The sequence below is a fragment of the Momordica charantia genome (assembly GCF_013281855.1).
Source record: "Momordica charantia cultivar OHB3-1 chromosome 9 unlocalized genomic scaffold, Mcharantia_2.0 BLBB01000009.1, whole genome shotgun sequence".
In the NCBI taxonomy this organism is placed as follows: Eukaryota; Viridiplantae; Streptophyta; class Magnoliopsida; order Cucurbitales; family Cucurbitaceae; genus Momordica; species Momordica charantia.
The window spans coordinates 2,310,139-2,423,889 of NW_028275167.1; the positions used below are offsets into that span (position 1 = coordinate 2,310,139).

General features: G+C 34.5%; 20 protein-coding genes and 4 non-coding genes across 31 annotated transcripts; 14 read left to right on the plus strand and 10 right to left on the minus strand.

Annotated features, from left to right (window-relative positions):
* Nucleotides 1-1,786: 1,786 nt before the first annotated feature.
* On the minus strand, nt 1,787-2,801 carry LOC148208830 (uncharacterized). The gene has a single exon (XM_088118097.1). It carries the CDS (start codon nt 2,664-2,666, stop codon nt 2,037-2,039), a length of 630 nt encoding a protein of 209 aa, XP_087974223.1. The 5' UTR covers nt 2,667-2,801; the 3' UTR covers nt 1,787-2,036.
* Nucleotides 2,802-7,549: 4,748 nt separating this feature from the next.
* On the plus strand, nt 7,550-8,588 carry LOC111016511 (uncharacterized). Its single transcript, XM_022291948.2, has one exon. It carries the CDS (start codon nt 7,639-7,641, stop codon nt 8,221-8,223), a length of 585 nt encoding a protein of 194 aa, XP_022147640.1. The 5' UTR covers nt 7,550-7,638; the 3' UTR covers nt 8,224-8,588.
* Nucleotides 8,589-8,703: 115 nt separating this feature from the next.
* Nucleotides 8,704-15,674, minus strand: ATHB-15 (Homeobox-leucine zipper family protein / lipid-binding START domain-containing protein). Of its 2 annotated transcripts, none has more exons than XM_022291927.2 (18): nt 14,518-15,674; nt 14,009-14,168; nt 13,685-13,785; nt 13,489-13,579; nt 13,038-13,133; nt 12,844-12,957; nt 12,669-12,752; nt 12,416-12,571; nt 12,232-12,306; nt 11,970-12,076; nt 11,695-11,887; nt 11,172-11,357; nt 10,983-11,063; nt 10,393-10,527; nt 9,894-10,216; nt 9,572-9,677; nt 9,071-9,229; nt 8,704-8,981 (listed from the first exon to the last, which is right to left on the minus strand). In XM_022291927.2, exons 1-18 carry the CDS (start codon nt 14,724-14,726, stop codon nt 8,835-8,837), a joined length of 2,523 nt encoding a protein of 840 aa, XP_022147619.1. In that variant the 5' UTR covers nt 14,727-15,674; the 3' UTR covers nt 8,704-8,834. The 2 variants fall into 2 exon arrangements, with proteins under 2 accessions (XP_022147619.1, XP_022147627.1); XM_022291935.2 differs by having other exon boundaries at nt 9,071-9,220; nt 14,518-15,673.
* A 5,611-nt stretch (nt 15,675-21,285) lies between these two features.
* Nucleotides 21,286-22,975, plus strand: LOC111020468 (protein transport protein SEC13 homolog B). Its single transcript, XM_022297155.2, has 2 exons — nt 21,286-21,444; nt 21,781-22,975. The coding sequence occupies exon 2, from the start codon at nt 21,924-21,926 to the stop codon at nt 22,827-22,829; it is 906 nt and encodes a 301-aa protein (XP_022152847.1). The 5' UTR covers nt 21,286-21,444; nt 21,781-21,923; the 3' UTR covers nt 22,830-22,975.
* A 2,818-nt stretch (nt 22,976-25,793) lies between these two features.
* On the plus strand, nt 25,794-27,653 carry LOC111014311 (GATA transcription factor 9). The gene is made up of 2 exons (XM_022288995.2): nt 25,794-26,416; nt 26,648-27,653. The coding sequence occupies exons 1-2, from the start codon at nt 26,111-26,113 to the stop codon at nt 27,341-27,343; spliced, it is 1,002 nt and encodes a 333-aa protein (XP_022144687.1). The 5' UTR covers nt 25,794-26,110; the 3' UTR covers nt 27,344-27,653.
* A 6,921-nt stretch (nt 27,654-34,574) lies between these two features.
* LOC111019960 (uncharacterized) lies at nt 34,575-35,982 on the plus strand. The gene is made up of 3 exons (XM_022296488.2): nt 34,575-34,734; nt 34,856-34,918; nt 35,631-35,982. The coding sequence occupies exons 1-3, from the start codon at nt 34,657-34,659 to the stop codon at nt 35,796-35,798; spliced, it is 309 nt and encodes a 102-aa protein (XP_022152180.2). The 5' UTR covers nt 34,575-34,656; the 3' UTR covers nt 35,799-35,982.
* A 1,077-nt stretch (nt 35,983-37,059) lies between these two features.
* Nucleotides 37,060-40,118, plus strand: LOC111019186 (mitotic phosphoprotein N' end (MPPN) family protein). Its single transcript, XM_022295520.2, has 4 exons — nt 37,060-37,291; nt 37,868-38,459; nt 39,022-39,133; nt 39,597-40,118. The coding sequence occupies exons 2-4, from the start codon at nt 37,891-37,893 to the stop codon at nt 39,900-39,902; spliced, it is 987 nt and encodes a 328-aa protein (XP_022151212.2). The 5' UTR covers nt 37,060-37,291; nt 37,868-37,890; the 3' UTR covers nt 39,903-40,118.
* A 1,702-nt stretch (nt 40,119-41,820) lies between these two features.
* LOC111019195 (CASP-like protein 3A1) lies at nt 41,821-44,627 on the plus strand. Its single transcript, XM_022295531.2, has 3 exons — nt 41,821-42,298; nt 43,244-43,379; nt 44,083-44,627. The coding sequence occupies exons 1-3, from the start codon at nt 42,000-42,002 to the stop codon at nt 44,296-44,298; spliced, it is 651 nt and encodes a 216-aa protein (XP_022151223.1). The 5' UTR covers nt 41,821-41,999; the 3' UTR covers nt 44,299-44,627.
* Nucleotides 44,628-45,316: 689 nt separating this feature from the next.
* EMB2083 (AAA-type ATPase family protein) lies at nt 45,317-53,488 on the plus strand. Of its 2 annotated transcripts, XM_022290959.2 has the most exons (11): nt 45,320-46,862; nt 47,045-47,217; nt 47,518-47,619; nt 47,717-47,881; nt 48,016-48,156; nt 50,102-50,260; nt 50,806-50,891; nt 51,184-51,262; nt 51,762-51,884; nt 52,339-52,395; nt 52,915-53,488. In XM_022290959.2, exons 1-11 carry the CDS (start codon nt 45,491-45,493, stop codon nt 53,134-53,136), a joined length of 2,679 nt encoding a protein of 892 aa, XP_022146651.2. In that variant the 5' UTR covers nt 45,320-45,490; the 3' UTR covers nt 53,137-53,488. The 2 variants fall into 2 exon arrangements, 1 of the variants encoding a protein (XP_022146651.2); XR_015786994.1 differs by lacking the exons at nt 52,339-52,395; nt 52,915-53,488 and having other exon boundaries at nt 45,317-46,862; nt 50,102-50,295; nt 51,762-51,825.
* An 842-nt stretch (nt 53,489-54,330) lies between these two features.
* Nucleotides 54,331-55,346, plus strand: ENODL7 (early nodulin-like protein 7). The gene is made up of 2 exons (XM_088117905.1): nt 54,331-54,705; nt 54,779-55,346. The coding sequence occupies exons 1-2, from the start codon at nt 54,519-54,521 to the stop codon at nt 55,126-55,128; spliced, it is 537 nt and encodes a 178-aa protein (XP_087974031.1). The 5' UTR covers nt 54,331-54,518; the 3' UTR covers nt 55,129-55,346.
* Nucleotides 55,347-55,863: 517 nt separating this feature from the next.
* LOC111022238 (uncharacterized) lies at nt 55,864-58,671 on the minus strand. The gene is made up of 3 exons (XM_022299415.2): nt 57,895-58,671; nt 57,397-57,812; nt 55,864-56,951 (listed from the first exon to the last, which is right to left on the minus strand). Exons 1-3 carry the CDS (start codon nt 58,265-58,267, stop codon nt 56,025-56,027), a joined length of 1,716 nt encoding a protein of 571 aa, XP_022155107.2. The 5' UTR covers nt 58,268-58,671; the 3' UTR covers nt 55,864-56,024.
* Nucleotides 58,672-58,935: 264 nt separating this feature from the next.
* Nucleotides 58,936-59,008, minus strand: TRNAR-UCU (transfer RNA arginine (anticodon UCU)). Its single transcript has one exon. It is a non-coding gene; the product is annotated as a tRNA-Arg (tRNA).
* A 985-nt stretch (nt 59,009-59,993) lies between these two features.
* On the minus strand, nt 59,994-60,066 carry TRNAR-UCU (transfer RNA arginine (anticodon UCU)). The gene has a single exon. It is a non-coding gene; the product is annotated as a tRNA-Arg (tRNA).
* Nucleotides 60,067-63,570: 3,504 nt separating this feature from the next.
* LOC111015808 (Integrase-type DNA-binding superfamily protein) lies at nt 63,571-64,643 on the minus strand. Its single transcript, XM_022290970.2, has one exon. The coding sequence runs from the start codon at nt 64,470-64,472 to the stop codon at nt 63,840-63,842; it is 633 nt and encodes a 210-aa protein (XP_022146662.1). The 5' UTR covers nt 64,473-64,643; the 3' UTR covers nt 63,571-63,839.
* Nucleotides 64,644-71,472: 6,829 nt separating this feature from the next.
* On the plus strand, nt 71,473-74,384 carry LOC111014537 (uncharacterized). Of its 2 annotated transcripts, XM_022289321.2 has the most exons (9): nt 71,474-71,698; nt 72,354-72,430; nt 72,609-72,837; nt 72,961-73,115; nt 73,201-73,246; nt 73,334-73,425; nt 73,527-73,623; nt 73,895-73,951; nt 74,033-74,384. In XM_022289321.2, the coding sequence occupies exons 1-9, from the start codon at nt 71,549-71,551 to the stop codon at nt 74,180-74,182; spliced, it is 1,053 nt and encodes a 350-aa protein (XP_022145013.2). In that variant the 5' UTR covers nt 71,474-71,548; the 3' UTR covers nt 74,183-74,384. The 2 variants fall into 2 exon arrangements, with proteins under 2 accessions (XP_022145020.1, XP_022145013.2); XM_022289328.2 differs by lacking the exon at nt 74,033-74,384 and having other exon boundaries at nt 71,473-71,698; nt 73,775-73,915.
* Nucleotides 74,385-75,529: 1,145 nt separating this feature from the next.
* LOC111016712 (uncharacterized) lies at nt 75,530-78,949 on the plus strand. Its single transcript, XM_022292196.2, has 4 exons — nt 75,530-75,688; nt 77,117-77,205; nt 77,333-77,430; nt 78,638-78,949. Exons 1-4 carry the CDS (start codon nt 75,679-75,681, stop codon nt 78,717-78,719), a joined length of 279 nt encoding a protein of 92 aa, XP_022147888.1. The 5' UTR covers nt 75,530-75,678; the 3' UTR covers nt 78,720-78,949.
* A 109-nt stretch (nt 78,950-79,058) lies between these two features.
* Nucleotides 79,059-83,475, minus strand: LOC111016700 (tRNase Z TRZ3, mitochondrial). The gene is made up of 11 exons (XM_022292175.2): nt 83,063-83,475; nt 82,874-82,963; nt 82,755-82,799; nt 82,607-82,661; nt 82,163-82,206; nt 81,559-82,050; nt 81,202-81,470; nt 80,922-81,120; nt 80,283-80,683; nt 79,521-80,199; nt 79,059-79,432 (listed from the first exon to the last, which is right to left on the minus strand). The coding sequence occupies exons 1-11, from the start codon at nt 83,432-83,434 to the stop codon at nt 79,124-79,126; spliced, it is 2,955 nt and encodes a 984-aa protein (XP_022147867.1). The 5' UTR covers nt 83,435-83,475; the 3' UTR covers nt 79,059-79,123.
* A 755-nt stretch (nt 83,476-84,230) lies between these two features.
* On the plus strand, nt 84,231-84,304 carry TRNAN-GUU (transfer RNA asparagine (anticodon GUU)). The gene has a single exon. It is a non-coding gene; the product is annotated as a tRNA-Asn (tRNA).
* A 63-nt stretch (nt 84,305-84,367) lies between these two features.
* Nucleotides 84,368-84,441, plus strand: TRNAN-GUU (transfer RNA asparagine (anticodon GUU)). The gene has a single exon. It is a non-coding gene; the product is annotated as a tRNA-Asn (tRNA).
* Nucleotides 84,442-84,506: 65 nt separating this feature from the next.
* Nucleotides 84,507-86,481, plus strand: PNSB3 (NDH-dependent cyclic electron flow 1). The gene is made up of 6 exons (XM_022289530.2): nt 84,507-84,820; nt 84,887-84,997; nt 85,094-85,150; nt 85,864-85,926; nt 86,069-86,131; nt 86,231-86,481. Exons 1-6 carry the CDS (start codon nt 84,608-84,610, stop codon nt 86,324-86,326), a joined length of 603 nt encoding a protein of 200 aa, XP_022145222.1. The 5' UTR covers nt 84,507-84,607; the 3' UTR covers nt 86,327-86,481.
* A 616-nt stretch (nt 86,482-87,097) lies between these two features.
* Nucleotides 87,098-88,573, minus strand: DELTA-TIP (delta tonoplast integral protein). Its single transcript, XM_022299407.2, has 3 exons — nt 88,447-88,573; nt 87,578-87,828; nt 87,098-87,466 (listed from the first exon to the last, which is right to left on the minus strand). The coding sequence occupies exons 1-3, from the start codon at nt 88,571-88,573 to the stop codon at nt 87,098-87,100; spliced, it is 747 nt and encodes a 248-aa protein (XP_022155099.2).
* Nucleotides 88,447-94,244, minus strand: LOC111017681 (Putative eukaryotic LigT). Of its 5 annotated transcripts, XM_022293529.2 has the most exons (15): nt 94,094-94,134; nt 93,689-93,737; nt 93,356-93,500; nt 92,813-93,036; nt 92,697-92,734; nt 92,542-92,621; nt 92,264-92,331; nt 91,675-91,990; nt 91,238-91,350; nt 91,103-91,168; nt 90,709-90,799; nt 90,507-90,574; nt 90,302-90,339; nt 89,951-90,152; nt 88,447-88,577 (listed from the first exon to the last, which is right to left on the minus strand). In XM_022293529.2, the coding sequence occupies exons 1-14, from the start codon at nt 94,117-94,119 to the stop codon at nt 89,966-89,968; spliced, it is 1,509 nt and encodes a 502-aa protein (XP_022149221.1). In that variant the 5' UTR covers nt 94,120-94,134; the 3' UTR covers nt 88,447-88,577; nt 89,951-89,965. The 5 variants fall into 5 exon arrangements, with proteins under 5 accessions (XP_022149221.1, XP_022149206.1, XP_022149236.1 ...); XM_022293514.2 differs by lacking the exon at nt 88,447-88,577 and having other exon boundaries at nt 89,806-90,152; nt 94,094-94,244; XM_022293544.2 differs by lacking the exons at nt 88,447-88,577; nt 93,689-93,737 and having other exon boundaries at nt 89,806-90,152; nt 94,094-94,240.
* A 2,870-nt stretch (nt 94,245-97,114) lies between these two features.
* Nucleotides 97,115-99,993, minus strand: LOC111019475 (auxin-responsive protein IAA27). The gene is made up of 5 exons (XM_022295873.1): nt 98,989-99,993; nt 98,106-98,341; nt 97,824-97,965; nt 97,470-97,531; nt 97,115-97,378 (listed from the first exon to the last, which is right to left on the minus strand). The coding sequence occupies exons 1-5, from the start codon at nt 99,552-99,554 to the stop codon at nt 97,341-97,343; spliced, it is 1,044 nt and encodes a 347-aa protein (XP_022151565.1). The 5' UTR covers nt 99,555-99,993; the 3' UTR covers nt 97,115-97,340.
* A 10,104-nt stretch (nt 99,994-110,097) lies between these two features.
* On the plus strand, nt 110,098-111,039 carry EMB3123 (PPR containing protein). Its single transcript, XM_022295023.2, has one exon. It carries the CDS (start codon nt 110,193-110,195, stop codon nt 110,880-110,882), a length of 690 nt encoding a protein of 229 aa, XP_022150715.1. The 5' UTR covers nt 110,098-110,192; the 3' UTR covers nt 110,883-111,039.
* The last annotated feature ends 2,712 nt before the right edge of the window (nt 111,040-113,751 follow it).

Here is a 113,751-nt window from a genome sequence, read left to right on the forward strand (position 1 = left end):
GGTATGATTTGATAACACAACGACAGATATGTCTTAAATCTTTTGTTCATCTGGTGTACATGAATAATAATATGTAGACTCTAAGCCTCTGAATAACGAGCCTTTACAATATATTAGTAACAAACTAAGCTACACAACAACTCCATAATTACTCGGTGGTTTATCTTAACACATCCTTCATATCTTAACACATCCTTCAAATATTAGTCACATTTTAAAATTTAAAAATAGAACTTTTGAAGTTTTATTTCTTTGATTTAAACTTTGGTTTTTGTTATCACAAACCAAAACCAACCTAAAGTTGCATGTGTTAATTATAAAAACCTCGAAACAAAGGCAATGTCAAATCCCATTAGGATACAAATCAAATCTCTCGCATGCCATGCTTTCCATAAACAAGAGAGAGAAAACAAAGGCAAAAAGAAAAAAGAAAAAAAAAAAAAGTTAGAATTTATATTTTTATATGTTTTTTTTTTTAAATAGAGGGGGCCAGCTAAGACATGAGATTATATGGGATCAAGGCTTTTGAAGATGGTGGGATCCTTCACTGTTTGCATTCTTAGTGGGAGCTGTGGTGTTAAGGCTGTAAAAGACTCACCTTTTTTTTATGTCCCAAACGGCATAAATTTTTTTACATTTTCGATGTCGGATTCCCATCCATATACAAATTTAATTTCTTCCTTTTAATTCCTTTTTTAGGTTTTAAAATTATTTATTTTGTGCAACTTGGACTTACCCTTCCTTTTCCTTTTGAGGTGAATTGCATTGACAAATTTAAATTTAAATTTGTGCATGAGAGTTCGATTAACTCTGTACATTTTGATATTGATGTAATGTACTAATTGTATTATCGTGTCGATCGAAATTTGTCAATTAAACTAATTTAGGGAACTAACTATTAGTGAAATAGATTACAATCAAAAATATTTTCACAACCACAATTTGATTTTGACGCCCTGTTGAATTGTTAACCTGTTTTCATATTTAAAATTAGTAGTAGTTTAGTTTGTTTTATTTACTAAACTATTTATATGAAGTAGGATTCATTAACCAGTAAGATTTGACTATATTTATTAAGATAATCGCACAAAATAATATTTATTCAATACAAGTTAGGATGCTGCATAAATGTTAACTTCACAAAAACTAGCATTAGGGATAAAATAATCAAAACATTTTAAGATTTTAGGAACTCAATAAATACCATCAAAACATTTATCAAATTTATAGTTTTAACATCTTTTTAATATATTACATCATAAAACAAATAAGGGATGAATTTAAACATATATACAACTAGCAAAGGAATACAGCGGAATCTGAACAAATCATGTCTTAATTATATATTACGTACATGGATGGATTATCCATTTTGCTAACTATTTTGTACTTCAAACTTCATTTTTATTAATTTTTTGGAACAGAAAAGGAAAAAAAAAAGTGTACTAGCTAGATTATTCAAGATGGTGAAGATATAATCCTATTTATATATATATATATATATATATATATATATATATATATATATTTTAAAAAACGACACCTTAAAACAAAGACAAACTGAAAGCTTCATTTGTTTTGTTTCAAGACTAAAAATAAGGAGAAAAAAAATTAGTACTAAAAATCGTACTTAAGCTGTACTTGGGGATTATCCCAAAATTTTCCCAAGAATTTTCTCTCAAAATCACCGGAAACAAACAGAAGGATATCCGTTCGAATTGGATATGGATATGGATATGGAATCGAATAATCGAGCCGTTGATTCATTAGTTTAAAGCATTAGAAGAAAAGAAACTAATAAAATATATATTTCAATTTCTTTTCCATAAACAAAATTCACTCAGAAATTAAAATATAACAATTTGGACAAACTCCTCACTTTATTTCCCATTTTCTTTCCCAAAAAAAACTAATGCACATGTGTAGTAAAAACAACAACAATGCCACATCTAGAGGACTAAATAATATATTAATTAATTATTAGCTTCAGATCGCCGGCGGCGGCGGCCGGAGATTTATAGTTACGAAACCGGAATTCAGCCGTCGTCGGCCTTGGTCTGGAGCCTGAGCTCCTTGTAAAACCTGGAGATGAATTCGTCGGCGGCTTTGTCGACTTGCGGATCGGCGTTAGCGTCTTGGAGAGGGAACGGCGAGTCCGTTATCCTGAGCTGCCGGACCCTCCTCGGAGTCCGGCCGAAGCCGGGGAGGGCCGGGGAGGCCTGCGCCGGAGACGACGCGCCGCCGTTGTGGTTGTTCAGGATCTCAATTACGGCCTTGACGGCGTTCGCGGTGGCGGCGGCGTCGTCGTCGAGGGTTTCGGGTGCGTGAGCACACGCGAAGAAGGAGTTGTGGTGTTGGTTGCGTCGGCGGTGCTTGCCGACGTGGAAGCCGGGGAAGGCGGGGCTGTTGCTACAGCTGAATTCGTACTCGTCGGCGCCGACGGTGAAGGGGAGGTCGCCGGTGGCGGCGGCGGAGGGAGAGGCGCCGCCGTGGTGGTGGTGGAACATGAGATTGCTGATGGCTTTTCCGGCGATTTTGCCGCGCTTCATCATGAGATTGAGGTCGAGGATGAGCTTGCTCTTGGAGATGCCTTTTCTGAGCAAGAAAAAAACCACGCGAACTAAATTCCAGGCTTTTTTGGCCATCACAGGAAGATTATTTTCCATTTTCGGATCTGTAATTTTGATTGGATTGGAGGATTCTTGAATCTGTTGTTCTTCAATTTTGGAGAGAGAGAGCGAGAAAGCTAGAGAGAGGAATGGAATTGATTTTGATTTTCAATTTCAACACGAAGAATGAGTGGGATTGAGGGTTTTTATTTATAGGGGGGGGGGGGGGGGGGGGGGGGGGGGGGGGGGGGGGGGGGCGTATGGGTTAAGAAAACTCTAGGTGGGTGTACGGTGTACTGAGCAATTGTTGTTATTGATTAATTTTCGGGCTTTGATCCAATCATTATTCTACAATTTGCAATTGATAATTTAATTCGCACTTTATCTTTCTTTTCTTTTTTTTTAAGTTTAAAAAATGGGGGTTACAAATGTTTTAATAAATATGTATTTATAAAAACGTTCAGGGGGAATTCCAAGCGAGTGGCTTGTAAGGTTCTGAGGTGATAGCTGGAAGGGAGACTACAGAAGGTGTGGAGCGAACGAGCAACAGAGGGTGAGGGTTGCGCATCTGCTATGTATTATGGGGTGGTCTACAGACGACAGTTTATAGAAAAGACAGACGTATAGATAGCAATGTGATCACTGTACATCTCGCTTGTCTGTCTCGATCCCATACGACGAGGAGCACTCCTACGTCACGTACGAAATGACCTCTCTGGTTGGCCTTGAACACCTATAAAAGGGAATGACCATCACTAACAGTAAATGAAAAATTTGTCACTAATTTTTTAAGGTGTTCTCTGCTATTTTTTATTTGATTGCTAACTTAATTGTCAGATTCCATTAGATGGGGTACCGGTTGTTCCAAGCTCGTTTGTCTAACGACACTCCGTCTCAAATGACACATGGATCTCTCCAAAATTCACCATCAACCAAAAAAAATTCTATCCTTTTATTTTGGATTTTAATTATGTAAAAAAATTGAGCTTTGTAAAATCCGAATGCAATTTATGTCATTTTTATAAAATTTTAAACGAATACTATACATGTATAAATACATATCTCCTTTCTTGTTATTTTTATAATTCCCTCGTATTTTTACAGCTATGTTGGAGTTGTAATTTTGAATTCAACCTTGTAACAAATAAATGAATTTTAAAAATAGCATAACTGTAACTCTCTGGTAAAAAATATCTATACTTTCCTGGAAAAAGAAGTTATAGGTCGTTGGATTCCCACCTCTATATTTGAGGTGTGATATTTTTTTTATATTATAAATAAAAAATGAAATTAATATTTTAGTTTAATAATGAAGTGACAAAGTATACAATTACTATTTACATTAAGATTTGCATTAATTTTGGCATGTGTTGAATGTTTCATGCGTATTATTACTATAACTTAAATATATGGAATAAAAAAGGTTCTTAAAAGAGAGAAAAGGAAAAGAGAAATTGTCTTTTAGTCTGGTTGGACGGTTGGATTTTAATATGAAGCATGTGATGAAAAATGTTAATTACTAGAGCGGCTACTTATTGTAGCTTCTCGGAACAGAGGAAAAAAGAGAGAGAGAAAGAAAGAGGTTTAATTAGGCGATGGGCCATAATGGAATTAGAAAGCCCGATTCAAAATCGAGCCCAATAATAATGTTTGATGGGCTTTCTTTAAATATGGGCCTTTAACCACAACGTCACTAACAAGAAGCCCAGGACAAAGAACAATCACTGTCGTCATTCACGTTTCGTCTGCACTATTTATTGTATTTTTCTCAAGTTAATATTTTTAATCTATATTTAAAAGTATTAAATTAAATATTCTAACCCTACCGTTATGGATATGCATTCCCATGTTTTTTTTTAAATAAAAAAAAACTACCTAGTTTGGTCATTTTACAGCCAGATTCCTTTACCAATTGAACTATATTCTTTATATTAACTTTTATTCTACATTTAAATATATTTAGAGTATAAATCTTAATTCTGCAGTTAAATATATTTAAAGTCTAAATCTTACCACTCCTTTTAAGATGCAAAATGTTCTTGTTAGTAACAATCAAACTTTTTCACTAAAAAATGTTCTTCAAGATTTAGGGCGATTTTTTTTTTAAGCTATGTATGCATGGATATTGAAAAAAAAAAAGCAATGCATTCTCATTTATATACATTTTGGATTGAGAATGTGATAAAAGTTGATAAGGACAATGGTACCCTCGTGTACCTCAAATATCTCCATAATAGTATGATATTGTCCATTTTGGATATAGTATTCACGATTTTACTTTTGATTTCACCCAAAAAATCAAGAGATAATTGTTCTCATCTATATACTATAGATCATTTTCTTCTCTACCTAACGTGAAACTTTGTTTGACCACTTTACAAACATAAGGAGACGAGAGCATCAAGTATCAAGTATCAGAGTTATACCCTTAACTTAGTCACGTTTGATAAATAACAAGTGATAAACAAAGAAGAGGCAACCCTCCAAAACAAAAACAAAAAAAAAATCAATCTGCAGCCATTCTGAATCACACAATGAATTGAAACTCCAGTTGGTTCAAAAAACTAAACCCATTTTGAAGATCATGTCTGTGAATGAAACCCACTTCTAAAAAAGTCACCTTTTTTTTCTTTCTTTCTTTCTTCTCTCTGTCATTTAATGTTTTGGTGACAGTTTCTTTTACGTTAATCATTTAATATAATCTTGAATTAAAACACAGATCTGTTTGGCTTTTCGTGATACCTGACTGCAACTGCAACTGCAACTCCATTGAGTGTAGATATTTGATAGTTTTTTTGTGGGCATTCATTAATTATTATTTTGATGGTGTTGGAAAATGGCAAAGACGAAGCTCACTCACTTCCACTCAACTCTGAAAGCTGCCTTTTTAAAAGCCTTTTCTTTTCAGATATCTATGGACTATGGAGGCTGCCTGCTGTGTGGCTCAACAAGCCAATCTCGTGAACTCTAAACTCCCCTCTCCTCTCTCTTTGCTTTTTTAAAAGGGACAACATTTCTGATTCTCACAATCTAACTTCTTTTTTTTCTTTTCCTTTCTTTTACTTTTTATTTGTGGATGTGTAAATGGGTAATTTATAAAATCAAAGAAGGGTTGAATTATAAGTTTTAATTTGGGGGGAGTATTTGGAACTTCTTACCTATAGAGAGTGATAATTATGCTCACGTCCGCATAGTTAACTAGGATTTCATCGTGGGTTTTTGGGTTGAATAGCATTTTTTGAAACTTAAATTTTACCCCTTTTGATTTTTACCCACTTTCTTCTAAACTTTACGGACATCACCTTAGATATCAAAAATGAGTTTGTTAATTTTATGCTTACATCTCACCAAATCCTTGAAATAACTTTTTTCAAAATCAACTAATTTTTAAATGAGGTGGCAAGTTCGAGCATAATGGAGTAGATAAGGGTACCCATTAGATTCTCTAATTGATTGAGTTGACAACAATAACGTACACAAAATTAAAAGTTTAAAAGTTTAATGATCTATTAAAACTTTTCAAATTACAAGCAACAAATAGTGAAAGATTTATTAAAAAATTTTAAAGTAAATGAACTAAATAAACAAATACTAAAAATTTAACGACTAAATTTATAACTTAATTGAAAAGAACACTCAAGTAATTAATTATTAGATTTATTTGTAAGTTACGCTGACATAAGTGAACCAATATATAAGAAAAAATGGGATAATTCTTTATATGTTGTTCAAGCAATAATAAAGAATTGCAAATTGCAGACAAACTAAAATGAAAAAGTGACCTTTTTTTAATAAATAAAGGAACAAAAATCAGCTATTTGCAGCAGCACACAGCCAAAGGATGGAGCAGAATCAATTTTATAGACATGGTTTTAATTAATTAACAAATTTTTATATGTTTTTAAAATAAGTGGTAAGACTGCATTAATTGACCAACTAATTCCAAAAAGCAACTTCATTGTGGAAACATGACTTAAAGGGTGACCCATGTGATACTCCAACTGAAAATTTACTGAAAACCAAATTCAGATGAATGTTAACCAAGAATAATATAATATATACTTTATTACTTCCCTTTTATTTTCCTTTGTATTTATCTTTCATGTATTATATGCATTGCATGTTAATGATGTGACAAAGTCACATTAATTACAACTAAAAAGGTATTGCTAGTTTTTTTTTTTTTTTTGGCAAGGTATTGCTAGGTTTATAACAACATATTTTTTAAGATTAAATGTAAATTTATGCACTTAAATGGAATAATATGTAAATTACAAAAACGAAGTAGAAAAACAAAGAAGAAAATAGTATCGTTGTGTCGGGAAAGAAACCACTACCTTGAAATCAATTTCGACACGATTTTAGTGCTAAATCGACCCGTTGTTCGAGTTACCCAAACCCCAACCCGCCCGTTGCTAAATTGAACTTGGTACTACCCTGTTTTTAGAAAAACATAAGTACCTTAAAACGCATGCTAAACAATAGCGAGTCTTATTAGAAAAGAACAGTGAATAATATTCTCTCGTAATTGTTAAGATAACACATTAGTTAAGATTCGTTAGATTCAGAGTTCAATAAACTCAAACAAACATCCAATTGTTTCAGTCAATCAATAAGATCTGATTAGAATTAGTGAGCCTAAAAGAATTGTCATATCAAGTACATTGAAACTTTAATCTCAAAGTAAACAATACCGTAACGAAATTTTTAAAAAAATAGCGGAGTTTCCATAGTGCTGAAATTGCATGCATACAATATTTATTTAAAGCCAACAGAAAGGCAAGCAACTTGGCATCAATCTCTCTCGAAGATTTGTGCATGTTCATGACTCTTCACGTTAACTTTGATAACTGACATGTGAGTTCTTTTCATCCATAGAAGCTTCTCTCTTCACTTTCTACACACTCACTCCAAACTATTATAAATAACCCCAAAACCCCTTTTAACTTCTACCACCATTACATAGAATTCCTCATTTCAAAATCCCATTTCAAAGATTTCAAGTTCAAAACCATTTTCTTTGTTCAAAATGGCACCACATGGAGAGGCCATTTCAAGGAGCAACAACTTCTCCAAGCCACCAAGGCTGTCATCCAATGCCCTCCAAAGAACAATCTCAGACATCTCCATGGAGTTGGGCAAGGAGTTGGCGATAGCCTCGGACGCCAAACAAGGAGCACTTCCACCGATATCCGAGGTCGAGGACGCGCGGTGCGAGTGCTGCGGCATGTGCGAGGAGTACACGCAGGAGTACATCGATCGGATGCGGGACAAGTTCCTCGGGAAGTGGATATGCGGGCTCTGCGCCGAGGCCGTGGAAGGGGAGGTGGAGAAGCTTGGAGGGAGTAGAGAGGAAGCGTTGAATGCACACATGAGCGCGTGCGCGAGGTTTAACAAGCTGGGAAGGGCTTATCCAGTGTTGTTTCAGGCTGAGGCAATGAGGGAGATGCTGAAGAAGAATAGGATGGATGGCAGAGGAGGCTTTAGAGCCAAGTCTTTGAGTCCTAGAGACAAAGCTGCAGCTCAAAAGAAAGGTGGAATTGCAAGGACTTCAAGTTGCATTCCAGCCATCACAAGATCAGAGGATATTACCAATCTAAAACTCAAAAACTAATTAATTTTGCCACAAATCTCCTAATTTTAGCCACTCCATTAGGGTCTTTGAGGCTTCTCCACCTAGTTTCATCAATTCATATTTGAAAGGTAACTTTTTTTTCTAGGTGGTTATTCTAATCTTTTTCCTCCCTTCCATGGGTAGTTTTTTTCTGCAGTAAAAAAGGGTACCTTAACTTTAGTATGCATTAACAAGTCAGTACATTCCTAGAGGTTCAGTGTCAATTATGACATGGTTGGATGGGAAGATTTGGCTACCAAAAACCACTTATATCCAACCTTAGGTCTTCTTTATTTCTAATCAATTAACAGTATGTATCTTACTATGAAGCTTGTTTAAATAAAATATGTCAATTTTTTATAATATGGTCCTTTTCAAGGCCTAATTGGCAAGCTCTCTGACCAATGATTTGTTTGTTTGCTGTTGTCAAATGGGCCACTGAAATTAACTAAGAAAACTAAGCACATGAAACACAAAAGATGAACAAAGATTCAGAGTACTGGAGCAGTTTGTCTCTCTTACTTGGGATCCATAGTTTACATGAATAAGATAAATAAAATAAGAGATCTAGCAGTAAATAAGTCTTCAACTTCATTGGGCAAATCTTAGCATCAGACAAAAGACCAGTTCACAAACATAAAGCAGATGCAGTGTGCGTTTTCCTCTTCGTTCAGTACCTTCCAAGCCACAGCTCTTTCGTACGACACAGGTCGACCCATGCTCGATAGGCATATACCTCCTTGAAGACAAGCAAATCCCTAGAGCACGTATAAATAGCAACTTAGAGATGGTTGTTTTGGACAATATACGATGGATTTCTATTGTAAAAAAGATCGAGAAAGAAGACCTGTTGCATTATCTGGGGGAATTCGGAGCAGAGCGTCTTTTTTCCATGGTCATCGAATATCTTTTCCAAAGTTATGTCTTGTAGCGCGACTAAGGTGGTTTCAAGCATGTCGAGGCCTGCCTGGTTTGCAAAGGTAAACACTGGCAATGCCTGCATAGACTACAAAAGTTTTTTAAGCAAGAACTGCACAAAAATGCGAGGATAACGTCGTTGGAAAAGAACCTTATATGTAAACCGAAATGAGTTAGTAACAAGCTGTGCAAAGTTCGTTAACTTTCATATCCAAATCCTAGAGTTCGTTTTACTATCTTCTATACCAGCGAGAAATGCATTGAATATACCAATTACACTTTCCAAAAGGTAAGAGTTTTAACATCAGTGGAAGTGTAGAGCTAAACAAGTTCGAAACTAACGGATTATCACCTTCCCCAGATTCTACAGTTATTCTTATTAAATGTAATGCAAATGTTAGCTCAATGTAAATTCGGCAAATATACACACCTTTAGAGAGCAGCACATGATTGCGTCGGAGTGATGCCATAAAGTTTTCAGGACAAACTCCCCCCCTTCATTTCCAGATTTTAATAGCTCCACACCCAAGTAGCACCTGTAAACAAAGTTCAAGCACCCAACCCCAACAAATCACATATTTGAAGTTTTCCTCAAGTAAATTCGAAGCTTCAGAATTCACGAGTCGAGCAAGAAAGACATTTCCTTAAACTTGATCAAATAAAAACGAATATTGTTCCTATAGCAGCATGAAGAAGGGATATTCTAACCAGACAGTAGAACTGTAGAAACATATTTTGGAGAGAAATTATACCTGTAACTGTTGCAGATCCAACGAGCAAGTGTTTGTGCTTCAGGAGTACCAAGTGGAGATCGTAGTCCAGCGTGTGAACTTAAATGAGAAGGTGAGAGAGCTAATGCAACCCTTTGAACCGATGATATAATACTACGTACATATTGCCTAGCCATAGATGCCACATGTTCTTGCATATGACTCTCATATGCAAACTCAAATGCAATTGTCATTACAGACCGTGTACAGCCAGAATTTGCACAGTCATTTGATGCTCTATTTCCAGCAGGCCCAATCTCAAGAGCAGATGCAAGGTCGAGCGTACGATTTGGGCTGGATGCTTCCTGAAACATTTGCTTGATAATATTAAAACAATAATAATAATAATAAATCTCAAATCCTGCCATGCCCCATCCTTTGATTCACTAAATTACCCTTTACTAGTGGAAAAGGTTAACACCAAAAACCTAATCCCAAAGATAAACACAGGAGGAAATTTCATATTGATTAAATTGCCAACCTTTCCAGAATCAAGTGGTATGATTCGAAACCCTGAGGGTAAAAGAGGAGCATCATCAGCAAAAGAGGCATCGATTGGAGCAAATATTAGTTCAGCACATGTGCCAATGGCATTTTCATCCATTCCACTGCAGAGCTATCATAACAGAAAACAAAAATTTAGGGGCCTAGACCAACTATACTGTAAAACAGCTGCAGGATGAATCTATCAAAACGGAGATAGTGAGAAGCGGTAACATTTTAATGCATAATCCTCACTCTACAACTGTAGTAATATTTAAATAAAAAGTTTTTTTAAAAACCCCCCATCAACTACATTGAACACCGTAACAGGCCTATTTCGGTGCCTGATGATTTAAAGAATGGTATTTAAACAAACTCGTAAAAAACTCATTTTTGTAGAACAAAGGACTTGGTATCGTATTGTGCAATTCTATTTACATATTATGTTGACATGAAGACTTCTGCAACAAGTAAACTCGGAATCTAGACAAGCACAAAGTTACCAACCTAGCCAGAGATTTTCAATTAAAAGCACAATCTTCAAAAATCAAGTAAATGAGATGAGCGACCTACTTAAGTAGTACTTACTTGCAGAAGAAACATCTCCCTAGGCATCATTGCATCTTCAGGAGTGTGGCCAACGCCTTCCAATTTTATCACTTCAAGAAACTGAAGTCAGAAAAATGTAATCCGGAATTATTAACTGCGAGAAAGAGGCCAAGAAGGGAGGACCTTAAGAGAAATATTTCATTGCAATATTTTCATGTTGCAACTTGCCTCTTCGTGCTCAATGGTGTGAGCCAGTGGAAGAATTACTTGATTCCCAAAACTTCCAACTCTAGACCCTGGTAAGCTCCATGGGCCAACCTTAACAGCAGCAGCTGAATAAGCATCAATGTTGTTGTCTGCCCATTCTGATCTGTGCTCCCGCAGGAACCTCAGTAGAATTGCAGGAGGCACATTCTGCAATGCCAAAATTGAAGGTAAAATAGAAAATTAGAAATTACATAAAAGAATTAATTATCATGCTCAAGTGGATTTACCATTATGAAGAATGAAAAGGAAATGCTCTGACACAATAGTTTTATTGCATGAGAATTAAAAACTGTGGGATTAATTTCAAAATGTTGTGCTAAATATTTTCTAGTCACTGCTGTGGGAAAGCGTTATAAGTAAGAATGAAAGTAACAGCATATGAACTTCTGCCTGCAAGTGAAGATGAAGGTTACGTCCATTTATGATGCTTCAATGAAACATTTCCTGTCAATTCATCAACCAAAGAAAAAACACGCTATTATACCTGCAACAGCATCGATGCTCTAGCACATAAAACTGCATTACTGATGGCAGAAAATCCATTGGCAAATGAAATGTTCAATCCCATTAACTTGTCAGGAGATGAATTTACAAGAATAGTTACATCATCCATGCCATCATTTCCCATCACAGACCACCCTTCGTCATTAAACCCATTAAGTGCCTCATTGAAACCCCTACAAGATATTCCCAGCTTTAAACAATCAGCAAAGCTACATCATTAAAGCAGATATAGATACTTAATTACTGTATGCTAACCGGGTTAGCCTTTGACCAAGTGCACGTAAGGCTGCAGGACGTCTACCCCAGCCTGTTACATTTGACTGTGAAACTTCATGAGCTATCTGCCTCAATTGGCGTAGAGCCTGAATAAAAATAAGAAAAACAACATATTAATATATTTTTTTATATATATTTAGTAAAATGCATAAACTCGTCACTGAATTCTTCACTACTGAAGATAGTAATGGGCACATCCTGCACTCTAAATCCTTTAGAGAATGTCAATAAGTGATCTTACCGCCATAGTCATTTTTTGGGCAAGAACAGTCGATGATTCATACAATGGACGCAATACTTCTGGAACACTCCATGGCTGTTTAATGAATCGAGCATGCTCAAATTAGTCTTTGCATGAAAATTTAACGATAGGTTTATTTGAAAGAAGATGATCTATTGAGAAAAAATACAAGTGTATATACTACCTCCAGATCCATATGATCAACAATATGAATGATGGAACCACCTCCTTCACATGGTCTTATCAGATATCCACTCGGCAGCATCTCTGCTCTAACAAAATGCTGCACTGGAGGCATGGTTGGACCATTCTGAGTGTTCTTAAGTGATCTCACACAGATCTGCATACATCAAATCGCCAGAGATTTCAGACAACCAGCCCAAACGAATAAATGTAGTTGAAGGAAGGTGTATCCTATCAATCCAAAAATTGCGTACCACAAGGCTACCATCTTCCAAAACAGAAGTGTAGCGCAACAACCAGAAGTCCCGTGCAGGCGCCAATGTTGTAGGCGCATAGAGCTACAAGACAAGGGTGAGAGATATATCAATGTGACTGAGATGCTTGAGAGCCAAGAAGAGACATGAAAGTCATTTAGACATAAGTAGTAACCTGCATATAAAGCAGCTCAATGGTTCCACCATTTGCTGTTGGCAGCACATTTAGAACATCCACAGCTCGGCAATCGCGAAACCACGATGGCTGATCCTTGAGGATTTCAGCAACCTGAAAGTTGTATTAGTCATTATTTAAGTCATAAGCCTAAACTCGAATGTTGATTCAAATTTAATAGTCATGGCACTTACTCTAGTAGGTTCTAGACCCACCAGGCCGCAGGCACGTGCAGCCACACCAGGGCAACCATGAGAAATAGCAACGATTCCAATGGAATCCGGACCAGGCTATACAAGGAATACAAAGCAAGAATCATGGTTGTTAAAAAGGTTGTCTTTATCCTACCCAATTTAGCCCATTCTAATTTAGACAGAAACTTATTAAAAAAGGAAATCACGCTAAATCTCAAAAATAAGTTAAAGAAATAAGGAAAATTAAAAAATTAAAAACAAACAAACAAACCAACAAAAGTAATGATAAAAGGCCCAAGGGTCTGACATTTGGGAATGTGATATTGGAATAAAATGAAATAAAGAATTTGGAGTAAATTTAAAATATTTACTGACCGTAGATTAGCATAACGAAGTCAATTGTCAGACAAGCACAATTTAACATTTAATGAAAAGGAGGGCAAAGCGACACCTTCATTCCAGGCATTTGGACCCACTCCACGGCAGTTCCAGTGGCCTTTGAAAGAAACTCTGTTAAAGTCTCTTCTGCGATGGACAAAAGTCTGAAAAGATACGGAAAATTAATTAAATCATCTGCAAACCCGGACAGCAATGTGGTCACAGATTACGATATTAGAAAAGGACCCAACAACCAAATGCCCACTAACCCTGCAGGACTAGCATCCCTCGGAGGATGCTGAGATGTCAAATTGTGTTGACCGCTAGTTACCACCGGTTCACAACTTGTGTCTTTAGCTCCAAGCGTCGTCTGCAGAAATTCCATAGCATATGAACTGTTGTTACTCAACAGTAAACAACTCTAAAAAGCAGAGAGAAATTGAAGGTGTGGTAGAGCTGTTCATTTGATTGGGTGGGGTTATTTAACATCGAAAATGGTGTTTCTTTCTTCAACAATTAACATTTTCCAGGAAACCCCATGAATTTGAAATGGGAAATAAATTATTATAATAATAGTCCACTGCAAAACTCACACTTTGAGTATGCTGGCGGAAATAGCCATTCTCATACACCAGCTGCGAAACCTGCTTCTGCAGCCTATCATTCTCCTCCATTAAAAGCTTATTCATGGCCGTAAGCTTCCTGTTCACAGCTTGTAGCCGCGATGCCTCTTTCCTCTGTTTTTCACGACATCTGAAGAAACAACATTGACACATGTACTATTGTAAGGATGGCAATACATCTTGCAGTTGAAGAAATAAAGGTAATTAATACTCGAGCTAACGGGTTTGCGACTTTCTAAAAATTTACTTCTGCCATTGTCAAATGGGATGCCCAAAAATTTCTTTTAGGAAAAAGAAAGTCAAAATGTCTTCTAAGACATAGCTATCTGAAATAAATTAAAAAAAAATAGTTTATCCGGTGCCATTATACGCAGAGGAAGGGAAATCCTTAAAAATAAGAATCATAAAATTAAAACAGCAGAAACTGAATCGAACACTAAAAGGAAGTAAAAAAAAAGGTCTTATCAAGCTAAAAATACCTTCTATTCTGAAACCAGACTTTGATTTGCTTCGGCTCGATATTGGAGAGAATGGGGCACTCTCTGATCAGCTGCTGGCGACGAATGGAACTGGGTTTCGGACATTCGTGATAGAGCCGCTCAAGGGCTTCAACCTGCTCCGGTGTGTATCGAACGTATTTACCGTTGTCGATACCATGTTTGTTACCATCCTTGCAGGACATAGCCATTTTAAATTTCTACCTCGAAATTCTAAGGAAGCCGATGAAGCAGAAGCCCCTTGCTAAATTGGGCAAAAGTTTGAGCAATCCTTGCACAGCCCAAAACAGAAACAGACGCAACTTAATCAATCTATAATCCTCCTGCTAAATTGCAGTAATGGGTATTTCAGTAGCTGCAGCTATAGAGATAAAACGAAGAACGATAGCAAAATCCGGAACCGTAACGCACTTGTCCTTGCTATGCTATGTCAAAGTGAGACAAGCGCCAAACACAAGAATAAGTTTATCTTTCGAGATCAGAGCTTGGAACGAAGCTTGAGCTCCAGAAAATTGACAAGGATCTGAATTCCCAGAGGCATAGAAACCACTAGAAAAACCCTAATAAACACGCAAAAACAAACTGATTCAGGACCAGATATTCCATTAGCTAATCCTCCGATTCCCACCAAAGATTCAGCATCATCCTCGCTCAGAAATCCACCAACGTAACTCAGAAGCTTCGAAACTCAAAACTTACCAACCCAATACTCAAAACGATCTCCCATTCACGCCTCGGAAATCGCCGTATCGCCGATCGTCATGGAGCTGGTCGACGAGAACCACAGCCAATCTCCAAAACATCTTGTGGGGATTCAGAACCAAGCAACGAAGCTCAAAACGAACGCCATAGAACTCTGTACTAACAAAAAGGGGCCCAAAAAAAAAAAAGCAAGCCGCTAGCTACAGAAGTCGATTTGAGGTGTGAGTGGAACCTGATTTCTACAGCATACGGTTCACCTTTCTATGGTTAAACGAAAGAAGAACAGCAGCAGAAACCATTGAGAGAGAAAGTTAGAGAGAGAGAGAGTAGTTTATTGAGCTCCACTATGGAGTATGAAAAATTATTTTGTTGGTTTTTTCATGGGGGATTTTGTTTCACCCTCTGAGCTCCATTGGGTCGTCACTTTCGGCTCTGCTCGAAACGAGTTTTAGTCTTTCCCTCCACTGTGCAGGGGAAAAATGAAGCAGGTTTTTTTCCCCTTTTTTTAGTATTTTTTTAAAAAATATTAAAAGACCAAAATGCCCATCATGCTATTAACTGACCCTTCTTATCAAGTTCTTTCTTACTAACTCAATTTGTCTATATTGCCCCTACTATTACATACCTGGAATATCGTTTGAAAAAAACAAAATTTTCATTTTTACCTCTACTTATCTTAGTTCTCGGATTTTAATGTTCTGATTTTATCCATAAATTTTATGGCAGAATATTATTTTTGTCACTTCACTTTCAACTCTATTTCGTTTTGGTCACTGTAGTTTCAATTTTTGTTTATTTTAATTTATGTTGTTTCAAAATGTTTTTATTTGTCCTAGAGAGTAACCATTTTTGTCCTTTAAGTTTATTTTGAATCTCATTTTTCCTATTATAATTTCAACATGATATTTACATTCAATATATCTTGAATAGGCTTTGTGTTATAATTTTATAAATAGAGATCAAAATTGTCACTTTTTAAAAGTACAATGACCATAAAAACATTTTCAAAGTACATATATTAAAATGAACCAAAGTTTAAAATACATTAACAAAAATGAACATTTTGAAATTACATGACCAAAAATTGAAAATACACCTACCAAAATGAACCAAAGCTAAAATTACATAAACCAAAATAATATTTTGACCTAAATTTTACAATCAATATCTCCTTCATGCTAACTTAGAAAAAAAAAATCCACGACCACTCAATTAGAGAATTAATATCTTCCCCAAACTAAATGGAAAAAATACTAAAAAACCAACTAATAAATAGTATGGAATCCAACCAACAAAATACTCAAATCTGTGACTTTAAATTAAGTACAGTAATTTTTTAACAATACTATTCTACATTTTGTTGCAATTCAATACCATCTTATTTTATGCAAAGTTAAATTTTATGTCTAAGAGATCTGTAAATTTGATTTATCAAAAACAAACTTAAAATTTCAATAATTGACTATACACTTTCAAAAATCAAAAAACTTAACTTGAAACTTGAACATTCTATAATTGGAGTGGCAAAAACGTAAAAAAGGGAAAGATTTGGGGCATTGAGAAAAGGGGAGGCGCGAAGAGGGATGCTTGAAAAATACAAAAGGCGAGGCGAGGAGAGGGGGGAGGCTTGCGTGGGGCTCAGAGGACACCATGATGAGGTCTCTTGCATGCGTCTCGGTTTTCAAATCCTTTTTTTATTATTTTATTTTAAATTACTGAGTTTTTTTTATTTATTTATTTTTTTAATTTGGATAATTTTAGTAACATTACAATTTCTACTTTATTTTTTTTACAATGTGATGTCGTCGCCATCATACTGCTGATGCCGTATGTACATAACATAACCGCATACATGACATGACTTGATATGACATGCGACATAATAATGGATGATGCGAAAATACCATTTCTCTCCTTTGTCTTTAATCGAGTTTTCTCTTTTTTCATTTCCCTTTTTTTTACCTGTTGGTAAAAACAAATTAGGCGCCTTGGTTTGGTTTTTATCTATGCGTTTAAACTTTAAACACTACTTTCTCTCTCGTCCGGGTAATTTTAATTTTTGCTCGATCCTTAAATTTTCAATTTTGATTTATTTTAATCTATATATATTTTTTAAAAGAGATTTGTCTATTGAAACGTAACAATTAATTTATATTAAAGAGTTTTTCTTATGTGTAGAAGTTGTGTTGAAATTTTGAAATTATGGGTTAAAATGATCTTTTTTTTAAGTATATTATCAAAACGAACATTGTGAAAGTATAAATACTAAGATGAATAAAAGTTGAAAGTACAATAACCAAAATTAATATTTTACAATTACGGTAACTAAAATGAGCTGAAAAATGCAAGAACCAAAATCATTTGTTTAGTTCAATGGCTAAAATAGATAGAATTGAATAATCAACTTTAGAAATGACAATAAATATTTTACATATTAAATTATGTTCAAATTAGCTAAATTCTATATTTTTATGTGAATTTTTTGCACTTTTAGATGTTTCCTCATAATCTAGGACTTTTACATTACAAACATTATTGGTTAAATTATCGATTCAATTCTCACAATTTAGTTTTAGTTTTAGTCTTTATGGTTTTAAATTTGTTTCATTTGGTTTATATTATTTGGGCTATTTCAATATTGTCACACTCATTTATTTTAATTCAATCAATCACCCCTCTATATTTACAAAACTTATTTCAATTAAATTTAATCATTTTTTTCTAATTAATGCATAGAACGAATCAAAACTAAGAAAAATCAGAATCTACAAGACTCAATAATCAAAGCGGGAGATCTGAATACCACTCCATCTCTACCCCTCTTCCATTCTAAACCGAGCAATCTTATGAGCTATCGAATTTGAGGTCTCTTAACATGTTGGATTGATCCAGTTCTCCTTCCACCCTCACAATTTATGATATTCTCCATAAACCAAGAAATTAAATTTAATCATTATAACATCATTAGTGATAGATTGCAAATTGCACACATCACCCTACTCAACTATAAGAATTGGTCATATAAAAAAAATGATACTATAAAATCTTTAAAACTATAATAATCATTAAAATATTATCTAAAGTGTAATAACTACAGTCTTAATTAGGATAAATTTATTTGTTAGGTATAGTGTAAATGGGTCGAATCATATTATTTTATGGCCACAACTATCGTTAAATCTACCTATCAAATTAATAAAATAAAATATTAACGTTGAAATTGATTTTTTTTTAAAACTGAATCAACTGTCCTGGCAAAAGTAATGGGTTGGTTTCATGTCGAATTTTCTAATTTTGTTCTATTTTGGTGGAGAAATATTTTTGTATTTTCTTAAATTTGGTTGAATGTTAAAATTACATATCTAATTCGAGTTATGTTATAACTTATAATTAATATATTTAAGGTAATATTTTTAAGGTTAATACAATAGTTTTCAAGTTTTATAGAATAAAAAATTTAGTTTAAGCTATAATAATTACATGGTTGGGCAGTTTAATTATATCAAATTCTTAGTTTAGGTGTAATTTGTGAAATTTGCAATCCAATTAAGTTGGACTATTGGATACAGTTAGTAATTTACAAAAATTGATTTTTAAAGAAATTTAATAAAAAATATTTTTGCATTGCTGTTACCTTTATATTGATAAATTTCTATATGAAGTCTAATGTCTGACACGTCTTTTTGATTTGTTTGTTTAATACGATAAATTTTATCTTTATATGGAAAATTATTGCGTTACAGTTATACCAATTAAATTATAATTTTACACTAAAATTAAACTCGTATGAAATGGGTTCCAAGCAAAATAATTAAATTAGTGATAAAATAAGAGTAATAAATTAATTGAGAGCCATGATTATTAAAATTATAGTTGGCAGAATAGTACTTGTGATTTGGGATTGGATGGTGGGTTTGATGTAACGCGTGTGGATGTAGGGGGCGTTCAAGGGGTTGGCTGGTAGGCATTGTCCTGTGATGTATCCATTTTTAATAGTTTAACTAAACAAGTTGTAAATTTTGTATGTAATCACCAATGTATAGTTAATATGCTTAATTATCGACCAAGCTCGTAAAGTATTGTGATGTAGTAATTTGAACGTGTGCAACTTGAATCATTCATCCACGAGTTGGTTTGAGAGAATGAGCTGAGAGGTGCGGTATGAGGCAGCTTGTCTACATTTATGACTTGAAGCGAATAGCATGTACAAAAAATGTTGCACACGGGTGCAATGTTGTCTATCACACTTTAATGCTTAAGTCAAACTCGAGTTTGTATGGTATTAAGCTAGAGATTGAATTGTTTGTCTTACAAGGAAGTATTAGGCATGTCTTATTTTAAAAAATATGACAATAACGACTTTTCTAACATTGGGATACACCAGCGGAGGTTGTCTTAATGATTGGGGCAAGTTAATCCTTTACGATTCTATTAGATTTTATTGTTGAAGTGAGTTACTACACCTCGTCAAAACCTGATAAGTTATCAGGTATGAGACTTATTGCACGCGATCTAACCTACAACTATCTCAAAGGAAGATTTTGCAACGACATTGTTGATATCAATAGAGTGATAGGCATGTTAGCGTATAATCTTGTTTCTACAAAAAAGACTTGTCTAACACTATCACGTAAAAATTTGGGTTGTTTTTGTTGTTTCGTACTTGCACCAGTTTAGTTTTATTTGATTGTTTTTATTTCTTGGTTGAACGTTAGCGATAAAATTGTAATTCCTACAGAATGGCATATTTAAGTTAAATGTATCAATTAATTGAAATAGAATAATCAAGTGCGTGAATATATTTTAAACTTAGATTAACAAAATTTCACGTATTTTAATATAATTAGGAGGCAGCCGTTGATGATAAATGAGATGATGATCAGATACAGGCATGTGTATCTATAAATATGGAGGCGCAATAATTGGAGCTGTCCATCACGCTGACAACTGAGGTAAGAAATGCGAAGAGTTTTTGACGGCCCATATTTAATGTTCGATGGCAAATGGCCATGGCCATGTCATGCCAATAATCCATGCATGTGCACGCCACGTGACATGCGAATTTGAGTGGGACCCAGCCAGGGTGTGAGGTGATAGTGGGGGCGTGGACAGGCATGACCTGACAAGATATCCGTGGGGTCCACCTCCGGGGAGATGACTTCGAGAATGTGTTGTGGCCTTTGCTGAGCTGGATGCTGACGTGCCACCAATCATGTTCGTCGGGGTGGCCATTTTCCAGGCGGCGGTGGACTAACGTTGACGCTGTTATCGTCGGAGGTCAATTATTTACTTTGGTATTTTCTCAAATGTTTCAAAACTTACGGTTTAATCTTTAATGTTTTACTTTTTTTTTTATTTTACTAGTTTTTTTAGATAAATGTTAAAATTGAATAATAATAAATTTGTCTGTGCGAGATAAAAGGTTCTAATTATTCCTCTTATTTTTTTAGAATTGGATATAAATTTTTGACTCTTATTCAATTAGACGACCATCTTATCCTATAAACTTATAATCAACAAAATTTAATATTTATCGACAAAATAATATAATCGAACATTTTTTAAATATTAGAGATTAAATGGATACCTTTTAATGTTGGGGACTTAATTAAAAAAATACAAATACTAGGGAAACATAAAAGTAGCTTTATTTTATAGTACAGTTTTATCCTCCGCATTGCCACATTTAAAAATTAATAATCACTCCTCCAAATTTCTTGAAAGTCGAAAGAAAATCTAACTTGTATTATTTGATGTGGTTTGATTTTTTCTTAATTTTTTTTTGTCAAATTACTGAGCGGCATAGTTAATTTTAACATCTACCACCAATAGTAAGTGTATAATTAAAAAATGTTAAAGTACGGGATACTAAATTGGAATTATTAGATTAAAGTGAAAAACACTTAGGATATATTTATGAAAATAATCCAAGTTCATGGGCCCTAAACACAATATGCCCCTTTTGATCGAATGGGTCCATTAGTCGATCCACTATTTAGGCCCAATAATGGCCCAATTACAAGAACTCTTGGCGGGGCGGGCTTCGGGAAGATGAGAATCGCCCATCCTCCTCATTTCATTTCCTTTTGTTTATTGTTCTTCCGGACATGTTTGAATCCTTCCGATTCATTTTCTCGTTTCCTCGTTAATTGCAGATGAAGAGAGCGATCTCTGCTCCCTAAAAGTTGCGTCGACTCCGCCTCCGAGGTTCGCTCTTTTCTCTTCTGCCCACTGGGAAGCTTTCAATTTGTGTTCTAGGGTTTTGGGTCTTGTCTTCCGATCCATAAATTTATCTTCGATATTTCCGTAATCGCTGAGATTTGTTTCTTTGTGGGGATTTCTCTTGATGTATTGTGTTTTTTTTCTTGGCAATTGATTGACATGATCGATCTATTTCTTATGACGTCACTCTGAAACTCAGAATTAAGATCTATAAATTTCGCGAGACTCGAATATTACCTGCAAAATATGTACCGATTGACAATGGTTGATTCGAAATTCTCTCATTCCGCTTTGAATTTCTTTTATGTTTTTGATTTCCAGATTTTTTTTCACCGTAGCAATCTGATAGACTGAAGACGGTGTAGTAAGAATTGTATTTTGCTCCGAGGGTTAGTTAGAGGGAGGATCCAATCGATTCTGGTTGTTTGCTTGTCTGAAGAGTTGGACATATCAGTATTAGAGAAATGCCTGCACAGAAGATTGAAAGTGGTCATCAGGATACCGTTCATGATGTGGCGATGGATTATTATGGCAAGCGCCTTGCAACAGCTTCATCCGATCAGACCATTAAGATAATTGGAGTCAGCAACTCAGCTTCTCAGCATCTAGCCACGCTTACTGGTCACCAAGGACCAGTTTGGCAGGCTGCTTGGGCGCACCCAAAATTCGGGTCGTTATTGGCTTCGTGTTCTTATGATGGACGTGTGATTATATGGAAGGAAGGCAATCAGAATGAATGGACTCAAGCTCATGTTTTTGATGATCACAAATCATCGGTTAATTCTATCGCTTGGGCTCCTCACGAATTGGGTCTATGTTTGGCGTGTGGTTCGTCTGATGGGAATATCTCAGTATTCACCGCAAGGCAGGATGGTGGTTGGGATACATCGAGGATCGACCAAGCTCACCCACTAGGTGTTACTTCAGTTTCATGGGCCCCTTCGACTGCACCCGGTGCTCTTGTTGGTTCTGGCTTGGTTGATCCTGTACTAAAGCTTTGCTCTGGTGGTTGTGATAATACTGTGAAGGTTTGGAAACCATATAATGGAGTTTGGAAGATGGACTGTTTCCCTGCACTTCAAATGCACACTGATTGGGTTAGGGATGTTGCATGGGCGCCTAATCTTGGACTACCGAAATCTACTATTGCAAGTGCTTCTCAGGATGGAAAAGTTATTATATGGACGGTTGCCAGAGAAGGGGATCAATGGGAAGGTAAGATATTGAATGACTTCAAAACTCCTGTCTGGAGGGTCTCATGGTCTTTGACTGGAAACATCTTGGCCGTGGCTGATGGGAACAACAATGTGAGTTTGTGGAAGGAAGCTGTTGATGGGGACTGGCAACAGGTGACAACCGTAGAGCCATGATCCAGTTTTAAAATTTTTGCAGTGCATTTGATTTCAGGCTTTATAATCTGCTTAGTACATGAGAGATATCTTGTTTCTTTTGGAATATATATCCTTTGACTTGTTTTTCTATTTTAAATCATTTAACTACTGATTCACTTTGAACATTTTACTATGGCCTTTAGTTCGCTTGAAAGGAACGCTGGTAAGCATGTCTGTCTCCTTACTATCAGTTTGCCGTTGTGGTAGGTAGGTTCAATAGAAGATAGGGCAGAGCCAGATAGGTCTGTAACGGTGGCATTTGGATCACCATTTTAGGTTTTTGTTTATAACATTTATGGTTGGGAACCACGGTGGGTTGACCTAGTCGTCATTGGTAAATGACTTAAAGGGAATGAGTTCAAATCACTTGAGATTTAATATCCTAAGAGTTTCTTTGGTAATTAAATGTATCAGATGATTGTTTCGTGAGATTAGTCAAGGTGCGCATAAGATGGTCTGACAGATATAAAAAGAAAAATTTAGTTTTCGAAAGATTGTGCATCATATGATGGTATCTAAGTTAATTAGATGGAGCTTGCAGGAGGGAGCCTCTGATTTATGGGGACGTTGTTACTTAGCTGCATGAAAAGTTTACAAGTTGGAAGGAACTCTGTATATTATATTTTGATGACCTAAAACTCTTCTGTCTTTCATACCCCCACCTGAACCATGCAATTCTTACCCTACCGACCCATTGCTTGCCCAGCTTTGCACATGGGTCGACTCAACTCGAGCCAATGGGTTAGTAGCTGCCTTTAGAACCTCGTAAATCATGGGGACTTTATTGAGAGGCTTTAGTCAAATAATTTGCACCACAGGTGTGAATAATCTTCTGTCCTAACTTCTCATTGTTGGGTTCAAAATCATTTTGTATCTTCTACAGTTCTACTAGAGTGATTAGTTGATGAAAATGTAATTGGTATACATGAAACAGAACTACTGTGCAATGTTAGACATTGTTATTAGGAGGAGGGCTTTTACATGCAGGTCTTCACCAATTTATGCTCTCAATGTGCCATTTATGTCGCCCAGCTCACCGAATTATTGAGGGACATGTCAGTAATCTGGAACGCTCGAGATAGTCGAATGGAGGGTAAATAATTTCTTTTAGAATTTCCTCGATATTTAGGCAGTATATCCAAATATATTGCGGAAATTCGACATATTAGCATGGCCCATGGTTGTTGAATTATGGTTCATCCTTTGTCGAATTATGTCACTGTAAAATTACTTCATTATTTGATTCCGCCACCAACCTCCATAAACCCCACTTCTATTTACCATATAGAGTCGAAGAGTTGACTCGGATAAAAGTACAGGTTATCAATATCATTGGTTTGGCAAGGTTAAACAATGAAGGAGAAATTAATTAATGGATATGAGAATCATATGCTTGAAAATTATTTTTGGTACAATTTTAATCCAATCAGTTTAATTAGTATAACGATGAAAGAACTGCTAAATAGTAACGGGGAAGTAACATTTAAATATGTATATAAAGTCAAAGTGTATAATTTAAGATAAATTTTAACGTTCACACAACAATTACTAGATGTTGCTATAGGATTTGAAATCAATCTTCAAAAGTCTCTCTATTTCTTTACTATTGGACGAACTTGTTGAACCTTTCGAAATTTAGAAAGAAAAGAGAAAAAAAAAAAAAAAAAGAAAGACAAGAGAGAGAGATTTTAGGCGATGATGAAGTTATGCAGAAGCAGAAGATAGCATCCCAAGAACGGCGAGCTGTGCAGGCGTTAAGGCGAAGTCCTCGAATACGTCCGTGCAATGCACGTGAGCGAACGCACGTGCGAGGGTGTTATTGTATGGACACGTTAACGACAAAGCACGTGCGAGGAAGCACCAAGGAAACGACGGTCATCGCGGCAATAGATTCCCGCCACGTGGAAATTGACCAGCATCAAGGACCAATGGGCTGGCTTTTAAGTCTTAACGAACAAAAACCTTGAGAACCCTCTCACATGCTCGCTGACACCACCCCCACCTTTGTCACGTGCTCCCTGGGCCCCACGCCCACCCATTCTTTTAAATTAATTCCCAACCCAAAAATTAAAAATAAAAAAAAGCTCATATTCAGTTCATGTTCAAGTATCTTTTTATTATTATTTTTTACTGCGTATAGTGTAATGATTAACCAAAACAATTAAATATACATATTTTAACCCGGCGGAAATAACTAAACAACCTTATCCATTTTTGGGATCAGTGTCCATTCCCTCAAATTTCTCCACTCCACGAGCATTGGAAAAGAAAAGATCTACACATAAATGATAAACCCAATTCTTGTAATTGACAATAATTTGAATGGAATATTAAGGAAAAATGAGATTGAAATTATTAGGATACATTTTATGTATTTTTATATAATAAATTGGATAGAATGGGAGAGAAATTATAATTGAAGTTTGTGGGAGTAAAGGGATTAAAAGAGAATGGCGTTTTAATGTGTTGATGAAGTTGAGCTGTAAGCGTCGTGCTTAAACGTGGGGAGGAGAATATAATAACGGGTTATGAAATGATGGGGAGGAGTAGAAAAATAAACAATAATAATAATAATTTTTTTAAATTAGTTTAATTATACAATAATTTAGAAGAAAAAAAATTGAAAAAGCACACCTCCCAATGGGAAAATATTATTAGCTAAGGCAGAAGAATCCGGCTGTAAATTTGGACATTACTGGACGAATCACAGCGACAAAAACCTGCAAGATCGATTCTTAGGGGTTGATTTTTTTTTTCTTCTTTTTAACCAAGTAGATTAATGTCTGTGAGTAGTTGGAGCTTGATGTTAAAATGACGTTTTTGGCCCTGGAAGCCATTGACGACGGGTCGGTGGTAGAGAGGTTAAATTTGGAGGGAATTGAGGGGCGTTATTGTCAGAGGGGAAAAATGGTATATTTTGGAAGGGAAAAAAAAGGGGAGAGTTTAATTGGAAACAACTTTACAGAACTTGCAAGTCACTTCCTCATTATTATATTCATCGCCCTCTGCATGCAGCGAGATGCTCATTCTTTTTTCTTTAGAAAAAAAAAAGAAAAAGAAAAAGAAAATGTTGTATTCCGATTTTGCCCTTGCTTTTGCTCCTCAAAATCCCCCCCTCCATCTTCTCCACTCTCCATCGGACACATTTTTGTTTCTCTCTCTCTCTCTCTGCTGTGATTCTGCAATTTCGATTGCTTCGACCGACGAGCTTTTTGTTTCTGTGTGAGTCTTTGGTTTTGGTGCTGTGTTTTGCTGTGGCTATGGAGGTGAACAAGTTTCTGATCGGTGGATATTTCGACGCCGGAGCGGGACAATTCTCGCCGGAGAAGGCGAAGGCTGCGGAACACTTTACCATTGATGACCTACTTGACTTCTCTAATGAAGATGCGATGGTGACCGACGGTTTCTTCGATAATGTGGCGGGAGCTTCGACGGATTCCTCCACCGTTACTGCAGTCGATAGCTGTAATTCCTCCGTCTCCGGTGGCGATCATCATTTCCATGGAAATATTGGCTCCCAGAGCTTCGGCGAGTCTCAACTCTCCAGCGACCTCTGCATTGATCCGGTAGGGTTTTGTAACGAATCGCATTTGATTTTCGGTGTTCTTCGGATTTCGGAACTTCAATTCTGTTGATATTTATCGAAATTTTCAGCAAATTTGATTGAGCTTGGAAATTTTGAATTGATTTTGAAATTTGAAGCAATTCGAATTTTCTAGGAGTAGTTTATAATCAATTCATTCAGTTAGATATATTCTAATTCAATTTCGTCGTTCTTTCTTAATTTATTCTTACAGTACGACGATTTAGCGGAACTCGAATGGCTTTCGAACTTCGTGGAAGATTCGTTCTCAACGGAAGGAAAAGATCTTCAAGCACTTCACTATCTCTCCAGTAGCCATTCAATTTCGAAGCCTCAAACTCCAGAAACTTCTTCTTCCTCGGAATTGCCGCCCTCCGTATCCATTCCCTCCGATACCTCGAAGAACGCGCCGCGTTTCCCCGCCGAAACGCCTCTCCCCTGCAAAGCACGAAGCAAGCGGTCACGCACCGCTCCCTGCGACTGGACCACACGCCTCCTCCACCTCCTCTCGCCGGCGGATCCTAAACCGCCGAAATCATCGACGTCGAAGAAGAAGGAGGCTTCGAACTCCGAGTCCTCGGGCCGGAAATGCCTGCATTGCCAGGCGGAGAAGACTCCTCAATGGCGGACTGGACCGATGGGCCCTAAAACACTCTGCAACGCTTGCGGCGTCCGGTACAAGTCCGGGCGGTTAGTGCCGGAGTACCGGCCGGCGGCGAGTCCGACGTTCATATCCGCGAAACACTCGAATTCTCACCGGAAAGTTCTGGAGCTGAGAAGGCAGAAGGATCTCCAAATGGCGCAGCAGCAACAGTTCATAAGTCACAGTTCAATTTTCGGAGTAACGAACGGCTGTGATGAATACTTGATTTCTCATCACATGGGGCCCACTATTAGGCATATGATCTAGTGGATGGTAGAGTAGGAATCTTAGCATGGACTTCATATTTTCGCAATCACTTTTTTTTTCTTTTCTTTTTTTTTTCCACTTTCCTTTTTGGGTCCATTTTGGTCATATCATAAAAAAACAGAGGAGTTTGGCAATTTTTATTATCACCATTTCAAAATTGAAGATAAATGTAGAATTTGAGAGAGAAAAAAAAATGGAAACAGAAAATAAGGATAATATAAATGAAATGAGAGAGAGGGGTTGGTACAAAAAGCCTAGTGGATCATTATTTGAAGGCAATGTAAACAACCAAGCCCTTTATTTCCTTTTATTTTTTATGTTTCTAATTTTGCAAAAATTTATGTCTATTTCATAATTTGTTTAAAGAAAAAAAAATCAATTATGGCTTTTGTTAACACTAGTTGGGCAGTTGAGGTAATCTGTCAGCTAGTTGGATGGATTAAAGATTTTGATGGAACACAAACTAACAATTGTACTTTTAACTCTAATTTAATCCTACCCGGCCTAATTAACCCGAATTTTATTTGTTCATTTTGCTGCCATATGAAAGAATGTCATCCAGAGGAGCTAAAGATGATCATAATTTGTCAATTTGAACATAAATTAGTAGAAAATACACTATTTATTTTCTTTGAGATTGAAGGTATGATACTCTACCTGTAATTGTTAAAAAAATATTAAAAATTATGTAAGCATAATTCAAAAATACCCCTTCTTGGAAAGAAAAAAAAATCAAAATACATGCTTTCAAACAATTTATAAAATAAAAACGATGGGGAACAATTTTCTAAAGTTAATTTATGATTTTTTGAAATACATCCAAACTACCCATGAGTTTCTATTTTCAAATTTTGACTAAGAATATTTAAAATTACTTGGAACTTTAATTGTTGACAAACACGCTTCTATTCAAATCATATTGTAGTAGATAAATTTTAATTGTCGAATCAAATCCTTAATCAAAACTAGAAAATATATACCAAAACAACTCCTTGATTTTAAATCAATCTTGATGGTTTAGGAGAACAAAATAAACAGTTAGCAAAAGAAAAATATCAAATCAAAATCATGGAGAAGAAGAAACCAAACAAAAACAACTTTGCAGTTTAAGCCAAACCAAAAATAATAGGCCACCAAAATTATTTATTAAGAAAAAAAACAATATTTGCATCTAGCTAGATATATGGCCTAATTGCACATGAAGAACTCATCAGCTTTTCCTCAAATTCACAACTTTTTTTTTTCCCTTTTGGTTTGTTGGGTTAAGCGGTTAAGGATCCCACGTTGAAGACAAAAGGGACCTAATTGTTATGGGAAGATAAAAAGAGAAGAGACCAAGCGATGTGAGGCCGAAGGGAACCTGAGAAGAAAGCACGAGCCAGGAAAGGGGGTTGGCACCTGACGACCTGAGCCGGCCCCCGGCCGAGAACTATAATGGTCCATCCAACCGTTTCGCAGTTACACCCCTATTAACTCGCCTAGATTCTCAATTCGACCTAAAACCGACAACGAAGCAACGGACCTGGAGATTGAAGATTCGACTACGACAAATATGGAGGGGATTGAGATTAGACGACTATAAGTAAGAGATAACCAAACCCCAAAAGGTACGCTGGAACATCTTATTCTCCGCACTCGACTTCTGATACCAACTTAAATATCGGAGCCCCTGTGACAAAAGCTACATCGGTCCTAGTTTCAATCTATTTTGCAGATCATGTCCGTCAATATAAACAATAAAAGATTTTATGATTCCCCATCAAAATTTCCCCTTTTTTTCAACCAATTCTAAAATGAATAATATTTGGTGGCACTTCAAATCCCACATGCACATGGGTTTTGGGACAATTCCAAGGCACCAACATGGGTTTCAGAGTCCCATATAATTAATATATCATCATATCCGATTCGGATTTCGTACCACTTTTATTACATCGTATCCTCTACGTACCGTCCACATGGACGCCCAACGTGTTTCCAAAGTTTCCACAATTCAATTTACTTATTTGGTAATATTCATTGCAACCTTTTTTTCTTCTTCTCCTTATTCCAATGCTTCCTCCTCTTCCTCACCATTTCAATAAGTCTAAGTTTACAATTAACTCACTCTTTTTAAATTTTATAGATACTCAAAGTTGTGAAAGACAACTAATCATCCACATATAGAATTATAAATTTGACATTAACAAAACTTTAAAGCTTGACGATTTATTGTGTCAAATTTAATATAGACATACGTTGGTGTTGAAATTTTATAACCGTCAATATAGGTATTTTTTAATAATTTACTTTAAGGTTAAAATTGTACTCTTTTTAACATTTTTTTTCCTACGAGCACCAATGACAAATACGTCATGCATCAACAAATACCAAATTTGTAGTAGTGTTAATGAATTGGGACACTTTGAGTAATAATGCAAAACCCATTTACTTTTGATCATAATTAATCGATTGATAAAATATTTATTTTCTAAAGGTCATTCTAACTTGTAACAATCCGTTCTAAGGCGATGCATTACTCATGCCACATTGTCTCTTCCCTCCAAGGAGTTATATGGACATACCTTTGGTAAATTTTGTTTATTGATACCCACCACTAATTTCGACATTTTGATTTGCTTATTTGTCTGAGTCTGACCTAAGAAATTGATGCTTTCAATCACGATGGTTTTTAAATTATCTAAAGTTTATCCTCTTAGTTAATAGCTTTTAAATTTTTAATAATTATAAAACAAAATTCAATAACTAGTATTATGAAATACATGGGGAGCTTTTTCCTTTTTATTTTTGATTTGAGAATCACAACAATTTAAATAATTAAACGGAAGAGAATTAGGTAAGAAAATAAATTGAAGGAATGAATTATGCAACTGTCCATCCAATTGCCACCTGACCGACCATACTTCTAAGGTCCATTATGATATATATTATAAATGAAGTGGGGTCAAATTTATAATATTCCTTTTCCTAGGTTATGACTATAAATATTAGAAAGTGTGGGGTGCATTCAAAAATGTCAAATTCTTCATCAATGCACGGAGGGCATAGAAGAGCTGGCTTCTACTGTTGGATTCAAGTTCCTTCTTATTCAACCAATTATTTTTCAATTATTTGTTCTCCCATTTTTTTTAATGAATCATATATTTTATATATTTTGTATCCTAAAATGACGTTCAAATAGTTTTAGATCTCAACATAAAAATAATTCAAAAATTTTAGTTAATATACATATTTATATTTATATTTGATGGTTTAGACCATGAATTTTATTTAGTGCACGTAGTTTAAAATTTGTTACAATTTAGTCATTACAACTAAAAATTTGTAACAGTTTAGTTTTTAATGTGGAAAGTTCTATCAAGTTGCAACAGGTTTCTTGCGTAGGTAGATCAATTTTATTTTTAGATTGGGAGGATTAAGTCGCTATAAACTAAATTATATTTTAACTAGAAGACTAAATTTTATGGGTTAAATTGTTTTAATTTTTAAATTACAAGCACTAAATTATCACCGCGATATTAAAATTTGAAAGTTTGAAGACTAGTTAAATTCAACTCAAAGAATAATGATAAGAGTAGTTGGAAAAATACTTGCAAGTTGAGGAAATTGTATTGAAATTGTGGCCATGGAATTGGGTGCTTAATTGGATCTTTGCATGTTATTTTGTTTGATGAAGATGGGCTAGTTGTTGTCCCCATCTCTCTCTCTCATCATTACAAGTTTACTATACTCTTAAAATAATAATAATAATTATTATTAGAGGAGATGGAAATAATGTGACATATAGTTTTATAAAAGTATGAAAGAAAAAATTTACCAAAAAAAGAAAATTACCAACTATTTGAGCATAGCTAAATGAGTTAAGACAACTATTTCACCAAAAAGTCGTGAATTCAAACAGTGACATCCAGTGGAAACAACTATACGTCTCTCGTTATTCTTGACTTTTATGTTAGGAAAAGAAAACTGCAGACACCTTCTCTAATGAGGGATGACCACAGTATTTGTTGGGTTTTGTAAGGTGAATACAAACAAAGTCCCACACTAGTAAGCGAAGAAGATGATTATGAGTGTATAATATAAGGTATGAGGTTTTTTGGATGAAACCAAAAATAAAGTCGTGAGGACTATGCGCAAAGCGGACAATATCATACCATTGTGGAGATACTCAGAATATTATCACTATATTCAATCATTTTTCCTTTGATAAGGTTAGAGAAATAAAGAAGGTTGAGGAATTAAAGAACATATTCATCATTTCACATATGCTATTGGCTATTCAAAGTGGATAGAATAGAGGGAGTACAAAATATAGTGGTTACCAATAAATTTCCTCATTCATATCAACTTCCATTATGGAAATTCTAAATTCTAATTTTCTTTTCATCTTGGGTCAATATCAAATCATTTTGGTAGGTTGTTTAATGCTCATCAACTTTCTTTCGAATAATAAAAAAAAATATCTTTTAATGAAGAGTATTATTAAAGATACAAGTTAGTCACGTTGGGTCAAAAATATCTCTAATATATAAGATATAAGATAAAAAACAATATTTTTATCAGTAGGAGACCTTTCGGAGCATAAAAAAATAAAATTATAGAGAAGCAATTTTTTTTCTTTCTAAAATTGTGTAGGAATCAACTATATAAAATTTCATGTTTCTCGTTCTGTTTCTAGTTTTTTTCAAAACATAAATAAAAAGTATTATTTCATCATTTTTTACTTACAAAATCTATAATAAATATCAACAAATAAATCTAACATAAAAAATTTCGAAAATTTATTTAAAATTTTAATTTTCTTATAAAACCTTTACTTTTTTTATTTAAATTTTAGAGAATAAGAAACCAGAAACATTTATCAAACAAGTTTCTAATTATCATTATTATTATTTTTTTAAGTGAGAGAACCAGAAACAAGAAACAATTGTCATACACAATTATTTTTTTTCTTAATTAAAAACGAAGAAGAAACGAGAAATAAAAAATAAAAGATGAAAATATCATTATCAAACGAGGCTGTAACGTTGGTAAAATTAATTAATTAAACCCCATTTTAGAATAATTATTGCAACCTTCAACTAACTGATGTTCCACTTTATTTTTTCATGCCCTTTTCACATGTGCTACACCTACCCCCTCCCCCTCCCATTTTTTATTAAACAACAACATCAGTATGTCCTTTTCACAATATGTGTTCCATAACAACTAAGACCTCACAATTCCCATCCATTTTTTAACTTTTCCAATTGTGATACCTCCTTCTCCTACTTTGATATCAATTGTAAGGTTTTAAAAATTAATTTTCATGACTGCGATATTTTGATACCGTGAGTTCTTCGTTTAACTGATTTTCATAATTATCAGTCTTCGTGTTTACATCTATGTCTTTTTCGTCTCTTTTGAATTAGTTAAACTCATGTTAAGCTGACTTAAGTAAAGGCAGTGCGAACTTGTTGAGGACAACGGTACTCCAAGTACTCCGAGTATCTCCATAATGATACGATAGTATCCGCTTTACACATAACTCTCACGACTTTTCTTTTGATTTCACCCAAAAAAATCTAATACCAATAGAACCACGGATCATTCCCTTACTTAGCCAGATACTTTGTTTGCATTCCCCTCACAGGCCCAACAGATTTGAGAACAAAGTGAACGGTTATTACACATTTTAATTCCTTATATTTTGTTTCAATAGAATGATTAGATGGATAAATAGATAAATTTTATGGTACAATGGTTAGATAAATAATTGATGCATAATGAAAAGAAAATGTAATCTAATAGGTTGTAATTCTTACGAAACAAGAAAAGGAGCCTATACACTAATCTTTTTTTTTTTTTTTTTTTTTAAAGTCAATATTAACATTTAACAATTGAAGCAAGGTAGGGATTTATATTTAGATTGATACCTCAATGCACACGAGGAAGCAAGAAAAGAAAAATAAAATGATTTGAAGGTATCATTCAACTAGAACTAATAAATTTGAGAGATGTGTTCAAGGACCTTTATTTTAATGTCCATGATATTTTTATTATAAAAAAGAGACGAAGATTCGAATGTATTAATTTCTACTCACTTAAACATAGAGATATATTAATGTTGACAACGTCGTCTTTTGAAAAGTTACGATAAGAAAAATGTTACTGGAACTAAAATTTATAGATCACAAATATTTTTGAACTTGTTTGAAATGAACATAGTTCAACTGGTCAAGATGTCATCTGCCATGTTCGAATCTTGAACTAAAAAAATCTTCGAATTATTTATTTATTATTATTTTTTGCCTAAGCTACTAAAATAAGATATATTTTAGCTGGGGCATGTGATTTTGGAGGAGTCCATAATCCACTTAAAAATACTTAAGGAGGGCACATGGTTTAGCTAATGCCTATTTGTAGGCTCTATTTAAGCTATATTTATTTCTTTAATCATATTGAATCTTTTCATGGTTACCTTTGCCACATTGATTAATTAATTATTAATCCTCCAATTTCTTACCCTCCACTCAATTCTTTATCCACACTCATCACACTGAAAAAGAAGTTGGATTTGAATTGGACACACCATTCATATTGGGCTCTCTTTTGTGGGCTTGGGCCTATCCACTCCACTTCCATCACCCTGAAAAACTTGGTCCAAACTATGTGTTTAATAAGAATTTAATAAATATAACACTAATAAAAAAGTAATTAAAAATAATCCTTTTTTTTTCTTAAATAATGGTATGAAATAAAGTTACCAAGACCAATGTAATGTCGTATTAAGTATTATTGTGCTGCTGATAAATACTCCATCCATCCATTCCTAAGAGTTGAGTTTAATTTTTATTTGGTCACTAAATTTAGTCTTGATAATTTAAAAACAAAGTATTAGTATATCAAATACTCCGATGTAAGCATAGGCAAATTAGTTAAAGTATTTTTGTTGAACGAGTTTGAATCTCTAAATTTCAAATGTTACACCTAATCTCAAAATTTTGAAAAATGGTATGTTTTAATCTGAAAGGAAGCATTTTCAAAACCACATAAATGAGAGTTTTGCATTTGCATGCCACGAGAAAGGACTGAAAAGGGGGACAAGAACAAACTTTTGTTCACAGCCTCAAATATTTTTGAAGGTCTGAGAGTCAAAAAGCTCGTGATTCTGCCAAAAAGACCATCTTTCTGGTCCCATTTGGCTATAAATTTGGTTCAGAATTGGCACTGAATCACACATTGGCTTATAAAGTCGTTGATTTGGGTAGCAATAATATTAATGGGCTGCTGCTGCTGCTGCTGCAGAGTTTCTGGCTTCTCATCTTTTGGTTATGGCTAAGGCTAAAATCTGCTGCTCCATTGAATTGGAGCCCAAAACCCTGAACCATGGCCAACTTTACCGGGCCAGGGTGAGCCAAATACCCAATCAAAACCCACCCATTTCTTGGCTTCTTCTATTTTGAAGCTTTTTTTTTTTTAATGGAGATTACTCTGGTTTGGTTTTGATTGCTCTTGTTTTTGCTTGTGCAGGAAGTGGCTGCTGATGTTGTTCAGAAGCTGGAACCAGAGGAAGCTTCTGCTGTATTAATTGATGTATGTCTTTATAAACATCTTTTGCGACTGATTTTGGTAACGAGGAAACTACTCTTTTTTTTTTTCCATTTTAAAATAATGATGTTCCCGAATGGTGTAGAAGTGATTTTGGGTCGAGTAATAGACCGGTAATAATTATTTTGGGATTCTTATGGGATGTTCGTGAGTAATTTTAACCACGTCAAAATCATTTCTAATGTTTGACAGTAAGACAGCAATATTATAAAATGACAAAAGTGATTTTCGTAATGTCAAAATCACTTCCCTTGTTCATTTTGACAATGACAAAGGTAATTTTAAAATCACTTCTCTCTAAAAAAAATTGATTTTAGTAAATTTTAAAATCATTTCAAATTGACTTTTAAGGCATTACTTGGATGATAATTTTAAAAAATCAATTATAGTTAAATCTCTTTTCTCAAAATCACTCATTCTACCGTCGCTCCAAACGCACACTTAATCATTCAAACATAATTTTGATCCTATATGAAAATCACAAAGTGTGGAACCAAACATCTTTACTATTAAACACTTTCGAGTCACTCGCTATTGGAGAACTCTCGTTAAAATCTTTTGTTCAAAAGTTACTCCAAGTATGTCCTAAATCGACTTTTAAACTCTACTTAAAAGACGTATGAATACGGGTATTGTTTTTCTTACGCACATATAATTATTATCGTGATGTTTTTCGTGTTTATTGACGTGAGACTAGGTGGTAGAACGATTCAAAACGGTGAATCAGACGATTGAAAGCGGAGAGCCGTCTCGACCGCTGCAAGATTACGTGGAGGGAAGAGAAAGATGCCAATGCTCTTGCCTCCCTACTGAATCCCCAAATCAAATGCAGCTACTCAAAGAACCACTCTCAGCTCCATTCTGAAGCTGCATCTTTCTCTTGATCACAAGTGCTTCTATCATGGTTAAGAAGACTGTTAAATTAAATTCAAGTAGCATGATTTTATTTTGGAAGGATTTGGGCTGTCATTTATAAATTGTAATGAATAATTATTGGCTGATTAAACTGCCACTGATTATATATACAACAATATGACCTTGCTCCAAAATTTAGAAGATGCTGATGAAATCATTTAGTGAATTATAAAACAGTAGAGAAAGTACAAGTTAGAGGTGGAGTAGCAAAAATGTGTCTTTTGTATGTTTGATCGAGATAATTGTGACCTCTTAGTAGAGTCGACTAATGCATTAAAGATGCACCGATAGTACTAATATATTTAAGAATTCTTAATTGACTAGTTGTAAATACATTAATATAGAATGGAGTAGAAATAAAGTTGCTCGAAACCAATTTTTTTTTTTTTCTAGAATACACTAGAACCAGTTTAAGTCTAACCTACTAATTGAAGATATATGTCAATTACCGCTGTATGCTCATTTTGGCTAGTTTAAGTACATTTCGAATTTGATAAAATTGAAGTTTTAAATTTTGACGTTAAAATCATCGCATTGAATTAAATTAAGTATAATGGTAGAATTTTTTATTTTTTATTTTTTATTTTTTTGGTACAAGCTCCCAATACTATTGGAGAAAAAATTGAAGTCCACATTTTTGTTATCTTCTTTTAACATGAATAACGGGAAGATATTAAATCAATTTGACACTGCTTTTTTAAATTAGTGGTTAAATAAATAGAGACACTAAATAAATAATAAATTGTGATATAAAAAAGTAAATCTAAATTCAATATTTGACCCATGTATTGAACTTTTAATCAATAGTCAAACTTGTTTATCGATAACCTCCTTATCTCCTTATCCGGTAATTTACATTTTTAACGAAAATTTTGAAAATTTCGTTACAACAAACAAATTTATATTTAAAAATAAAATTTGTACAAATATATTTGTTGAGTTAAAAAAAAAAGCAAGATTTTAGATATTTTGACTTTCATTATTTATACTTTAGTTAATTAGCTAACTCGAACATAATAAAATAAAATATTAATTATTTTTTTAATAGATGATTCAATCTCTATCCTATAATTTATTTCTAACTAAATAAACTAGTTGAATTGAATTATATTTAAAATAAAAATTTAAAAGCGCCATTTAAAAAGCTCGTGAAAATATGGTTTTAAATTTTAATATTTATTAAAGTAATTTCCTTAGGTGTCCAAATAAGATCACCAATCGCACCGCCAAACCGTATTCCCTCGCTACTGGCGAAGTTGGAGTTTTAGGGTTTCAAATTCCATAATTTTTAGGTCTTTTCGTCCCGTTTGGGCGTCTCTATTCCAAAATACTTTCGGGAGGGAAAACTCCGAACGGAAAATCAAATTCCCGAGGCCCTCTTGCATCTCGATTCATCCAATCCAATCGATCCAGTTCGAAGCAGAGCTCCGGCAGTTTCTGAAGGTGAATATCCTAATCCCTCCTCCATTATATCATTCCATTTCCTAGTTTGCTGAACTTCGGAAACTGGAAATATACTCTTGTATTTGTTTGGTTTTTTATGGAATCTATGCGGTGAAAGTGGAGGCTGTTTTGTATATTTGAAGTTCCACTTGTTTGAGCTTCGTTGAATTTGATATTTCCCACGTTTTCTCAGTGGGTAATTTGAGTTTTTCTTGTTCTTGCGTGCTAGTTGAACTGTATAGTTTATTCTTACGAGCTTTCACGAGGCTAGATTTGTTACATATTCGCTTATGTATCATTTTTTGTTCAGTTTTTAGTATCTAGATTGTTTCCTCGGAATTCGAATTTGTGGGTTTTGTTCTTGTGGAACCTAGATTCCCCCAGCCTCTTGTAGGTTCTTTAATTAAGGTGACTCATCTGTGATTGTTGAGATTTTACTTCCATTTGATGGTCTGGTCTGGTCTGGTCTGGTCTGGTCTGGTCTGTACTGATATTGGTTGGCTTGCTTTGAACTTAAACGTTCATTTTTTTCAACTCTAATAAACTAAAGACATAACTAATTGTATGTTTATGCAGTCGACATATTTATCTTCTAAGTCATGAACACCACTTTGCATAGAACTCCCAACTCGGGGAGGCAGTCAATGTTCTACCAAGATTTAGCATCTCCTGTTACCTCGCGAAAAGGGAAATTTTCAACTCCAGGCCAGGCGGCTGCTGTATCTGCTTTATGGCGGGAGAATTTTGGAAACTCAGATCTTCCTCCTCCACCAGTTTTTACCTTGGAAGACCGCTCAGATTTCTCTCCTGAGTCTGGCATTCCTGATTATCCTCTTTCCCCAGAAATTAAATCAGACCCAAGGACCCCAATCCAAAGTCACGACTTCTCTTCACCGATGAAAAACAAGTCAAATGCCAGCACTTCGTATACACCAACTAGTGGACAACAAAGCCGGCAGGGATCAGCTGGATTTAGTTGGTGGTCAACATCAAAAGGTGGTGGCAGTGAGCAAGAAGATAAAGGAAAAAGTTCCCCAGTCGAAGGTGTGGTTCAGCCTGGTGCTTTAATCATTCTTCCAACCCCAAGGGAAGTTGCCAGACCAGAAGTGCAGAGAAATTGCTTCCCTGCTGGAAAACTCAACGAGGAAGAATGGGTTACTGTCTATGGGTAAGTCCTCTTTCGAATGATGCATTTATCGTCTTTGAGTTGTTATGCATTTTTGATGATTACGGATTATTTTAGTCTAGACATGAAACAGCTAACCATTTTGAGCTCATCTTTCTACCTTGGCTACTTTATGGTATATTCAGTATTGCCTAGCCTTTTCTCTCGGGTGCATCTCTTTCTCTCTCACACATGCATGCGTGCACATGCACACACTACTTCCATCACATATGATAGCATACCCGTGGATTGAACACTGCTGCAAGTAATCGCTATAACATTGAACATCTTCAATTTGGAACTGTTGTAAGCTCATCTTTCTATCTTGGCTACTTTGTTGTTCAAATGGGTGAGTCTTCTTATATATTTCAATTGTTTTGACATGGTAGGTTTGTTCCCTCTGCTTTAGATCTACCTCTATGTTAGTGCTGCAGTAAGCTATTGAAGTTATCGATTCTGATATGCGCAATTTCAGTTGTTAGTATTTAGTATTTGATACAATACAAATCAATGTGATTATTGATTCCAGGTGTTATTTGCATAATGTTGTGCCTTCTTTCTTCAGATTCTCCCCTGCTGATACAAATCTAGTTTTGAGGGAATTCGAAAAATGCGGTGAGATCTTGAAACACGTTCCTGGTCCAAGAGATGCTAATTGGATGCACATTCTTTATCAGGTACCGAACCACCACTGTTTACCTGCTTTATTTGACTTTGTTTGATGTTCTTTTTCTCACTCTTCCCGTCAATGTTGTCGTGTTTAAGATTGGAATGACTTGGTTGCTAGTTAGTAAAATTTTGGTAACATGATAATCATGTATTTTGAAATAATTGCAAAATATATTCACCTTCGCAAGTAAAGATTAAAGAGTTTTAAAATTATGATTGATTTATATGTTGTTAGGTTTTGTGATTTAATTGACACTTGCTGAGTGTTTTATTTGATTAGTAACCTTATCAAATCAATACATAACGTTGGATCAATGGGAAAATATATATTATATTATGTATATGTAATTGATACAGTATCCATATATAAACAGAAAGATGCTAGGTTCGAATTGATCTATATTCAACCTATTAGAAAAACTCCTTGAGTTTTTAATATGTTGTTTCATTTGTTGCTGGTGGCTGGTGCAGAACCGATCTGATGCCCACAAAGCTCTCAACAAAAATGGCGTTCAAATTAACGGGGTGCTAATTGTTGGTGTGAAACCAGTGGACCCGATGCACCGGCAGGCACTCGACGAAAAGATAAATAATCCAGGATTCATGGTTATCCCTCCGGTGCCTTCTAGAACCACAGAACTCCTTGCAACGAGAGGGCCTGTGCGTACCTACAATCTCCAAAATGGTAACAGTAATGCACGGCAGTCGGGAGGTACCATTGCTTCGCCATCGAAATCGTTGGTGTCTAAGGTCATGGATTTGATGTTTGGAGTCTAGGTTAGCTCCTCTCGGCTTATCAATTTTTGTGTGGTAAGAAATTCGTAAACATATGAGAGCTTACACATTGATTCGGCACAACGTGTTAGATTGTTGAAAACTGAGTACACTGTTCACAGTCCTCCATCTTGATCAACTTGTGATTGTTTATCCTGATTCTTACTGTTAAAAAAATGAGACAGAAGGAAATGAAGATTGATGCTTATGATGCTGGAACTTCTTTAGGCCCTTGTTTCTTAGGAACAAAAAAAAAAAAAAAAAGAGATGGGAATCGGAATCAGACGCAGAAGCAGAAGCAGAAGCAGGTAGTATAATGCCCTCCCCAATTTTGAGAAGCTGCTTCTTGTGGATCACACTCAACCCAACTAGTCTACATGAGAATTACAAATAGGTTGGAATTCCCATCTTTTTTTTTCATTATTTGTTTTCGGGAACTTTTTATTTTTTACTTTTTAAAATCATGTTGAGGGAATCTATAAGCATGCATTTATAGTTAGAAATATGCAAATTACCCATCAACAGATATGTTGGGGTTTTATTATTATTAGTATTTTCCACTATGATGTGATTTTTGGAAGTAGAAAAAACTTAGGTTTAAATATTATTGGATCATTTTAGTTTTTTTACTTTTTTACTTTAGTCTTTTATATTTTAAACGTTGGTTCATTTTAATTGTTATATTTTCGAAATCTTTGTTTTTGTTCTTGTCCTTTTAAAAGTGACAATTTGGTTTTTTATTTACAAAATTTTAATAGATATTTTATACATAATGAAAATTATTTAATATAAATTAATGACTACATTTAAAAAAATTTAGCTGAATTGGGAATAAAAGTATATGTTCGGAAGGAAGTCACCAAAATAGTATTTAAATAAAAAACTTAATATGGGTTCGGTTGAAACTTATCCTAAATTTAATGTAAATTGTCTATCTTTTAGTTAAATTAAGAGAGGATTTATGCAGAAAACAGACCATTTATCTAAAATAACAAAAATCTCCAGGTGTTAAGAGTTAGCTTTTTATCCTTGGAAAAGGAAAACAACGGTTTATAAAGTAAAAAGAATTGAATTTGTCAGTTTCGGTTGTACTGTCCTCGTCACGGGCACTGCTCCTTGGACCTTTCAATTCTTGCCACGTGCTAAATCTCAGTAATTCTTTACCATGTCTATTTATTTTACTTGTATTACAGTGCATTCTATCATTTCATTTAACAGTTTCATAATATATATACACAGCAGATTTTACGTTTCGTTAACAACAATACTAATTTAAATTGGTGATTATTTTTTAAGAATTCTAGTCAAAATACCTTCCAACACAGTCTTAAGTATACATGATTAGTGTGTGTTACTATCTAGTTGGAAGTTTTTTCCTGACTTAAATGTGAATTTAAATTAAAAGAATCCACGTAAGTCAAGTATTTTCTTCAAGAGTAATAAACAGTCATCTCTCAATTCCTTGTGTCGATGTCGGTCTGCAACATAACTCTTTTTATCATAAATATGAATTTCTAGCCGTTATTCATAATATATATATATATATTACTATAAATATCAATGTTCTCTCTACCATCTCTATTCTCTTTCTGATGAGGGCTGTTATTTATTTTATATATTATAACCACTAATAAAATATTAACAAAATTTAATAGTCGATAAACAAAGAATTTGATTTTTTTTTTAGTACTGATATCATAATTATTCCTTAAAGAAAACAGAAACATGCAAAGAAATTATTACTCAACTAAGCTTACATTTAAAATGAAAAACTACAGCAAAATGAAGAAGCGCTCTCTTTGTCATAAATGGTTTTCTCAAATTAATTATTTAAAAGCACATTTATTTTATTTTTATTTATTGATATGAGACCATGCCAATAAAAAGAACGTGTTTTGAAAATTTATTTAACGGCCGCAAGAGAGGACGGTAAAAATTGGAGGGAACACCGAGCAGCAGAATAATATAAATAAATAAACTCTTATTTTTATGAACTTTCCCCACAACGCGACGCGCTCGCTGGTCGTTTAACAGAATCCTCATTCCTCCCTCGCGCACCTACAGAGAATCCTGCCCGAAGATACGCCTGAAACTTCCGATATGGCCAGTGCCCGGAAAATGCCGTCGGTGCCGGAGGTGGCGCTGCAACTTCCGGAGACCACGAAGGTGGCGGCGACGGCGTCCGAGAGTGGCAAGATTAGTGGACCTATGGAGCCGCCGGAGCGAAACTTCGGACGTCTGAGAGCTGATTTGTATCAGTTGGTGCTGAGGCTGCTTTGTATCGCTACGTCGGCGACGGCGGTGGCGTTGATGGTTACGGCGAAGGAGGCTAGCACTGTTTCCATTTACGGATTTGAACTTCCCGTTCACTCCAAGTGGTCGTTCTCGGACGCATTCGAGTAAGCTCACTGTTTAATGCCCTATAGTTTTTGGTGATTTGAGTCTGTGTTTGGCTTGTGAGGATGAAAATGGTAGAGAGGAAGAACTGTGAGATCCATCAGTTGAAATGTGTCTGCTCTGTAGAGGAATTAATGGTGGTCCCCTGTAACGATTATCACTGCTAAACTTTCAATTTCTCGTTTGTCTTTTATCCTCTTTATCGTTTGCGCTCCTTCAATGTTTTATTGAAAAGACTTCTGAAATTCGCTTGAGGAGAGGATATGAGAAAATCTCGACGGAGCCTAAAAGGCAGGAAGGGGAGATTAAGTGATGAGATGTGTAGTTTCTGTCTGCTATTTTGGGGGAAACATTTTACTGCTCTTTCTTTTCGTTTCTTAGCGAATTTTCTTGGCATCCAAACAGAGTAGCATCTAGTATATAGTTTCTGATCACTTTTGATTCCATTATTACTGGTTTGCCTACTTTGGGAAAGACCACTTTCAATCTTACCATTGATCGAGTCGCTTTTCTTCTGTTTGGACGCCGACAAACCTGTGCTCCTGAAAAAATAGAATTCGGGAAATCCTCTACGTCCAAGTTCCATGACATCTTGCAAATGAACAGAAATGAACCCGTGAACCGGATTCCTTCTTTCCTCAAAATATTCCCCTTTTCATGTTTGTCTTCTTCTGGACCTGTTTTAGACCCTCCATAAAAAAATGTTGACCAACGGCCTTCCGCTGAATTGCTTTGTCTTTCTGTATTAATATTATTGCATTCGATGGCACCACGGATCACTTAGTTAGTTTCTATTTTAAATGGCAAGAAAACAAAAGGGTTTGTTGCATTTATTTAGACTTTGTTATTATTAAATTGAATTACGTGTTAAAACAGAGTTGAGATTGTGGGTTGTTTTTGAATGAGTAGAAAGAAGTTGAACCCCCGTGAGTTTTTGGTGAGTGCAGGTATCTTGTTGGGGTCTCGGGGACTGCCGCGGCCTACTCTTTGCTGCAGCTGCTCGTTACTGCTTCCAAGCTTTTCAGGAAGTCCCCAGTGCATTGCTCCAGAAGCCAGGCCTGGCTTATTTTTGCTGTTGATCAGGTAACTAATTTATAGCTTAGGGAAAGATGACTATATTGCTTCTGATTTCTTGCGGCCCCTAGTTACATGTTAGCAATAATGGTGATGCTTTTCTCACTCTTTGCTATAAATATGCCACTAAAAAAGCTGGCACTGCTGACTTTAGAGGAAGAATAATATTTACCTTTCGCACCAAGTAACACCTTCTATTGATACTAGAGGGATTAAATCAGAGAAAATACTTGGCTCCTTCATGGTAAGAAGCAATCTTATCCTCACCAACTATTAAATGTTTGATAACTAAAAAAGAGAAATGCAAAATCAAAGACTTTTTATAAAAATTAATGAGTTGTAATTTTTGAATGGTGGTTAAGACAGGTTGTACCTTTTAGGATTTTGACAAACCATAAATTATATTTCTCTGAAAATGGAAAAAAGCAATGGGACTTTTAGAGGAAGATCAATAATACTTACCTCGGAAAAGAATCTTCCTACTAACCACCACTGTTCTAATTGGTACTGATAGTAGCATTGGGAATGGATTTAAGTTTCGTGATAGTAGCATTGGGACAAGTGAAAATAAATTAAAAGAACTTCAGAGAAATAGATTCAAGTTTTATGGTTGTTACCTACTTAAAATAGTATTGTGTTTCAGGATGATGCGGAATTTGAAATTTGGAGATTACGAGTGTGTGTTTTGAATAATTCGTTTTGTGGGTTGCAGGCGTTGGCATATGCGCTGATGAGTGCTGGGTCAGCTGCAGCTGGGATCTCAAATCTGAATCGCACTGGCATTCGGCACATAACTCTGCCTAATTTCTGCAAGCCATTGCAAAGCTTCTGTAACCACGTTGCCATTTCTATTGCCTTCACATTCTTTACCTGCTTCCTGCTCACCACTTCCGCCATTCAATGCGCTATTTGGCTCTCCAGAAACTGAATCCTCCCCACCACCACCACCACCACCAAAGGAAACACAACTTTCTGTAAAAAAATGCTGCTCCTCTCTCTGGTTCCATGGAGTGTCCTTGAATCCAAAGAAACTTGTACCTTGTAGGGCTATATATACATGGCATGGGAGGATGAGAATCCACTGTTGTCTTTTTAGCTGAGATTGTTCATTTAGGTGACTATTAACTTTAATAGTCATATGGTGTACTATTAACTTTGATCCCAATAGAGTTTTAGAAGAATGAGATTGGTTTGGAACTCGTTGTCTAAAGTATTTTTAGAGGAATAATATATAGGTGCTTACGGGTGGAGTAGATATATCTTCGTATTTACCATTCTTACAAAATTGACAACTACTTATTTTCTGGAAGAAAAGAAAAAAAAAATCTATTTTATCTATTGTAGTTGTCGATTTTTTAATGGTTGCAAGTAGGACTCTTGTGAACACCTAAATATTATTCTGTTTAAATTTTATAATGCAGGTAGCAATTTGTCCTAGTTCATGATACCTTTTGTTATGCGAAGTAGGATCTTTTTATGGATTATTGAGAAGACACTTGATTGAAATCTATATTTTATATTACAATTTCGACTTTTACAGGTTTGTCTCGGACCCTCACGAGTATAATTTGAAATTAAAATAAATTTATATTTGGTTAAGATATTAGTGACTTGTAATGATAAGTTTATACAAATTCGAGCTTTTATAGCATGTACTTTTATACTATTCAAATACACTGAACAAATTCATACTTCCTAAATCTAAATTTACTTAATTAAGTTCTGTTTTTTTTTATACTTTCAAGTTCTGTTTTTTTTTTTTTTAATACAATACTTGAAAGTGGAAATTTGAATTCACTGGTTAGAGATAATGAAGAATACAACTTGTTGATTCCAAGTAATTAGGTTTGGATCGACAAATTTACAAGCTAATTTGATATTAGGTTAACAATAATCAATGACCAATTAAAAGAAGGAAAAAAGGGGCAATAATGAATAATTTAATTTTTCCCTTGAATTGCCCTTTCTTCGACAACATTTCCGTCGTTCAGTATTATCCAGAGCAATCGTGAAGGTATCAACGGAAGCTGAATTGGACTTCGTTCCCGCGCTTGTCTTCCAACAATGTAGCATTCTCTTAGGGCTTCACTTCCATTGATTCTCCCGTCTGCATCCACTCCATGGCCTGCGAACGCTTTCACAATCTTTCTTCCTCAATTTATTCGTCTTCTCCATTCCCCAATTCCAGACTCGGAATCCTCAAGCAACGAAGATGGCGTCGCCCTTATCCCTCCATATCATCTCAAATTTCAACACCGTCCAATTTTCGAGGTGACGAAGACGAGGATTCGAAGAAAAACAGGCTGAAGAATTTCCTTAAACTCTCTGTAACCCTCACTATAGTTTCAGCCTCTTTTCCTATATCCAGCGCCCATGCTGCTACAGCCGCCAAAGAAGTGAAGGAACGGAGGCGTGGAACTAAGAAATCTTCCGCCAAAAAAATTGAAGCTCTTTCGCCTCAGGAGCTGATTTCATGGTCGCAGGGACTTCCACCTGTCTCGAACCGGATTCCCTACACTGAAATCCTGGATTTGAAAAGGGAGGGAAAAGTTAAGCATGTGATCAGAGTTCCTTATGGATTTTTTAGGCAAAGGTCGGAGCCGGTAATGGTGGTTCTGGAGGATTCCAGAGTGTTGAGGACGGTCTTGCCGTCTGGGGAGAATAATCGAAGGTTTTGGGAGCTGTGGGATGAGTTGGGGATCGATACGGTTTGTGTTAATGCATATACACCTCCAATAAAGCCTCCAGATTTGCCTGCTCCGTATTTGGGATTCTTGTTGAGAGTACCGGCGTTTATGTATTCCTTTGTTAAACCGAAGAAGGAATCAAAGAGGGCTGCAGAGATTAGGCGTGTAAGGGAGGAGTTAAAGATGGAAAAGACTGTTGAATTGGCGAAAATGAGGCAGGAAAGAGAGATGATAGAGAAGGCATTGAAGATGCAGAAGAAACAGGAGGAGAGGAGGATTAAGAGACAGACAAGAAGAAAGAAGGAGGAGGAATCATTGCGTGAGGCTAGAAAAAACTACCAACATATGGCGATTGTGTGGACAAATTTATCCCGGGATTCGAATGTGGCAACAACCCTTGGTTTGGTTTTTTTCGTTATTTTCTATCGAACAGTGGTGTTCAGCTATAGGAGACAAAAGAAGGATTATGAGGATCGATTGAAGATTGAGAAGGCTGAAGCAGAGGAGAGGAAGAAAATGCGGGAGTTAGAAAGGGAGCTGGAAGGTATTGAGGGTGAGGATGATGATATTGAGCAAGGAAAAGGTGAACAAAATCCTTACTTGAAGATGGCTATGCAATTTATGAAGTCGGGTGCTCGAGTTCGTCGGGCTCATGGCAAGAGGCTGCCTCAGTACCTGGAGAGAGGTGTGAATGTGAAGTTTGAGGATGTCGCTGGACTTGGGAAAATAAGGCTCGAGCTTGAGGAAATTGTGAAGTTTTTCACACATGGAGAGATGTACCGGAGAAGGGGTGTAAAGATTCCAGGTCAGAATTTACTTTTTAGCGCATGAACCTTATTTTTAAAGGTTTTTTTGAACTAAAAATGCGATTTTCAGGGTCCTAATGAAGATTAAGCTATGTATGGGTAGCTTCCTGCTTCAAAAGGAAACACAAAGTAATTGGAGATGTTTCATTAAATTACTCTAGGCTTAATGTTTATTTATCAGGTGGTATTCTGCTTTGCGGTCCTCCTGGAGTGGGGAAAACTTTACTAGCAAAAGCAGTTGCTGGTGAGGCAGGGGTTAACTTTTTCTCCATATCTGCTTCTCAATTTGTGGAAATATATGTCGGGGTTGGTGCTTCTCGTGTTAGAGCCCTATATCAAGAAGCAAAAGAAAATGTATGCCTGTCCTTGTATGCTCAGCTTCATTCTATTCTTTAAATTTCTCTTAATAAAAGATTCCATTGTCTCCGTTGTTCATCTCCATTATTTGAACACTCAAGTCCGCACTGAACTGTGGTTGATACTACTCTTGGTGGTGCTCGTCTAATGTAATATATGATCTCTCTGATCTAACTCTTATAAGGTTTCATTTTCCACGTCCACTTTCTTGATCTTCTTAGTTTCTCTATTCATTTGTTATAATTTAAAAATTCTCTTGATATTAACATTGTCTTCAATATTATGTTGGTCATGTAGGCTCCATCAGTTGTTTTTATTGATGAGCTAGATGCTGTTGGGAGGGAACGTGGTCTGATAAAAGGTTCTGGAGGGCAAGAGCGTGATGCTACTCTTAATCAGGTTTCTGGGCAAGAATTATTAGTTCTGCAATTGTGAACTGGAAAGTCCTGCGTGGTGCTTAATGGTCTCTGTGTTGCTGCTGCTTTGTGTGTTGCAGCTTCTTGTCTGCTTGGATGGATTTGAAGGGAGGGGAGAAGTGATCACTATCGCTTCTACTAATAGACCTGATATTCTTGATCCAGCACTCGTGAGACCTGGACGGTTTGATCGAAAGATTTATATTCCTAAGCCTGGACTTATTGGTCGCATTGAAATTCTCAAGGTAACACAGTTTTCATCTCTTTTTATGGTTTTGCCGTTTCACAGATTGCATAGACTTAGATGATAGTAGATTTACAATCAGAATTCTATGAGTTCCCGAGACTCATATGTTACTATTTTCTTACGTGATTATAGGTTCATGCACGAAAGAAACCTATGGCTGAAGATGTTGATTATATGGCTGTTGCTAGCATGACAGATGGAATGGTTGGTGCAGAACTAGCGAACATAGTTGAGGTTGCTGCTATAAATATGATCCGTGATAGCAGAACTGAGGTACTATGCTACTTGGACTCATAGCATACTTTTGTCATTTATTTACGAAAAAGAAATACAAAGATTTCATCATATTGAGTTCACTGAGAATCTACTAGTGTTTCACTTTCCAAAGAATACTGAGTTCAATGTGTGTATATCCTTCTACCAAGTTTCCATATTGTCTCCGGAACAGGCAGTCTTGAGTTTGCGTAGTTTTGCTTTATTTTGGTTGTTATCACTTACCGTAAGATGGAAAAATATGGTACCATATCCCACCCAAGAGGATTACAAAAATGACCTCCAATTAGCAAAGATTTGAAACAATACACAATTACAAAAATCTTTCAAAAGAGTGCCCCAAGTAGAAGCAAAAAGTCTAATTAGATCCAAGAAACATGGCAACAACAGTCCCTTGAACCTCCACTGCATTGGACCAACTAATCCTAGCTTCGTCAATTAGTAGGTGCCTGAAATAAGTTGGACAAGAGATCATACTAGCTTGATGCAGCAAGAGGGCTGAAAAAGAAAAGATGTGCTTGATCCTTCACTCCCTTATTACACGTGAAGGACCAGCCAAGGCAGAGCAAGAAATTTGGTGTTTTTTTTTACTCTACAGTCAGCACCTATTCAGCTTTTCAAGAGCAAAGATCCCCACAAAGAATTTTACCTTTTTGGAAATTTGAGCTTTCCTGATGATATTTTCAAAAGAAGGGCAAGCCTTCCTCTCAACGAGATTGGGCACCAAAGATCTAATAGTAAAGGCTCCACTTCAAGATCAGAAATATTTCTTCTAAAGTTGAGATCCCACCCTTCAAAGCCTCTGACCAGCATTGGAAGATAAGAAAGATTTTGGATTTAGCCACCCTATAGAGCCTCAGGAGGGCTCCTTGAAGAGGGGGGTATTACTGAGCCATGGATCTTTCCAAAAAGGAACTTTGTCTCCCTTGCCAACATCAAATCCTTACCATTCATCAGCCAACTTACAGCAATTCACGATGGAAACCAAAGGGCCTTTGAATCTACAGGGACCTTTTGGAATAGGGATCCATTACTCATAGGAAAGCTGGTATTTGCTAGTGATGATGTTCCTCCACGACACATTTTTCTCATTCATAGACTGCCAGCCCCATTTTGCCAAAGTGTTATATTTTAACCTTTAAGATTCCTTCATCAAGGCCACCTTTGAAAATGGGAAGACAGGTAATTTCCCGGTTAACTAGGTTGGTTCCACCCCCATTCTTAACACCTTTCCTGAAGCCTTCTCTAAAAATCTTTTCTGAATTCTTCACTTCCTTCTGGGACATCTAAAAGAGGATAGATAATATAGATGGATACTCAAGCATGCATTCACTAGTCATCAATCTTCCTTCTTTTGAGAAAGAATATTCTTCTGTTATACCTACTTGTCAGATATCCTGTCGTTAACACCCAAAGGCATCCCCAAATAGTTGAATAGCCAAGTTCCTAGTGCACAACGCCAAGGGCAAGAATGGACTATACTATTAACCTCTTCTTCACTGACATTGATCCCGGTAATAGATGTCTTGACAAGGTTTATTTTCAGACCGGAGAAAACCTAAAACAGCTTGACTACTGCATATAAAAATTGCTAAGCTGACCAGAATCATTTGTGGAGAAAAGAAGTGTGTCACCTACAAAATGAAGATGGCTTATATGGATAAGATCTCTACCTATCGCCAAGCGTCGGAGACACCTTCTCCAATCCCTTTGTCAAGAAAGCTACTAAACACATTCGCAATAACCACAAGGAAAGGAGCACCTATTCCTTTTATAGATATTGATTGGTATTCTCATAAATTAAAAAAAAAGATATAGATGGGTATTATTAATTTTTCTCTTCCATTATTTTCTGATTTTATGATTTCCTATATAAGTATTTTGAATTGTCCACACAATAGATTTTCTATCATTTTATTAGGAAGAAATTCTCTGATTTGCGCAGATTACTACCGATGATTTATTACAAGCTGCTCAAATTGAAGAAAGGGGGATGCTGGACAGGAAGGAAAGAAGTCCCGAGACATGGAAGCAAGTGGCCATTAATGAAGCAGCAATGGCTGTTGTAGCAGTGAACTTCCCCGATCTTAAAAATATTGAATTTGTACGTTCTTGTTCATCATTTAAAATATTGAATTTGTACGTTCTTGTTCATCATTCTTTTTTTAAATTTCACGTATGAATATTTTATTTCATGCACTAGCATAACCTACAATCTTGACATTCTTTATTCTGGGAGTAGATTGAGCTGTATATAACCTGAATAACATTAGGAAGGAACAAAAGTAATCTTTGTAACAGCAATGAATTACCTTTTCAAATATGGTTCTTGATCAATTTCTGCAGCAGCACTTTTACTTGTATAATCAGGGAACTTGTGGTACCTTTTATCGATTAAGTCATACTCGAGTCCTGACTGTCACCTATAGTGAATATGTTGAACGATACTTTCATGACTTCTCAGTATGTTTGTACCACATTAGCAACACAAACCACACATCTGGAGTAGAACGTTTCGTAGATGTAACCATTCTCATTGAGAATTCTTCATTTTTATGCCCACTATATTCTGAAATCTAGATGCTGTGTTAGTGTACTTGATACTTGCTATATTCTTATAATTTGAACCTGACTCCATATCTGGTGCAGGTCACCATTGCACCTAGAGCTGGTAGGGAACTGGGTTATGTTCGGATGAAAATGAATGCCATAAAGTATAATGAAGGAATGCTTACGTATGACATATTTCTATTTCTATCTCTTTCAGCAATTCTCTCACCTGTTTCAAACACTGTTACGATTTGTGTTTTTATGAAAGCTATTCTGGTATGTAAAAAGTCCTCGAGGGTGGTGCATTCTCATGAGATTTTTTTGCTTAAGCATTCTCATGAGTTGCAGTCCGTATTATTGTTATTATTTTTTACTGCACTAGTTTTTCCGTTCAAAAGATTTCTATTTAAAATGCATAACAAAACCTTTATCAATTCATTTTTCGTATTTCTTACTCACGTAAATGATTTCATGCAGCCGCCAGTCCCTCTTGGACCATATAACTGTTCAACTAGCACCACGTGCAGCAGATGAGCTTTGGTATGGGGCTCACCAGGTACGATACTTGTATAATTGTCAAAATATTGTTGTATTGGAAGCTATGTAACAATTTTCTCACCATCACGTCGTGGACATTCTCTTTACACAATGCTGAATTGGATATTGAAGCAAATTGAAGGAGAAAACAGAAGCTAAGTAAATGTAAAATTTGCTCGCTTTGGTGTCAATGTTGAATTAATACATGCATTGAGAAGCGTCTCCAGGCACCCCTTTTTTTTTTTTAAATATTTGCGGTTCACATTTTTTTCCCTGCTGATTTTTCAGCAGAGATAATTATGGTTAAAGCATGATGTGTTTAGAATTTCAGTATCAGGTTGGTGAATTCTACAGGATAATAATGGATAATAAGCTGATTAGTCAACTTTCTTGCTGCACCTACCGTTTGGAGAATCTCTCTTTTTTTTTTTTTTTCCAAACCTCCATGTCCCCTTGCTTGCAGTTTGCTTTTTTTAAATTGTCTGATTTAAGCTGGTGCAATCTATTATGGATTACAGTTGAGTACAATCTGGGCTGAAACGGCAGACAATGCTAGATCAGCTGCAAGAACCTTTGTTCTTGGAGGCCTTTCTGAGAAACACTATGGAGTATCCAACTTCTGGGTTGCAGATCGAATCAATGTACGCCCTCTTTGAACCATGAACCTCTTATAATATCATATGTGTATGTTCATAGTTGATGTAGACACCGAGGTGTTAAATCTCTAGGTTTCAATTTTATGAAAACGGAGGTGGAAATATCGATGTCAATGGATATTCGTAGAAAAATTAAGCATTTCCCTTTTTTAAAATTATATTAAAATTTATTAATATAAATATTATGTTGTGATATTTCGTTGATATTTGTACAATTTGTCAATTCTATTGCAATACTGTAGAAATGTTGACTCAAAACTCATGTCGATCCAAATTCATGGACATATAGAAATGTCGACACGTCGATGAAAATTTAATATCTTAGTAGACACAAGGTTATATATTTCAGAAAGATAAAAAAGAGAGCGTACCTGTAACATATTTATGATTTGTATGGTTGCCATTTCCAGCTTGATGTGACCCAATCTTGTATTGGCAGGATATTGATTTGGAAGCTTTGCGGATTTTGAACGTCTGTTATGAGCGTGCGAAAGAGGTACCATAGCTTTTCTAGAAATCTAATATAGAAACAAAGCTAAATATATGTTTTACTCCCTAATTTTTAGGGGTTTTTTTTTTCAAATTCGTCCTTCTTGTTTAAAAAACTTTAATTTTAACCCTTTACATGCTAACAATTTTCAATTATATGTTTTCTGGAGGTGAATATTATAATTAGCCAAGCTTACATAATATGATACTTAGAGTTGATATAAATTTGGAGGAGTAGTTGGGCCACTAAGAGAAGGAAGATTCTGCAAAAATCTGGACTCTTTTTATCTTAAGCGGCTTAATTTCTAAGTTTATGGAATCCTTCGTTATTATGTCATATAAGTTTGTCACTAGTAAATTTTAACATTCACCGATAAAAAATATATAATTGAAAAATATTAAAACATAACTTTTAAAATGATAGAGACTAAATTAAATTTAAAAAAAGGCAAATTATTTAGCCTATGAACAATGCCACATATTTCTTATTAATTATTAATTCTAATATCCTTGTTTCTTGTATTAGATCTTGCAACAAAACAGGACGCTCATGGACGCAGTGGTTGATGATCTTATTCAAAAGAAAAGCTTAACAAAACGTGAATTCTTCCATTTGGTCGAGTTGCACGGCTCCATTAAACCAATGCCTCCGAGCATTATCGACCTTCGAATCGCCAAGCGGACCAAGTTCCAGGAGGAGATGATGAAGATAAACCAGAAGAAAATAGCCATAGGCAGCAGCTCGTGAACAAGGATCCCGAAAACCATTGCCATCACTCTTCTAAAACTTGAGATCATGGGTTCACAAATATATATCAGTGACCGTGTAAGTCATTGCCTGAGCGGGAAGCCACAGAGAGCTGGCTGCCGGAGGCCGTTTCTTCCGATCAACTTCCGGCGAAGAATGTGTATGAAGATTGGATAATCGATCAGTTGGAGGGCAAAAAGGTGCATGTTTGTTAGTTTCTGTTCGATTTTACCACATCTGAAATGTAGTTTCTGCGTAGTTCACAATTTTTATTGCACAATTTCTTCTCCATTTATAGGCTGTATCTTTTCATGTAATCCATTCTGAAGCTGCAGGTGATTTTTTTTTACTACTTTAAGATTAATGTTACTCCGCAATAAGTTGAGGCTTTCAAAATATTTTTTTAAATATAAAATCATTTATTTTTCTTTTTTATGGATGTTAGTTGAAAGCATAAAATTTTTTTTAAAAGGGTATTTTCGTAATTTTGAAAAGGGTGTAATTTATTTTCGTAATTTCGTAATTTTCCAGTTTTTTTTTGGGTTATAAAATCAACTACTTTTTTTTATGCATGTTGGTCGAACGATAAACAGACGGTTTGAAAATAAAAAAAATGTAAAATTCGTATATAATTCTTAAAAGTTTTTAGGTGTCCTTTTATTTAGTTCATCCAACCATGTTATTTTATTCATCTATTTCATTTACTGTCTTATATCCCTAAAACTACTAAAGTAGAGTGCGATCTATGGAAATTTATTGTGTTTTGTTTTTACCATACTACTGTACTCTTGTAAATATTTACCGCGTGTTTTTTCTTTTATTTATTAAATTTGTATTACCACTCCAGCATAGATTTTATTAATTAATACATAAATTCGGCTCTGTTTTTTTCTTTTTTTTTTTTTTTGACTTCGTATTCGGCTCTGTTTGATTACTTAGTAAATGTGATTATCTATTATACATATGTGTAACAATATAAATATAATGCATTAATTTTATTTTTTCCGAACATAATATCGAAATTTCAAATTTCAAATCAAACTAGTTTCCTTTCCTACCAACTTTGCTACCTTCTTTAGACATGTTTTACTTCCAGGTTGAAAGAAAGAGTTTTTTTTTTTTTTTTTCCTCTTCTTAATATCATATTTTAGATTTGGTTAGTTCAGATCATAGTTTTAAAATAAGCAACTATTCCTTTTCGAATTTGGCCATTTGTTTAATAGTATCCTATAAATAGGAACGAATCGACGTGATTTTCCACGCGAATCCCTCCAACTGGCGTAACTGCCCACTTCCCATCCCCCTCCACGCGCCTCTTTAAAGCCCAAAACCGCCCACCATTTCTCCAAACTCCGCCATTTCCATTTCTCCCTAACAAAACAATGAAGAGATCTACAAACTCCATGGCCGCCGTCTTTTTGCTTCTCTCTTCTACTGCATTCGTCGGCGCCGCCGCTTTCCAGTTCCGAGTCGGCGACAAGATGGGCTGGCAGGTCCCTCCCCCCAACAACTCCGATTTCTACGATCAATGGGCTTCCATCAACCGATTCCGTATCGGAGATTCTCTCTGTAAGATTAATAATTAATGTGTTCGTCAATTTTTGAAGCATCATTTTCCCTAATTGGGTGTGTGTTTGTGCAGCGTTTGAGTACCAAAATGATTCGGTAGTAATGGTGGAGAAATGGGATTATTACCACTGCAATTCAAGCGACCCAATTTTGGCGTTTAACAATGGGAAGGGCGTTATTAAGCTTGACAGGCCCGGCCCATTCTACTTCATCAGTGGCTTTCCCGAGCACTGCAAAAACGGCCAGCGCCTCCTCGTCGAAGTCATGTCGTCGCATCTCGACGCGCCGCCGCGCTCCGCTGGTCCGCCCGAATCTTATGCCGACGGCGCCCCTTCGCCCTCCGCGAGTGCTGCCGGAGCTGCTGCTCCGGTGACCATCCTCCTCGTGGCTTCTCTTGGAATAATCTTCCTCTTTTCTCAATAAGCTTAATTAGCTAGTTTTAGACTATATTTTAGGTTTTTATTGCCGATTTGGTTGGTTTTTTTTTTTTTTTTTTAGTTTATTGTTGATTATTTGGATTTTATTGTTTTCGTTCCTATGGGTTTTAATGTTTCAATTAATGGAATCTAGCATTTTAGTTCTAGAGTTCGATGTGTTTTATTTTTTAGTGCCTAAAATTTGGGTTTGGTTCCTTTAATAAACTATCACTTTTGATCTCTAACATTTGAATTTAATTTTTGATTGGTCGTTACCTAATTCATTTCAGAGATTTAAAATGTATTTTACCTAATTCTTTATTATTGTTCATTTATATTGGTTTGTATATCCTCTATTTAATAGATGGGGGTAGATTTTGTTTAATAATTTAATGGGACGAAAAATAAGTTATGTGGAAAATAATGTAGGAATTTCGTTCCAAATGGTTGTGGTTGGAATTAAAGTCATTTTTCTATACCTCCTGTTTTGCTCCTTCCGAGAATGCACGACAGCAACTTCTAAACATGGGAGCCGATAAAGAGAAGTGCATCAATTCTCGGAAAAGAGGGACAACTTTCCCTACAGGATTAATTCGAGAGCTCCCAATTTGGATTTCAACACATTTCCTCAAATTGAATAAATCATAAATCATAACAACACTAATTAATGAGATTTAAGCCAAATCTATTGAAACTAATCAAGTCTGAATTTTTCTTAATTAAAAGATTGCAACCAAATCAATTTAAACAAAAAAAAAGCGTGAACTTTATTTAACTTTTCCTCATTGTTTTGTACATTAAGATTAAACACTAATTAGATTCGTTAAAACTGAGTATAGTTTGATATCCGTATGATATGTATATGTATACACATTATAATATAAATTAGAAACAAAAGTGAACTCAGAAGGAGCGGTATCCTCTTTTGTAACAATTCTCAATATCAGAATTCTGACTTTCCGTTACCACTGAATCTTCTTTACCTTCCCTTCTTCTTCTTCTTCTTCTCATGCTACTGAATTTAGCTTTCCGTACGTAGTGCTCAATCAACATCCCAGTTAATCCAATGAACACAATCCCCAAAATGCCCCCGCTCGCTGCAACAATTACCACCGGGACCCACTCCGTCTTGTTACCCTTGTGGGGGATGATGACCCAGACGCCGGCCACGTACCCCGTCCCCATAAACGACGCCGCCACCCATATCACCTTCTGCGCCACCGCCATTATCTTCATCTGCGGCTTCCGCCGGAACGGAATCACGCTGATCAGAACGATCACCACGCCCAGCGACGTGAACAGTGCCACGTCGTTGCACACCGTGAAAATTTTGAACGCTGACGTGTCGCCCACCGTGGACTGCCCGGCCAATTTCTTTTTGTCGTCTTGCTGGTACACTCCCCCGGGCGGGTTCATCCCGGCGGCGAACGTCACCGTCGCGATTAAAATCGCCACCAAAACGATGGTGTTTCTCGCGTTTTGGAGCGCCTCTGTGTACACTTTCACGACGCGACGTCGTTTTGCGCGGTCGATTGTAATTGGGGGTGGATGGCTCTTCTCGTCCACGTGGCTCCACCAGGAAGGGCTGGAGGGGGGACCATTATTCGTGGTTATTTCGGCGTCGTGTGAAGGGGAAATTTCGCCGCTCCTCCGGCCGCCGGAGAAAAATTCAATGTTCCGGCGGGCGCCGGCTTTGATTAGTAGGCTCTCGATCCGGCGATTTTCGGGAGTTTCGCGGGCCTGTTGATCGAGGACGTCGAGAGGGGTGTGGCCTCTGTAGTTTCGGGAATTTAGCTCCACCCCTGTTTTTCTGATCAAATACTCCGCTATCTGTCGCCGTTTTGAGTTGGATTCCGTTAGAAATTGAGAAATTTCTAAATAATATTTTAAGTAAAATATGTTCATTTCAAAAATATGTTTTTTTTTTTATAAAGTTTTTAATAGGGGTCAAAATTCTTAAGGTTGTGTATACGAAATGTCCCTTCTTCACTCAATTTTTTTTGTTTTGTGCTTAATATGGTCTTGGACATTAAATGAAATAGCTAGAATAATATAGCTTTAAGTGAAAGTATGAGAGAATTAAAAAACTAATTTCTCAATAACATGGACATATATATACGTTGCATCTAGTTTAACGTTCACACGTGTCATCTCTCTCATCTTTAGAAAGATAAATTATGTATGGATCTTATGAGCGATTTCTATCCCTTTAATTTTTTTAACTTAGCGTTAGTTTAAAATATGTGAAGAATAAGTGATTTATTTGTGAGTTTACCTCATGACGTTGTCCGGCGATGGCAAGGTGAAGAACAGTGTTGTTGTAGCGATCACGAGATTGCAAGAGATTGGTGCCATTCCAGGCATGGACCAAGTAAATAAAGGCATCGTAGCGGCCGTACCGAACGACGAGATGGAAGATGGTTTCCCCCTCTTTGGTGGAGTGGTAGAACGACGAAGTCACGGTTGACACGAAGTCTTCGAGGACTGCAACTTTGCCATTCATGGCGGCCAAGTGCAGGGGCGTGTAGCCATTGTTGTTGTATTGCATGGCCATGTTCACATCTGGCTGGAGGAGAGTCCAACCCATCTCTCTCTGCCCTTTGCTACACGCTATATGCAACGCCAAGTTTCCATTTGAGTCCGCCACGTGAGCCAGTTTCGGACTAGCGTTGATCAACTCTCTCACAACATCTGTCAGTAAATACTCGACAACTCATTGATTATTAAGAAAAAAAAAAAGAGAAAAACTAACTTTTTGTTTTTGCATTTCTACCTGTGTATCCATTCGATGCGGCGGCGTGAATACAAGATTGGTCGAGAGCGAGAGCGTCGTCGTCTTCCAAACAGCTGGAGATTCCAAGCTTAGCCAGTAAATAGGCAACCACATCAAGGCGGCCATTAGAGCAAGCAAGAAAAAATGGAGTCTGGTTCTCAGAGTTGCGTTTGCAAGCAACGTCAGGATTGGCCTCAAGAAGCATCTTCACGACATTGATATGTCCATGGCGGCAAGCTTCATGAAATGGCGTCTCCAATTTCTTGTTCTCAGCCACCACCATATCAGGACATGCCATGTCCACATGCCCCAATCTAGATGTCAAATGCAACCCCGTGTTCGAAACATCGTCGGTTTGGGTCGTCGAGTTCATCTCAATCGTCTGTAAGAGGCTTTTAAAACGGCCGTATTGTTTCGATGGAGAGAAGAACCTAGAGATATGAGGAGTTTAAAGCAAAAATGGGCATTTTATATCTCTTTTGAGGGCGTAGTGCATAAATTAAAGGTGAAATTCTTGGAAGTTTCGTGTTTTCAAGTCAGTGTGTGGAGATTTTTTGACGCTTGGATTCAATTATTTTGATTTTGGTGAAGGAAATGGGTATTTTCGTTGAAGTTTAGGAGTGGCCTTCAATATATGTTGCCTATGAAGTTGGGAAAGCTGTGGAAAATTTTGAGTTTGACTTTTGGCTCACACGGGAATTTGTTTGGTCGTGGTTGTAATTTACAGGAGGGGGACTGGGGTTGCACAATAATGTCGGAAAATAGATTGGAAAAAGAGGAGAGAAAAATAAATAAATAACACTCAATAATTGCAACTTCGTCTTCAATATTTTGAGATACATAGGAGCGAAGCCAAACATTCAACGAGTAAATTAAGATGAAAATGGTCACCATCTTTTCTTACCATGAAAAAATTATTAATATGTGTATCTCTTATTTTTTTTTTTATTCAAAATTTTTTATTTTTAATTTAATGTTGATAAATGTTGAAATTTAAATGTTATGGAAAGAAAAAGTAAATTTTAAAATTAAAAATTTTTGCACGCCCAATGGGACTCGAACCCACAATCGCTTGATTAGAAGTCAAACACCTTATCCATTAGGCCATGGGCGCTTTTGTTTTATAATATCATATACAACATTAACACATTGACTAAATAGTAGAAAAATTAGAACAATCAAATTCAATACTATTTTATAAATATTGTTATGTTGTTATAACCGATACCATTCTTTTAGTTGATGTAATTTTATTTAGTTTTTATTATTTATTATTGGTTAATACTAAATAAATGGTTATAATTAAAAATATTAACTATCAATAATAATAAAATTTATAAATATTTTTAATTAAAAAAATAAATATAATATTGTATTTGTAATTAATTAAAGTCTTACACGTTTGTAATGGACTCTAATCTATATTTAGTATCAATAAAAAGTAATAAAATCAATTAAAATTTATTCTTTTATATTTATTAAAAAGTATTATTATAATAATATATTTATATTTATCTCTTATTTATTTAAACTTTTTTATATATATAAATAAACAGAACTAATTCATATGAAATGAAGAAGGTGAGATAGAAAGTATTGGCAAATAAATTCGTTATTGTTTTAATTAAATTGTTATTACTAATTAGTTAAAAATAATAAATGAGTATACTTTAATTCATAAAAGAAAAAAAAAAAGGAAAAAAATATACTTGATTCTAATTTTCTTTTTTAAGTGAACAGAGATAATTGGGATAAAAAATGACGACCATAAGATAGAAGTAATATTGGCCAAAAAACAAAAATTATTAAAAAAAATCTAGAAGTATTGGCAAAAAGAATTATTAAAAAAAAAAACTTGAACTATTGGCAACAAAACAAAAAAAAAATGTAGAAGTATTGACTAAAAAATTATTAAAAAAAAATCTAGAAGTATTGGCAAAAAGAAATATTAAAAAAAAACTTGAACTAATTGGCAACAAAACAAAAAAAAATGTAGAAGTATTGGCAAAAAGAATTATTAAAAAAAATCTAGAAGTATTGGCAAAAGAAAATTATTAAAAAAAAAAAAGCCTACAAGTATTGGCTGAAGAATGTAAATGCACGCCCAGTGGGACTCGAACCCACAATCGCCTGATTAGAAGTCAGACGCCTTATCCATTAGGCCATGGGCGCTTCTGCTTGAAAATTTTAAATGTAAATTATTTAATAAATGCATATTTCCAATATTATAAATAATCTAAAAGCATTTGTCCAGTTTTAATGCTGACTGATTACGTGTCAAATAATTGTGTTGAGTGGAATTATAGATTGGTCCAATATTTGATTTAAACCTCCAACTTTTTAATGGATGATATATATATTAACGCTATGCTTAATTAGTGGTTAATTGTTGTTTATGTTTTTTTTTAAATATTATTACCTACTCCACTTGACAGACTACTATATTTTCAAAAAGGAAAAAAAAAAAAGAGTGAAAATTCAAACTTGCAATATTTATAAACTTAAAATGAATAGTAATGACTAAACATTCATTTTTTGCACTTAACTAAATTATACATCAAATATGTTTTTGCTATACTAAAGGTTTAATTTCTCATATAATGAAATAAGTTAGTATTTGTTGTGTGCGTTAGGTTTACGGGAAATTGGGATATATGACCGGCCCATTCAATGATCCATTTTGGATTTATGATTCCCTTTTAGAAAAAAAAAAACTAGTTTATGACCACATCCCCTTATTTTTTTTACCCCTTTCATAATTTTTAAACGTTAAATTATTGTGGTATCCTCATGTTTCAAAATCAACGATCTTTCCCCCTCATAAAAAATAATTTTTTTTTTCAATCCTTATTCACTCCCGAAATCTGTCGCAATAATCAATTACAAATTTAAAAAATCCAACTTTTAAACTTGAAAATCAATTCCTTTCACAAATCTGTCAAATAATTAATTAAAAATTTAATATGATAAAAAAAGTTGAAATTGCAAAATTGAATATTAGATATTAATTGTTTAATATGGAAAATTAAATTTAGATAATTACATAAGATTTGTCCGGATTTAATTAAAAAGATTTCATTAAATGTCCGAGATTTAATTGACAACAAACAACGATATTTTGATAATTTTAGAAAGACAAAAAGTGGAAAAGATCCCCCATTAGAATCAAATGGGTCACAAATAAAATTTTTTTTTAAAAAAAAGAGGGTTAAAAATCCAAAATGCTTTATAGGAGGATAATATATCCCAATTTCCTTTAGGTTTAGGGGTCTAGGCCTATTTGATATACAATTTGAATTCCAATTGTTTTGAAATAGATTAAGTGAATATTTATTTTTTAAAACTGTTTTCCAATTTGTAAGTAATGGAAACAACCTTTCAGTGCTTTTAGATTTTTTTTTTTTTTTTTTAAGTTAGCAATTGAGGTTCTACAATTTCCACAACGTGCGAGGCACGAATAAAAGTCCATAGCCAAAGCAAATTTCAATATAATGCATGAATCAAGAGATATAGAGAGACTTTAGGAAATAACTGCCACTTGATCCGCCTCTACCTTAGGAAACATAATATGTAATATTATCTACTAATTAGTCGTTTAAATTTCACTTAAAAGATAGAGATTATGTTTTTAAAAGAGAGTTAGATTTGCGACATAACTCAGTGGTCAACTACGGTCTTCAAATCTCATGATAGCCACTTACTTTAGAATTAGTAATTCTTATATGTTTCCCGACACCAAATGTTGTAGGGTCAGGCGGTTGCTCGGTGAGATTAGTCGAAATGCACGTAAGCTGACCCGATTCTCACGGATATTAAAATAATAATAATAATAATAACTCAGTAGTCTGAACATATACTCCTCTCTACTTGAAGTTGAATATTCAAATCCTCCCACTATGATTGTGTCATAAATATAATTATTATTTTAATATCTATATTTTAAGTTTTGATTCGTTTTGGTATCTGTACTCCTAAAATTTACATTTTAATTCATATATTTTCAACTTTTGTTTGCTTGAGTAAATGTACTTTCAATATTATATTTTGATCATGTACTTTTTTAAAAGCCATCATTTTCATCATTGTTTGCAAATATATAATATAAATTATATAAACAATGAAAATCTTTTAATACAAAGTTATAATTCTATTTCAAAAAATTTATTTACGGCAGGCAGTGTTTGTACTGAAATTTGGATAGAAAAATTATATAAATAAAAAATAACCAAAATAATTATACTTAAAAAATACAATACACTTCAAATATATAATAACCAACTAAAATGAGCTAAAATTGAAATAAGAAAACAAAACTCATTTTTTTCGATTAGAAAGCGGCAAACCAAACGCGTCTTTAACTTAATCGTGCCACCTCATCCCATGTCCAATAGCGAAAACGTTTAATTTAAAATTTAAAAATTTTAAAATCCAATTTTTTTTTTTTTGGTGTATTAATTTATTAATAATTTCCTCCAAATTCTCCTTTTTTGTCTTTATCGGTAAAGTCTGGGTCCCACTAACGGTACATTTTGACAAATGCAAATTCCCATCCCCTCTTCACCAATAATCCTTCATCCCTTCATCCCAAACCCAACGGTACTCTCTCTCTCTCCTCTCTCTACTATTCTCAATCTTATCTTATAGTTCTAGTCCCACAATTTTTATTTTTCTAAAAAAATTGGATTCTTTTTTCATAAAATGGACTTATCCTTCAACGAATAAAATATACTTTTCACTTTCCACTAGTAGGTAAAATATAAATAAATGGTTTAAATTTTAAATTTTCTTTATTTTAGTCTTTTTATAATAATTTTTTTTTTTAGTTTTTTATTTATAAATGGTTCATTTTAGTCTTTAAAATTTCAAATTTATTTTAGTCTGAACTTTACCAGAAAATTCGAGTGACTTAACATGGTTTCTAAAATTAGTTCATAAATTAAAATGGATATTCTGAAAATTTTGAGATAAAAATGAAAAATTTTTAAAATTTTACGAAAAATATGAGATTTAAACTTAAATGAATTATTTGAAAATTTAATCAAACTTCCAATTTCCAGAAAGAAGAAAATGCTACTGGCTACCAAAGCCATGAGTGTTATAGCAAAACAATAATATAATTTTAAAACTTTATTCCCAATGACTTTCTCAAAATAATAATAATAATAATAATAATAAATCATTCCCATGGGTCTTGTATTTTTAGACTGGTCAACGTTATTTTAATTTCAACAAATAAAATAGTAAAACAAACATTAATGACTTAACGTGAAAAATGAAAATGAATTCCCAGTGAATTTCCTTTATTATCATTCTAGTTCAATAGAGAAAATGATATTTTTTTTTAAATACAATATGTGAGAGTGATAGATTAAACTCACGACGTTTTAGTTTGAGATATATACCAATTACCGTTGAAGTATACTCACTATGACAATAAAGAAAATTAAATTGACAAGGAGTAGGAAACATGTTTCCATTTAGATTAAATTCTAATAAGAGTCTTAAAAATATCATCAAATAATACAAAATTTCAAAAACTTGTAAATATAATATTTTTATGTCGCATTGAATCAATTATTAGTATTATTGACAGAGAAATAACAAATATCTTGATCTAAATTATTGGTTGTCTTTGTTTTTGGAAATAATTGAAGAATAACATCACAAGGGCACCAATTAGACAACCTAAATAATAAATAATAAATATATCATCGTGTTTAATTTCAATACATTTTCTATATCTTACAAATATTAATTAAATTATTTCTAAGCAGAAAAAAGAAAACAAAATAGTATAATATTTATACAGAAGTGGAAGTAAAATAAAATAACCTCGCTTGCTAGTGGCTATTAACTAAAGTACCTCAAATCTTTTAATAAAAAAGAAGAATTTATATTTTTTACCGCTTGAAAATGTCACCGATTTACCCGGCAAGCGGCGGTTATTAATCCCACAGAGCGCCGTAAAAGCAACCCGGGAATAAATTTTCCTCCGCCGTCGTCTGGTTGGAATAAAAATCCCCGCCGAATTCCGCCGCCAGCTCCAACGGCATTGCGACGCACTCCCACCACTCCCATGACTCAGTGACCAGTGCAAACTCGCTCTGTGACTCAGTGGCAAAATCGTCTTCTATATTGGGTAACTCGACGATTTCACTCAGCTCCTCCTCCTCCGACGGCGACGGCGATGAGGTGGATTTGAAATTGACCATGGCGGCAGCTTTGGCGGCGGCGGCTTGAATGTCGTGAGGCGTGAGCGAGGCCGGGCGGGGCAAGAACTGGGCGAGTTCGGGGTAATTGAGGATGGCCGAGTCGCCTTTGATGCTAAGCGCGGCCGCATCGTGCGCACGCGCCGCCATTTCGGGTGTCGGGAACGTGCCGAGCCAAATGCGGGACTTCTTCCGCGGCTGCCGGATTTCCGACACCCATTTTCCCCAGCTTCTCTTGCGAACGCCTCTGAAGAGCGGATGTCTGTTGCAATCCCTGGCTCTCTTCGCAGCCGGCCGGTCCGGTTGAACCGCCCCGGCGCCGGAAACCGCCGGAATGGTTTGGGGGTCTGAATTCTTTGGCTTTGCCATTTCTGAAGTGGTTTGTAATTTCAATAGTTTGAAGCTCTTGCAAATATAGCAATGGCGGATATGAGAGAGAGAGAGGATTTTGAAGAGAGTGTGTTTGGGCGGCTGTTGCAAAGTGACGCTCAAACAACGGAAAATTTTGAAAAAATACTTCAATTCCAGCACCACTTGCTGACTCGGCGGCACAAATTTTTACTATAAAAATACTTTGCTCCGTAACTTTTATATTTCTATTTTTTTTTATTTAATAAGCGAAAAATAGAATTATGTTTGCTGACTGTTTCGTTTTTTCCCTATTATTTTGAAAAAATAGAAATGAATTTGATAAGATTTCTTGTTATATAATATAATACGTATTCCGCTGCTTTGAAAGTAATTTAATCTAATATAAAAAAGTTCTTTTAGTATAACATGTAGAGGTGGGGAATCGAACTCATAACTTTTTTATTGGAGGTTGAACTATGCTCGTTTTGACGTGTAGAGAGATATTTGGAACCCACTTTAAATATCTTTTACAAATCTACTAAATAAGTTTGATATATAAAAACCTTTAGGCAATTGTGAATCTTAAAAAGTGTGAGACAAAAAGTAAAGCATTTTGGTCCAAAGAGTTTGTCCTTCCTGACCGAAAATTTTAACCATTAAAGAGAGTTTTAACCACTAACATTTTAATAAGTTATAAAACAACTTTAACCACTCAAAACACAAATACAACACCAAATCAACAAAAGTTATTAATGAACCTTCGACCTCAAGAGACGGAGAAAATGTGGTAGAGAGGTTTGAACCTCCGACCTCAAAAGAATGATCAAATATGTGTTAATTTTTTTTTCGAAATAGAATGTATTAATTCTTGTTAAGTATATTTATATTGGCTTAATCATCAATGTGTTGACTGAGTATTATTGAATAAAATTTTAATATTTATACTTCTTTTTGTGTGGACGTAAACAATGAAGACCAACTAAGACAAAGTATTCATGCTTTCCTAATGATTCTCGTCTAGTGTGCAATTAATTTGTCTAGTATTTTATTTCACGTGTTCTATCTCAAGTACTCTTAAATAATGTTGACATGATTTATTTTTAGTACACATGGTGGCATGTGGTTATCGATTTAAGGAGTAGTTATAAAATCTATGGCTTAATATATATTCTAATGCAATATTTGACTTTTTTCTTCTAATTTAATCTTTTTATATTTTAACTAACTACAGTTAAACTATGTTTCTTTGGTCAATGTTAAAGTTGGTAAATGACAAATTTATATAAGATAATAATTAGTAGGTTTACATAAATTATACGAGAATTTAAGTTACTTTAAAAAAGTCGAAATTTCTACCCATTTCTTATAAATTTGGAGAAATTTCTCTTATAAACTACTTAAACTATTCATCTATTTTTTTTTTAATTCTCACTAAACATCATATAATATAAGTTATTTTCGCAATTTTTACATTATCCTACAAAAGTGATACAATTTGTTTATGCAAGGAATTGCACATGCGGATTTCACGAACTTAGCTCGAACCCAGTCCCCGGCTCGACCTGAACCCACGAGTGAACCTGCACAAGAGGACAAACTCTCCGACGCTCAAGTCAGTGTAGGTCGGGCTCAATATTAAGTTCGAGATGAGATTCGATACTTGAGCATGAAATAAGGCCCTCCATTTATAGGTGATGGATCTGATAGTACTCACGATCGGCGGTTACCTTTGTCTTTTTTATGTCGAACCTGTCGGGTTTTTTAGCGGATCGAACCCGTCCAGGTCGAACCGGGGCTTTTTATACTTAGCCTTGTCAATGGGCGAACCCAACCTCCTCGACAGGTTCAAGGTGGACCTGAGATATTTTATTCCTTGAACACCAACGAGCATCCTCCACGTGTCCAAGATATTTTTACCCCCAAACACAATTTGTAAAGCATCAGAACCTAAAATAATTAAAAAAAATAAATAAATAAGAGAATAAATTGCAAACATATTTAGACAAAAAAAGTTCATACAAAAATTTCCCATGACTAAGAATTTTATTTTTTTTTCGAATTTCGAAAAATAATTAAAGTAGATAAATAAAGATCTCGGGAATTGAGAATTACCTATATTACCTAACTTTATCTAAGATATATGATCATTTTCATAGGGAATTAAAAAATAATGGAAGAAGGTAGGACCCAAACCCACCATTTTTAGGGTCTCTGTCCTTTAGTTTTAGTCCCGCTCCTATTGGCTGTTGGATTTTTCTTATTATTAATTCTTAACCTCGGCCCTCGAGAACTTTTCTTTACCCAAAAAAAAAAAGAAAGAAAGAAAAAAAAAGAGTACCATGATACAACAATAATTGCTTATAAGATCCTATAAGGAAGTTTTTAAATACTATTTTTTTAGTTAGGTGTGATTTTGATTTTAGTTTATTTTAATTCTTGTATTTAAAAAAGTGACCACTTTAATCTTTTTATTCTTATTTTTATATCATTTATTGCGATTACAATTTTTAAGTCATTAAATTTTCTAGAAGGTAGTCATAAGTTTTCACTCCATACAAAATTTTACAAATATGGACCAAATTAGTACAAAATGGATGTAATTGTAAACTTAAATCAATAGACAAAAATAGTATTTAAATTTGTAGTCAATTTATTTATGCTATAGTCCACGTTTTTCTATATAAAAAAAAAACACTCCTAATGTATTTAGTTTCATGTTTATTTATGATATGTGAGTTGTTGAACATTATACCTAATTAAGTGGTTTTTTAATAAATGTGGGAGTGAGAATTCGAATTCACGATCTTTTAATTCGACTTAATCAGTTAAGCTAAGTTCAAGTTACCAAAGTAATTTTAATCTATACCATTTTGATATTTTATTAATCGTGAATTTAAGTTTTAGTGTTACTTTAAAATTTTGAGGCCTAGAATAAGGTAAAAAATAATATATATATGGTTCCTGAACGCCCTCTCATTTTATAAATAAATCTTTAATTACAATCCGGCAGTGTCCTTTTTTTATTTTTTTTAATTTAATTTTATTTGTTAAATGATGATGAAATTCCGTTTTTATTTGCTTTTTAAGGAGAGAACATTTATTTATTACTCCATTTTTTTAAGACAATAACATTCATTAGGTTGACCAGAAAATGTAGAATCTTTTAAGTGTAATATTCAATATTCATTTTCCTTTATAAAAAAAGTGTAGTATTCATTTTTATATCAATATTATTTAGATTAAAAAATGACAGCTTACATTATTTTTGAAATATATAATAATTGACAAAGATCTAAAACAAGGAATGCAATGACCTTAGCCAAAAAATATGGTGATGCTACTTAAAGACAGCAAAGATTAGAGAATCTTGGCCAAAGCGAGCATAACTTGGTATTTACCTCCAAGTTATGCTCGCTTAACTTGGGGGTTAAATTAGAAGTTACAGGCTTAAAATTTATGGCAGGTCTTTATTTAGTCGAGGAAATTTAAGAAGTTCTAATTACATTCGGGATTTTTTTTTGTTTTAACTTTATTTATCATGGTCAATAATACTATTATTTAAATGTTGACGTGACATGCTAATTTAAATAACCAATGATCTAGATATGGTGGAAAAAAAAAAGTAAATTGGTCGGATAGATTTGGGTTGGATGGGAAAAATTCAACCACGTGGTCTGACATGATAAATTGAAAACCAATATTTTTTTGACATATTCACCTTTATTTTATCTAATTAATCATACTTATTTGAACTATACATTCAAATCCTCACATTCTTGATAATATGATTGACACAGTCAATATTCATATTCATATCAACAGTAAAACAATGATACAGAAGACAGTGATTTATTAGAGGAAGAATCACATACTCATATATTAAATAGATACAGCTACCAAGATTTAAAGGTCGGATTTATAATTTAACTTTTTTTTAAAAAAAATATTAACATGATTCAACACAAACTTTCTCCCGTTTTTCCTTCTCAAGTCTCTTTATGGTAACAAATTTGAAATCTTTTAATAATGATCCGCATAAAATATGGTTGCAGATGAATAATGTTATTTAAAGTGTAGTAAATCTAGTAAAAAACTACCATCTAATTATTGCCCACCTCAAAAGTCAAACAAAAAAACATGAGAAGTTGCATGTTCTTTCTTATTGTCAAAAGAACTTTTGACTCTTTGAATACAATTTTGAAATGGGTATATCCTAATTCCTACTCTACCAATAACACCATGACTGCTGAACAAGCATTTGAAAATTGATGAGACTTTTTTCTGTTTATTTAATGCTTCTAATGGGTTTGAATTTATGGTTGAATGGATTAGAAGTTAGATCAAAAGGAAACTCAAACTGAGTTTGTTACTAAGTTTGTTCACCTAATACTATATATTCATATCATCCCTTAAACTAATTTTTTATTACATATCCATAGTTTTTCCTCTTATAATAATAATAATAATAATACCAAGAAAGGGGGTTTAATTTTTTCTTTTAACAATTTAAATAATACATGTGGCCGAGATTAATATCAAAGTCTATTTTTGTTTAGAAAAAAAATACGTCTTCGAAGAACCAATTCAAATAAGACAATTATTAACTAGGTTTGATCTCCTACTTCGTAATTGTTGAACTAAATGGTTCTATAATTATTAAACTAAAAAAGAATTTAAAAATTAGAATATGCATGTTATGTAATTAATATCAGTATATTATTTGTGGTTAGCGACCAAAAATAAAAAGTGTAAGATGTGCTGCACGTCCTATGAAGGTGATGTGCCGTCGGAATAATTCTCAGCCAACACACAGAACCTTACTGTTAAGATTAAAACACTTTAGAAATTGGGTTAAATAATAATATTATAACTTTCAATTTTGTAAGAATTGTTATGACTCTGCCCTCTAAATTTTAATGTCAGTTATTTTTTAACTTTATAAAATCATTGCAATTATTTTCTTTATTCGTAATCCCAAATCATTTAATAAAAAATATATCTCTTAATAAATTGAACCAGGTTGAGATTTAATTGTTATTACGTGCGGACTAGTTATAATTACATAGTTAATTCATTTGATAAATTGCCTATTAATGTAACCTTCCATCTTACATTTCAACTTCAATTTCTTTTCTTTTAAGAACAATTTCGAATTTAATATCACAATCGTATTTCAACATTAGCTTTTAATTTAATTTACTATATAAAAATTTAAATTAATCTAGATTAAATATGATGCATTAGTAATATTATCACAACGAATTAAAGTCTGAATTAATATCTCACATTTGTAGTGTTGTGTTCCGAGTAAAATTACTAAATTTTATATATCTAAACTTTCAAAGAGTGTATAGAAACTTGTAATAAGATTGTGTGTCAATCTAATTCTTACATCTTTTAATTCTGTCAATTTAATGTTTGTACCATCAAATATTTGAATGGGATTGTTGGCGGATGTGACTTTCAACATGCACGTGGCACTTTATCATTGGAAGTTCAAAGTTATACTGGCTTATGATGACAAGCCTCAAGTTTCATCAACTCGGTTTCGTCCCACAGTCTGAACCGATCTATAGAGGCCAAACCAACCAGGATTACTTGAAATCTCGTTTCCATTTGATGGTTGAACCAATTAACTTTACTTCGTCTAAGTCTCGATCTTCGACAGATTTCACGATATCACGCCGCGATTCACGCCAATTTTAAAGACCTGTTGAGGCCTTGTCGAGAACATGATCGAGGATCTTGCCTATAAATAATAGAATCCATTCACCTCATTCCAAGGTACGCACATACTAAATTCTCTCTCGTTTAGTTTGACTATCTACTGACTTTAGCATCGGAATGTGTTCTGTTTTGCAAGTTACTTGTACCATCTATTTCGAGCTCATCTATCGAGTCATTCTTAATTCGAATTGTTCGCAGTGTTGGTCAATTTTCTGATCGAACACGGCCAAAATCAATCGCTTAAGATATAATTTAATTTTTTTTAAAGAGAAAAACAAAATTAGGGTACAGCAATCTTTAGGTGATGGAGTTGATGTTCCGAAAGATCTATGAATTTGGGGAGAGTGGTTAATACATCACACCACCAACCTCATTTCCCGACAGACCTGCCCACATTTTCTGTGTGTAATCTCAACAATAACTCAATAAGTTGATTACCAAATTTTATTTCATTTTTTTAAATATGTTTTTTAGATTATCAATTTTTTTTAATACCTAGCAACATTTCTTACATTATTTTTTATAACATTTCAGACCCTACAACTTTTAAATAAAGTTAGATCTAAATGAATTTATATTATTGAATCCTTTAGTTGTTTATTTTTAAAAATGTCAATGTTAATAGATATTTAAAAAAAAAATTTACCATACAGTAAATTAATTAATAGATATTAATAGAATTAATTAACGAATTTTAATGTTTGTTTTATTAAACTAAAAAACATACTTTTTTTAGGACCTATATTAATAAATGAAACTCTAATGTCTTTAATCACTCATATTAATGAACATTTCACAATAAATGTTAATATTTTCTTCTTCAAATATTATAGGAATGAAAATATTGAAATAGTGTTAATAAAGAGGAGGGTGGATGCATAGTTGGTTCATATAACAATAATTTAGTTGGTTCATAACAATACTTTCTAGTCGCAATACATCGAATCATTTCCATAAAGTATAAACTTCTTCTACTCATGAGTCATACCCTATTTTCCACTTAATCAGGACATATTTATTTTTCTCGAAAATTTCGTGTTTAAAATTTGAGAGAAATTTTAGAATGCACGTTTTTTTTTCATAAATATTAAAATTTGTTTTCAAACTTCCACGCTATCAAATAAATATGCAAAAATGAGTCTTCTTCAGTTTTTTTGGATTATCGAGTATTTATTTGAGTTTTTTTTCCTTCTTGTTTTGGAATATTAAATATTTATTTGAGTTTTTTTTGGAATATTGAGTATTTATTTGAATTGCTGCATATAAAGCGCACAAAAGTGCCCACTTCTTACCACGACCGAAAAGGTTGCTCCATCTTAATTGAAGTTTTTTTTTTTTTTTTCCTTTTTTCTTTTTGATTCGAAACGATGAACGTGTCCGACAGTGTCGACTCGTATCACGTCGGAGTCGACGAGTCGTATCGCCCTCTTCCTTCTCTCTACTTGGCCTTCTCCTTCGTCTGGCTCCTCTCCGCCTGCTCCTGGACCGTTAACACCTACAAGAATCGTCACTTGCAGGTTCAAATTTTTTTTTGCTCAACTTTCATAGACTGGAATCGCGTGCTTGAACCAACGTTTAGAGTTTCAAAATTCGTTTAGTTTAAGAGTTGATTTGTTGGATTTTGATGCACTTTTTTGTTGCTGTTTTCCATTGTGAATTCTTCAAGTAAACGCCGTGAATGTTCAATTTCTGCATCAACTGAGTCTAATTTTGACCATTTCGATTCGCTCCTCGCTGTGATTTTCTTGGCAAACTAGACAAAGTTTTGCCTGTTCTTCATGTGACGGTCTCGATGCAGTCATTACTTGCCGATAAAATTATATTTGTTTTTGGGCGTAGATTTTTTTATTTTATCACTTGTTACGGTTTTGACTCTACTTGATTTCCGAGTAAGTCGTTCGTCTTGTTTCGTAAGCAATTCATTGCTCCGCAATCCAACAATAATTAATTCGTTTTCCCCCTTTTTGTTACGGAATCAGAAATTTTCGCCTTAAAAAAGTGATGATCGAGTTCTTTTGACTTAACTACATGTGTATTCCTTCTTTGACAATTATATCTTTAGCGTTTACTTCTCGTTTTTCAATCATCATATTTGTAGCTTGAGGTGTGGATTTTGAATCAATTATGACATTTTTCTCCTCTCTTTTTCCGGTTGCTGTTTCTCGAGGGCAGACCAATAACTTGCAGTGGTCACTTGCCTCCGTTCCTCTTCTTAAAGCCTTGCAACTAACTTTATCTTTCCTTTTCTGGTACGTTTAAATGTATTTTTCAATACCCTTCTTTCCTTTCATTTTCTTTGCGAATTGGAGCAATGAAACTATTCGAATTCAACGTGCAATCTTCACTTAATCGGACAATTTGGAATGAGATTAGTCTTTCTTATGTTCTCTAGGCCTATCTGAACTTCTAATTACTACACAATTGCAGGTATTCATGCTTTTATATTCAGACATGCTCCTTATGGATGTCATTTGGGGTATATGTAACTGGGGTGCTCTTTCAAACAGCTTCTGTTGTGTCTTTTTTACTTATTTCTCATGGCTATTGCATCATGTCTGAGCACCTATCAGTTGCTGAGCAGCGAACAACTGCTTCTATTGGCTGTATCTTTTATTTGACACTTATCGGTTACCGAGCTTCCATACCTTACTTCACTGTGAGTTTACTGAGCTGTAGCCTTTCCAACTCTCAGCAGTTAATATTATCCTTAAAAAATGATTGCTGCTGTACAAGTTTACTTCCCTTGATTCTTAATCTCAGCTTCCTACATATGATCCAGGTCATACTTCTGATTAATTACTGCATTTCCTTCTATGTGATCTTCCGACATATATATCAAAATATACTATTATTGCAAGAACAACTCAGTTTTATTATGGAGGAAGATGTTCAAGCAATGCATGATGCTATTCAAACGAAATACGAGATGTTCAAGTATGCATTTACCTTTTAGACTCTTATTTTATTTAGATAGTAAAATTTGATCCTCTGATTCGCGGCTTCTGTATTTATCGTGCAGAAAGTTCCAGGGAGTAATGCAAATCGTTGCCATGGCAGAAATTGCGGTATTAATTTGATACAGCATCCCATCATTGAATTCATTTCACATATTATACATGGATAAAATCCTCAATCTTCTGTTTGGTTTCCAGATATTCTTAAACATGGACGATTCGTTGGAAACTTACTGGCTCCGTCTGTTAGTACGAGAATGGGCCCAATTCTGCATCTTCAGCTACATTGGGTATGTATATGATCACACTCTTATGAGATGTATGTTACACAATAGTTTTTGGGGAGGATTTCACTCATGAAGGTTATTGTCTTTTCCTCTCTATCTTGCAGCTGGATCTTTAGGTCACAAGACATGGCCCCCCGTTTCTCTGTTATGCCAACTGTTAAGTCTGAAGATAGTAGGATTGTCCCTCCTATTTACAGCGTTGTAAGTTATTTTTCCTCACTGGGCAAGTACAATAAGTTAGAACCAATGTTTTGTCGTTGGGCTCGACACTTACAAAACCAACATAAAGGCAATGAATACAGAGACCCTTTTTCTCACCTAATTTTCTGTTGACATGTAAAATGTAATATAGCAAGGTTATTAGAGGGAGCATGCGAAATAAGGCTGGCGAAAAATCGATGATGACTGTTACTTGAGCCTCTAAATTCATCACAAGGATTCTCTGGATTTACTAATGCTGCAAAAATTGCAGGAGGTGGATGCAGCAACTTTCAGAGAGTTTAGCAGTCATAATTGGCACATCGGTGTGGTAAGTTCTCTGAGCTAGTTAAGTCATGTAATGTCATATTACTTCTGTGATCGGTTTCGACAATTTGTTTACGTGATGCAGCCGACCTCGCTGTCCAGTGGCGACAGTTTAAAGGATTCAATTATAGTGATAATTCAACACCCTCATGCATATAATAATGGCAGCAATCAAACCAAGCCAAAACCGGCAGATTTTGCTTACTCGCCTGCAGATGAGGCTGGTTACTCATGACACAGGATTTTGATGTAGTTTCTTTCTTTTTTTCTCCTTCAAGAGGTTACTCCAGCTCTCATTTTTCAGAGAATGCTGATAGAAATTATGATGAATGTCAAAAAGTCCCTTTTGTTTGGCCTGAGTATCCCACTTGTTATTGACAAACAGATATACATTTTACTGAATCAAATTGTACATTCTTCTTCTCTTCTGTGCTCTATACTTCTTCCATGGTTGTTTACAACTTCCCAATGTAAACTGATTATGACTGAATGATGATCCTCTGATCTCTCTCTCATAATTCTGATCCTATTAATACTTTGAATTTAGTACGAATTTGCATCAGAAGGTAAATATGAACTCTTCATTCTTAGAATGGAGGCATTTCTTTTTGCGTTCATTTGTATGTTGGTGACTGACATCTTTTTTCTTTTTTGGGTCCAGGAAGTGGAAACCATTATTACATAATTAGAAACCATTAAAAATTTGTAACCAAACTTTTAAATTTGTGATAATTTAGTTTCTGAACTTTCTGATGTACTAGTGTTTATAGTTTAAACTTTGTAACGATTTAGTTCTTATCGTAAAAAATGTTGTTAAGATTTTTACGTACGCATAAAATGATGAGGAACCAAATGTGTTTATAAACCACAAAGCCTAAATTGTTATATATCGACACATAATTTTGATGAGATTTTTCATAGTAGGGATCAAATTATTATAAATTTTAAAAAATAAAACCTAAATTATTACATATTAAAGTTGATGAGCTAAATAATTATCAATTTTAAAAGTAGGACTATATTGTTACAAAATGAAAGTATAAGGACAACATATTTCTTAACCTTAATTTTATCTTCTAGCTTCTCTTATTGATTAAAAAAATTATCTTTATAAAATATTTATATCTAAAAGAGGAAGATAATTGCCCATTAGGCCAAGAAAATTATATAAAAACTTCTAAAAATAAAATTTATGGCTCTACCATCGTAAATGACTTTCCACATACATGATTATGTTAAAAGTATCTAAAATTATTTTTAAAATTATAGATATTAGTTGGTGGAATACTATAGACAATTACTGTCATGAGTATAGTTCAACGATCATTGATATTTAGAATTTGAACCACAGCTGTTGAGTTGTGGATTCAAAGCCCATACCTCCAATTGTATTGAAAAAAGAAACAACTACTACAATTTTTAATTTATCTTTTTTTAACAATATAGTATAAAATTAGAAAAATGGCGTATTGGGCTGTTGGGCTGGATTTCCTCAATTGGGCTTTTCCAAATCCCGGCGTCTGGCCCAGTTCTAAACCTCTAATGCCAAATTTGCCCATCGCCTTTAAAGTAGCATTTCGTGCCGCTGCAGAGCTTCCTCTCTGATTTTTCCGGCCGGCTCCATTCCAATAGTAGTCACCGGTGCCGTTCATTGGTCAAGCTAGTCTGCGACCTCGTGGTCCGTATGAGACGAATGAAATTCTCTATTTTGAGCTACCAGGAGTTTCCACAATGAGTGCAGGTACTCTATATATGCATCATTATTCGTTTGATTGTTTACAATCCCGAGGGAAAGTGAGAGATGATGATTTCTTCTTTTGCGGTGAATTTATGTTAATTTCGGGGAGACGTAGAATTCGAAAATTCTTATTCGAGTCAGTGGTTGAGTGAGTTAAGATTCTGCCGGTAAGTTTTTCAGGATCGGTTTGTTTATGAGCTGATATTTCAGCCATTTTCAGTCGTCAAGCTGATCCGGAAATGAAAATTTTTGAAGTGAGCTGCATATGCTTCCAGAATCTTACTTCTAAATAAGGAGTCTCTATCAATTCATTAAAACGTGTACGGGTTCGAGCAATTTGTGTGTAGGAGTAATTCTACAATGTGCAATTACGTCTTGTAATTTCTGCGTGTTCTCCCTGTATCAAATGGGTTGATCATGGAGTTTGAATCTAGTTTGTTTTACTTGTCTCCTAGTTGAGCATATTCTTCTATGTCGGAAGATTTGAGTGAATTACTTGATGACTGTAGGTAATGAATTGAAAGGGAAAAATGCATGCTCGTCTTTTCCAATCTATTTTTCTTACCAATAATCCCACAGAAACTTGTCAGTTGCTTGAACATATTTACCAGATTATTGGGAATCCGCATAAATGATCGGTAGCTACCATTCTGTTAATTTATTTCATTTTTAATGGGGTTTTGAATAATTGGCATCTAGTTCTGTGAGATTTAGTATAGCATTGTATCTCAGGCAATGATTGCTATCATTTGCATCTAACATCTTATTGTAAGTTTTGTGATCCGTGAAAGGACTATTTAAAATTGAATCTTTCATGCACATTACGTTACATTCATGGTTCTCCCCTCCTTTAATTCTAATGATGTTTATCTTTGTTAGTGATATGCATATTACTTGGAACTAGTGAACCTGGAAAAACTAGTTTGTTCATCTTCAGCATATTCTTTCTTCTTCGAGTTTTAGTGGATATAAATGGAGGTTGGTAAACTCAGATGATTTGAATTGTGAGGCAATCAATTAGAATGTGGTTTGGATTGTAAATTTGGTGAATTGTGTTTTCCTATATATTAATCCTGAGTACCATTTATTATCCCATGGATACGTAGAAGTGAGATTGAAAATCTTGGAAAGAGAAGAACTAACATTTTAAATAAATGTTCTATTACCTGGCGTGATATAAACATGGTGAAACACCCTACCACCAGAGCATGTGATGGCTACCCTGTTTACTAAGAGAAGTTATAGTTAAAATCCTTTAAAGCCTCCTTCCTAGTCACTGTTGGTGCTGGAAAAGAAGATGACCATTTTAGATAACATTTACCATACTTCATTAAAGGAAAATAAAACATTTTTATTCAAAATTTTCTTTTTCATTTACTTTTTAATTTCAGGTAAACTGATTTGGATAGAGCTATTGTGATCTTCCTGCAGGTGGTTCGTTTGGAGGCAATAGAGGATTGAGACCAGTACCCCCAGAAAAAGGAGTCTTCCCTTTGGATCACATGCACCTCTGCGACCTGGTATTTCTTTTTTATTTTTTTGTAGCACTCTTGTTGTTTCATAGAATTAGCATGTATGGTTTTTGGATTTTTCCCAAGGTATCCTTGTGTTCATTGCTTGGTTTTTTATGCTTGGGCTTTATTGCAGGAGAAGAAAGAATACCTCAATTGTCTTAAGTCCTCTGGTCATCAATCTGAAAAATGCAGGCACTTATCTAAAAAATACCTTGAATGTCGTATGGAAAAGTAAGACTCTCGACATATTATATTATGTTTTGTATTACAAGAGTGGCTTTGCTTTTCATTTCTCGATTAGTGAACTTTTGTTTGTGAGAACCTGGGTTATTAAATAATATTAGCCGAATATATGCTTAATGGGTGGTATAGTAAATATATAATAATAAAACTAGTAGAACAGAGTGGTATCATTAGGGGAAAAAAACAAAAAAAAAACAGAGGTGCACGGTTAAGTCTTTTAAAAGCTTGTACCATGCCAAAGTAATGTGATGTTTAAAGTCTCTAATTTAGGAACTAGAGTGGCCAACATGAACACACAATTGAAGATCTTCAGTTTCCTCTTGTTAAAAGAGTTTAAGTAGCTACAAGTTCACTAAGTTCTTGCAGTTTCTGGAGCCTCGGCTCACTCAGTTCCTGATTGAAAATGCCAACATCCCTTCTCTATCTCAGCTACTGGCCAACTAACTCATATGCCCTGAAAACTAGGAATGAACCTTTCCCTCCTATTCTAAATAACTAATTCTGATGCCCTCTGGCTCCCTCAATTTATAATTCAGTTCTTACATTCCCCTAGCCAGGGTTTTACCTCTCCTAGGGTACGTAAAACGGATTGGAGGGCTAACATATGGGTTTAGTGGCAGTTGAAGCAATATTATAGAGCCTATGTATCCTATTCCTTTGGAGATGCAATTTTTATGATTGTTTTGGTAGGAACTTAGTAACATTCGGTCCTATTCCTTTCGGATACAATTTCTTTGATGTTTTTCATAGGAACTTGGGGTACATTTGGTCGAGTACAAAGGAGAAGGTAATTAGAATTAGTGTATATGTCATTTCTTTTCCGCTTATATTACGGCAAATAAGGGGAATAAATCTATGTGAGACATTGGTATGAATCCTGCTTCCAAAATTATTCTGAATTACAATAATCGATTCCCAGTTTCCCTCATGTTTGTATACGTCCTTTTATTTTGTTTCATTATTCTCAATGAAAGTTCGGTTTTCTCTAAAAAAAAACATAATAAATTGATTCCCAGTTTATAATCATAATCACGTTGTACCAATGCCAGTTATAACTCCTATCATGCAGAATGGTGGAAGTTTTTATCTGCTACTTTGTCCAGTTTCTGATTCGTTTTAACTTTGTTATTTCTTATTTTATATACCTCAGTTGTAAGAATATGGGTGTTAATGACATTTCGTTGGAACCTTGCAGGAATTTAATGGCAAAGCAGGACATTACAGAACTAGGATTTGGGAATTCCAATTTGTCTGGTGATAAATTGGAACAAGTCTAGATTGTTCAGCCATAGATAACCATGACCATTAACCAGCCCTTTCGAAGCCTTGAAGGATTTCTTAATGTATTGATCTTAATCAAATTACTAAATTTTTTGCAGATACAATTCCATCTTTCATGAACAGTGTTTCAGCTGGCCGTCATATTGGAACGTTGATCATCTTATCTCATGTTAGTTTGAAAGCATTATTTGTATGCCTACAAATTTTTTAACAGTTATTTTGTGTACATCATATGTATATCATCTACTTTACAAGATTTTAACGTTAACTAGCTCAGTCGTATGATATGCCAGTGGTTGTATTTGGCTAACAGTCACTTAAATTACAAGTAAATATTGATCATCAAAAGAATGAATTAGGCCTCTGCTACATTAGAAACAAAACATTTCCTCTCGACTGTCTAAGACTCAACAGTAACAACATCATCTGACTCGTCTGCTATCATCTCATTTCTGAAAAGGAGTTTCAAGTATGGAAGAACCTTAGGAAGTACTAACAAATCTGCCACATTAACACTCATCAAGTCAAATGCAATGCAAGTCTTGTGCATGTGCCTCTCCTCGACCACAGGAATTTTCGGGTATCTTTGGCTGAAGTGCGTAAGGATGATTCGATACGCTCCAGCCGAGTTCCCTATGTCTATAGCTTCTGTGGTTGTGCTGTGGTTTTTTGCTATCGCCTCATCCACCAAGCTATCCTCAAAAGTTGCCTGTAACAACCACAAAAACTTGTTATAAAGTGTCATTCTATCCTCATCACATATCATAAAATTTCGATACAGGGGTTCTAGAACTTGCCTCATGTATAAGAAGCGTTGCACCACGAGATGCTTCCATCAGTTCAGGACAGGGCCGAGTGTCGCCTGAGTAAACAATCTTCCATCCAGGTATCACTTTTCCATCTAAATTAACCCTTTCTGCAGCCTTTAAGACTACCCCATAAGCCTGTGGACAATGCACAACTGGGAAGCTTATTAAAGCTTCCAAACCAGCTTCACTCAAAACTTCATTCAAGCATTTTAGAAGTGGCATGGCTGCACTTAAATCAACTGGACTACTAGGACCCTTCCAATAGCTCTGCATACGAGACCCTTTCACGAATAAACTAGAGGCGATTTTCTGTCCTATTCCTCCATCCGTCTGCGAGTTGTTTCCATCCGTGGAACCGACTGGACTTTGCAAAGGAAAGTTATCCTTATTTGCAGTAACATCCTGAAAAGCGTTCAATGAAGCTTGTGTTGTGTGCTTACAATCAAGGAACTGCATATCTAAATCTTCTAATCTTTGGTATGCATCCAAATATCTCTTAAGCTGCCTCGGCCCGATTACTAGTACAGGTTCATGTGGAACTTCCCGTAACAGGTCACGCCGTAAAGCTAGTATTCTGGCTAGACCTGTGTGATGATCTGCATGGATGTGAGAAATCCAAATACATCTTAGGCTCCTCACAGCTGCATCAGCACCCTCGACTCCATATCTATTACTCGATTAGCAACAATTTTGTCAGAAGTAGAAATTAATTTGCACAAAATAAGCTGAACAAAATGCAACAATGATTACCTTCTTTTAAGCTGACCCAAGGTTCCTTCGCCACAATCTAAGAGCATACTTCCTTTTGAGAAAAGATTAATGTAAATAGAACTGACATTTCTGTACTTGGATGGCTGGGACGACCCCGTACCGAGAAGAACAATTTCCAAGTCATCTCTCCTGATATTTTCCAGACAACTTGGAACATTATTCTCATCGAACCATGGCTCTTCAACAATGGCATTAGTATCTTCAACAGGAGTTTTCTCATCATTTCCACCAGAACCATGCCAAAGCTGACCAACGTGCTGAACAGCATCCAAAATTTCCGGTATCTCAGAGTGCAGCTCATTGATAATTTCTGACAAAGATACCTGACTTGGAATGCTAGTTCGATCCAGTCCAAGATGTGCATAAGGACGCAAAGTAAACTGTTTCACAGTCAACATTATTGTTAGTGAACTCATATCATCAAAATAGGAAGTCTTGTTGTGAATCATTCAAATATTCAACACACATAGATTCAATTTGCTTTAGATTCAAAAGTTCAAATTATTTCATAGAGTAAAAAATGGCCATATAACAACAGCAGTTTCCTTAATGTACCGTGCTAACCTACGGTCAAGAATATGTAATCACGCACTTAGCTAATCAATGACTGTCTCATACCTTTAGAAGATTTTCAGCTAATGTGCTTTTGCAATGATTTGAAACTTGGAGCTCAGTTGAAGCATAAGAATCTGATCCTGGGAAAGTGAGCTGCTGATGGGACCAAAAGCCAGGGGCTGGAAATAATTGAGGACACAAGTGATTAAGCCTTGCAGCAATTCTGGCACTGGATTTAAGAATTGGAATTGCAACATTCTTCCTGCAGAAAAATAAAGTTAGAATGACAATCAACATATGAAATCAAGAGCTGCAGACACGTGGAACGAAGAAAGAGACTCACCTCTCATGGCCCGCCATGATATGTTGGGCTGACCCAAATCTCTTCATCCATTTCTGGTAATTAGGATCTCCAAGGATGGAAGCAGGACTTAGATGAATAACACATGTCACCACCATACTGGTTTCGGTCTCGTCGCTTGTGAAGTCTTCATAATAAGCTCTCAGAGATTGTAAAGACATTAATTCTGACAAATGAGATTCTGTCGGGCAATCAACAAGTAACACAACTGGACCAGGAACTGAGGGGCCAAGGACATCACTTGGATGAACCTAAGCCAATTGAAAAACCAATAGATTAGGAAATAGCAAATAATAGCTTGTAGTAGTAGTAAAGGGGCATAGCTATTAGCTGGGCTACCATGATATTTTGGCGATCTGACATCACTGAATTTCCAAGTTGTAACTCACGATATTTTGGCCCGGGTTTGAGACCAAAAGCAGCTGCTTTGGATGGATCAAACTTCCCCTTTATCTCAGGAAGTTCGCATACATATACTACAGACATGTCACCTGGCTTTACTGTAGATAAAGTTTTGGTTGTTGGACTTATAGCTTCAGAACCATGGTTTGTTCTCTCTTCAAGACTCCTTATCGATTGGCCCATGTTATTTTCGGCGAAAGGCTGGAACCCTCTATTTAAACTTGGTCGTACTAAAATGGCTGATATCTTGACTACCTCATCATCAACAAGGACAATGGGATCATAAAACTTACTAAACTCATTGACAGCATCCACGTCAGAACCAAGTGCCGGTCCAAAGCTCCGTGTGTGAACCATGGCAGCATTTGGTATGAAAGACTTCATAGCATCAACTAAGTACTTCAAATCAGAAGGACCCCAAACATTGACCTTCAAAATAATAGAAACTACAGTATTAGAACAAGCAATACTGCTCGTTCAGTTAGAATTCATTCAACGAAAAAATAAATTGTAAAACGTATGAAGTAAATGTTATACTCACAGATATCCCTACTTCTCCAATGCCAGCCAAAGTCAGCAGCAACCCTGCAAGAAGTAAATGACAAGCTTAGGCTGTCTAATCCATATATGCAAGAAAATATCTCAAACTCAAACTTAGTAATGTTGTCTTATTAGTAAATAATCCAACTAAATCGCGAGTGCTATATTCAAAGCAAATAAGTGACATTAAAATAGAGGCCGGCATCACCCCAAGGGGTAGTCCAATTGGCAAAGGTTTGGGGTCACTCGGTCATACTGACTTAGATGTCTCAAATTTGAATATTGTGGAGAGCTTAATGCCTAAGACCCTGGATGTCTTCTAGGTCTGGGCCTTGGGGAAGGAGCGGTGCCTCCGGTGACTCCCAGTTTTCAAAAAAACAAAACGAAAAAAAACAACAAACAAAGTACGGCATCCCAATCAAAGCTAATCACCCAAGATGCATACCAGGAAGTCCACCAGCAGTCTCTGAACAGACGCGGGAAAGAAATATGTGATCTATCTAGAGGAAGAAACAATAAAATACTAAGGTTCAGAACACAAGAACAACCAGTTTGGAATCCAGGAAACAGATGGACTTTTCAAAGTATAATACCTTTGATAACTTAATCTTATGTTCCGTGCAGAATCTCTGCAATCCCTGTAATGTGGATGACATATAATGTCTTAACAATTCAATAGGAGAAGTGAGAAGTAAGAACAGTTTTCTGTTACCTCTCCAGCATTAAAAATAAATCTCTGCTTGTCAAAGAAAAGCAAGACCGAAGGCGACGTATCTTGAGTGTCCATTCCAGTGCCCAATATCTGCAGTAATCAACAAGAAGTTGTTGAAACGAAACCCAATTCAATAATCAAAGCCAGGAACTCAAAACAAAACCTAAAACAGAGCGAACCCAATTTGACCTGCAAATATGAAATCGTATTGGCAGGATTCAGCCTCCTGACTTTGAGCTGGAGGTTCTTCTTGGGCAAATCAGTTTTATCTTTGCCCTCAGCCCTTCGCTTGTTAAACCCAGCAGCCACGGCCTCGATCTCCTCCATAGCCACCGGTTTCTGGGTCTCTCTTAAAGTAGAATTGTTTCTCCGCTTGAAACTGAGAGGAGGGGGGGCGCTGCCGCTGCTACGGCGGCGTTTTGGCGGGGAGGAGGCGAGAACGGTGAAAAGAGAAGGCGACTTGGGAAAGGAGAGAGGAGGGTGCGGGAAAAATGGGAATTTTGAAGGGAGGAAGAGGAGGCGGAGACTTGAGACGCGCGGCAATGTCAATGGCAATGGCATCGTGTTCTTCAGCGCCACTCGAACGCCTTATTTACCATTCTGTGTGAAGGGGTTTAAGCAGGTTTCTAGCCGAAGGAACGGATGTACGGATACGCCCACCCATTATCCATGGTAAGGCCCACTAGTTCTTAAGCCCACTAATCACTTTTTTTTTAATGTTTAATTTTGACTAATTATTTACCTCCATTTGCAACTTTATATTTATATTTTTTTTAGTTGGAGAGTACGTGGGTGGGGTGGGGATTTGAACTTTCGTATATTAATCAATTGAGTTATACTCAGGTTGACTAATATCCACTAATTAACAGAATCTGTTTGTGTGTTAATTTGTTTAAGTCTAAAGATCAAGATATTATGTCATAAATTAGAGTCTCATTATTCTGAAATCTAGTTCTCTCTCTACTATTAGTCAGATCGTGGAGGAGAGTATGTATTGAAGATATTCGACGACTCTCATCTTTCGACGATGTGTCCTTTGTACATGTTTCACGAGATGCAACAAGTAGCAAACAATGATTTTTGCACTATTGTAGTCTAAGATGTTGTTACTTATTTTGAATGAAACTTTTCTTTATCTAAAAGGAAAAAAGATATTATGTCATAAAGGTTGTAGTATGGAAGGAGGAATTTGTTTGAATAAAAACAAATTTTAAGATAAAATGTAAAACTCCATAAAAAGAAAAAAAAATTTTATATATATATATAAATTTAAAATTTTGATAAAACACTTAGAATGTACAAATGGAAATCTTAACTTGTAGTTTTACAGTTTGTATGTAAATTAAATAACAGGTAAGCTGGAATAGCTCAGTTGGCTAGAGCGTGTGGCTGTTAACCACAAGGTCGGAGGTTCAAGCCCTCCTTCTAGCGTTTTTGTCAATTTATTTAAATTGTATTTGTTTATATAATAAATGTCTACCACAAGTTTTCACAGCTGGAATAGCTCAGTTGGTTAGAGCGTGTGGCTGTTAACCACAAGGTCGGAGGTTCAAACCCTCCTTCTAGCGCTTTAGTTTTCTTTTTATGGATTTTTTTTCCTTCCCATTTTACTCTTCGCGGTGGGCTCAAAACCTTACCCAAACCAGGCGATGCGACACCAGATAAGGCCATAAAGAACCACACCGCACACCGATTCTCTCCCATTTGTTTTCTTGAAGCTCCACTATCCAAAAAATGGAGGCCTACCATCTGGGTTCATATCGTTTATCATCTTCATCCTCCCTTCGCTCTTTCAACTACATTACAAACTCCACCCACACCCTCAAACGCCTCCGCCCCCTAAATTTCCGCAGAGCCAAAATCAGAGCCGTTGGCACTGTTCCTCAGAGTCAATCCGAAACCACTGACCCCGAGGAGCCTCCGATTGTGGATTTTGCTTTCGTTAATGTAAGTCGTTGTGCCGAATTTGGGGTTTTAATGTGAATTGCCTTGCCTAATCGTGTGTTTTTCTAGTCTGTGTTGCTTCCTGATGGAACCCCCGATGTGCACTTTCGTCGAGCATGTGGTGGGCAAAAGCTCAGAAACATAATGCTGGATTCTAACATTGAATTGTATGGGCCTTATGTGAGTTTTTCCACTTCCTCAACTTTATGTAATGATAATAATAATGGGTTTTCAAACGATTTACTGTGTCATTCCTCCTTTGATGTTCTCTTGCAGTCGAGATTTCTGTTGAACTGTGCGGGTGGAGGAACTTGTGGGACTTGTATGGTGGAGGTGATTTTACTTGCTTTAGAATTTGGATCATGTTATGTTATGAAGAGGATTTATTCAGTGCCCTTTTCATTTCGTCTTTCTGAAACAAATTGTTTGTTTAATCATTATGATAAAGTTTAAAATGATGGTTTAAATCTCATTTTTTCCGTCAAACTTTCAAGCTGGTTCAATTTTAGTCCATGATATTTCAAAATGTCTATTTTGGTCTGTGAATCTTCAAGTTTGCTCCATTTTGATCCCGAGCATTCAAATCTCTGTTTTAGTCTATGAACCTCCAAAAAAATTATCATTTTAGTCCTTGTCATATTATTTTGCCACCTTAACTATGAACTCACATTAACATGTTAGTACACATACTTAAAAGTTACGTGTTAATTTGTTAATAACAAAATATACTTTAGGACCCAAATTTTTGTTTTCTGGGACCAAAGTAGTTTTTCTCTTTTTAAGTTTAGGAACTTTTGAAAGTTTAGATACCAAAATAAAACAAACTTAAAAGTTCAAGGACTAAATTGTACATTTTAAAAGTTCGGGAACCAAAGTAGAATAATCTCGTAAATTTAGGAAATAAAAAAGGATTTTTAGTGAAGGATTTCCACAGGCTGGCATTGAAGTTTAAAACTCAATTTCCTGTGCATTTGCCCATTGAAAAACGACTGAAATGAAGAAGAAATTCAATCTTAATCTCTGACTGAACCATTTTACTGTCCCAGATCGTTGAAGGGAAAGAGCTATTGAACCCTCGCACGGACATAGAGAAAGACAAACTTAAAAGGGTAAGTAAAACAGTAGCCGTTGACATTCTGCACTCTCAAACAGAGAATTCATGACATTTCTTTTAGTTTAAATCATTTTTAACGTCTCTTTCTAGCTGAATCAACCCAAGAAATCTAATGATTTTGTTTCATATATGTACAGAAACCAAAAAATTGGAGACTGGCTTGCCAAACCACTGTTGGGAAACCAGATTCCAGAGGAATGGTAATCTGTACAAGTTTGATTGATGATGATGTTGAATACAACAGTCTCCTCTCTTTCACAAAAGTTCATGAGTATTTTTTGTGTTTTCTTTGGCTGCAGCTTGTTGTTCAACAGTTACCTGAGTGGAAAGCTCATGAATGGGGTTATGAGAAAGTAGAGCTTTCAGAGTCATCTGAATCTTCAGAATCTGCATAATTTTTATCCTTTTTTTGTTTGTTACCCAACAAGAAGATTGAGCTATGGAGATTAACTCATCCACTTTGGAGCCTACAAAGACAAGCTCCATGTATCACCTATCAACATTGTAATTATTCCGTTTATATTATATAATCTGTTACTTTTTCCAAGTACCTTAAGTATCTTCACACTAGTATGATATTGTCCGTTCTATGCATAACCATCACGGTTTTGCTTTTGCTTTCACTCAAAATGTCTCTACCAATACACATAGTTGTCCTCATCTATATACCCTAAATCATATTCTTTCCTAGTCAATGTGTTCTCTTGGTTAACAACTATTAGCATTAGCATGATGCGAGAAGTGGAGCCTCGAATCTCCTAGAAGAGAAATAGAATTTTGGTTTACTTTTGCAAATCCACCGACAAACTCTCCTTCAGCCCATAATCTATTGGTGCAATTTGTGAGACTTGTGGCACTCAATTTCTTATGTAGTGATTAGATTACTGAATTATGAGCTATTCAAATGGGACAGAGCAATACAATGAAGGAGAGAATCCAATAAAATCAAGACATACATTCAAATAAATAGAAGGCATTAAGATACAAATATTTTCCCATAAAAACAAGGGCCCAAAAAGCAAACCTCTGCAGATGAAAAAGACAATCCAGAAGCCAAGAAGAAAATAGAACAAAGGAAGAACGGCCAAAAAAAAATAAAAACGTTACTTTTCCTCCTGTTATTGCAGAGGGAACAGAGGAAAAAGAAGGCTTAATTTGTTTGGGCTTTAGAAATCGCTTGGGATTGGGCTGGGCCCATAGGCCATGAAGGCGTAGAAATAGATAAGCCCAGCTAAGCCACCGCCAATGAGCGGCCCAACCCAGTAAATCCAGTTGTCGTGAAAGTCCCCACTGACCACCGCAGGCCCAAAGGACCGGGCCGGGTTCATGGATCCGCCGGAAAACGGTCCGGCCGCCAAGATGTTTGCTCCGACGATCAGTCCGATGGCAATCGGCGCAATCGTGCCCAACGACCCCTTCTTCGGGTCAGCCGCCGTCGCGTAGACAGTGTAAACCAGGCCGAAGGTGATGACAATCTCCATCACTACTCCTTCCGCCGCTCCGACGCCGGCTGCCACGCTGTGGATCGGAACCGCCTGCAAGTGAAAAATGCTCTAAATATTTGGACATTTTTGAAAAAGTTTCAAATAACAAAATGTAAGAAATGAGATTTAAACTTAAAAATTATGGTAAATTAGATAGATTACTAGGCCGCCGGTGACAAATTTGAGAAGGTAGCAGGCGACAATGGAGCCAAGAAGCTGAGCGATCCAGTAAAAAATAGTGGTAATGAGACTGATTTGGTCTCCAAGAAGAAGGCCGAACGTGACGGCGGGGTTGACGTGGCCGCCGGAGATATTGGCTCCGACGGACACTGCAACAAACAGAGCAAATCCGTGGCAAACCGCCACCGCAACTAGCCCCGCTGGGTCTAGAGCTGCAGAGGAAGTTATTTTATCTGCAAAAAAACGTAAAATTAAACACACCAAACGCTGAGGTTCTTCACAAAACCCACGTTGAAAAACACATTTTGTTTATTGCGTTATAATTTAACAAAAATTTAGTCGTAATGATTTTACTATTTGTTATTTAAATTTTGTATTAATTTAGTCTCAGTCGATATTCCTTCTCGTTGTCATTCGAGCTAGGACAAGCAATTTCATCATTCGAAAAATGGCACTGTACAAGTAAGATCTAAAAGATTTTTCTGTCTTAGTTTCACTCATAGGCTTGAAATAGGGTCAAAATTCTTTTTTTCCTGGACTCGCAAAATTGATTTTAAGTACTGTAGAAAGTAAAATACAAGTATTTTTAACATACTTTTGGTCAAAATTCTCACTAACATATACATCACTTAAACTTAACATTATAAAGATCTACGTATCCATGAAATTCACACAATAGCTTGACAAGATTTTTCACTCCAAGAACTAAATATGTTTTTCTTAATCCAAAAACAAGTAATGAAGTTTTTGAAACTCAAGAGAGACACATCTCTATTTTCTCGAAAGGTCGTAAGGTTTGACTCTCCAATCATACTTGTAATGAAAATCGAGAAAGAGAGAGGGAAACTAACTGTAGGCAATGGCAGAGCCAACGCCGGCGAAAACGAAGAGCAAGGTGGAGATGAACTCTGCAAGATAAGCCTTGCAAGAGCGCAAGCTGAAAGAATCTTGAAAGCTTCCAATGGTGAACCAGGCCATGTCTCTGAAATTTAACGAGAGTTGCTTCCAATGAATAATTATTCAGGTGGATTCAGGTGGCTGTGACTCCTCCTAATGATCAACCTTCTCCACTCCCCACACATATTCTTTCTTATATAGACTCTTTACAGACAGTACAAACACTATGATCACATTTGTTGTTCGTTGTTAGGGTAGTTTTTGTTATTTATCCATGTGAAAATGTCTAATGCTATTGTATCAGCAAAAAATTATATATATTTGATATCCGAGAGTTGGAATTTTGCTCCTCTATACCCAGGAGCACCTGCCCCGTTTCAAGGTTCGAATCTAAGAGATATCAAGGATTTTTGGTATTAAGCTTATCGGAATGTTCGAATTTGAAACCTCTAATAAGCTAATATGACCTGGAGACCTCAAGTCATTGCCAACTAGACTGTGCTCGAGGGGCTTGTGTTAGGAATATTTTCAAACGCCAATCATAATCTAATCTTTTTTGTTACAAATCTGAGCTGTCTTGAAGATGGCCTTAATGGAAATGTCCAGAGGCTCATCAATAATTGCTCCATCCTCCTCGTAATCACAGTCCACAGAGACAGACAAGAAGAAGAAGGTGATCATATGGAGGCATGGCGCCCAGCTAGACAGCGACCAAAATATGAGTGGATAAGGCACAGAGGGGTCACATTTTTTTAAAATATATGAGTGGATAAGGCTTAAGGGATTTTGTTTATTGCTTCATATTTCAGAATTTTGAAGTATGGTTTAATAAAAATTATTTGAAATTATAGTATATCTATTGCAATATATCAAAGTCTCTGCCTCATTTCCAGAATGTTATATATTTTAACTAAAGATGGTATGCCATTAAAAAAAAAACCTAATCACTAATAATTTTCATAATATACACATTCATGAGACATTGTAAATAATGATGATTCAACTCTACAACGAAATGATTTTTTTTTTTTTTGTTTAATCATCTTCATCAGACGAGGTTAAGTGCTTTCATATGAAGAAAAAGTAAGGCGCCGTATGATAACAATTTCATTTTTAATTTTCTATTTTTGAAAATTTAAGTTTACTTGCTCACCATTTCTTGGATAGGTTTTCACGTTTATTAAAGACACATCAGAATTCTTAGCCAAATTTCAACCTCCTTTTTTCATAGTTTTCAAATTTTGGCTTAAAACTCTAAAAATGTTTTTTAAAAAGTTGTATTTACAAGCTTAATCTTCAAAAACAGAAAACCAAAAACAAAATGGTTATCAAATACAGCTTTAAGTTCCGAAATAAATACAATATTTTATATGTTTATGATCATTAAAAACTCGCTAAATTCTACAAACAGATCAAACCACAGAATAAATTGAAAGATTCTGGTTGCATAGTTTCTACCTGAAGCTTAGGGAATCAGTCAAGTTGCATATGTTCAGGGAAAGGTATGGAAGCACAGCAGTGGTAGTATCCAGTTTCATCGAATGCAAATCTTTGTGAGAGATGAGCTTCACGGATATGATACACTCCCCACTCCTTCGACCCATACTGCTTCAAAATTTCACGAGCATCAAATGAATCAGACTTCTTTTTCCTTTTATTCCTGCAGCATTGCGGTGGCATAGAAATCAGCAATGACACAGAAGGAAATCGAGCAAATCGAAATTTTTTAGAGAGATTCACATCTGGAAGAAGCCAGAAAGTACAGGAAATGATGAATGTATCGAAGAAAAGTTGAATTTAAACGTGTACCTTTTCCTATGTCTCGCATTCATAACTGTGGCGTGCAACTGAGTATTTAAGAAAGAGGATAACTCTTAGAATAGGTAGTTTTGAAGATCACATTGACGGATTCAATCGCAAAAGTAATGAACAAACATTCTGATAGAGCTTCAATCCTATCGTTGAAGCTTGGTCATTGAGTCGGATTGAAGGGTATTAGAAATTGTTATCGTACCTTTAACTTCTGTTTTGCATCTTTCTCCAGAACAAGTCCAGCTTCAGTAAATGCATCCGTAATGACTTCTAAAAAGGCTCAAGAAACTCAAAGGTAAAAAATGTTTAATTAATCTTAATTAAGAACTTGGAACCAAGAAGAAACAACTATAATCATTTTCAGATTGTAGGATGATTTTGAGATAAAACTATGAAATGGATACGACAGGCACGTAATAATCTTCCATCATCTCCAATTTCTTCAACGGGAGCATACAGAACACGGGCTTTGGCCAAAGAACCTCTCATACAATCCTGATATGACACATAGTTAAAGGAATCAGAATATTGTCAACTTTCATAATATTTCATAGTCTTCTATAAAGATGACTACTTAGATGGTGGTGTTTTGATGGACTATCAGCCAACTTGATATTAATGGAAAATGCTAGATTTTACCAAAGCAGAAAAACAATTCTAATCAATTTGAAATATGAATTAATCATGAGTGAACGGCAGTTAAGAAAGATTGAAAGGATACTAATATAGGAAGCATCGTGTTTCAACAATCAATAAATAATCAAACAAAATTTGATGCTTGAAGTTAAGAGAACTCACCAACCCCTTGAGCCTAATTAGTACTGGCTTATTATCCAATGCATCCATTACTTTAGAGGAGATACCCTGGAAGAAAAGAAATTTGTCTGTATGTCACAAGTTCTACCAATATCCAGCCAGTTGAGTATAAGTCACCTTCAAAACTTCAGAAGCAGCATCAACTCGCTCCTTGTTCCACAATTTCAACATAAGCACCGTTAGATGAAATGTTTTAGGCTTTATAAATATTGATTTATCAATTCCCAAGTCTGTCAAGAGAAATGGAAGTCAGAAAAGTATTTAGAAGAAAAGAAAATGGAAAGAATTAAAAGCAACTCTAGTATGGAAGGCGAAAATCAAAGTTACTCAATCTTCTTAAAGAACTAAAAACGGGAAGGGAAAAAGAAACGTACAGATCACCAGTTGATATCTGCAAGCCAGGAACTCATTACAGAGCAATAGATTCAATGGAGAAAAATGAACAAATAATAGAAATATGTTTTCACCGTCATGTTTTAAGAATTGGACAATTCCTATAACTTTATGTGAATTGCAAGTTCCTGAGCCTTTACAATGTTCAGTAGTTATCATACCAGATGGTGCAGCAGTTTTTGAAGCTTTGGGAGCGTAACTGACGAGAGGTATATTTATGTTCACTTTGATTTGCTCACTTTGATCTTCCACTTTTAGTTCAACTGCCACATCTGGTGCTTTAACAGTTTGTTGATCCTCAACTTCATTGTCTGTATTATCTTCATTTGTATCGCTGTCCTCAACCTCATCTAAGCAAGATTCAGAACTTCCTAGTATGGAGTTCTGGAAATTGATAAGCTTCTCGACTAATTCAGGGTGTATAGCCAGAGGGAGGGACACAAAATGTGAGTAATCAAGACTTGGGCTTTTAATTGCCTGCATTTCAACGTAGAAGAAATAAACGATCCATTATGCATTCTAACGTACTTGTTACTTTAAAAGAAAAAAAGTGTCAAGAAGAATATTTCAAGATCTGTAGAAGCATCAAAACCACAAAGGAAGCAAAGATAACAAGAAAAAAGAAAAGGGCTCTCCTCAAACCAAAACCATTACATCGACTCATACAAAAATTTACGAAAATGAAGTACAAAAATTGGAAGAACTGAGCATAATATATTTTTAAAACAAACATAAAGATAGACAACTTACCTCATCAATTATGGATTGTATTTTTTCTGAAGCTTTGGTTACACTATCAACTGAATTACCTTCAATAACTGTAATGATTAATCAAACAGAGAGTTCATTAAAAAAATCAGTATTAGATCCCTATTCTAGATGGGAAAAAAAATATATATGCTCTACCATATAACAAGATAATTACAGCCCAAAAAATGGCATCTATTTTGTAATTTAGCTAAAAAACTAAACTAAACATCGTATTTTGCAATTAAGTCAAACGAAATGTTTAAATTCTGACATCTTACCAACAAATTCTTCCTTCTTTGATGATGGAATCATAATCTTGATCCCCATCTCTTCTTCAATCTTTTCTTGTGTAGATCCACTGTGGAATAAGAGATGGCAAAACAAATGAGAAACCTGACATAAATTTACTACCAATATGTAGATATAAAATTACCTTTTCCCTCTGACAAATCGAATTAGAGAGCTCCCTACCTGCATGTTAAAAAGACTAGAAATTAGAAGTAAACTCATGAAATTGATCCGATGAGATACTTGCATATGCTCACTTACATCCACTTTCACTGAAAACTTCTCACTGGAAGCCACAGATTGTCCTTCCACGTTTGTATCTCCACTCTTATTCGGAAATGCACTTGAACCAACAGATAGGTCAGTTACTACTTTAGTTTCTTCAGCTACCTCTGTGACCTGTTGAGCACTAACCGAACTGCAATCCATTTGTTGAATTTGATTTCCATCCTTTGACTCAACTCTACCATCCTTAACTGACAAATCTACATCACCGACCATTCAGGTTCCACTAAATTGTTTCAATTGAATTTGTCAAGGTGAGTTGCTCCAGTTTTAGAAAATTATATCCACCAAGTACACAATAAATTCAACTTTCAAACGTGCAATACCAATCATTATACAAATTAAAATCCAGATGGGGCCTTTTCACTATTATGCTTAAGAAATGGACAAACGAACGCCCATGTCTTTGCTATCAACGAAGAATTTAAACTTGGTAATTCTGGAAGCTCCCTAGCTTGTTGGATGTCCCAAAGTTCAAGTACTACACTTATATGCTCTTGTAATATAGATTCAACTTACCCTCAGAAGGGCTGGCGTGAGTACACACTGGTCTCCATGCTTGGCTGATTGTTTTGCGCTTTTTCTTCTGGTCCGCAGCACTCCGGAATTCCTTCCTACCAGTCATATTCGTATATAGGCTTAAACCATTATAAGCATAGTGCCCCTGACACATTAGAATAGGGGTTACTTCAAGAACAATATAAGGATTACAAGCTACTCCACAACAGTTGTCGCAGCATCAATTTTAGGAAGAACATCATTTCAATAGTGGATCATATCATTCTTCAGTGAAACAGAAATTCAAGACGACTTCAATTAACAGTTAATATAATGAGCTCCAGAATAGATTACCGGCTGCTGTAGGACATACGAACTTGTATATTTCAAGAGGCGGTCGACTCTACAAAAATATCATAGCACAGCAGATTAAGTATAGTTATACTGATACAGAGAATCTTTTGATTAAGCTTAGATATTTTTTGAATAACTGAGATTTCGTCAAGTATTATCGATCAAAACCTCCTCTCAATCGGATGAGTTATAACCAAATGATTGAGCGGAGTTTCACTTCATGTTAGATTTCGCTTCTGTCTCAAATGATGAAAATGGAGCCAAATATCCGGCAATGTCAGGTAAGCAGTAAGCTCAGAAAATTGTAGAATTACAAAATTTTAACTAAAGATTAAGGAAAGGAAAGATTTCTGGCATGCTTGATGAAATTTTCTCGGAAACCAAACGGCGTTCTGTGAATCATACCTGAAAAGAGACCTGCAAACTATCATTCGCAATCCCTGCCTTGTCGACCGGAACTGCGCAGTTCATTCAGCATCAGCGGCACAGAGGACGAGAAACGAATTCGCACGTACGTTACCCACGTGCCACAGGATGAACAATGGAAAAAGATCAAGGTTCTTTTACAAAAGTAACCTTCTCATATTTGTGTTTTTAATTAAATGTCCTCTAAAACATATTATAATGTTTTTCCTTAAAGGGACATGTTATAGGATTTTGTCACATTATAAACTTAGTCTCCCAATTTTACTGTTGTGTTGATTAATAATAGAAGTTTAATCTCCTCCTCCATTCAATTTCATTGCAAAAAAGGAAAAATAAAATCTTTCAACTCAAAATTATCTCTTTTTGTTTCAATAGGAAAGTATTTTGATCTATATTTTACATGATATATAATTTTTTTTAGTACAATAAATATGAAGATGAAAATAACATATATCTAAACTACTAAATTGGGTTTAGCACAAAAAAAACTACTAAATTGGATTTATATTAACAACATAATATATCTATCGAGATTTGACATGATATCAAGTTAAAGTTAAATAATATAAAGAAGATATAACACAATATATTTGATAGGTTGATTAGAAAAATCTTGTAATAAATAGCATCTTATACAGCTAAAGATTCTAAATAAATCAGATGGACGAATATATACGTAAATATGATATTTACGTATAGTATTATTCGTTATTTGAGGGTCCTATCACCCAAAAATAAAATAATAAATCTTAAATAAAATAATAATAAATAAAAATCTGAACGGATCCGGCAATTTTATACCATCTTTTTATTTAAACTTTACCATCATTATTTTTTTCTTATTAGGAAATTACGGAAACTACTCATTAAATCATAGAAATTATTAAGTTTTATTCTTTTTTGTATAACAATATATGATGTGTAATTCAAACCATCTATTGATGGGAGATACATCATTTACCAGAATTAAATTCAGGTTATTATTATTTTACTTTGAATTTTAAAGTTTTTTTTTTCTTTTTTTATATTGACTTTGACTTTGAACCATTACTCTTCTAAAAAGTACAAAATCGTACCAATTAAGTTTTACAAAAGCATTGCTATACCTTCCTAGTTTTTAGGATAATTGACTTTGAATTTGAACCATTACTCTTCTCGAGACTACAAAAGCACAGCAAAAAGTTCTACTATATAACTTTACTAATAGTTTTGGTGGTAAATACAATTCAATTAGTAAAATATTTATTACCTTCTCAATAATAAGAAGTTCAAATTTGCTCAAATTCAAGAAAGGAAAGAAAAAAAATATTAGTAGTTGGCTTTAATTTGTAACAATTTTACAAATTCAAACTGATAAATACAACCTCATAATTTATCAGTAGTTTAGGATCTGTTTGGTTGAAAATCCAAATTTTGTTTTTTTTGTTTTCATGTTCACTTAATCAAATGAATTTAACAAATACGCGTTTGGCAGGATTTTGGAGAGAATTACATAAAAAGATAAAAACTTTGATAAATATATTACTTCATATTATAAACTCATTGGTTAAAATTAAAACATGTAAAATATAAGGTATTCTAAATTATATAACCTTGTAAAATAATAATTATACAAAATTTATAAAAAAATGTTAAATTAATTAATATAAGTTTAGATTAAATTAAAATTTTGTATGTAACTATCCCTAGTTTACAAATATATTACTAAATGCACATTGAAAAATTTTTTAAATTGAGATTCAATTATCAAATCTGCTACCAAACACATATCTGAAAACACTCAAAATAAATAATACAATTCTTTGTTTTCATTGAATCTCTTGTTTTCAAATTTCTGTTTTCTGATCACCAACCAAATACACCTTTAGGATTTTTAGGATTTTGAATGAATTCTAATTGTTGAAACTTAAGCTTATTTAATAACTATATTAGTTTTTAGTTTTTTGCTTTTTCAAATTAAACTTATCACCACTCCTTTGCTATGAATTCTTTTGAGTTTTATAACTTTTTAAAAATATTTTCAAAATTCAAGCCAAATTTTGAAAAATATATATATAATTTTTGAAAACTTGTTTTCGTTTTAAAATTTTAGCTAAGAATTCAAATGTGTCGAAAAAAATATACCCAATAAATTATGAAAAAACAAACATAATTATAAAAATAAAAACTAAAAAACGAAATCCAACTCAAGGAGTAGTATAGTAGATACATTTTTAATCAAAGTTAGGTTATAACAAATTTCATAATTTAGTGGTGATTGATTGATTTATTTATTTGTTGCTATTTTATAAATTAAACAAAATAAAAAAAAAATTGCATGGTGGGTATGAAATGATTCCACGCTTGACTAAAAGTGATGAAACAGTGGGTGAGGAAGGCAAGCAAGAATACGGCTCAAAGTAGTTGTGCTGCGCATTTTTGGGACAAGGAAAGAACCCAACCCCCCAAAGAAAAAAGCTTACATCTTCAAAAAACTCTCTCTAATTAAATTGGCAGCCATAGCAGCAGCTCCTCAGAACTCTCTGCTCAGCCCTTTGCCATGGTTTGTCTCGGAATATTGTTTGGCTGCAAAACATCTCGCTCCCCCACTGACTACCTTCTCTCAGCTTTACTCCTCATTGCCATTCTTTCCTCTCTCCGTCTCCTCTGCTTCCTCATTTCCCACTTCCGTCGCAGTAGTCGGAATGATCAGAATTCTGATCATTACGACCCCGGCCTCGAACTTCAGCCCCAGAACAACGTCGCCCATCTTCGCCAGAATCTCCAACCAAGACCTCTCCCACCAAACAAGCTCCTCAACTCCCCACCTGCAGATGCTCCTCTTCCTCTTTCTGCTTTCGAGTAGTTTTCGGGCAGGCTCGATGTCGTCCCTTTGTAAAAGCTTTAGCCTCGATGCGAAGAACCGAGGTACTGAAATGGAAGTGATCGAATAATGTCTTGTTTTGTGTGTTTGTGTATTCAAGTAGGAATGTAGAAGCAGCAGCAAACAGACTCATGGTATTCACTCTTGAATTAAGAGGGAGGCAATAACATTTCACATTTAACATTTAACACACAACAGGCAACACTTTTAACTGTCTTTCAGTGGAATTTCTTTATCTACCAAGCAGGAAAATGTTAGCATTTCATAAGGTACAACATTAGTTTTATAACATAATGAACCATAACATTCTTGTTTGAAGAAAGGGCTTTCACAATTCAAGCAGATGTCACGAGCTTCGTCTTGCTAGTTTCGGTTCTTGCACTTCTCTATGGCCCTCGGCGCTGCAATTCAACAACCACAGATATTGCATTTATTAACATCATCTTGAGCTTCTCTACATATGTAAGAAATCAGATTATGCTCTTAACTTACCTAGCCCAATTGCTTCAGAACCTTTCATGATTCGGAGTCTTCTACATGTATCGGTGAACATCCTGTGATATCGGATCCAAAACAATGAGCAAAATATGAATTGTTCACATATATTCAAGTAAAGACTAGGCAAGAACATAGAATTACTGATCAGAAACCAAGATCTAGATCAAAGTTGCCTATATTAACTATGTCGACAACGCCATCCGAATATGAGCCTCAAGTCTTGGTGTTCGTGTTCAAATAATGGAAATCACTGCATGATCTGCTAGGCAAGAATCAAAGAACCTCCTCTAACTATTCTACTAGTCATTCATGTATTAAATCTACACGAACCGAAATAAAACGACTTACTCCCAAGGGACGTCACCAACAAGCATCCAGTCCCCATCTTTATCTTCATATGTTAGCACATATTCAGAGCCATGGAGAAAATCCTTCAAATTACTCTCACTTAGACCCTCTTTAGTTGGAAGTCCTTCAGTACCACACTGCCCTGAAGTTAAACCATAGGAATCAAAACGTCAAATAAGCATTTATGTCGATAAAACGATGAAAAAGATAACCAAAATTCATAACTTAAGGTGAAAATATTGTGTTGGAGATAATAGAATCAAAATCTTTGTTGGGGGATACCAATAGTGAAGCAGCTGAACATCTTCTCCAGAGCCAGTGATAGTTCAGAATAGTTGCTGTACAGTTTGAGATCAACCTTCCTCAGGTATGGAGCACCTTCCATGCTAACTTTTACATAGAGGCAACTGGACGATCCCGATTTTTCCTCGGCTTCGTCAGCGTTCTTTGTTGAATTGGAAGAGGTCATGGTGTTCTTCCTGAAGGATCGAATCGGCGGCCATCCCACAACCTGTGCCCTGTGTTTCATACATTTTTATGCTCGGTATTCCATCCTTTACCAAGTCTAATTTTCAGGTAAGAAGAAAAACTTCAAATACATAGTAAACATCAAAATCATATAGGATAAGAGAGAGCTCATTCATATAGGATAGATGAACTTAATCTCCCAAAAACCGTAACCGGTAATAGAGAGCTCACTCTATTCCTATACGTCGTCCCTGGCTAAATACAAGAGCATACTATTCAAGCCTAATCTCTATGCATCTATCTTCACCGAGGCGTTCTTTACGAACACGATTGAGATCACACAGAGGAAAGACTCCCAATAGGCCCAGCTCCATATTCATCATCATCAACATTTGGTTGTACTTCAAATTCATTAACAGAGATAAGTTTCTTGAAGCATATGCAGAAGAGAATTTTCCACAACGCAGACCACCAAAGCAGTGACAAGGAAAACAAATCCAACCCAACAGCAAAATTGGCATTATCAGCAATAAGAGCACCAATTTGAAAAAAATAAAGGGAAGAAAAAAGAGGGAGGGACACAAAATACATCAAGATTAGAGTGTTGAAAACTAGTAAAACTTCAAAGAAAACCCAACATTTCTTTCAGCTAAGTCAATGAAAGAAGACAAGAGAGTAACAAAATTGCTCTACTTACTTGGCCAAAGGAGCACCAGCATTTTCTGAAACCTGCGGCTTCTTCTCCTGAGCAGGCTTTGAAGATTGAGGAACAGGATGCACTTCCTTCTGCGGCTGCGAGGCATTAACGTTGCTCCCCAAGCCACCAATCGGCGGTTTCCCACTTTTGGGAGAAAACAGCACAGCCCCTTCGCCTAATTTAACCTCAGATCCATTACCTCCAGAGAAAACCCATTTGGCAGAAGACCCATCAATGGCGTCGGAGAAGCCCCGCTTGGACCCAGACACAAGATTCTTCAAAGGGCAAGAAGAAGAATACCCATTACTCTGCTTATCCTCAAAATCCTTGCCGAAGAGCGAAATCCCAGTTCCCGATTTCCTCTCCGGCGACTGAGAACCAGGCAAACCGAGCCTCAATTCGGTGTCCTTGAAGCTGACGGTGGCGCATTTCTTTTCCTCGTTAGTAACATTAGAGGAAGGGGGTGAAGAAGAAGAAGAAGAAGATGAAGAAATCTTCTCGGGGCTTCTTTCCATTGAAGAAGCCTCCGTTAATCCTATGTAATTATGTTCTAAGGGTGTAGACATCAAAATGACAGGCCGAAGTACTCCAAAATTGCAAGAAACAACAGAGCTTGGGAAAATTTCAAGCGAAGAGGGAAGAGTCTTATTCAATACATAGAGAGAGAGAGTAGACAATGGTCTGGTCTGGGTAGTGCTGGTTTTGTTTATGCAGAAAAAGAAGTTTCGTTGGCCTTTCTGTAGCAACTTCCCACTTTTCCCCCAATTACACAATTGAAACAGAGTTAAACAGAAAAGGAAACCAAACAAACATCATTTTGCAAGATTAAAAGCTCATTAAAAAGGGCGTTTTACAGAGAGAGAAAGATTAGTAGTTTAAAATTGAGGTGGTTTTTTATGATGTTTAGAAAAGATGGTTTCTTTTCTTCGATTATACAAATTTTTCTGATGGGGCTGCCGAGAAAAGAGAGAGAAGTGAAATGAGAGGGCAGTCAGTGGCAGCCAGAAGAAGCAGAAGGGAGAGATTGGTCCAAATGCTTTGCCAAATTGGCCTCCGTGGATTCTCGACTTCAAGACAAAAGTTTCTTTTCTGTTATCGTTTTTCTAAAAAATTTAAAAAATTTCCCTGCTCGTATTTTTTTTCGATTTATTTATTATTATTATTTTTTTTGGTGTTGGGATTTTATCATGTTGGGAGAGACAACTGCAATATGCAGACTGCATTTTTTCTTTTATATGATGCTGCACGGTTTCGAAGAGAAAATGGAAAATTTTGAAGTATCTTTTTGAATCATTTTTTCGGGTGAAATTACCATTCTAGTCATGTGTGATTTCAATTTAGTTCATAGTTGCTTAAAAAACATAGTTCTTATTTCTTTGTAATTAAAAAAAAAAAATTCAATCTTCTAAAAGTCGTTGACATAAATATATTTTTAAGTGAGTGATATTTTATTTGGACGTAGGAAAGATAGATGAATGAACTAACATCTCAAGAAAATGTATCATGTTATGATGTAAAATCTGATAGAACACATCACTCTCCCTTACTTGAATATGTGTGTCTACGTCTAAGCCCAAAAACCTCCAAGACGAGGAAAAAGAGCTTGTGACAAAATAAATGACAAGTGCTTAGTTAGACTCTTCCCAAAAGTAGATTCATCCGACAAAATATCTACTGACATTCGGCGAAAGAATGACCCTATTATGAGAAGCTATACTCGTAGCTAGTGGAAAATTTGTTGATGGACAATTATGCATGTTGTAATGGCATAGCAACATTTCTCAATACTCCCTCTTATAAAAAGTGGAGTCTTACCCTTATCAAATTCAAATGTATGCAATTCCCTGCACAAACTTCTAGTTCACCACTTATGCTCTCCAACTTGAGTCCTAACTTAACTTCATAGTACATTTGATAAAACACCACAGGTTAAGAATCTCACATCAAAAAGATAAAGACTTAACAAATGTTTACAATATACCTGAGCTATTTTGAAATGGACTCCGTGAATCTTGATATAATACCAGAGCCCAACAAATTCAAAAGAACATCAATTCTCAAAATTGGAATGTTAAAGGATCTCACATTAAAAACATAATATGACCCTATAAACTATATTTAGATCGTGGATAATATCTCATTATTTTTATAGTTATTTAAGGTTTAGGGTATATTTGATTTCAAAATTTAAATTTCTATATATATCTATCTATCTGTCTTATTAAGAATTTAAGAGAGAATAATTGTTGTATGTGGGAGAATTAAAACAAGGGTATTTTTTGATATTAGAGTTTTGATGTAAATGGTGGAAATTGCACTTTTTTTTTGTGATTTTTTTTAATTAAAAATTAACATTGCAATGAGGTTTTTTCTTTTTCTTTTTGGCGAAAAAAAGACTTCAATCGAATACATCCACCAACTACCACACAGATTCCCCCTACCGACTAAATTCTTATCTTGTAGCATTTTATTTTAAGGGATTCATAATCATTTGAACCCCAATAAAATCACTTTTATGCTTTTAATCATTCTTCTTTTATTTAATTAAAATTAAACTGCCATTAATCAAATCAAATAGAATATTTAGCCCAAGAGTTAGACTAGGTTGTAACATGAAATTAAATAAGTCGAGTTTATATTTATTTCAAATTATGTTTATTATTAATCAATGGAAGTTTTGTTGTTAAGGCTATATTATGATTTCTAAAAGGTTATAAACTTACCCGCTCAATACACTTTAGATATAAATTTGGACTTTTGAAATAAGTCCATATATGTTGAGAATAGAGAGATGTACAAATTTCCGGTATAATCATGTTCATACGGCGCCCTGTCTCAAATGGGGAGGAATTCTCCATGAAAAATATGGTCGATGAGTCAACGTAAACATAACTCAACTATAATTGGCATATAACTTCAACCAAAAGATTATGAGTTCGATCCCTTGCCTTTACATATATTGTACTAATTGAGGGAAATTTTCTTTGATTTTTTTTTTTTTTTTTACGAAAAGTCTAGAGATTCTCCCACCCTTTGACTCCATCCTTAATTTCTACATTGAAAAATAGCCTAGGAATGTATCCCTAGTTCCATTCTACCCTCTTGTCGTCTTTTAAGTTGATTAAGACACATAAACATAATTCCACGTAAGCTAAAATTACAAAATATAATTATAAGATTATAATCTATATTGGCAATTTTTTTTTCTAATAGAATAGAAAAGGACAATCATAGATTAGAAACAAATAATTTTAAATTGATATAAGTAGATGACCCTATTGTAAAAAAGATAATGTTTCGAATGTACCAATAAAGAAAAATTCAATAAAAATAAAGAGGAGAGATATGAAAATTGAATAATGAAAGTAGTAGAAATGAATATAATGATCATATATTATTTATATACAATATGCACATAATCTCCACATATAATGATACCATACCCACCCATGGCCAAAAAGTGAGAATTAAAAGATAACCTTAGTTTTAAGTACTTTGTAAGAGGACATATACCATATATCTCTAACCCCAATTTTGTTTTATTATATTTTTCAAGATTTCTTTGTCTCCTCCCCACCCACTTGATTCTCATAATTAATTTTTCCAATTAATTATGTTTTATTTCTTTAATTAAAGTATGCCTAGAAAGAATTTGAAGCAAATCTATAGATTATTTCATAGTGTAGTTTAATCGTTTTACATTTTTCAGTCATATTCCTTAGCTTCTCTATTGATGCGTATAATATGCTTTCGAGCATGCTTTCATTATTATGACACATTGGATTTTCTTTCATTTTTTCTTGTTTAGGTATCAAACTTGGCTTTTCTTAACATTTTGTTACCCTTACTACAAATTTGACATGATTTATAAAATGGTTAAAAAAATACTCCTAACAAATTTAAATAATTTACCATGATCTCAAGATTCTAATTAAAAGTAATAAACTAGTTTGAAATGACTTTCGAAACAGTGAATTGTGCTTCCAACTAATTAAAAACTTAAAAAGAAAAAAAAAACACTTTGTTCGTAGAAGAATCACTTAACCAATAATATATTTATAAGTGTTTACTGAAAAGTTGTTTCACTTAGAGTAATACTTCCAAAAGTCTTCGCAAACTCAATTTTTTTAGTACAACATATGAGGTGGGGGATCGAACTCACAACCTTTTGATTGGAGATACTGTTGAACAATGCTCGCTTTGACCAAACTCACTTTTATCTAAATACGTTTTTAAAAAGTATCTGTAAAAGAATAATACTTACCTCATGACTAGCAAGTAGGAATCTTCCCATTAATCACTACTAAAAATTTAACCGTTATTTATTCTTATGTTTCCTCTTTACATCCTCTCTATTATTTGTCAAAATCATAACTATAGTTAGGATATTTAATATCGTGGTTATGGAATGAAAGTAGGTTTTCAATTTCACTATCTTTCTCCCCTCCAACTTCCAAGTAGATTGGTGTTAATACACAATTAATCCAAATGAATTAAACTTAAATTTCAATCCCAAACATAATGAGCACACAATACCAATAAGAAAGCTCATCATTTCAATCCCAATTAAATACAAAAAAAGAAAAAGAAAAAAACCCATAACACAAAATTAAACTTCAATGAAATAATTATGGTGAAATAAAAAGGAAAAAAAGAAAGAAAAAAAGTGATAGTGGGAGTGGGAGTGAGTGACCCATTTGTTCCCCACGCGTGGCCATCCCGTCTCTTGTTATTGCATTCGTACCCCCACGGCCCTCTGCCTAAGCCAAGTGCATTTCACACGCTTTCAATCTCATCCCCCTTTTCATTCTTTCCTCTTTTCCCGTTCCACCTTTTTCTTTACAAATATATACATTTTATAATCTCTTTTTTCTTATATATAATCTTTCTATTCAAAAAAAAAAAAAAAGAGAAATCCGAGACAATGAAAGGGTCGGGTCTCGTGTTGGGAGAGAGACACGAGCTTACGTATAATTTATTTCTGATTAGGGTTGGACTACTTAATCATAAACTCTAATATAGCTGAATAGAAATCGTGTTGGTAACAACTTATAAATTGTAACAATAGGAACTAGAAAAAAAGAACCCAAATTTAAGCTTTTAAAATTTATAGGAACTGAATTGACACTAAGCATACCTCTGGAGGGGAAGAGATACATGAAAGAGAAGGAGATCCAGGTTACATGTGATATAAAATTAATTTTTAGTTCCTATATTTTGAAATTTGTATCTATATGGTTTTCGAATATTTAAACATTTTAATTATTTGTGCTGTTTCTCTTAATATTATTTATAGAAGGACAATATAATATGTTTATTAGATTAATTTTAGTTGGGATGATGTGACAAATAAATAATAGGTAAAATAATAAGCATGCCAAGTCCAAGTAGATTTATTTGGGTCAAAATGAGATATATGTTTTTAATTTTTGTTAAATATCGAGTTTGTTTATTTTTATAAAAAAGACATCGGAAGTATTATTTTAATGAACTAATCATGCTACACTACAGCACTCAAATATTGGAATATATAAATCTTCAAACATATTACGTTTTAGAAATAATGAACAGCACATCAGTATTTATGACGTTAAAAAATCAAAATAATTAATGTTTTAACTTGTAAGATTAAAAAATATATATAATTTTCGATTATTTTAAAGAAGAGACAATAATTGTCTCCAGAATTTGTCTAATTTTGTTATACGAATATTATTAATGGGGAAGAATAAAAAAGGAATCAGCCGCTACGTCTGATTTGACTACCAGCATTGAACTGGGTCCACTTTTGCGGCTTACGTGGCGAGATAAGGGCCGCACGATTTGGGTGCGGGCTTTTCACCTGAGTGTACGTGTCAGGTATTTGTAGGCATGATAAAAACGTGAAAGTACGATTTTGGAGTCACCATTTCTAATTTTTTTTTTAAATATTTTTTATAGTTTCCTGAGTAGAATTGAAACTCACGCCCTAGGATAGTTGTAGCGGGTAGCAAAAATTATTCATATATTTCAAAAAAATATCATAAACTTTTCAAAATTTTAAATATAGCAAAATATTTATTATTCTAATTTTACCCAAATGATATCTGATATACGTATATCTGTATCTGATATAAATCCAATATATATCTGATATACATTCAATCTATATCTGATATACGTCCAATGTTTCTTTGATATACTTCCAATATATTCTTGATGTATCAGATGTATGTATTATACCTCTAATATATATATCTAATGTACTTCTAATTTACGATATACTAAATATATTTGCAACTTATATATTAAGTATAAGGTATATCAAATGATTAATTTTTAGTGGTATATCAGTTGTTTTAATTCTAATTTGCTATTGCAATTTGTTGATTGATATATTAATATTATCAATAATATTGATTACTATATCACTCCTACTATTTTATATTAATATTAATTAGATACTAAATATATGGGACATCAACTGTTTAAATTTATAAAGTATATTAGATTTCTAACTTTGTCTTTTTTGTCTTTTTTTTTACGTGCATAATCCATATAAACATTTTATACAATAACTTTATATTTAATTTTTTTTTGCACCATTGTTTTCATATGAAAAAAAACATTAGATATAATAGTATTATATCAACACACATGTATCATAATTATATTAGTAGATATCATGGTTATATCAGAAGTATGTCAATGGCAAGTTAGAAGCATATTAAGTACATATCAAATATATATCAATATTATATTAGTGGAAAATCACAATCATACATAAGAAATTGTATAAGTGGTATATCATTTGTATATCAATGGTAAATTAGAGACATATCAAGTATATATCACCGATATATAAATGTTGTATTAGCATAGTAAATCAATGGTTATCATATGTATATCAGTGGTAAGTCATTTTAGACAGTAGATATCATAGTTATATCAAAAGTAAATCAATTGTATATTATTATTATATCAGTGGTATATCATACACAGTAGTCAGATATATTGCATATATATTACAGATGTATATCAGATATATTACAGGATAAAATTGTAAATTTAAAATTGGACATCCGTTTTTTGTTGAAAAAAAATGCTATATTTGAAAAAACTTAATGTGGTTGCTATTTTGCTTATTTTACTAAATATATTTGCCATATTTGCAATTGCCCCTTAAAAATATATACTTTAACTGATTAAGTTATTTCAGGAGAGTCCAGCCACTATTCTTTATATTGACTATATATATATATATATATATATATATATATATATATTTAGTATAACACGTGAGGATGGGAGATCCAACTCACAATTTCATGGTTTGAAATATATATCAATTACCGCTGAGTTATGCTTGATTTGACTATATTGACTATATTTAAAAATATAGTCATAACTATGTATTTTAAAGAGTTCTCATTAGGTATAGTATTTGCATCAAAATTTTAAAAGCATGGACTAAAATGATCATTTTTAAAAAATATAGGAATTGAAATAGACATTTCTAAAATGCAAGTACTAAAATAGACAAAAATTTAAAGTACAAAAAAAAAAACAAAATTGATGTTTGGGAAGTGCAAAGACTAAAACAATATTTAAATTAATATTTCCAAACTTGGATATTCAATGCATTTTAGTCTTTAAAATTTTAAAAGTTTGAATTATATCCTTATAACTTTATATTTTAATTTTAATAAATTCTACCTATGAAATATTGCTTGAAATAATGAATGACGATTTAGTACTCTTACCCTTTAAGAATTCAATATATTATTTACAAACTCGTTCTTTTAGAAGAATTAACAACTCCATCATGTAATTGTGCGAGAAACACTATTTTTTTTCTGGTTAAATAATAGTTATCCAAACATGTTTGTACTGAAAAAAAACGACGAAAACGAATTTAAAAATGGTTTTCAAACAAACTTTGATCACCCAAAACAAAACAAATGGTGCTCGAGGTTGGGTCTTAATCAAAGAGGAAGAAAAGAGGACCTAAAAAGGAGAAGAAAAGAAATCAAAATTGAAGATAAGAAAAAACATGCATAGGGAATTCTAGGGGTATGATTGGGACAAATGAGGGAGTCATGGAGCTATCATTAGGATTGACAAAGATTTATTAAGATCAAACTTAGGCTTCATTTATACATGTGTCCAAATTTCCAATTCTATCCCATTTTTTGGGAGCCGACTTCTTTTACCTTTGTTATTTTCGATTACAATTCTATCTCAATCCACAAATTAATTCTCAAATAAATCACATGTGCATTTAAATAAATGCCAACCAATAAATTACACCGCGATTCTTTATTTTTGTCATGCCAATTTTGATGCTAAAAAAGGATCACGATTATTAACTAACCTAACTATGTTTGGACACGATAAGGTACATTTATGCACTATTGGAATAACTATTTTTTGAAATAAAATCATGTTTTGGTTAGTTTAATGTATTTTTCAAATAATACTTTGAACTAGGAAATATTTGGTATATGTATGCATCTATATTCCCATGTACAAATTATTAATTTCAACCAATAGAGTAAAAATAAAAAGTAACAAAATAAAAAAATTGAATAGACTTTGAGGAATATCTTAAATATATAAATAAGAATGACATATTTATTGCCACGAGACTTCGTGCATGAAAATTCAAAGCAAAATGACATGAGTTTAAGTTTAAAGTAGATGTTGGAAGTGATTTCTCAACTTGCACGTGGCATGAGGCAATTGGATCATATGAGGCGCACGTGGCTTATACTTCCAAAGGCACACGTTTCATTACCTCGTCCATAGTTCCTTGGGTGGCCGAGCCAACCAAATTATATTAAATATTGTTCTCAAGTCATTGATTGAATCGCTTGATCCACATCGGCTCAGGCTCTTCTCCAACAGACTCCACATCAACGCGTCGAGTTTCGCGACAACCTTAAAGAGTCGTTGAAGCCTTGTCGGGAATATGGTCAGGAATTTCGCCTATAAATAAGACTCATTTGCTTCGTTAAAAGGTACGTGAATACTAAATTCTCTCTCGAGTTTAATTCGACCAGCTATTGGCTCTAGAATCAAAGTGTGTTATGTTTTGCAGTTCACCCATCCAACTTATTCTTCGAACAGCTCTCGATCCGAGTCGAGATTCGCGGAATTGATGATTTTTCTGATCAAACAATAGACAATAGTATCTCATATGAACTCAAATGTAATTTCTTGAAAACGTTGCTATGAAAATATCTGAATTTTGTTAAGAATTTCGTCCTCTCAGATTCCCGTTTCCCCCATATTAATCCCATCGATTGCAGAAAATAAGTGAAAAAGCCAAGGAAATCCATTTTCCACTATAAAATAACTCGACCAACAGCACGTTCTGGTCGGCTGGTGGCTCCCCAAAAGCACCAATCCTCAACTGAATCTTATAAAACTAATTTGGCATCCCCTCCTTTCATTTAGAAGGTAGTATATTTTGCTGGTTATACGAACATAATTTTTAGTAGATAAAATACTTATTATTTTCATCGAGTTCAAAAGTTTAATCTCCTACCTCTATAATTATTTGTCGTTTTAAAAAAAGAGGAAGGACCAATATCAATCCTTTATTACAAAGTTGCATGAATCGAGATTCAAAATAAACAAAGTATCATACCAATATCATAATATAGAAAACTACTTGTCCTACAAATTCGTATAGGTAGATGTTTTGGGTCTAAACAAAAGAGTCGGATTTTAAAAACTATTCTTTACTAGAAGAGAAAAGAAAGTCGTTGGATGTGTGAGCATAGTCCACGTCATAAAACTATATGCGTCAAATTTTACTTTCTAACTTTTTTATTTTATTTTATTTAGAATTGGCATGAACCCCTTTCTTGATCTGCAATCTTTATGTTGCCCACTTTTACATATTTTCTTGTATGTACATTTAGTTCGTTTTGGTTGATTAGAAAGGGTGTAACGTCGCAATAGTTCAACTTTAGAAGAAAGAAGAAGTTTAACTACATACTCAGTAGCTAGTCGGGATCTGTGATCATTGTGTTTCATTGCGAAATTAGTAGGTGTTTTGCACGAATCGTGTCAGTAATCTTTTAGAAATAAACAAATTATTGATAGAAGTTTTAAATTTAACTTTTTCTTATAAGATGTGTTCTTCCCTATTACTATTTTGGAACGTAGCCAACCTAATGAAGATAACTACTATTATCATTATTTCTTTAAAAAAATTGTTCAAAAAATGTGATTAATGAGATGGCAATTGATCCGAAGCAAAGTTGGAGATCGAGCTGGCCGATCACTTTGGAGATGTGATACAATACAATTGTGGTGTTTGTTTTCCAATATGTGGATTATTATGAGCTGTCCTTTTCATTTCAAGGAATATTTATTATAAAGTCTTATTACATTATTAATCATTTGAAAATTACATAAACCACCATCCAATTGAATTATAGGAGACAGCTGAAATGATATCCAACTTCTAATTTAGGAAGTGAATTACTTTCTTCAAGTAACAATAATATTTCACTTCTTTGACTTAACTATAGTTAGAACTAATTAAAACATAGGTTTAAATTTGCATCCCTAACAGAAAACAACATTGTTCAAATTGAACTTTATTGTTATAGTTTCTTTGGGTTTAATTGCAACAACAATTTGAGTATAATTGCACAACTTCATATTATAAATATTTTTTTAATACAATAAATGTGTGCATAGGAATTTGAACCTGTAACTTTTAAGAAGGTTAAAAGTACTCTTTAACTATAATAACTTTAATAATTCATAATATTGTACTAAAAACATTTAATAATTCATAAGTAGTTTAAGTGCAACTAAAGGGGTTATAATCATAAAGTTCAGTAGTGTAACATCAAACCTGATTAATGCACTTGTCTCTGACAAAAAAGATAGTCTACATTTTGTACAAAAAAAAAAAAACAATATCAGGCTTAAAATTTTAAAATAAATTAAACTTAAAAATTATGATTAAAGGGGCTCTAGCATAGGGTCAGGCAGACGGGTAATTGGGCTCAACTCTTTCCAACACTGGTACAATAGAATGGTTACTGGGCCCAGCTCAACTAATGGCCCAATAGTAGTTCAAGTTGACAGGCCCGAACTTTACTGGGCTGGGCCCATGTCCGAAGTTACGTTTAACTCCCGAACATCCGGCAAGGGTATAACAGTCATTGCAAAACCCCCACCCAATCCATTTGCGCTCCGCCATGGCTTCTTCTCTACGCCCCAATCCTTCGCCCTTCCTCAAATCTGAAATCCCAACTCCGAGGTCCGCCGCCGCCGTCGCCGCCGTAGTCTTCTCCGTTCCGGTGCGGTGCGGGCCACGCGACAACCGAGGACCTCTGGTGAAAGGCAGAACCCTAAGCACCGAAGCGATCCAAGCCATTCAATCTCTGAAACGGGCCCAAAGATCCGACCCGACGAAGCTCCACCACGTACTCTCCAGCACGCTCTCCCGATTGCTCAAAGCGGACCTCGTCGCGACCTTGAAGGAGCTTCTCCGGCAGGAGCAGTGCGGCCTCGCGTTGGAGGTTTTCACCGTCGTCCGATCGGAGTACGGCGCCGACTTAGGGCTGTACGCGGAGCTGGCGGCGGCGCTGTCGAGGAACGGGATGGCGGAGGAAATCGACCGGCTGTTGTGCGAATTGGAGGGAGAGGGGGAGATCGAGTGCGACGATAAGGGTTTGATTAAGCTGATCAGGGCGGTGATTGGTGGGGACAGAAGGGAATCGACGGTCAGGATTTATCGGATGATGAGGAGGAGCGGGTGGGGGTCCACCACCAAGGCCGATGATCACACGGTTAAGATTTTGAGCAAGGGTTTAAGGAGGCTTGGGGAAGTGGAGTTAGCTGATGAGATTAATAGGGAATTCCAAAATTTAGTGGCCACTTATTGAAATTTTGTGGGTTGGTTAATTGATCCAAAATGTATAATTTGCAACTCTTTTTTTCTTTTAGAAATTCCTTGTTGTATAAAACTTTAAATTTTGAATTATGATTCTATCCATAAATATCTCGTTGGTGGCTCGTTTGGTTCCAAGGAGCTCGTCGTAATTAACATGGAGTCCGAACAATGATATGTTATTGATATGCTTGATCATAAGTGTTGATATACCAAGGATATTTTATCTATTATGTTCAGTTTCTAAATTATGTTGTGTTATTCAAATATTTAATTTCAAATGACTGTCTTTTATGATAAATGCAATGCTATACCCGATTATGGTAAATATTTTAGCTACTCGTTATAAATTCCCTAAAATTTCTCTATTTGACATGCTATGATATTAACCTATAAATAAAAGGGGTAATTCAAGATTATAAACAAATATATTTTTTAAAATTTTTAAAAGTAACTTTGTAATTTGACCAAAAGTTTTACATATGTTCCAAACAAAAATATTAATTTTTTTTCAAAAGATTAAGTAGGATATATCAACGAACACTTCAATTCCTTGAATTAAAAAAAGAAAAAAAAAGGTTACACTATTGAATGAAAAGATGGACAAGGAGAGCTTTTAAAAAATTAAGAAAGAAGAAAACCTCTTTTAGAAAAGTTAAGAGGACAAGACTTTTTGTAAAGAAAGTTTGCGTTTTATGCCCCACGAGGATAGGATTCAAACCCTTCTTTCTAGATGCCTTCCTATGACCCTATCTTTCATGATTTTCGACTATATTAATTTTAACGTTAAATTATAAATTTAGTTTGTAACCTCACTGAAGTTGCATCGTCTAACATATTCTTAAATTTTTAAAAATTTATATTTTAAGTCAAGTAGATTATTAGACTTTAAAAATTGTTCCATATGTACTTTTAAAAAAGAATAAAAAATAAGGTAGTAAAATACTTTTAATTACACATTCTCTTATTGGTGTTACTGGCTCTTTCTTTACAGTTACTTTCTCTCATTAATTTCTCTTTATACATACATTTCATTCGCTTTTCTTCGCTAGTCTACAACAGACACTTTCTTTATATTAATGCAAATCAATTTGAGTGTATCGTTAAAATAGATTATAATAGATTATAATTTCGAATCTCCATATCCTTATTTTATCTATTAAAAAAAACCCTAATCCTAATATTCTTTCCTCTTTTAATCCTAATATTCTTTCATCTTTTTATTTCTAACAAAATTCAATATTTTTTTAGTACAATAAATATGAAACATGAGAATTTGAAACTCTGACATGAAAGAAAATAAATAGATACCGTTGTACCAAGCTCAAATTATACTTTTAAAGAAAATATTTAATTGATGGAATCAACGAGAGGAGGGATTGGACATTTAAGATGGGAGTTCATTTTTTGGGCCTACTTTAGGCCCATTACAAGAAATTTTCTAGTCTGATATTTCAGCCATTTTTCTACCATTTGACCTTTCACTTTTTTTTAGGAATTTTTTTTTGTTTGTTTCTTCACTTGAATTAATAATAATAATTAAAACAATATGCATAACTAAAATAATTCCTCTTAGATAGAATCATCCATGTCTTGAATTAGAAAAATAGTAAAAAAAAACTCATTTATAACCCCATTTATGTAACCAACTCAATTATCAGAAACTTTAGATAGATTTTATAAAATAAAGAAAACTATTTTAGTTCAACAATATATGAAGTGAAAATTCAAACTCCCGACTTTTTGATTGAAGATTATACCTCAACAAATTGTTGACATTAATTTAATTTTCTATAAATACACTATAATCATGAAAAACAATCCTATAAATCTATATAATAGTCATGTCACACAAATAGGTTGACACATAAGTGGGGCTATTTTAAAAATGGAATTAAGAGATATTGTCAAAAAAAAAAAAAAAAAACTTAAAGACTGAGATATTGTCAAGTTGAATATTGTAAAAAAAGACAGAGAGAATATTAAAATATGAAAAGGTGTGTGAAATTGAAGGTTGGTGTCCACTAGATAGACAAGAATGGATTAATGGTAACCATTTTCCTTTAAAAATTTAATCTTCCCATTATTAATTTTGGCAGCTAGAGGTGGGAGTGGTTGGAATTATTAATTTTGGAATTATTTTCTTTAACAACCTCAAAAGAGACAAGAAAAAAAAAATATATATCCCCTTTGACTTCTTACATAAATCTATCAAAAAAAAAACATTACCATTATTTTTATTTTTAAAAAAGAAAATATAATGTTAGTAGAACTTAATTAAAATTAAAAAAAAAAACATCAAATGAGAATAGGGTGTCCAAGTGAACCCCCACCATTCATTTTTGTTTAAACAAATATTTTACTATTAAAAGTTATATTAAAATTCATGTATATTCAAATAGTTTTAACTTCTCACAGTTGTATTTTTCTTAAAAGAAAAAAAAGTTTAGTCTTTTATTTTTTGAGCTCAACCAAACAAATTCAAACCTTTTAGTCATATGTATGGATTACTTGAGGTATGTCAGGTTGAGGAAAAAAAATAACAATAAATATAATATCTAAGATATGAATAGACCCAATTATTATAACTTTAAATTATATCAATGAATTTAAAATAGAAAAAAAAAGAAGAAAGAGAAAAATATTTTACTATGCAATATCTACAAAACTACCATTGAAAAAGAAAAGGGTTTGAAAACATTGTGCCATTCCTTACAAACAGACAAGAACTAAAAATGATGAATTAGAAAGCTCATCTTTTAAATAAATTTATTTTTTTTGTCTTTAAAACTTTACATATTTTTATACTATTTTATTCTTTAGTCTTTAGATTATGTTCCTTAAATCTCTCATATTTTCATATA

Excerpts from the sequence above, each read along its gene's own strand:
- LOC148208830 (XM_088118097.1), bottom strand. The coding sequence starts at position 2,666 with ATGGAAAATAATCTTCCTGTGATGGCCAAAAAAGCCTGGAATTTAGTT.
- LOC111016511 (XM_022291948.2), top strand. The coding sequence starts at position 7,639 with ATGGCACCACATGGAGAGGCCATTTCAAGGAGCAACAACTTCTCCAAG.
- ATHB-15 (XM_022291927.2), bottom strand. The coding sequence starts at position 14,726 with ATGGCTATGTCCTGCAAGGATGGTAACAAACATGGTATCGACAACGGT. Across the intron at positions 13,786-14,008 it reads TCCGCCAGCATACTCAAAGT|ACGACGCTTGGAGCTAAAGA; the intron begins GTGAGTTTTGCA and ends GAATTTCTGCAG. Across the intron at positions 9,230-9,571 it reads TCATGTGCTGCTCTCTAAAG|TCTATGCAGGCATTGCCAGT; the intron begins GTGTGTATATTT and ends AAACTTTTGTAG.
- LOC111020468 (XM_022297155.2), top strand. The coding sequence starts at position 21,924 with ATGCCTGCACAGAAGATTGAAAGTGGTCATCAGGATACCGTTCATGAT.
- LOC111014311 (XM_022288995.2), top strand. The coding sequence starts at position 26,111 with ATGGAGGTGAACAAGTTTCTGATCGGTGGATATTTCGACGCCGGAGCG. Across the intron at positions 26,417-26,647 it reads GCGACCTCTGCATTGATCCG|TACGACGATTTAGCGGAACT; the intron begins GTAGGGTTTTGT and ends TTATTCTTACAG.
- LOC111019960 (XM_022296488.2), top strand. The coding sequence starts at position 34,657 with ATGGCTAAGGCTAAAATCTGCTGCTCCATTGAATTGGAGCCCAAAACC. Across the intron at positions 34,735-34,855 it reads GCCAACTTTACCGGGCCAGG|GAAGTGGCTGCTGATGTTGT; the intron begins GTGAGCCAAATA and ends TTGCTTGTGCAG. Across the intron at positions 34,919-35,630 it reads CTTCTGCTGTATTAATTGAT|GTGGTAGAACGATTCAAAAC; the intron begins GTATGTCTTTAT and ends ACGTGAGACTAG.
- LOC111019186 (XM_022295520.2), top strand. The coding sequence starts at position 37,891 with ATGAACACCACTTTGCATAGAACTCCCAACTCGGGGAGGCAGTCAATG. Across the intron at positions 38,460-39,021 it reads GAATGGGTTACTGTCTATGG|ATTCTCCCCTGCTGATACAA; the intron begins GTAAGTCCTCTT and ends TTCTTTCTTCAG. Across the intron at positions 39,134-39,596 it reads GGATGCACATTCTTTATCAG|AACCGATCTGATGCCCACAA; the intron begins GTACCGAACCAC and ends TGGCTGGTGCAG.
- LOC111019195 (XM_022295531.2), top strand. The coding sequence starts at position 42,000 with ATGGCCAGTGCCCGGAAAATGCCGTCGGTGCCGGAGGTGGCGCTGCAA. Across the intron at positions 42,299-43,243 it reads TCGTTCTCGGACGCATTCGA|GTATCTTGTTGGGGTCTCGG; the intron begins GTAAGCTCACTG and ends TGGTGAGTGCAG. Across the intron at positions 43,380-44,082 it reads TTATTTTTGCTGTTGATCAG|GCGTTGGCATATGCGCTGAT; the intron begins GTAACTAATTTA and ends TGTGGGTTGCAG.
- EMB2083 (XM_022290959.2), top strand. The coding sequence starts at position 45,491 with ATGGCCTGCGAACGCTTTCACAATCTTTCTTCCTCAATTTATTCGTCT. Across the intron at positions 47,620-47,716 it reads GTGATGCTACTCTTAATCAG|CTTCTTGTCTGCTTGGATGG; the intron begins GTTTCTGGGCAA and ends TGTGTGTTGCAG. Across the intron at positions 51,263-51,761 it reads TTTGGTATGGGGCTCACCAG|TTGAGTACAATCTGGGCTGA; the intron begins GTACGATACTTG and ends TATGGATTACAG.
- ENODL7 (XM_088117905.1), top strand. The coding sequence starts at position 54,519 with ATGAAGAGATCTACAAACTCCATGGCCGCCGTCTTTTTGCTTCTCTCT. Across the intron at positions 54,706-54,778 it reads CCGTATCGGAGATTCTCTCT|CGTTTGAGTACCAAAATGAT; the intron begins GTAAGATTAATA and ends GTGTTTGTGCAG.
- LOC111022238 (XM_022299415.2), bottom strand. The coding sequence starts at position 58,267 with ATGAACTCGACGACCCAAACCGACGATGTTTCGAACACGGGGTTGCAT. Across the intron at positions 57,813-57,894 it reads CGCATCGAATGGATACACAG|ATGTTGTGAGAGAGTTGATC; the intron begins GTAGAAATGCAA and ends ATTTACTGACAG. Across the intron at positions 56,952-57,396 it reads TCGCCGGACAACGTCATGAG|ATAGCGGAGTATTTGATCAG; the intron begins GTAAACTCACAA and ends AAACGGCGACAG.
- LOC111015808 (XM_022290970.2), bottom strand. The coding sequence starts at position 64,472 with ATGGCAAAGCCAAAGAATTCAGACCCCCAAACCATTCCGGCGGTTTCC.
- LOC111014537 (XM_022289321.2), top strand. The coding sequence starts at position 71,549 with ATGAACGTGTCCGACAGTGTCGACTCGTATCACGTCGGAGTCGACGAG. Across the intron at positions 72,431-72,608 it reads ACTTTATCTTTCCTTTTCTG|GTATTCATGCTTTTATATTC; the intron begins GTACGTTTAAAT and ends ACACAATTGCAG. Across the intron at positions 73,624-73,894 it reads TCCCTCCTATTTACAGCGTT|GAGGTGGATGCAGCAACTTT; the intron begins GTAAGTTATTTT and ends CAAAAATTGCAG.
- LOC111016712 (XM_022292196.2), top strand. Across the intron at positions 77,206-77,332 it reads ACATGCACCTCTGCGACCTG|GAGAAGAAAGAATACCTCAA; the intron begins GTATTTCTTTTT and ends GCTTTATTGCAG. Across the intron at positions 77,431-78,637 it reads CTTGAATGTCGTATGGAAAA|GAATTTAATGGCAAAGCAGG; the intron begins GTAAGACTCTCG and ends GGAACCTTGCAG.
- LOC111016700 (XM_022292175.2), bottom strand. The coding sequence starts at position 83,434 with ATGCCATTGCCATTGACATTGCCGCGCGTCTCAAGTCTCCGCCTCCTC. Across the intron at positions 82,207-82,606 it reads GACTGCTGGTGGACTTCCTG|GGTTGCTGCTGACTTTGGCT; the intron begins GTATGCATCTTG and ends TACTTCTTGCAG. Across the intron at positions 80,684-80,921 it reads TAGCTGAAAATCTTCTAAAG|TTTACTTTGCGTCCTTATGC; the intron begins GTATGAGACAGT and ends ACTGTGAAACAG.
- PNSB3 (XM_022289530.2), top strand. The coding sequence starts at position 84,608 with ATGGAGGCCTACCATCTGGGTTCATATCGTTTATCATCTTCATCCTCC. Across the intron at positions 85,151-85,863 it reads GTGGGACTTGTATGGTGGAG|ATCGTTGAAGGGAAAGAGCT; the intron begins GTGATTTTACTT and ends TTACTGTCCCAG. Across the intron at positions 85,927-86,068 it reads AGAAAGACAAACTTAAAAGG|AAACCAAAAAATTGGAGACT; the intron begins GTAAGTAAAACA and ends ATATATGTACAG.
- DELTA-TIP (XM_022299407.2), bottom strand. The coding sequence starts at position 88,573 with ATGGCCTGGTTCACCATTGGAAGCTTTCAAGATTCTTTCAGCTTGCGC. Across the intron at positions 87,829-88,446 it reads TGGCTCTGCCATTGCCTACA|ATAAAATAACTTCCTCTGCA; the intron begins GTTAGTTTCCCT and ends GTTTTTTTGCAG. Across the intron at positions 87,467-87,577 it reads AATTTGTCACCGGCGGCCTA|GCGGTTCCGATCCACAGCGT; the intron begins GTAATCTATCTA and ends TTTCACTTGCAG.
- LOC111017681 (XM_022293529.2), bottom strand. The coding sequence starts at position 94,119 with ATGATAGTTTGCAGGTCTCTTTTCAG. Across the intron at positions 91,169-91,237 it reads CTGCTTCTGAAGTTTTGAAG|GGTATCTCCTCTAAAGTAAT; the intron begins GTGACTTATACT and ends CTTTTCTTCCAG. Across the intron at positions 90,800-91,102 it reads TAATTAGGCTCAAGGGGTTG|GATTGTATGAGAGGTTCTTT; the intron begins GTGAGTTCTCTT and ends GTGTCATATCAG.
- LOC111019475 (XM_022295873.1), bottom strand. The coding sequence starts at position 99,554 with ATGTCTACACCCTTAGAACATAATTACATAGGATTAACGGAGGCTTCT. Across the intron at positions 97,966-98,105 it reads GTTCAGCTGCTTCACTATTG|GGCAGTGTGGTACTGAAGGA; the intron begins GTATCCCCCAAC and ends GTTTAACTTCAG. Across the intron at positions 97,379-97,469 it reads TTCTGAAGCAATTGGGCTAG|CGCCGAGGGCCATAGAGAAG; the intron begins GTAAGTTAAGAG and ends GTTGAATTGCAG.
- EMB3123 (XM_022295023.2), top strand. The coding sequence starts at position 110,193 with ATGGCTTCTTCTCTACGCCCCAATCCTTCGCCCTTCCTCAAATCTGAA.